This window comes from Microcebus murinus, chromosome 10 (genome assembly GCF_040939455.1).
Source record: "Microcebus murinus isolate Inina chromosome 10, M.murinus_Inina_mat1.0, whole genome shotgun sequence".
Lineage (NCBI taxonomy): Eukaryota > Metazoa > Chordata > Mammalia > Primates > Cheirogaleidae > Microcebus > Microcebus murinus.
In genome coordinates, this window is record NC_134113.1 from 92,144,524 (window position 1) to 92,266,733 (window position 122,210).

The 122,210-nt window shown below is 36.1% G+C and overlaps 5 protein-coding genes across 8 annotated transcripts; 3 read left to right on the top strand and 2 right to left on the bottom strand.

The window, feature by feature from the left end:
• The first annotated feature begins 14,447 nt into the window (after positions 1-14,447).
• Positions 14,448-31,085, top strand: CLEC7A (C-type lectin domain containing 7A). Its single transcript, XM_012755539.3, has 6 exons — positions 14,448-14,724; positions 16,440-16,538; positions 17,647-17,784; positions 19,326-19,486; positions 19,907-20,025; positions 29,875-31,085. Exons 1-6 carry the CDS (start codon positions 14,622-14,624, stop codon positions 30,005-30,007), a joined length of 753 nt encoding a protein of 250 aa, XP_012610993.2. The 5' UTR covers positions 14,448-14,621; the 3' UTR covers positions 30,008-31,085.
• A 3,319-nt stretch (positions 31,086-34,404) lies between these two features.
• On the top strand, positions 34,405-56,803 carry CLEC1A (C-type lectin domain family 1 member A). The gene is made up of 6 exons (XM_012755533.3): positions 34,405-34,694; positions 46,915-47,013; positions 48,378-48,554; positions 52,247-52,398; positions 54,394-54,512; positions 55,689-56,803. Exons 1-6 carry the CDS (start codon positions 34,484-34,486, stop codon positions 55,837-55,839), a joined length of 909 nt encoding a protein of 302 aa, XP_012610987.2. The 5' UTR covers positions 34,405-34,483; the 3' UTR covers positions 55,840-56,803.
• Positions 56,804-61,654: 4,851 nt separating this feature from the next.
• Positions 61,655-78,800, bottom strand: CLEC9A (C-type lectin domain containing 9A). The gene is made up of 6 exons (XM_076007668.1): positions 78,676-78,800; positions 77,142-77,222; positions 67,061-67,207; positions 65,156-65,307; positions 63,143-63,264; positions 61,655-62,177 (listed from the first exon to the last, which is right to left on the bottom strand). Exons 1-6 carry the CDS (start codon positions 78,764-78,766, stop codon positions 62,045-62,047), a joined length of 726 nt encoding a protein of 241 aa, XP_075863783.1. The 5' UTR covers positions 78,767-78,800; the 3' UTR covers positions 61,655-62,044.
• Positions 78,801-84,998: 6,198 nt separating this feature from the next.
• Positions 84,999-91,742, bottom strand: CLEC1B (C-type lectin domain family 1 member B). Of its 3 annotated transcripts, XM_076006844.1 has the most exons (7): positions 91,541-91,740; positions 90,833-90,931; positions 89,709-89,828; positions 89,400-89,551; positions 87,702-87,808; positions 87,120-87,236; positions 85,454-85,528 (listed from the first exon to the last, which is right to left on the bottom strand). In XM_076006844.1, exons 1-6 carry the CDS (start codon positions 91,602-91,604, stop codon positions 87,122-87,124), a joined length of 657 nt encoding a protein of 218 aa, XP_075862959.1. In that variant the 5' UTR covers positions 91,605-91,740; the 3' UTR covers positions 85,454-85,528; positions 87,120-87,121. The 3 variants fall into 3 exon arrangements, with proteins under 3 accessions (XP_012595435.2, XP_012595434.2, XP_075862959.1); XM_012739980.2 differs by lacking the exon at positions 87,120-87,236 and having other exon boundaries at positions 85,004-85,528; positions 91,541-91,737; XM_012739981.2 differs by lacking the exons at positions 87,120-87,236; positions 90,833-90,931 and having other exon boundaries at positions 84,999-85,528; positions 91,541-91,742.
• A 7,600-nt stretch (positions 91,743-99,342) lies between these two features.
• On the top strand, positions 99,343-107,545 carry CLEC12B (C-type lectin domain family 12 member B). Of its 2 annotated transcripts, none has more exons than XM_076006845.1 (7): positions 99,343-99,397; positions 100,581-100,742; positions 101,958-102,056; positions 103,689-103,907; positions 104,604-104,758; positions 104,964-105,079; positions 107,354-107,545. In XM_076006845.1, the coding sequence occupies exons 2-7, from the start codon at positions 100,637-100,639 to the stop codon at positions 107,502-107,504; spliced, it is 846 nt and encodes a 281-aa protein (XP_075862960.1). In that variant the 5' UTR covers positions 99,343-99,397; positions 100,581-100,636; the 3' UTR covers positions 107,505-107,545. The 2 variants fall into 2 exon arrangements, with proteins under 2 accessions (XP_075862960.1, XP_075862961.1); XM_076006846.1 differs by having other exon boundaries at positions 107,441-107,545.
• The last annotated feature ends 14,665 nt before the right edge of the window (positions 107,546-122,210 follow it).

Sequence of the window (122,210 nt, forward strand, 5' to 3'; positions counted from 1 at the left end):
ATATGGCATTTTAATTTTACCTGAAGAATTTTTTTAATGTTTCCTGTACTGAAAGTCTGTCTATAATGAATTCTTTCTGTTTTCATATGTCTGAAAACATTACTATTTCATCGTTATTTTTGAAAGATATTTTCATTGGGTATAGAGAATGCTAAGTTGACAAATTTTTCACTCCTCTCATACTTTAAAGATTTTGTTCTATAGTCTTCACACTTTATTTATGTTGATGACAAATATTCCGCAAATCTTATCTATGTTTTTCTGTACATAACTGTCTCCTCTAGATGTTGTAATTATTTTATTTTTGTCACAGGTTTCATGCATTTTTTATTATCATGTGCCTTGGTATAGTTTTTTCTTTTTTTAATGTTTCTTGTATTTAGGGTTTATTAAGCTTTTGGACCTATCAATTTATATTTTTTTATCAAGTTTGGGAAAATTTAAGCTGCTATTTTTTCAAATATTTTTTCTGCTCCAACATTCACCCCCTCGCCCACACATTTAAGGGAGTCAATACACATAGAGCAGGTTGCTAGAAGTTATCTCACAGCAACTTAATGTTCCTTTTCTTTCTTCCTTCCTCCTTTCTTTCTTTCCTTCTCTTTTTTCTTTCTCTCTCCTCCCTTCACTGCTTTTTTAATTTTTACTTTTTTTCTTCATTTCTTTCTTTTCTTTCCTTTTAAAATTGTATTCTTTCAGGGTTTCATTTTTGATAGTTTCTCTTGTTATATCTTCAAGTTGACTAATTTTTCCTTCTAGATGTGTAATCTGCCATTAATATCATACAGTATATTTTTCATCTTATCCTTTGTAGTTTACTCTAGAAGTGTGCTTTGCTTTTTTAAAGACTATCTTCCATGTCTCTAGTAAATTTTGAAATACATAAATGTGTTATGAACACATTAATTATCTTAATGTCCATGTCTTCTGATTTTAACTTCTGAGTTGATTCATGTGTTTTCAAGAAGTGCATTTCTTACCATCTGAGTTGATTTTGATCATTATTCTTCGCATTATGGATCATGTTTTTCTCACTTTTTCCATGGCTGCTAATCATTATTTATTTATTTATTTATTTTGAGACAAGGTCTCACTTTGTTGCCAGGACATGAGGGCAGTGTCATCATCATAGCTCACTGCAATCTCAAACTCTTGGGCTCAAGCAATCCTCCCTCCTCAGCCTCCCAAGTAGCTGAGACTACAGGCATGCGCCACCAGGCCTGGTTAATTTGTCTATGTTTTGTAGAGACAGGGTCTTGCTTATTGCTCAAGTTGGTCTTGAACTCTTGACCTCAAGTAATCCTGCTGCCTCAGCATCCCAAAATGCTAAGATTACAAGCATGAGCCACCATGTCTTGCCCCATGCTTGCTAATCTTTGATTGAAAGCCAGACGAAACATATCTCAGTCAATACTAGATCTGTTTGTGTTTCCATATGTACTCCTGAATTTTATTATGAGATATATTTGAGTTATATGGAAGCAGTGAGATGCTTCTGGTTACTGCTTTTTTGATTGCCAAATAGTACCAAAGAATTATTCTTCACTATGGAGGCAATATTTTCTGAGTATTCTCCTACATGATTCATGAATTATAAGCTTTTCCAGCCTTGCAGTTGGAAAAGGGCACTGTTTGCTGTGTGTGAGCACTGGGCATTGTTTCCGCTAGTCAGTCGGGATGTTTCTTTCCTTGCCCCTGTGGTAGTTTCCTCACACTTGTGCTTTGATCTATACTCTGCTAAATTCCCAAGGAGGACCCTCTGCAGACCTCTGAGATTCTCTCTCAATGCAGTCTATCCCTCCCTTGTTCTCTACTGTGAACCCTGACTACCTTTGTCTTCCCACACTCTCAGTTATATTTCCTCGGTTCAGGGAGTTTACCAGCATCCTGCTCACTTCCCCTCCACCGTGTCTGGCCTGCAAACTTCCTAAATGTGGTAATCTGGGGCAATCCTAGCACTTACCTTGCTTGCTTTCCGTTTCTTAGGAATCATCCTTTGTTACTTGATATCCAGTGTTTTGAAAATTGGTGATTTATATACAAACCTGTTTTTGTTTGTTTTAGGCTGGAAAATAAATCTAGTCCTTGTCACTCCATCTTGGCTATAAGCGAAAATCCAAGATAAGTATTTTGTAATCGTGTACTTAAGCTTCTCTTTCTGTTGGACCTACTGATATCACTGAACAAAGATACACTGAGCTGACATTATCTCTGGAAAAAATCGTAGTACAAGACTGTACGATGAATTTCTCAACTTTCTGTGTCTGGTAGTTTCTATTTCAAAGCTGATGACAGAACTATCTTCTTTAGCCAAGCTGACAGTGCCTGTGAGTCATTGTCCCTTCACTCTTCCTATTTCTGTCTTCAATTTTTACCGACACTAGCACATTATTTTCTTAAACCTGAGATTCAGAGACAGTTGCCCTGATCTGATCTATTGTGGGGATGTCTCTTTCTATTAGTTCATATACTGTTTCTTGATCCTAACTATATAATATATATATAAATATTCCCATTCTTGATAGTATTTAAATCAGGGCTACAACTACAGCTGTTTGCCAGTAGCCTGTTTATGGATGCCCTGTGAGCTAAAACTGGTTTTACATTTTAAAAGAGTTATTTAAAAATATATATGCAGCATAGACTGTAAGTGGCCTGAAAAATCTAAAGATATTTATTCTTTTGTTCCTATGGATATGTTTCTCTCACCCTTTTCAGAAAAGCTTTGCTGACTCCTTATATAAACAAGTTATTATTTATGATGCATTTCTTTAATAAACATAATGGTTTAGCGCAAAGGCTCTGAAGTTGCACTACGTTCAAATCCCAATTACCAAATATCTCTATTACTTAAGGTAAGTTACTGACCCCCTTGATGCCTCAATTTCCTCAGCTGAGGAAACACTAGTAGTTACCTCATAGATCTTTGAGGAGTTAATGGGACAATGTTTACATAGTTCTTCACAAAATGCCTAGAATTTGGCAGGAGTTTGAGAAATGTCAGCTATTTATACTATTAATATAATAGTATAAATATTTTTATCTTTTTAAGGTCCTACAAATATTTCCATTTTGGATATTAGATTCTTAAGCTTTTACATCATATTGACCAGATAACCTAAAGGACTTATGAATGTAAGTTTAACTGTATTTGTAAACATTGCTTAGGATTTTTTTGTGTGTGTTGTTTTTTAAATTATGTGCTATGGAACATATCCTGACTTGGCATTTGTTTCCCTCACCAAAAAAAAGCAGTGTTCAACAATTCTTCAGTGTTTTTTTTTTTTGTTTTTTTGTTGTTGTTGTTGTTAGAGATATTTTTCTGAGGTTTATTAGGGCTCTGCAAGACATTTGGGTCAAGGTGGGAGTAGAAGGTGTACTAGCGAATCTAATTTTAAATGTTGCATTATCTTAAAGTGTTTCATACAGCAAACCTTAGGCTATGCTTGTTTGGCAGAACATGTATACTTTTTTGAATCTATTGTTCAAGATTTTAAAATGTAGCAAGTAAAATGAGAGAACTTAAAATACCTGATCTTTATATCTTAATATCTCCAAATGTACCTCCTTTGCATTTGCATTTAGTTTTCAAATCCTCTCACTCCCACCCTTCTACGATCATCCTCATCCCATGGTGGGCAAGAACTGTAAAGGAAGCCACGGACCAGAAAACTCATGAACCACTAGTTCAGTGGAAGCAAATTTAAAAAAAACAAGAGAGGAGTGAGATGTGAAGCATTGGCACAGTTGAAAAACACAGAATTCTAGGCAGGAGTTTTATCCCTCTGACTTGTATGTGGACCACAAGGAAATCTGAGGGCTTGGACAATTATTAAACTGGCCTCAATTCCAGTATACGTAAACTTAATGGCCCATGTTATACTCCAATAAACAGTCACATGCCTCAGATCGTCTCTATTTCTTTTACTCTATTAACGGCACAGCTGACAGATAATTTATAGTTCAACTCTCATTGAACAAACAATTCAATAGTAATATAAATAATTTAAGTTCAGTAAAGCGTCCTATTATACTGACAGCAGTAATCTACCTTAATATGTTCATAAATGTCAAATTATGTGTCTTTGCTAAGCTTTTTTCTAACACGTGCTTATGCAGCGTTATGCTATTATTTATTTACAATAAACTCCAAATATTACAAAATTACAATGGGTAATTTTTAAAATCTTACATCTGTTATTATTTTGTTATAAAATGACATAGGATACCTACCATACATTATATTTTGCCTACTATGTGTGTTATGTTTCAAAAATGATTTAAGACGCTTACTATATAATTTTTAAAAGACTGATTATAAACTTCTGTAACTTAGAAATCAAAATAATAGTTTTAGATATTTTTATTTCTATAAGTTATTTGAATTTATTTTGACAAAGACACACACAGATTAGAATTTTTTTCTCATTTCTTGGGTTCATTTGTTCATTCAATTAATAACTGTCTAGTGAATAATTTCTTTCTTTCTTTAGTGCTAACAAGGTAGACATTAATGAATATGCATAGAGCCTTTTCTCAGGGTTCGTAAAATGTGGTATAAATTAAGAAAATAAACAGTTAAATTAAAAATTTATACATATACATATACATAAATAAAAATAAATACATATAAAAATACATATAAATACATATACATAAATTAAACAGATACATATATACAATGTTATTTATTACATTTGAAACACTGCTCTAAGCACTGACAATTAGTAGTAAACAAGACTAATTCCCTTCCCTCTGGGAATTTATGGCAGCATAAATATAAAATTAAAAATAGAATAAACACACGTGATAATTATTGAAAGAATCCAACAGGTGCCCATAACAGAAGCTAGCTCTTAACAACTGTAATTCCTTAGGAATGAAGAAATGTAGGTGCCTTTCAGCAGAATGAAAGTGACATTTTTATTATTTTTCACAGCCTGCAGAAATTCTTCAACGTCACCCCCAAATGAATACATAAACTAACTTCCTCTAATTTACCCTGAAATTCCTGAAACATAGCAGCAGGGGGCGCCATCACCTCATTCACTCCTGCCTAATTTTGCTAAATCATTTTGATTAATTCGCACTGGTTTAGCTCAGGTCACACACAGGGAATCTATTTTCATTCATCAGTTTTCCTGTACTTCTCTTATTTACCATACAAGGATCTCAACAGAGATTTAAGACCCATCATCACTCTACTGGTGAGGAAGTAAGCACAGAAACTTAAACAACACATCTAAAGGCAATTTATGTGACCAAAGCATTTGTACCTCTGGATTATTCTGAAATTAAAAAAAAAAGTCACTCAGTCAATCAGTGACAAAGTCAGGAGCAAAAAGGCCACATGCTGCATCTTTTAGGTAGAACATGGATTCTGAAGTTGGAAGCTGTCCTAGTGACTGGAAGCTTTCTTTCTCCTTATGCAAATTCAATTCACCTATATTGGGCTGTTTCCTGTCTTTAAAAGAAGAAAAGAATGGAATATACCAGCTGATTAGCTTCCAGATTTTTTTTAAGTTTGTTTGTTTTTTTCCTAAAAGAAATTGTATATGAAATTTCCACATATAGAATAAGCAACATCAGGCCGGGCGCGGTGGCTCACGCCTGTAATCCTAACACTCTGGGAGGACGAGGTGGGCGGATTGCTCGAGGTCACGAGTTCGAAACCAGCCTGAGCAACAGTGAGACCCCATCTTTACTATAAATAAAAAAAGAAATTAATTGGCCAACTAATATGTAGAGAAAAAATCAGCCAGGCACGGTGGCGCATGCCTGTAGTCCCAGCTACTCAGGAGGCTGAGGCAGCAGGATTGCTTGAGCCCAGGAATTTGAGGTTGCTGTGAGCTAGGCTGATGCCACGGCACTCACTCTATCCTGGGCAACTCTATCCTCTGTCTCAAAAAAAAAAAAAAAAAGAGGAGATAAAATAAGCAACATCAGAGATGCCCTGGGTTGAATCGGTAGTGGGACAGTCTAGAGATCTTCCTGTTTGCCTGTTCTCCATCACAAACAAGCCTGTCTGGTCTGTTCTGCCATATTTTTCCATTAAAGAGGGTACTGAGTTTAAGGGCATAGGAAAAAAGAAAATACAGTTAACATACTCGACCAAAACATAGATGGTCACTACAGTATCACGGAGAATGCAATGAGAAAGGAAGAGCCACAGTGGGCAGAATAAAGAGAGCCAATCCACATGCAGCCTAAAGCAAACAAACAAATTCACAGAGCTGAATTTAGCTCTCTGTGTCAATTTTTTTTGGACTTCCACATTTGGAGATCATTGTTTTTATTGTTGCGCTGTCACTAGAAGAGGGTTTACCCTGAAACTAATGATGCCTGAGTTTCAAGGCTGATTCACAGCCTCTCTCACTCCAGCCCTTTCCATCACACTGGCTGGGAACCTAATAACTTTGTGTTTGTAATCCTGTATTATTTTTCTTAAGAAAGCCCTTCAATTATGTAAGCTTTACTTCATTCCACTCCCCCAAATAATGCAAACTTCCAAGTCCTCCACTTCACTACTCAAGGTTCTACTGAAACTGTCTTCTCCAGTCAAAAAGAAAACATTTGCTTTTCCAATGGTGAGTTTGGGACTGAAAGTCCTTGACCAACTGCTTCGTCCCTGCCTTTTCCAGTTTATCTCACTGAACCTCAGAACTCCTTCTCTCAGTCAAGATAGCATGTGCGTAAGTTTTCTGTGTCCACCTTTTTCTTTTTCTTTTTTTTTTTTTTTTGAGACAAAGTCTCACTTTGTTGCCCAGGCCAGAGTGCCGTCGGGTCAGCCTAGCTCATAGCATCCTCAAACTCCTGGGCTCAAGTAATCCTCCTGCCTCAGCCTCCCAAGTAGCTGGGACTACAGGCATGCACCACTAAGCCCGGCTAATTATATATATATATATATATATATATATATATATATATATATATATATATTAGTTGGCCAATTAATTTCTTTATATTTATAGTAGAGACGGGGTCTCGCTCTTGCTCAGGCTGGTTTCAAACTCCTGACCTGGAGCAATGTGCCCGCCTCAGCCTCCCAGAGTGCTAGGATTATAGGCGTGAGCCACCTTGACCAGCCTGTACACCTTTTTCTTAAAAGAAAATATTCTCTCTTCTCCTCTCTCCCTTTATTGTGACCATTTTAAATACTAGATATTACACCTTCTTCTTTGTAAGAATACAAGTAGGAGAAAAATTCAATTAAATGAATTTTAGAAATCATCCCCAAAGCTTCAGTATTTTTTCTAATTTATTACTTATTTGAATTTCCTTTTCCTCTTATTTTCTTCTCCTGCTTGGTCAATTATGCTCTTGAGAGATTCTGATGCAGTTCTCAATTTGTCAATTGAATTCTTAAGCTCCAGAATTTCTGCTTGATTTTTTTTTATTAGGTCAATCTCTTTGTTAAATTTCTCTGATAGGCTTCTGAATTTCTTTTCTGCATTGTCTTGAAGTTCACTGAGCTTCTTCAGAGCAGCTATTTTGAATTCTCTGTCTGGAGGGCCACCTATCTCCATCATTTTAAGATTGATCACTGGTTCCTTATTTAGTTCGTTTGGTGAGGTCATGTTTTCCTGGATGTTCTTGATGCTTATGGACACGTGTCAATGTCTGGGAATTGAAGAGTTAGGTATTTATTTTAATCTTCACATTCTGTGCTTGTTTCAACCTGTCCTTCTTGAGAAGAATTTCCAGATACTCAAATGGAACTGAGTGTTGTGGTCTAAGTCTTTGGTCACTGCTCCCATATCAGCACTGTGGGTGCTCCAAGCCCAGTAATGCTGTGACTCTTGCAGAATCCTAGTGGTACCTCCTTGGTGGCCTTAGGTGAGATATGGGAGAATTCCCTGGATTACCAGGCAAAGTCCCTCACTCTCTTCCCTCTCAGCGCTGGGCTGCTGGGTTGGAGGAAGAATGACATGGGCACTTCCTTGTGGCCACCAGCACTGGGTCACACCTGAAGCCAGCCTTGTCTCACCCAAAGCTCATGGTGACTGCTGCCTGACTATGTCTGATGTTTATCGAAAGCCCAAGGGCCCTTTATTCGCCAGGTGGTGAATCCTGCCAGGACTGGGTCCTTCCCTTCAGGGCAGCCTGTTTCCTTCTGGCCTAGGATGAGACCAGAAGTGCAGTCCTGGAGCTAAGGCCCGGCCTCAGGGCCTTCAGGAGTCTGCTTGGTACTTTATTTTACTGTGGCTGAGCTGGTATCCAAGTTGCAAAACAAGGTCCTCTAAAGTCTTTTCCTTTCCCCAAGTGGAAGGCAACTGTCCCTAAGCTGTGCTGCCTAGAGTTGGGGGAGGGGTGACACAGGCTTTCCCACTGTTGCTGGTGTCTCACTGGGTCACATGCACCCCAAGTCCACTGACTCTGGGCCAGCCCAGCTGCAGGAGTTGCCCAAGGACAGTAGTCTTTGTGGCCGATTGCCTTATGAATGTAGTCCCGGCCCCAGGCTGCTTTTCTCATCTCATGGTGGGGCTAGCAGGAACCGGTACTTCAGGGCGGAGGATTTCCCTCTGGCTGGGCTGGTCTAAAAGCTCCCTCCATGGGCACGGGCTGAGTTTAACCGGTGCTGTGTTCCCCTGTGCCAGGGTGGCCCTGAGTTTCAAAGGAAAGCCCCATAATCGCTTCACTCTCTCTCCCTGCGCACACAGATTTTCCTTCCCTGGGCCTGCTGGCACTGCCATTGCCCGGAGCGGGGCAGGGGGCAGGGGGAAGGGGTGATGGGGGAGGGGTGGTGTAGGCCATGCAAGACTGTCTTTTCTGCCCTCTTCAGCGCTTCTTTCCTTGATATAATGTTACAACCAGGTAGTATGATCACTCACCTGATTTTTGGTTCTTCTGAAGGTGCTTGCTTGCGTGGATAGTTGCTGAGTCTGGTGTTCATCGGGAGGCATAATCTGATCCCTGGAGATTTCTATTTGGCCATCTTACTCTCCTGTTTCCTTTTCATCATTATTTCTAGGTTTCCTATTTCATCACAAACTCCCATGTCTGCCTTCTACAGTGTTTCTACTACTTCGTTACCACTTAATGCATCTTCTGGTTATACCTATTTATTTTTTCCTCCTCTTGCTATCCTGACTAAAATCCCTTCTTCTGCATCTTTCTGAATCTGGATAAGCTTTTGGCTCTGTCAGTTTAGGTTCTCTTTATAATCCAACTTCCTGAGAAAAAGGAAACATCAAGTTATTTTTGCTTCCACTTAAAACTGATTGCCAGTATGCTCTGCAGCTTTGAGTTAAGCTACCATGGAAGTTTTTAGGACAATGTCTCACACTATCGTATTTGATTTGTCTTGTTTTGCTTTTTATATCTCTCAAAGTGTCACTAAAGGTTAATTCATATGGAATAGTTTACAGTTTCCATTCTCAATTCCAGACTTCAGAGGCTATTTAGGGGAAGACAATGGCCTGTGCAGGACACGGCTGTGCCCTGGGCTGAGTCCTGCTCCCTGAAGGAAGTCACTGGTGTCCCAGCAGATGTTAGCCCATTTTGTGGCAGTTAAACGCTACAAGCAAAGTCACAAAGAAGAAAGAAGGAGCATGGTTTTGAGGACTGGGAGCCAGGGAAGGTGGGAGAGCTACATGAAATCAGACACTGGATAGTGCTGTGAGCAAAGCTAAGTAAATTTTGTGCTCTGCCCAATCCAAGGGATGCTAAAGTAATTTAAGTAATTTTTACGTGTCTTTGTTCTTGAAATATTATGTGAAACCAATTACAGTGGTGATCGGGCCTCATGTTTCTTTGTATCCAGGCTTCTGAGGAGGTACTAAATGTTCAATAGACATTCAATTGATTAATGGATGGGTGGAAGAAGAAAGGAAGGAACAGAGGGAGGAAGGAGGCCCAAGTTATCAATAATATTCAAATTGAAGGTGAAATTTTATGATTTCTTTTAAATGGGAAAGTACTTTCGAGTGTTGCTATCTTCTGAGGACTTCGCATTTTTTCTACAATGGTTCTTCAGTGAATATTTGGTTTGTTTTTAATAGTCTTATCTTCTATTTAATCCATATATTCATTTATCTCAATATGCTCATATGTTTACTTATTTTTTTGCTCCTCTGACATTTTTAGATTATTTTAATTTATTTTTTATTTTAATATATTAATTATTTCAATATATTAATTAAGGTGGTCAAGTGCTTTTGTTACCTGGATATCTTATATAATGCTTAAGTGAGGGCTTTTGGTATGCCCATCACCAGAACAGTGTTCATGATACACAATGGGAAGTTTTTATTCCATACCCACCATCCTCCCCATCTTCTAGATTTCTCACATCCTTTATATTGTTTTGTGCCCATGTGTACCCATCTATTAATTCTCTTATAGTGAGAACATGTGGTGTTTGGTTTTCCATTCCTGAGATACTTCACTTAGGATAATGGTCTCTAGTTCCATCTAAGTTGCTGCAAATGACATCATTTCATTCCTTTATATGGCTGAGAAACACACACATACACACACACCATATTTTCTTTATTCACTCATGTATTGAAGGGCACTTAGGTTGATTCCACAGTTTTGCAATTGTAAATTGTGCTGTGAAAAGCATTCTAGTGCAGGTGTCTTTTTGATAATTACTTTTCTTTATTCATTTGTTGATAAGAATTTTCCAGAAAGTCACATTGGACATATACTTCAGACTCTCCTGTATTTCCTTTTCCTGATCTAGTGAGTAAACCTACCAAAATTTGTTTGGGAAGAATATTATCTTTTGAGATTTAATTTTGGGAGCAAACAGTACTGTTGACAATAGCTTAATATATGTAATAGTGAGTGGCCAAATTGACTCAGTTCTTGTGAACTCAGTTCTTTCAGTCATTTTATTGATGTGAGATTCAGTCTGCCTCTTGATTCAATTAATTGTATTTTTAGTTTATAAAATGTGTTTGGCACATATAAGAACTCTTTTCTCAGATTAATCATTTCTCTTGGAAGACCACCTTGCTTAATAAATGCAAGTTTTCATCAAATTTCACTGAGAATATAAATTAGAAAATTGTTACTTTGTTGTGTGTTCTTTTTTTGTTTTGTTTTGTTAGGTTGGTTTGTTTTTCACCTCTTTCTTACATTCATGTTTAATGAGGGGAACTTTTCTCTGAACACACAATCTCTCTTCCACACCCCCAAGTGCCTTGAAATTCTGATGACTTTGTTTTGTTTTTCTTCTTTGTTAATGATTTGTGTAATAAATCTTTAGTTGTTTTATTTGGACAAAAAGACCCCCAAAAGGAGAAAAACTAAAGTATTTTATTGAAAAACTTCTTTGGGAATTTAGAGAGCCAATTGTCTTTGTAGGATTGAGATTAAATAGAGGACAGTAGTCACAGATGAAAGCCATTACACAGGGAAAGACTCTCCCAATGGGGGTCTGAACTGATAGTAAAACGACAGCTACTTGTAACTGCCTGGAAGATTTCCCCCACTCTATTGTTCTCTAGTTCTATTAAATAGGTTGATCCTTCTTCCTTGAGCCAACTTATTCACTCTGTGGAAAAGACCATGATTTCCCTTTGTAGAGGAGGAAAGATTTCTTTTCCTCACCCACCACTAGGTTCATTGCTGAGGCTCTTAGAACAAAGCACACATTAACACGAGAAAGGCATATAAATTTTTTAATAGAAGTTTTACATGACATGAGAGCCCTCACAAGGAAATGAATACCTGAAGAAACAGAGGAACTTATGTATTTTTATGTTTAGGTTTGATGAAGAGTGTGCAGTCATGGGAAAGTATGTTTAATGTCAGTGCTTAGAACACAATATCCCAAAATACACCTTGGCATACTGAATATTTTAGGCTAAAGAAAATTGAGAAAGCTGCAGAAGCAGGAAGGTCTCTCTGACCTTCTCCAGGCCCCTCTTTCCAGCAGGCCGTAGAAACTGAAGTTCCCCTGTGCTTCTCCCTAGAAACAGGCCTTAAAACCTAGGGTGGTCATTCTCTGATCTTCTCCCTCCCTTCTCCCCTGATGACACTAGTATGCCAGGTGTCCTGCCCTATACCTGGAAGGAAGGAACATCACACAGAGCCATAGAAAAGAAATCTGAACAAATAAGACTTGCCAAATTCACCCCAGTTTATTACCATTAGATTATAACCTTTTGTCCTCCAATTATACTTCTGCTTGACTGTCCATAAAAATACACAGTTTTTCCTGGTCTTTGGGTCATCATTTCAGAAGGCTCTCTCATCGTGTAAAATGGGTATGCTTTTCTTTTGTTAATCTGTCTTTTGTTATAGGGGTCTCAGTTATGAACCTTGTGATGAGTAAGGAAAATTATTATTATAAATAATAATAATATTATTATTTTTTCTCCCCTATGTTGGACAAGAGGATATGATCTAATGGTAACAAACTGGGAGGAACTTAGCAGGGCCTGTTTAGATTTTTCTTGGTGGCTCTGTTTCTTCAGATAGAGGGATGTTTCTTTCCTTTCAAATGAGAGTCTTCTGACTTGCTTTAGGGAAGGAAGGCAGGAAAACGGTGAGAGCGAACTTTCTGCTTCTGTTTTCTCAAATCCCAAGTTGCCATATTTTGGGATAGCGTGTCCTGAATCTCACTACTCTGCTTTCTAAGAACTTCATTATAGAAATGGAGGACTGATAAATATTGAGATTAGATCCACACTACTACCTTGCAACATGTCTGCAAAAACTTGTTAACATTTTTGTGGCAGACTGGGTAAGGCAGAGAAACTCATTTATTTACTCTTCACTGAGATTGCTTCCATTTTGACATGTGTTAGATAGCGAGGACTGCAGAAACTTCAGCATGTAACAATTCCTCAGAAACCTCTGCACTAAGAGACTTGACAAACTCTAGGATGACTTCTAGTAACTTAGGCCACGTCCATGGGATGACCCCAGGCCCTACTTAAAATGGTAGGCTTTGCAAGCTCTATGTTGCTAGGAGAATTTACTTTTTGTTCCAATCAGAGCCTGGTGATAGATAAGCTTCTGAATTCCTCTTAGAGTGGTTACTTTAGAAATCTTGCAGTGTAAATCCTTCCTCTGCTCCTTGAGAAGTAAATCTACCACCCAGAACTGTTTTCTCAAGAACCTGAGAGCTATTTCTTTGAAATGCAAACATTCAGAGAGGTAACTCTTGCTCTCTCTCCCAGTTGCTGAGGAAGAATAAGGGCCAACCTAGCTGAGTGCTTTGCTTCAACTTGCTCTATTGCCGCCTGTCATGAAGATATGAGGAGTTTATCTCTTTTCTGGAGAAGTGTCAGTTCACAAATCCAGATGGCCTAGTCACACTGACTAATCCTCCTTACAACCCACGCAGTGTTTCTTCCTTAGCACACCCCAGCCTTTAAAATGTCTTCAGCCTTTGGTTTTGGGGAAGTTGAGTGCTGTTCATGCTGAGCCCTCTTCCCTACTGCAATAGGATTGCTGAGTGAACTCTGTCCCTCATCACTTTACTGTCTGGGTTTGCTGATCTTTGCCAACAGTAAGATGTCTCCTGCATCCTGTCAGCTTCAAAGTCAGGTAAATAGGTTGGACATCATCTCTCTGGTTTCCGCAATGATGAGTGTTTTCCGTATCTCATTGATTTGAATATTGCTATGGAAACTAGAAGAGAGAAAAAAAACCCCACAAATATTTTAGCATAATATTTCAGTCCCAGAATGCTCCATAAACAGTTACTTGCAACATAAGTGTATGGACCGATGAAGGAAACAGTGTAGCGGATCATGGGTTTTGAAGCAAGAGTTGACTTTGGTTTGATGCCTTGCTCTAATATTTTAATTAGCTTCTTAAACCTGAGCAATGGACTATATTTTCTTTGCCAATTTTCTTCATTTGAAAATAGGAATGATAATGCCTACCATATAGACTTGGAAAACTGAAATTGAATGAGAAAACACATGTAACACGTAGTATCTAGCTCATCATAATTGTTCAATAAATACTTACTATTTCGTATTTTTAATCCGTAACAAATGCCAAAGAGATTTGTTTGCATTCTCTGTTGTTACAACAAAACAACCACTCCTATGACATCCTTCATATAGCTATCTGTAGGTTTTCTCTATTAGGCAATGAGCTGCTTCACAGGTTTCATTTATCTTTGTATCCCCAGATTGTACCAATTGAAAAGGTGGGCATTCAATAAATGTTTACTGAATGAGTAAGTATTAATACATTAATAAACGCACGAATGTGTATTTACAGCAAAGTGATGGTAAATTTAAAGTACCAAAATTGTTTCATAGTTTTATATAGGCAGAGTCGATTAATGATGTCAAAATCAGTTGTGAAACTAATGAAGGCAGCATAAGACATTAATCTATAAATGTTTCTTATATTCAGTGTGAAACAAAGACCTATCCACTATGCTGCCTTTACTGCTTCCTAAGAACCAGCAGCCTCAGAAACAGGATCTAAAGGTACAAATGGGAAATTGCCACAGCACAGTTTTCATTTCCTGCTTTTGAGTATCTGGTTGGACTACTTATGCTCAACTTGCTAGATCTCACATGATTCCACTCCTATCCCACATGATTCCACTCACAGATTTTCCTTTGTCCACAGCAGTCATCTTAAAAGCAGAAAGGAAAAAGTTCTCAAATGCTCTATCTACTCAGGGACTCTAGAGAATAATGGAATATCACTCTGATGTAGAAAATGTGGATGAAGATGGATATACTCAATTACACTTCAACTCTCCTGGCATCAGCAGGATACCTGTGGTCTCAGAGAAAGGTATTTTAAAAAACTATTTCTGCTTTTAGCACTCTCATTTTCTTTTTCTTTTTCTTTTTTTTTTTTTTTTTTTTGAGACAGAGTCTCACTTTGTTGCCCAGGCTAGAGTGAGTGCTGTGGCGTCAGCCTGGCTCACAGCAACCTCAATCTCCTGGGCTCAAGCAATCCTACTGCCTCAGCCTCCCGAGTAGCTGGGACTACAGGCATGCGCCACCATGCCTGGCTAATTTTTTCTATATATATTAGTTGGCAAATTAATTTCTTTCTATTTATAGTAGAGATGTGGTCTCGCTCTTGCTCAGGTTGGTTTCGAACTCCTGAGCTCAAATGATCCGCCCGCCTCGGCCTCCCAGAGAGCTAGGATTACAGGCGTGAGCCCACCTTGCCCGGCCAGCACTCTCATTTTCATCAGCTAAAACACTTAAGTGGAGAAAATTTGGGAGACTTGTGATTTGCAGAGCTATCATTGATATATTTTTAAAGGTTTTCAGAAGTCACTGAAGATCGTTTGAATGTACCCTTAGCCTTTGTTCATGGAAACTATTCAGTGACCAATTATTAGTAATATTTAAACTAAATATGTATGATGGTAGAAAATATAATCTATCTCTTCTGTAGAAATAGACAATCAGTGAGTAGCTGATAATAAGTGTGATGATGATATATAATGATGAAGGAATATCTATAGGAGCAAATCATTTGTTTTTGATATAAAGGGGTAGATTATAGAATGGAGGCTAAGGAAACTTAAAAGAAGTGTATATAAGCAATGCATATGCAAGTGTATAAATGCAATGTATATGCATTTTTGCAGTAAGAGATTGATCTGGATTTTTTTTAACCAAAGGGAGTTTTTGGTGTACCAGTGAAGAAAAACATATATGTGACAATTCTATGAAATGCCCTTCCTGTTTATTCTCAGTGAAAAGCAGAGATATGTTCTCTATGTGTGATATTAATACAAAATCAGTTCCCTGTTATCATTGAGAGAGAGGTTATTCATGTGTTTTTACATGAGAATTTGCTTTCTTCCGCTTTCTGGTTATTCACATTGCACAATTATTTTCCTCTTACCACTTATGCAATTCTTTTCTTGGGCAACCTATTGGGGAAGGGTGGAAAAATTGGATGAGGCAAGAGGTCGGGAGGCACGTGTTTTACGCATATGTGGGGAAAAACAGTATTCTATAACAACCAACCTGTCGTGTGCTAGTAGTCTCTAAACTAGGTACTTTGACATGTATTATCTCATTTAATTCCCACAATAATCCTTTGAGATATTATTGCCCCAATTTCACAAAGAGAAATGAAGAAAACAGAGGAAGTAATTTGCTCTGGGTCATGCAACAAATAAATAAAAAGGGAAAGTTACCCTTAGTAATCAGTGCTATTTCCCCTGCATTAAGCCGTCTCCTCTAAGAATGAGTAAGATTTCAGAGATCCTGATGGTTTCAAAACCTATAGACATCAATGTGGAGCTGAAATTAGGCGTGCACAGATATCAAAGCAATGTGCCAAAATTATAGTTCCAGCAACTGAAGAAGAGGTACCCTATAGGTGGAGAAAACTCAGGCTAATCCTAGGTGACTAGGTTATCTAGACCCCAGTGGTTAATAATTCACTTTAGAATTTGCTAGATTTTGATGAACTGTAGAATTAAAATGCTCCACAATCCATCATCCTCTTTGTGTACTTTCTGCTCCCTTGCTCCTCAGGAACGTGTGGGGCATCTCTTCCTTGGCGTCCCATTGCTGTGGCTTTGGGAATCCTATGCTTGATAATACTGGTGATAGCTGTGGTCCTCGGTACCATGGGTGAGTATTGTTGGGGGAGATCAACAACAACAACAGACATTTAGTAAGCATTTATTATGTGCCAGCTACTTTTTTAAGGGCTTGACATGCATAGTATAATTTAATTTGTACATAAACTGTATTGAGTTGGTGCTATTAGTTCCCATTTTACATATAAGGGAAGTGAGCAACTAGGAGGCTATTTCAATTTTCCAGGGTCATACAATGGTTGGTGATGGGACTGTGATTAGAAATTCAGGTGATCTGTCTCAAAAACTCATACTCCTAACTATGTTGCTGTACTACCTCTCTTGAATAGCTGGTTTCAAAACTGTGGAATTCAAACGATAAATTAATGGAAAGAAACCCATGGAGTTGGAGAATGAAGTAAAATATGGTGCTATGTTTCTGATGAAATAAATTCACTGAAGAGACTATAAGCTATTTTTATGAGTCTCATGATTGAAGGAAATTGTTTTAGTCCTGATTTTTTTTATTCTTTTTGTTTATTTTCCTACACATTCCCATAAAGTTATAGTCCTGCTTTTTAATATAAACTCCTTTGAATATACCAGAAATTTCCTGAGGCACTTATTAAGTGCTAAGAAGATATTTTGTGATGAATAAATATCTTTCCCTAGATTTCATAGCACATGTATTCTGTTGTCAATAAAATAATATTATGTCTTCAGAGTGTCCTCATGAGATTCCTTAATTAGTCAAATGTTCATTGAGTACATTCTGTGTTGTAGGCACCAGGCAGGCTCTCAATGTGCTCTCATTTTTAAGTAATGGAAGAAATATGGAAGATTTGTTATTAATACCATTTCAAATCTATCGTGGCTCCAACTGACCCTGCCATTTGCCTCTTACTGCCTTTGTCATTCTATTTCTTCTTCTCTACCTGCTTCCTTTTTCTCTTTTTTACTACATTTCCTTTATGGAAGTTCTTTCTTTCTATCTATCTATACATCTATCATCTATACCTCTGCATCAACAATAGGTCATCCCTCATTAATCAAGAATGTATCTCCTTAGATTCCAATAACATATGGGTTTTGGGGTTTTAATTTTCAAACATAGCAGAATGACTTTTTTTTGTCATTATTATTGTTGTTGGTTTATGAAGCTATTTGGAGATCCAATTCAAAGAGCAACTCATTGGAGAATGACAACTTTCCACCAAGAAATAAAGAGAACCACAGTCATCCCACACAATCATCTTTAGAAGAGAGTGTGGCTCCTACCAAGGCTCTCAAAACCACAGGCAAGGGCATAGATAAAGGCATAATGGAATCGTGATTCAAGAGGGTTAATTCTTGGTGCTAAGGACTGGGGTAGTGGCATGAAGAGAGTATGCTTAGATCCAATGATTGTACATTTAAGGCATGCACACTTACCAGTATTAACTTAGTGTAATGTGTCCCATGGTATATACAACAAGGTAACATTATAAACACTTCATGCATTTGGATAAACAGTTCTAAGTTGGACATTTTTTTTCTTTTAAATCAGTAACTGATTTATCACTGGCTATGGGCTTAGACCCACAGGAAATTATATGATTTGATGCAAAGGAAAGAAAACTATTGTCTCCCCTTAAGGAATTGACATTTTAAAAAATGATACAGTTAAAATACATAATAGAACATTAGAAGGGAAGAATGGCAGGGAAAGGGAAAGAAAGGAAAATGTTGCCAAGAGTAAAGAAACTAAATTATAAACATATAGAATAGATGGACCTCATATATATATATATATTCCTGAAAACTTATTAAATTTGGCTCCAGTGGTACAATTTCATTGATTTAGTTGTGATTTTATGTGCACTTGATCTTTACTTCTAATTGCATCATAATTGACTATGACTTAATATTTTCACTATAATTTTCCATCTCTGGATTCACACCTCTTCAGTATTTTTATCAAGTAGCTAATAATATATAACAGAGGTATTCTTTCATGTGAATAATTGACCTTATACTTTTCTTATTTCAAAAGTCTTATTCTGAAATAGGTCTCACATCATAAAATAAGTCACATGAAATTATAGTGTATCTTAATGATTGATTTTGGGTGGGCTTATTTTAGGGAGTTACCATGAGAAAGGTAGTTCTGGGCTGAATTAGAAGGAATGGAAGAAAAATCAAGAAGAGAAGGATAGGGCTGAGCATGGTGGCTCATACCTATAATCCTAGCACTTTGGGAGGTTGGGGCAACAGGATCACTTGAGCCCAACAGTTTGAGACCAACCTGCACAATAGTGAAACCCTATGTCTACAAAGACAAAAAAAAAAAAATAGAAAAAAACAAAAGAAAAAGAAAAATTAGCCAGGCATGGCAGCACACACCTATAGTCCCAGCTACTTGGGAGGCTGAGACAGGATGATCGCTTGAGCCCAAGAGTTTGAGGTTGCTGTGAGCTATGATGATGCCATTGCCCTCTAACCCAGGCAAAAGAGAGAAACCCTGTTTAAAAAAAAAAAAAAGAAGAAGAAGAAGAAGGCGAAAAGGATAGTTGGCAAAAAGATAGTAGGCTCTCTAAAATAATGTTATAGTTAATCATTTAAAAATGTTAATTGAATAGGGAGATTTGAATGTATTCTCTTCTGTAAAATCATATCTCTATAGTTTGAATTAAGATGAAATATATTCCTTTGCCACACGTGAAGGAAAAAAAAAAAAGATGAAATATAATAATGGAAACCCATTGATTATTTATTAAGTGCTCTTAAGATGAATGGTGCTTGCACCAAAAGAGTGAATTGGTATGCTATGTACCTCATGGTACTTATCTTTTGTTTCCAGGAGTTCCAGAAATTTCTTCTAGCTCCTGTCCCCCTAATTGGATTAGACATGAGAAGAGCTGTTATCTATTTAGAACATCACTAGATACCTGGAATAGAAGTAAAAGACAATGCTCTCAGCTAAACTCTAATCTCCTAAAGATAGACAGCTCAAAGGAATTGGTAAGTGTGGACTTCAGTTATATAACTATCTATGGTCTGTATTGAACAGGAAAATAGAGAGAGATGACAGGTAATGACAATTTTTCCTAAGAGAAAGTCATTTTAAATGTTCTCCTTATTATTATTAATAATAATAGCATGCATTAAGCAAGTAAAGTATATAGTATATGCTTTTATTTTTAATTAATTAATGTAAGAAATAAGCAAGTTTTGCCTTTTAAAAAATCCTTTAAAACACACTCCATGTTTACATGACCACAATAATTAGGCCACTATTCATTTTTGTGAATTTGTGTCTAAATTTTTAAAAAGAAACTTCTCCTCCTTGTCATCATAAAAGAGCAGCAATGATATTACGCATATATAAATAAATATCTCTCTTTCTGTCTCTGGTGTGTTTGTATTTCTGTTTCACTACAGGAATTTATAATAAGGCAAGTGTCTTCCCAGCCTGATTATTCATTTTGGATAGGGCTTTCTCGCCCTCAGCCTGAGGGACAGTGGCTCTGGGAGGATGGATCGACTTTCTCTTCTAACTTGTAAGTATCTGGAGAGACAAAGCTTCATCTTCTTTCTCAGGGAGGTGAAAGCATATCAAGCAGTTAAGAACATGAACTGTTGACCATATATGAGAAAGAGAACGATGCACTGCAGTGGAGGGAGAGAAAGAGTGGACTGGAAGAAAAAAAAGACAAGGGTGGAGAAGAACTTTAGCCTCACAAGGAATTGAGGGGCCATCTAGTGCTATTGACACAGGTGTTCCCTTGGGTTTCTGACCAGGAGGACATCTGGCATCTGTTTGAGGGTGTCCAGTCTAGGAGCAGTCATTGAGACTCAGTGTAGCACTGTGGTTAGGGTGTGAAGGGCTGTGAAGCCGGGTGTCAGCTTGAGTTAATGATTAGACCACTGATCGATTGGGTGACATTAAAAACAAGTCACTTTTCTTCTCCGAGTCTCACTTTTCTTATCCATAGATGAAAATATAAAGAATAGTGAAATAAAAGGTATAAAAGTAAAATGATTTAGCACAGTGTCTTGCACTTAATGTGTGATACATGCCATTATCAAGTTAAAAAGCAAACACATTTTGCATTTTATAAAGCTATTTTAAACATATTTCATATTTGCATGATTATAAATTCTCATTGTGTGTTGAAGTCTTCTTCACTGCGATTTTCATCCATTTTATTTTTAATATCTGTAGAATATGAAATTATATCCCTTTTAAAGTTCCTATTATTGTGTATGTATGTGTGTGCTCACATATCTATTTCTCTTTTTTCATCAGTCTCAGTAATTGTATTGTTCCCTTTAATTATTCTTTTCAAAAAACATTTGACTTAGTTGATTTTCTCTTCTCTCTTTATTGTTTCTTTCATTAATTATGATTCTCATCTTTATTACTTCCTTCCATCGAACTTCTTTGTGTTGAATTTGCTATTGTCTCACAAACTTCTTACATTGGATGCTTCACTCATGAATTTCAGCCTTTTTCTCAAGAATGTGCATTTAAGGCTGTTATTTCAATGTATTTTCATTGTCATTCAGTCCAAAATACTTTCCTTCTGATTTCCATTGTGAGTTGTTCTTTGAGCCATGAGTTTTTTAAAAAATGCATTTCTTAATTTACAAACAAATGTGCTTCCAGTTATCACTTTGTTTTAGGTTTCAGGCTTACTCCCACTGAGATCACAGAACATACTCTGTGATTGTTGTTCTCTGATTTTTTATGTGCTGCTTCCTTCCATACTAAGAGAATTGTTAATATCTTCCACTATGAGTCTACTTATAATTCTTTAAACATTTTATTTGATGTGTTGAAGCCATGTTGTCAGGCACATGAAGATTTAGAATTATGGTATCTTCCCGTGCAATGTTACTTTTTCTTTTCTCTCTTTCCTCCTTTTGTTCTGATTTAATATTTTTTATTATTACATTTTTTCCCTTTTAACTTAGAATTTATTGTTTTATTGATCTTTTAGTACTCTAGAAATTATAGCATGTATTCTTCATTCATCAAAGTCTAATAATTACTGGCATTATGTTCTTCCTGACCAATATAAAAGTCATAGAACATTCCTTTACTCTGTTTACTCCCTCCTCAATTTATTATGTTATTATATTTATGTATTTTAATGCTGACACATATTTTTCCACACTTTAAGATCTGTAAAAGTAGTATATGTCTTATGTCACTGTAGGCCAGGACTAAGTTGAGCTCTGTCAAGAAGGATTAGCAATCAAAGAGATGCACCACAAACCTGAGACTATTTAAATTAATTACTCCATTTAGTTTGTTTTGGAATACACTGTTATTATGGATTAAGGTAGAAGAACTGTATATGAGTATCAGCTTGTGGTTCAATTTCTCAGGGCATATTCTTCTCCCTCTCATTGTCTACCTGGTGGCATGATGGGGAAATAGACATTTTCTTGTTATTTTCTGTTAGGCATTTTAGTTTTTCATTTACTCCTGCGCCAAAATAGCCCATTGTTTTTTCAACTTCTGGATGGTCTTATATTACATTTCCCAAATTAGGTGAATTTTATTTCACAGTGTTAGATTAAATAAATGATACACTTACAATTGGTGGCATCTTGTGTGCAATAAAAAGCCCTTGAAAACACTAGATGTATGTAGATTTGTTCATATGTTTATGGTTTTTATTGTTTCTTATTTATTTCTTCCTCTCCTACCCTACGCTTTGAGGAATTTTCATTAAGCCTAAAGAATGCTCTTTAGTATTTCCTATAGAATATGTCTATGGGGTTGAATTTTCTGAGTTTGCCTAAAATTATTATTTCAAGTTTTCTAAAAATTATTTTCACTAAGTATAGGATTAGAAATTTGTAGGTTTTCTCTTGTCGATTCAAAGATATTATTCCCCCATTTATTTATTTATTTTTGTTTTTGGGAGGTCATCTGTTTTAAGGTAATACATGTTTTAAATTTGATCTCTTTCTTCAGCTTTGGAAAATTCTCAGCCATACTTCCTTCAAATTTTGCTTCCTCCCCACCTTTCTTCCCTTCTTCTGGGATTCCAATTATATTCATTATAGACCTATTTACAGCATATTTACATTCGTTTTTGTCTTCTTTAATCTATGTACAGTTGACCATTGAACAACACGAGGGTTGGGGCAATGACTCTCTGCACAGTTGAAAATCCAGGTTTAGCTTTTGACTCCCTAATAGTTTAACTACAATTAATAGCCTAGTATTGACTGGAACCCTCAACAATAACATAAACAGTTGATTAACACATATTTTGCATGCTATATACCTTATATGCTGCATTCTAACAATAAAGCTAGAGAAAAGAATATTTTATTAATATTAAGAAAATCACAAGGAGGAGAAAATATGTTTACTATTCATTAAGTGGAAGTGGATCATTGTAAAGGTCTTCATCCTCATCGTCTTCACAATGAGTAGGCCGAGGAGGAGGAGGAGAGGTCGGGGTTGCTGTCTCATGGTTGTCAGAGGCAGAGAAGGTGAAGGAAGTAGAAGGGGAGGCAGGAGAAGTGGCCACACTTGGTGTAACTTTATGGAAATACATCATAATTTCTGTCTGACTTTTGCTTTTCATTTCTCTAAAAATATTTCTATACAGTACCAATCATTCTTCCACCGCTTGCTTTAGTTTCAGTGCCTGTGTCATAGAAGGGCTCATGTTGTAAAAGAAGTCAAAAGCAGTCTTGAGCAACTGGAACATTTCTGACAGACTGTCTAGTGTCAATTTTTTTTTTTTTCTGGAACTGCTTTTTCACATCTTCTTCCTCATTGTCTGGCACTGGTTCAGGAGCACTCATCTCCATCAAGTTATCTTCTGTCAATTCCTTTGGTGTGGTGTCTGTGAGCTCTTGGATTTCTCCAAGATCCATGTCTTGAAACTCTTCACACCCAACCTTTTTTGCCATATCCACAGTCTCTCATGACTGCCTTGATCAGCTCTGTCATTAATCCTGTGAGGTCGTACACAGCACTTGGACATATTTTTTTCTGGCAGGAATTTATTATTTTGGGCTTGATGGCTTTCACAAGTTGTTGTGTAATGACAATGGCATCTTCAATGGTGTAATCCTTCCAGACTTTCATGATGTTCCCTCTATGAGGGTTCTGTTTGGTAGTGTTGGGAATCTTTCCCATAAGGTACCACGTGTAATGAGACTCAAGGGATTTTATGACCTTCTGATCTAGAGACTGAATTAGAGACATTGTGTTTGAGGCAAGCAGACCACTTCAACATCTTCATTGTCAAATTCATGGGGTTCTGGGTGGCCAAGGGCATTATCCAATACCAACAGAACTTTAAAAAGCAGTCCCTTGCTGGCAAGGTACTTTCTGACTTTGGGGACAAAGCATCACTGGAACCAATCCAGCAAAAATATTTTTATTATCCAGGCCTTCTTGTTGTACTGCCGAAAGACTAGCAGCTGATGTTTATCTTTTCCCTTCGGCACTGGGGTGGTTAAAGCTTTATAGATGAGAACAGTCCTGATCATAAACCTGACTGCATTTGCACAAAACAGCAGGTAACTTACCCCTTCCTGCCTTAAATCTTGGTGTTCTCTTCTCTTCCTTACTAATAATGTATCTTGTGACTTTTGTCCCCAGAATAAGGCACTTTAGTTTGCATTAAAAACCTGTTGAGAAAGATATCTCTTTTCAAGATTCTCTTAATGATGCCTGGGAATTCATCTACTACCTCTTGGTTGGCAGAAGCTGCTTCTCCTGTTCTCTAGACATTTTTTCAAGCCAAATCTCTTCTAAAATTATCAAACTGTCACTTGCTGGCATTAAATTCTCCAGATTTAGATCCCATATCTTCCTTTTGCTTTAAATTGTCATATAATGACTTCACTTTTTCTCAAATTATATTAGAGTCTATAGGCATGCCCTATTTTTACATTTCAGAATATTACCAGGGCACAAACATTTCGATTACATAAATTACTTTTGTACCATTTGAGTCAAAGTAATAAGTGAGCTCATTCCTCAGATAGTGTGCATTGTACTCATTAGGTGTGAACTTATCCATTTTCTCCTCCCCCTCCCTCCTGCTTGATTTCTGATGAATGTTATTTCCATATTTGCACATAACTGTTGATCTATTAGTTTCAATTTAATGATGGCAAATACATGTGGTGTTTGTTTTACCATTCTTGTGATACTTCATTTAGAAGAATGGTCTTCAGTTCCATCCAGGTTAATGCACTTTTTTTTTTTTTTTTTTTTTTTTTTTTTTTTTTTTTTTTATGGCTGAGCAGTACTCCATGGTATACATATACCACATTTTCTTAATCCACTCCTGTATTGGGCACTTGCATTGTTTCCACTCTTTGCAGTTGTGAATTATGCTGCTATAAACATTCAAGTGAAGGTTTCTTTTTTTACAGAATGCCTTTTTTTCCTGTGGGTAAATACCAAGGAGTGGGATTGCTGGATCAAATGGCATTCTACTTTTAGTCTTTGAGGTATCTTCATATTTCCATAGAGGTTGAACTAGTTTGCAGTCCCACCAGCAGTGTATGAGTGTTCCTATATCTCTGCATCCATGCCAGCATTTGTTTCTTTAGTACTTTTGATAAAAGCCATTCTCACTGGAGTTAAGTGATATCTCGTTGTGGTTTTCATTTGCATTTCCTTGATGACTAGAGATATTGAGAATTTTGATGTTTTCTTGCTGATTTGCTTAAGTTCTTTATAGACTCTACTTATCAGCCCTTTATCACATGTATAGCATGCAAATATTTTCCCCCATCTGTAAGTTGTCTATTTGCTCTGATGATAATTTCCTTGCTGTGCAGAAGCTTTTTAATTTGATCAGGTCCCATTTATTTATTTTTGTCATTGCTGTCATTGCTTTTGGGGTCTTCCTCATAAATTATTTGCCTAGGGCAATGTCTAGAAGAGTTTTCCCAACATTTTCTTCTAGAATTCTTGTGGTTTTATGGCTTAGGTTGAGGTCTGTTGCTCATCGTGAGTTGGTTTTTGTGATAGGTAAAAGGTGTGGATCCTGTTTCAGTCTTCTACACGTGGTTATCTAATTTTCCCAGCACTATTTATTGAATAGGGATTCTTTTCCCTAGTGTATGTTTTCTCTGCTTTGTCAAAGATCAGATGGCTATATGAGGATGGTTTTATATCTGGGTTCTCTGTTCTGATCCATTGATCTATGTCTCTATTCTTGTGCCAATACTATGCTGTTTTGGTTACAATAGCTTTTCTGTATAGCTTAAACTGTGGTAAATTGATGGCTCAAAATTTGTTCTTTTTGCTTACGGTTGCTTTGGCTATATGGGGTCTTCTCTGATTCCATGTAAAGTGTAGAATTATTTTTCTAGATCTGTGAAAAATGATGTTGGTATTTTAATAGGGATTGCATTGAATCGGTAGATCACTTTGGATAATAGACATTTTAACAATGTTGGTTCTGCCAACCCATGCGCTTGCTATGGTTTTCCATTTGTTTATGTCCTCTGCTATTTCCTTCCTCAGTGTTTCATAGTTCTCCCTATAGAGGTCTTTAACCTCTTTAGTTAAATATATTTTTAAGCTAGGTATCTTATTTTCTTTGTTGCTATTGTGAAAGTTATTGAGTCTTTGATTTGGTTCTCAGCTTGACTGTCATGCATGAATGCTACTGATTTCTGTATATAGATTTTGTAACCTGAGACTTTGCTGAATTTTATCCATTCCAGTAGTCTCTTGGAAGAATCTTTAGGGTTTTCTAGACATAAGATCATATTGTCTGTGAAGAGTGATAATTTGATCCCTTCTGCCCTCATTTGGATACCCTTTATTTCCTTTTCTTATATGATTGTTATGGCTAGGACTTCCAGTGATATGTTGAATAGAAATGGTAGTAGTGGGAAACTCTGTCTGGTTTCAGTTCTAAGTGGGAATGCTTTCAATTTTTCCTGTTCATTATGATGTTGGCTGTGGGTTTGTTGCAAGGAAACAATGGATTAAACAGAACTCTAGAACAAATGGGCCTAACAGACATTTACAGAACATTCTACCCAAAAACCACTGAATATGCCTCCTTCTCATCAGTTCATGGGACATTCTATAAGATTGATCACATTCTAGGCCTAAAAAAATGACTCAAAAATTTTTAAAAATAGAAATTATACCATATATCTTCTCAGATAACAGTGGAATAAAATTAGAAACCAACAGAAATACTTATCTCTACACAAAGTCATGGAAACTAAACAACCTACTACTGAATGATAGTTGGGTCAAGGAGGAAATTAAGATGGAAATCAAAAGATTCTTTGAGCCAAAGGGGACACAAGTTATCAAAATCTGTGAGACACGGCTAAAACAGTCCTGAGAGGAAAATTCATTGCCATAAATGCCTACATTGAAAAGGCAGAAAGATCACAAATCAACAATCTAGTGAATCATTTCAAAGAAATTAAGCAATGATGAGCAAACCAATCCCAAACCCAGCAGAAGATAAGAAATAACCAAGATTAGAGTGGAACTAAATGAAATCAATAACAAAAGAACTATATACAGAATATTAATAAAACAAAAAGTTGGTTCTTTGAAAGGATAAGCAAAATTGACAGGCCTCTTGCTAGATTAACCAAAAGCAGGAAAGAAAGGACTCTAACAATCTTAATTAGGAATGAAAAAGGAGTAATTACAACTGATATGACAGACAGAAATGCAAAATATTATCTCTGAATACTGTAAAAATTTCTATGCACATAAACTTAAAAATGTAGAGAAAATGGACAAATTCTTAGAAACACATAGTCTCCTTAGGCTCAATCAGGAAGAAATAGAATTCCTGCACAGATCACTATCTTATATCTTAATTGAAGGAGCAATAAAATAATCTTCCAACAAAAAAATTTTGGACCAGATGGTTTCACATCCAAATGTTTACCAGACCTACAATGAAGAACTGCTACCTATCTTGCAGAAATTATTTCATAATATTGAGAAGGAAGGAATCCTTCCTAACATGTTTTATAAAGCCAACATCACCTTGATACCAAAGCCAGGAAAGGACTCAACAAAAAAAGAAATCTACAGGCCAGGCACTATGGCTCACACCTGTAAATCTAGCACTCTGGGAGGCTGAGGCAGATGGATTGTTTAAGCTCAGGAGTTGGAGACCAGCCTAAGCAAGAGTGAGACCTTGTCTCTGCCAAAATATAGAAAAAGAAATTAGCTGGACAACTAAAAATATATAGAAAAAATTAGCCGGGCATGGTTGTCCAAGCCTGTAGTCCCAGCTACTTGGGAGGCTGAGGCAGGAGGATAGCTTGAGCCCAGGAGTTTGAGATTGCTGTGAGCTAGGCTGACACCACTGCACTGTAATCCAGGCAACAGAGCGAGACTCTGTCTCAAAAAAGAAAAAAAGAAATCTACAGACCAATACCCCTTATGAATATAGATGCAAAATTCAGGTGCTTATCAAAATAATAATCCATCACGACCAAGTGGGCTTCATCCCAAGATGTAGGGATGGTTCAACATATGCAAATCTATAAATGTAATTCACCACATAAACAGAAGCAAAAACGAAGACCTTATGATTCTCTCAATAGAAGCAGAAAAAGCATTTGACAAAATTTAGCACCCTTTTATGATAAGAATGCTTAACAAAACAGGCATAGGCAAGACTTACCTCAAAATTTTAGATGTGCCTTTCTCATAGCAACACTGCACCCACATAAAAGCTGCATTTTCAACATGAGATAAAAACGTACTTCACAAAATGTGCAAGATTTTTGCCCCTCCTGGCATAGCTGCAATGAGGGCTTCATGAATTTTTTTTCAATAATTCTTATGCTAAATTCATTTATTTTGAAATGGTGGGCAACCAAAGCTGCAGACCTCAGTCTATGGTACATATACACAATTCAACTTTATCTTGTAATGTCATGACTTTTCTCTGTTTCTTGGGAGCATTTCCAGTATCATTAGTGACACTTGGTAGGGGTCCGATGATGTGATTCAAAGTTTATAGTATTGCACTAAACATGATGAAAAAATATAAGAGAACCACAAGAGATCGCTTTTTACTTCTCATGAGAAGATTATTGGTGTCACAGAGCATTTTAAATACATACAACACTTGAGCTCGCTGCAATAGCAACATGAAGGTTGCTTTGGAATTATTACAGTAGTACAGTATGTATTATGGTAAATTTGATGCAGTTATGATTTAATACTGCATCTTGACATTTGTTTACATTTCTCTCAACTGTGAATAGTGCCATTTATAGTCTGTGTGTGTATAGGTTTTGATAAATTTTAACATTTTATAATAGATTTGTGATATGTTAGTAAATGATAAAATACATTAATGTCTACATATATTTTATGCATTCATGCATTATGCATGCATTATGCATGCATGCATTCATTTTATGCGTACCTAACATTTTCTTAGTTTTTTAATTTTTTCTAGGCTTCATAGTTTATCTGTGAGGTTTTCAAATTGTTGAAAGTCTCCAAAAAATTTCCAATATATTTATTGAAAAAAATCCACCTATAAGTGGACTTGTGTAGTTCAAACCCATGTTGTTCAAGAGTAAACTATTTACTTCTCATGTATCTTCAGGTTCATTTGTTTTTCCTTTTCTATGGCTAATCTGCTATTAAAAGCTCCATTTAGTTGTATATTTTGTTTGATGAATTTTTCAGTTGTGTAATTTTAGCTTGGTTATTTCTAAAATCTACCCTGTCACCATTTATAATTACCATTTTTTCTCCAAACATTCTCAATACTGTCCTTTAACTTCCAGAAAAACTAACTATAGTTGTTTTAACATTAGTGTCGGATAATTCCAATGTCTTATACTCACAAATATCAATTTTTCCTTATTTTTCATTCATGTTGATTTGTTTTCAAATCTGATTATTTTTGATAGTGTGTTTGACATTGTATCTTAAAATATTTGTAGAACTAATTTGAAGTTCACAGAGTGGCATTTCAGTTGCTTCCGGCAGGCACCATTGCGTCTTAACACAAACCATTAAGCAGGATCACATTTTTAAGTGTCATTTAACTGTTTACTTCTCATATACACCCAGGTAACAGGCAAACAATAAGTAAAGGACTTTCTATAGAATATTAAATCGTTTTTGTACCTTGCCAGGAGTTTTATTTAATTTTATGCAACCAGTAGTATTTCTTGAAAAAAAAATTGAATCATTTTTCTGCCTCAATAATGGAGACTATTCTTTTATCACTTGAGAGTCAATACAATCTAAATTCAAAGTTCCTTTTGCATATGTTTTAATATAAACACTTTAGAACTCTTTTCATCAATACCCTTACCAATTTATTTGAGTACCGTGTAGACCATGTTCCTTAAGTTTGTTCTAATTACCTCATTATATTCTGTTTTAACAGGTTTCAACTCAGAAGCACAGCTACCCAGGAAAATTCATCTCCCGGTTGTGTATGGATTCACGTGTCAATCATTTATGACCAACTTTGTAGTGTGCCTTCGTACAGTATCTGTGAGAAGAAGCTTTCAGTGTAAGGGGGAGGGTGAAGGTAGGAGAGAGAAGTATGTAAGACAGTAAGGAGGACAGAAAACAGAACAGAAAAGAGTGATATTTGAGATCAAAATAAATGCTGAAAATATTTAGGGAGCTCGGCAAACTTTAATCTTAGGGTGGAGAGGCTCTGATTTCTGTACTTGTCAACTCTATAGGTAGGCAGGCCAGTAGTATCATGTTCTAGTTGATAGAACCCTAGCCATGGAATCAGGGTAGCTAAGCTTGAATTTTCATTCTTCTATTGACTCAACATTTACTTAGGATAAGCCACAGTCCTTGGAGCTTCAAGAGAGTCTTAATATCTGGCTCAACCAGAGTTGTTTTTTGTCCTCAAATGTGTCACTGGAGTAAAAACTGTGTGTTTTCATGACTGATTCCTCAACTTCTAGCAGTATGTCAGACATGGGTAGAGGGAAAAATATACTTTCAACTAGCTAAATGAAGAAAGGGCAAAAAAAAGTCTTCACTGCATTTTATTATTTTTACCATTATGATCACAATTAGAATTATCATCATCAAAAAGTGGTGATCCAACTTTTTATCAATAAATGGCCCAGAAAGTATGTTTGCCATATCTCTGACTAATAAAATCCTGTGTAATATGAAATTGTAGGGAAACTGCTCTGATAGGAAAGTTTCTCCTTTTCAAATGGTATCAATCTATCAATCAGTAACATCTGATAATGAATATACAAAAGTACCCAATCTCACTGGCAGAAGTATTAACATTTTGAGATGCAAAACATGCTCTATTATTTTTATGAGGTGCTGGTTTTCAGTTTTTACCAATTCCTCAGTAATTACTATAAAAAGGTACAAAAAGAATGTTACTGTTTCCTCATGTGATAATTTGGTTCATTTTCTTTCAAACTTTCCTACTGGTGCTATTTTTATTTCTAACAGAGATTTTTATGTTGTTGGGGAGTCATTTACAGCCCTCTCCAGTTGATTAACATGTAAACAAAAATTTTGTCAAGTTCATTGAATTGTTCACTTTAAAATGGGTAATTTTATGTTATATGGATTTCATCTCAATAAAAATAACCTTTGGCCTCTAAATGATGTGCTTGCATGTAACAATCACTATCACAATTCATTCTCTCCCCACAAGTGATGATGAATTTGGTACTGGGGGAAGGGTGTGTGTAGTAAATAGTTTTGTAACAAAAATATGGGATCTTAAAAATTTTTTAAATCTAAGAGACGAAGACAGAGATTTTTGTGAAGTTTACTTTTGTCTTTTAATATACAAATTTGTGTTGTCACTGTCACATAAAAATGTAGAGAAGGAAGAGAATTCAGGCTGCGAGTAAAAACATGATGAACTGGGTTTAAGTAGTTAACTAAGGCACAGGATGGAGTTTTGAGGAGATGGCAAATATTTTAATTTTGTTTTTGGTTTAATTGATTTCTCCTGAGTTCCCAGGATGGGATGGACGAGTTGAAGAAATCATGTAATCAAGGAAAATAATTCTAGATGCTGAAAATCAAGCTGTATTAATCTAGAACACACAGGCCAAGCAATAATAACCCATGACTTAAAGGGCTGCACATGACCAGAGAGGGTGTAAAGTAAGATGGCTCTGGGTTGCCCAAGGTGAACCATACCCGACCAGCTGACACACATTTGTACTGCAGCTTACATGGAACGTGCATGTGAGTGAACAGGAGACAGCCACACTTTCCAAGAGAGAAAAAAGGGAAAAGAGCTGCTTGCTGAACCTAAGTTTCAGGAGCAACTACAGGATGAATGATGGTCATCATAGAGCAGTGGTCCCCAACCTTTTTGACACCAGGGACTGGTTTTATGTAAGACATTTTTTCCACATACAGGGGCCAGGGAACCTGGAGCTCCAGTGGTGATGTGAGGATGGGGAGCAGCTGTAAATACAGATGAAGCTCGGCTCCCTCACCCCTCCCACACACCTCCCTCACCCCTCCCTCACCCCTCCCTCACCAGCTGCTCAGCTCACCCCCTACTGTGTGCACGTTTTTTTTTCCCCTTTCCTAAGTCATGGAAGACAAATTTTCTGTGCACTGGGGGCGGGGAGGGGAAACAGGGAAGGTGGAGGGAGGGGGCGAAGGGGGCTGCAGAGTTCTGTGGCCTGAGGGTTGGGGACTGCAGTGGGAAATACCTCCTGAAGGGCCATGGTGTTCACTTGCCTAGGTTATAGCAGTAAGTTTTGAAGTTATCTCCTAGCCTTCACTCTTGTCCCTGTACAGTTCATTTTCAAACAAAACAGAGTGTGTTCGTTAAATCCAAATCCAGTCATGTCAGTTCGGCATGCTTCCACCTCAGGGGCTTTGGGATTCTTGTCCCCTTCATCTGAATGACTTTTACTTGGGATGTCTGCAGGGCCTGTTCTCTCACCTCTTTCCAGTCTCTAACAAATATCACTTTCTTAATGAAGCTTACTCTGATTACTCTATTTAAAATGACCAACTGTCCTTCCCCTACCTACATCCTTAATCTCCCTTACCCGTTGTATATTTGCCATAACACTTATTATAGTCCAATATACTCTATTATTTACTTACTTATTATCTTTCTTATATATCATTTCCCTTTCTCCACAGAACGAAAGCTCTAAAAGAACAGAGAACTTTGCTTTACACTGATGTATGCAAGAATCTGAGAATAGCACCTGCCATATAGTAGATGTTCAAAAATATTTTTGTTATTGTTGAAAAAAATAAGCATTTATGGAAAAGTAGTATAAATGTTAATGTAGCTTGTTTGTCAATTATCAAGGATCTACTTGAATAACTGAATAACCTCTTAAATGCATTTTCCTGACCACAGCTGTTGCAATTTTTAGTATTCTTTCTCTTTCATTTTCATCTGTGCTTTACGTACCTTTGTCTTCAAAATTTTAATTACCTTTTCCTCTCCTATACTGCTGATTAATATTCCGCTCAATGCAAATGAACAAATAATTTTTGATTTTCTATGTTTTATAGGGCAGTATTCAAGAGGAAGTTCTTTTTAGTTTTTTTTTTTAATTTAGAATAATATGATAACTAATCCACAGCTTGAAACACATATGAATATACAGTATATACTTCCTGATAGATCTCTTATAGGGTCTGGCTACCCTATAAGCATTTTCCACACTCCTTTATGTTTAGCATGCTTGATTTTGCCTAGCTATCACCCAACATCTAGAAAAATTGGGGTAGAATAATGTAATTTTATTGTACTAATTCGGGAAGAATTTTTAGACATTATCTAAAACAATCTTCTCATTTCCTTCTCGGTTTAGGGAATTTAGGCACAGATTCTTAATTGGCTTCCCAAAGCCACATGGTGGTTAGAAATAGTTTTTAAAGTTCTCACTCTTAGGAAAATATCTAATTCCTCATGATCATGGTGTACCAAGTATGCTATAAAATGTTAAATCAAGTTCAGATACTATAAAAAGAAAGATCATTAAATTGATTGACAAGAGAGTACTTTTAGAGCTTATTCTGTCACTAATCAGTAATGTGCCTTGGACCAATCACTTTATCTAGCTGGGCTTTAATCTTCCTTTCTGTAAAATGAGAGTAGAATCAATCAGATGCTCTCAGGAGGACTGTTTTGTGCTGACATTTCATGTATACGAAGCTTTACAGTCTGCCCTTGGAGAAAGGAAGAGGCTGGTCCTACAGTCTCTTCTCTTTTCATGAAGGCACAGAGAGGTTAACACATTGACTGCCACACTAGAAAAAAAATTCTTCCTTGGGGCCACAGTGTTTTATTATGATAATAGTATAAAAACTTCAAAAACAAAATGATTCTTTCTAATTTAATAAAAAGTTTGCTATTGACTTCTGTTCATTGAATCCACATTTTTAGAATTAAATTGTCACTATTAATTGTAACAATAAGAATATCAATGTATACGATTTTCACGAATCAACTGCAGGGTTTTGCCTGGTGGGCCACCCATCATGTAACATGTATGTTGCAGCATGGCAGCGTGAGTTGCCTGCGCACCAAGTGGCTCCCAAAGTAAAGAGACATGTGAGTTACATATGCTTCATGAGGCTCAAAACTAGTGTGACTTAACTACAACTCACATGACAGTTAATGTGTGAAACGCACTCTAAGTGATTCCATGTATGGTGGGTAAGCAATGGGAATATGTGTCCCCCGACTGGTTATTAATATCAATCTGCAGAGTTTGAAGGAACCACAGGGCTACTGTAAGGTCTTGCTTTCTTTTCTTTTTTGTCTAGCGGTAGTTACATGCGGGAGAAGTGTAAACAGATAACAAAAGAGATTTGAGTAGGGCAAACTTTTTTGTATAGCTGCTCAGACAGAGACCGCCCATACAGACAACACGTGCTATTTCCCGTGAGCCTGACCAATTTGGCACTCAGAGAACAAGCTCACAGGAGAGGGGCTGGGCCTCTCCAGGCAGGAACTGGAGTCAGAGATTTCCCCTGCTACTTGCTGGGAGAGAACATTAGGAATGCCTTTCAGTGCCTTGCTTCCTGAACTAGCTCACAGTAGCCAGGCGGCTTGGGGCAATCTGATCACATCTAGCCTTCACCCCTGCAGGAACGTCATGCAGGCCAAGTTCAGCAGCACAAGGGACATGCTGGATGATGATGGGGACACCACCATGAGCCTGCATTCTCGAGCTTCTGCTGAAACCCGGCGGCCAGAACCCGGGCACACAGGTACTCTGTCTCCTGGAGTCCAAATAGACCAGAGCTCTTGAGAAATGCACAAGATGAGCTACCTCTCCTAGGAATGTATAAAATGGAGGAAGGAGAGGAAATGTTTTCATGATTTACAGTGATGTGTAACTGCGTACTTTCCACAACTTAATGTCACAGATGTGAACATCTGGAAATCCAAACTCAGTGTATACACAGATGTTTGGTTTTTCTGAAATTCTATTGCTAGCACAGTGGTTTGCAGTTAAGGGTATATTGTTTTTTCCATACAGGTATAGCATTTAAAGGTGAAATTGTAAGTATAATTAAAGCAACATCCCTTCTCCTAGCCACTTTCCTATGAAGACTAAATCAAGCATTGTTCTATTTACCATCTGTGATCTGATTTGGAAATTTTGATTCATAAAGGCTACCTTTATGCTAGTTTTGAACTCATGGCTTTAGAGGAAGATTTACAAGTAGCTAAATTAACCCTGGATTTTGTTATAATAATTTTGCATCTTGACATTGTGAGACCTTGGGAGATTCATGTCAACATCAAGTGTTTAGTTCTATCATCTGTGAAATGAAGGGTGATAAAGCAGAGGCTTTCTAAAGTCCTTTTAGCTCTGAAATTCTGTGATTTGATAACCTAAATAGTGGCCTCCTATTCAGTTACATACAATCCCCATTCCTTTTCACTCTGTTAGTCTCAGGATATTATTGAGAAGATGGAATCATATTATAAAAGTATTTAATTTTAGTTACACTTAGCTGTCATAATTTTATTTTCAATTATTCACCCTATGATGACATAGTAATAACTTTTTTTTTTTCAGTTCTAGTCAGTTCCATAATTCACACACAGAGACGGATCATATTTCTTGGGCCACTCAGCCACTGTAAAGCAGAAATGTGACCTGAGTTCTAGTTGAAAAGGCCTCACACCATAACGTAGACAGGACTCAGTTCTAGGCCTAACAGCAGGTATGCCACTTGCCATCTGTGTGATCTCGGACAGGTTACTTAAATATTCTGGGGCTTCACATTCTTCATTTATAAAATGTTAATGATAGCAAACATGCGCACCGTACTTATTATGTGCCAGGCATTGTTTTATGTACTTATATGCCTATTAATGCATATTAACTTTAACTAATATTAAATAAAAGTAACAAAACCTCCCTTATAAGGTAGCTAGAAGTACTAAGAGTGATAAAGTATGTAAAGTACTTGGTACATTACAGACACTCCAAAAATGTGAGTTCCTTTCCATATCCCGTTCCTTGAGAATTCCTAAAGTGTTCTGTTCAGCAGTTTTGTGTCAGTCTACATTACAGAGATGTGCATTCAGTGTCTGTATCTTAATAAATCCCTTCCCTTCTCACCAGATCCAATTTTTCTTCACCTCTGTAAATCTGGACACATCTTTTTTTTTAAAAAACTGCTCTCTTCCTTCTTTTCTTTTTCAAATAACTTTTCCCTTACTAAATGTTTCCATTCACTTTCTATTCGTTGAATGATCCACTACCTGAGACCTACAAATATGACTTTTTTTTTTTTTTTTAACTAAACCACTCAGTAAAGCTGTTACGGGACATTGAGGATTTCCAGTTTCTTTGACATGAAGCTAAGCGACAACAGTGGGAATGTCAGTTTCTGTAGCCACAGAATATGTGTAATAGGATTCAAAGTGTTTTCCTCCAACAAACCTTATGAAGAGTTAGTTGTTAGGCTGTGGTTTTGAGTGGCTTGTGTATAACTTCATTTTTCACCTTTGACTGGAGACAGGAACTCTCTCAAGGATTAGCCATCAGCATAATCAGGAACAGTGTGTACAAAGAAGTTCTGCTGAGGTTGAAGGGTGGAGAGGGAAGCAGAGCAAGATAAAACACTAACTGCAACATCTGGCACCTCTTTGTGAGAAATGGAAATTGAAACACTAGGAGTGAAGGTTACAAAGAAGTATCTTGGAGGCAAACATCTGAAAAGCATCATCTTACCCTACATGTATGATATCTTGTTTTCATCTTTTTATGATAATCCAAATATTTAGAGGAACGTCACTATGGCAGACTATTTCTCAGGTAAATATATCTGATATACTTTTGCTGTTAAAAACAACAGGGAAGACATCACTGAGAATTTTTGGCAACGTGGAGCACTCAGATTCAACATAATGCTGTGGCACAATTATGAGTGGACAATGTTTATTTTTTTCTTTAGAATTAACAAAATGAATCCTATACATTCATTTATTTTCTACATTTTTATTATCTCAACATAACAATCATGTTTGTGTTAAAAAAATGCCTAACAATTGAGAAGATAGAAAGTAAAAATGAGAGACAAACTTATCTTTGGGTTCATATTATCTCAGCATTGAGGATACAATGTCAAATATAGTACAATCCCTGTTTACAAGGAAACTGAAAGTCTAATACAATTCCCAACCGAGCTGTAAGTATAATTAAGATCCTATGGCAGAAGCATGTGCAGACATAACTCAGAGCTTGGTTATTTCTACCTAATGGAGTAGAGGAGATCAGAAAATATTTGACAGAGGGAGTGACAGTGAATTGAATTGATTTTAAGATGTTCCAAAAGACATGGAATCAAGGTTGGGTGTTCAAGGGGCTGGGAACATTACAGGCACAGAGACACAGGAGAGAAAAACTAGAAGGTTTTAAGTAACTTTGTATTTTTAGAGAACTGTAGGCAATATGTGTAGCTGAGGTAAAAAGCTGGAAGAGGGAAGCTTGGCAAGGGATAAGTCTGGCCAGGTAAGGAGGGCCTTTTATGCCATACTATTTTAATTCCATTCAATAGTTAAAGAGAGGTCAATGAAGGATTTAAAAATGGGGAAACAGTCAATTTTATGTTTTTGGAAGACCTTCTGGGCTGCAATGAAAAAAATGGATTGAAGTATATGAAACTGGATGCACTGATTTTCAGTTTTTCCCTAGTCCAAGCACAAGATTAGAAAACTGTGAACTGAGGCAGTAAGGTAAAAACAAGGAAGAGGAATCAGAGATGAAAAATGTTGAGGAAACAGAGTTTAAATTATTGGTGATTGGTTACATGTGAGAAGACAGGAAAGGGAGATGAATGGTAGGTTGACTAGGTTCTGTCTGATGTAATGTGGTGCTGCCATTAACAGAGACAGAAACTACAGGAGGAACCAGAAGGTGATGAATTCAGTTTGAGTTTGTGGGGCCTGTAGGAGGAACATGCATTTGTGGTTGTTCAAAGACACTTGTATGTGTAGGATTTGGGTTGGAGGAAGAATTCTGATATATATATATATATATATACATATATATATATATATATAATTGGCATAGGAATATATATATAATTGGCATAGGAATTAAAGTAAATGAAGTACTTAAGTAATTAAGTAAAAAAGTAGTAGCTTAAATGTATGGGAGTAAGATTACTGAGAGAGGGAATGTAAAGAACAGAAGAGTGACAAGGAGAGAATCTTAGGGAATATCAACAATTAAGCAGCAGGAAGAGCAAAAGATTCCAGCAGGAGCTACTGAGGACGATGGCAGAGAGTGGCAGGCGCAGGGCTCTGGGAGAGAGAAGCATCCAAAATGTCAAGCGACAAGAAATTCAAGAGTAATGGAAAAGTCAGTGGTAGTGACTAGTGAGTTTGAAAAATAACAAACAATAAATACTGCAGATAGGTTAAGAGGAAGACTAAAAACAATATACTATCCCAGCAGTAAGGAGGAAAATAAATTATCTTTGACAGCAGTGGTTTGAAAAGTAACTGATGGTTAAGTAGTAAAATAAACTATCTTCTTTCTATTTTTTAAGATATAAAGGGTTATTACTGAGGTATTATAGCGTTGAGCCAGAAATTTTTAAAATTATTTTTTAAGATGTAGGCGATTCTAACTCAACTGTAGACTGAAAAGCGGCACAGGGAGGGAACACCCCATAAACCACGCGGTAAGCAGCGCCCCGGTTCTCCGGGCTGGCGGGGCGGAGGGAGGGAGCGGGGGCAGCAGGAGCGAGCTGGGGCAGCTTTGCGACCCTCTCGCGCGGCCGTAAAGCCGGCGGCCCGGCCGCAGCGCATGCTCAGTTGTGCACGCCCAAGATCTCGACCCTGGGACCTGCGGCCTTGGCTTGGAGCCACCCGGGAGGGCGTAGCCGGGCTAGGACTGGGTCAGAGGGCAGCTAGGACAGTTTGTGTCCTTGGCCCATCCTCCAAACTCCGCATGAGATGTAGATAATATTCCTTACTGCTATGAATAACTATTGGCGCCTATCGTGCGTAAATCGAACACTCAGTCGGCTTTCATTGGGGACCCGACCTGGGTAGATGGGCAAATGGGTTCCGGCCACTTGCCGGGCGGGAGCCTTTGCCCCGGGCCCTGTGCCTTTGTCCTGGACCCTGTTGCAATGGTACTGAGAAATTGTCCTCTGGGGCCCCAGGGCGGCCGCCAGGTGGCAAGCTGTGGCTTGGAGTCCGGATACTGCCTGTGAAGTGGGTGATGGGAAGGACAAATTCCCTCCTTCAAGAGTTATCCACAGACAACGTGAGAGCTGCTTATCTAAGTGTTAAAAAGCAGGCCTTGCAAAATAAGGTCACAGGAGTACATCTCACTCCCAAGAGCTTAAGTCTGACACTGCACTTAAACGTAGTCTACTTGCCCACTTGAAGGTATTTCGATCAGTATGTCATTTGATGCAATTATAATTGTTTTCTGCTTCTACTCTGAAACAAGTTTCTGTCCTGTTGTAGCAGTCACATTAAGTTAAATGTCGTGATGCTGTATTTATTTCCTATGATTTGAGAAAGCTATCTTACTATTTGGTATGGAATTTTCTAACTAGGAGAAGGACACACTTTTTCTAAGCAAGAATCGGAATACAGGTGGCTTTATGCTGTTCTTTCTATTATTATTATTTTTTGAGACAGAGTCTCACTCTGTTGCCCGGACTAGAGTGCAGTGGTATCAGCCTAGCTCACAGCAACCTCAAACTCCTGGGCTCAAGCAATCCTACTGCCTCAGCCTCCCGAGTAGCTGGGACTACAGGCATGCACCATTCCCAGCGAATTTTTTCTATATATTTTTAGTTGGCCAATTAATTTCTTTCTATTTTTAGTAGAGACAGGATCTCCCTCTTGCTTAGGCTGGTTTCTAACTCCTCACCTTGAGCGATCTGCCCACCCCAGCCTCCCAGACTGCTAGGTTTACAGGCGTGAGCCACCGCTCCTGGCCTTATGCTGTTCTTTATTTATTGGGAATTGTAGCAGCTGTGTTTAGATAGACTACTAAAACAAAAACTGGCCAAATCAGAACAGTTTATCTTTTGCCACTATGTGTTGCAAGTACTCTTCATAGAAATATTTATTTTGGAGTTTGAAATTTAAGTGAAAATTTGGCTCATACATAGGGGGTTGTGTGTGTGTGTGTATGACTTTTAAGTGACAAGATTGTTAGCAAATAGTGTGTGTTTCTTGAGTTTTGTGAGTTATCCCTTATGAAAAAGATACACTGATCAGAAAGCTCAGCTGACAATGAGAAACTGCATTTCTGGAAATGGAAAGTCAAATGAACAGGGGGAATAAAGAATATTGCCTATAAAGGAAAAAAATGTCATTTCTCAAAAGAAAGGAGTCTCATTTGTCCTTCTAATCCATGATCATATGCATCCATTCAATTAATACTAATCCTACCTTCTATATTTGATCATTCTTTATACCCTTCTATAATTACACCATTTTTCTTGTCCTTATCATAGTACATAATACATCAAATACAGATGTGATTTTAAGAGAGCTACAAATCAAGAAGTCTCAATATAGTAATTTCATAAAAGTGTAATTATTAATAATATATAGGGACTAGGAATATACTTAGGTAACTATATTATTTCAAATATTATCAGTGAAAAATTTCATAGACATTTAAGGGAAAAGAAAAAAAAAACTACCTGTTTAAGAATGCACTTCTTTTTTTATCCTACCTATATGATTTATCGAGCAGATTGGAATTATTAAAAGTTTCTATTGAAATGAGCAAATTACCACATGCTCAAATCCTATTTAAATTGACAAAAATCACTTGGATGATAATTGTGTATCTTAAAAATTAACATATGGGTCAGTCAGCAGCTTCCTTTCACTGAGCAAAGCTTGAAAATACTGAAGAGTCAATGACAGAAGTCCTTTAATGTAAAATGTATGTAATCATTATATTCCTTGCATAGTAATGATTTCTAAAAGCTCAAAAGTATTCCTGTATCCTAGTCATGAGAAAGGTAGCACTATGAACATTGTGCGTAATATGTGAAATACATTTAAAAGTCTAAAATATAATTTTTTAATATTTTATCTAAGGCTTGGAAGAGAGGGAAACAAAACAACAAAAACACCAATATGATAAGGAGAGAGAGTGAATTAACCGATTCCTGCTGGAGACTAACTGTTATCCTATCAAAAGAATATGAAGAACTACTTTAGTTAAATAATTTGAAAAACACATTTAATCATACATTTAAGTTCCTCTTTTCCCCTATTCACATTAATTACAATACTGAATTTTATCCAGCTTGTTTGTTTCATTTCCTCAACTACAGCATAAATTCCTCATCACGGAGTTCTGACATAAATCACTTCTAATTGATTCAACAAATCTTTAAAGCATACCTACTAAATGCTGAAAATTATGGTAGGCACTGGGAAATCATGGTTTTGAGGTGCTTGGAGAAGTGGGAGGAATAATCTGAATGAATAGTTAATAAAATGTCATTCCATGCCATTCAATCTGTGTCGGAGACCACAGAATCAATGTAGGAATGAGTGTGTTACTGACTGCGTTTAGTTTTGTGAATTCCTAGAGGAGGTGCCATGGGGTCTAGATCTGGGAGGCTCAGCCCAGGTTTTCCAGGCAGAGTATGATGGGGTCCTGGGTGACTCTGTCATAGCGAGGACCACTGGTACAGAGATCAAAGCAGAGAGGGAAGGCTAGAACTAGCTTGGTGTATGTGTCAAGAGGTACAATGTTTAGGAGTGAAAGTAAGAAAGATAAGAATTCTAAGTATAAAGACGAGGTGCTCATTTTGGTTCAGATGTAGGTCAGGACCGATAATTTTGGGGGTCATCAGCAGGATATAAGATGAGGGGTCAAGGAGGGCCATTGGGCTGAGGAATGGTATGTCCTCAAAGGGAGGAGACATCTGAGGAAGATCTGAGCAGACGGGGCTAAAAAATAAGCTGGGGTCCTATTATAAGAAGCCCTTTTGACTAAAAAGGGATGGGCCTTTGGAAACTTACCTCCTTATGGAAGAGAGGAGGCACGATTAAATTTATATTTCAGAAAGTTCATCTTGCTGGTAGAGTGAAAAATGTATTAATATGATTTAAGCTGGCTGTTACTAAAATATTTCTCAACACAGAAGTGACAAGTTGTAAGTGCCAGACACTGGAGTCTTTTCTATAATGCCAGATGGGACTGTCATATAAGGTTAAATATTACTGTGAGATATGTTGGGAGGATAGGAAATTATTAAAAGTGTTCAGCTCTGGCATCAGTGTGCTAGGGTAGCTCCATTACTTACCAGCTATTCAACCCTAGGCAAGTTAAGTAACTCCTCAGTAATTCAAGTTTGTTATCCAAGTAAAGGTTAAAAATAGTTGCCCTCTTGAATAATTTTTGATAACTTCTGATGAACTTAAATTGTATATATTCAGTAACTCAGTAACTACTATTATCAGTAGCTGTGTTTTCCTGAGAAAGGTGTTTAACCCCTCTAGGCCTCAGTTCCCCACCTGTGAAATGGGATGATAATGTCTACCTTATAGGGTGTTTGTGAGGATAGATGAGAACACTCATATAAAACATTCATCTCAGTAACTCAAGGAATTTTAGCATTTATCATTAATGATAATATTTAGAACTATATTTCAGTAAATAAAATCCATTGATTGGAATATGAAATTGACTCATCTAAATTTTACTGTAATTACTGTGAATTTGAAACTCAGTGCTATTTTAGAAATAGCTGGTATGTTCTTAGATGTATACTCTTTTCAAATAATAGGAAGGATAATACCCCTTTAGAGTAAATTAAGATAGCAATACTTGACATTAATAGATTCATGAGAGAAAGGAAACCTGCATTTTCATGAAAACAGAAAAAGCAGCCTCTATCTACTGAATTCAGACAGGTTCACATAAGGGTGTATGCTATGTACCATATGTAATGATTAAGGAAACAAAGAGAAGTTGCTGAAAAGCCATTTAAATTTAAAAATATATCAACAATATATAGACATGAACTATAAGTTAGCAATATCTCATTATTTAAAAATTGTGAAAAGTACAGTGATCTAAGGATCAAAGAAATATTTTCTGAAATATGTATAACATCACCAGTTTTGCCCCCATTTCTCTGTGACTCCTGGTTCGTAGGGAAGTATGCAGAGTTCAGTGTTAAGCATGGCAGTTTAATCCTGGCTCTACCACTAGTTTGCATTGTGCAAATTATTTAAACTCTGTATTCTTGCAGCTTTTAAGATTCTTTGCATTTCAGAAGCATACTAGTAGACCATTTGGTAATATCTACTAAATTTATTGTGGGCCCTGGGCTTGGTGGAATACAGTTTTTCCTTTCTGATGTCTAATGAAGACTAACTGCTCAAGTATGACAACTCTTTTCATTCACGAAGTTTCATATAACTACAAAGGAATCTGTATTCAAAACTTGACCCTAGCACTCTAGCCTTTTATAATATGGATATAGTAAGAGGATACAGGAAAGAGCTATATTTTTCTATATATATCTTATTATTCCTAGGGATGTTTATACCATTCCTTAGGCTGTCCACACCTCTTTCTGAACATGCCTAAGGAGACAACACAAGGGTTCTCTTCCAAAAAATAAAACCACAATAAAGCCAAGCCAAACTCAAGCACCTCCCAGGCAGCTTATTTTTGTGAAAATCTGTCTCGTGTTTGGGTGGGGGTGGTCCCTAGAGAGAAGCCTCGGTATGATTAGGAACACTTGGAATCAAACTCAGAAACATTAGACTCATAGTTAGAAGAAAAACACCTAGAGGGAAAAATAACATCAAAGAAAAAGAAAAAGTGAAACATTCAACTTCATAGTCTTTCCACTGTGGAAGCTTGGTTTCCTGGGAAATGAACTCCTTAAGATAATGTTTCTCTGTTTCTTTAGATAAAACAGAGGGATTGTGAGTATTGAGTAAGGGAGAAAGAGAGAAGAAAAAGTTCCAAATGTGAAAATTTGATCGGGGAAAGATGATTCCTTGGGAGATAAATTTTGATTCCTTAGCAGAAGATGTACTATAGTTCTTTCTTTCTCTGTCCTAGAGTTAATCTCAGGAAGGCTTCTGTATTTGTTCTTTTAATGGATATAATTATTACTGAAAAATGTTCTAAAGTCCAGGCCCTCACTTCACAGTAAGAGTATATGTTTAATCTTTTTGGTCCTTCGAGCTAAAAAAATCAACACCTCCCATGACCCCAGTATTATGCAGCAGGAAGCATATTTTTAAAGGGATAATAGTTTGGTTAATTTCTATAGTTTTTTTTTTTCCTTTACCTTCTTATTTCTAATTTTGGCAAGGGAAATATTAATCGTAAAAATGAGCAGGATTTTCAAAATATGCCTTTGGAGGCATGCATTAATATGAATAGGTTTGAGTAGCAGTAGCTAGGCATATAACACAGATATTTATATATAATGGACATATGCACTCATTCAACTTTAATTGAACTTATTTAAACTGCTACTCTAGGTGCTGGGCTACAATAGTGGTTAAATAGATAACAGTCTTTCCCAAGAAGGAACTTACTTTCTGCTAGAGTAAGACAGAAACAAGCCAAAAGAAATAAGTAAGATCATGTAATATATTTAACCACTTTGGTTCAGCGCTCACCAGCCACGAAACCTTGCCCACAGTCCTCACGAGAGACTGTGCTGTGCATTGACAACGCATCCCTTTTGCTCTTGTGTCATGAGGACAGCTTTAAAGCCCTGAAAGCTTGTTTTACTTTACAGGCAGCTTTACTTGTAATGTAAATCAGAATAGGTAACATATACACATGTGTTTTCATTACGTTATTTTTAAATGTTCACAATTTTATTTTGATAAATGAAAAATTAGAAGAGTCACATCATGGCTGTCGGCTAAAGTCGCTGTGCGCGTTCATCTGAGGCTGTTGACGCTGGTCCCGAAGTGGTTAATAGTCATAAGAGATGTGTGGAAAAGTAAGGTCACCCTGGTGATGACCACAGATGCACTTGTATCTCTGAAATCTAGAAACATCCATATGATTAGTTCCCCATTTGGAAATAATATTTAGTACAAATCTCTGTGCCTAGAATGTATTATGTAGAGGACCTTGCTAGAGGAAAATAATTTATTTTTCTTTAATCTATTTTAGAACCTGACTTGAATTCTTTTTTTTTTTTTTTTGAGATAGAATCTTTTTTTTTTTTTTTTTTTTTTTTTTTTTTGAGACAGAGTCTCGCTTGTTGCCCAGGCTAGAGTGAGTGCCGTGGCGTCAGCCTAGCTCACAGCAACCTCAAACTCCTGGGCTCAAGCAATCCTGCTGCCTCAGCCTCCCGAGTAGCTGGGACTACAGGCATGCGCCACCATGCCCGGCTAATTTTATATATATATTAGTTGGCCAATTAATTTCTTTCTATTTATAGTAGAGACGGGGTCTCGCTCTTGCTCAGGCTGGTTTCGAACTCCTGACCTTGAGCAATCCGCCCGCCTCAGCCTCCCAGAGTGCTAGGATTACAGGCGTGAGCCACAGCGCCCGGCTGAGATAGAATCTTGCTCTGTTGCCCTGGGTAGAGTGCAATGGCATCATCGTAGCCCATTGCAGCCTCCAACTCTCATGCTCAAGTGATCCTCCTTCCTCAGCCTCCTGAGTAGCTGGGATTATAGGCATAAGCCATGACACCTGCCTAATTTTTTTGTTTTTAGTAGAGATGGTGTCTTTCTCAGGCTGGTCTCAAACTATTGACCTCAAGCAATCCTCCCGCCTTGGCCTCCCAGAGTGCTAGAATTATAGGCGTGAGCCACCACGGCCAGCCACTGACCTGAATTTTCAGTGAAGTGGAACTCACAGGTCATGAAGAGATCAGAGTTTCTTTGATTATTTTACTCTCTGTTTCATTTTTATCACAATGCTAGAGGCTGCCTGTACCTGATTGAGTGTCTTCCTTGTCAGATATCTCAGGTCATTCAGACCCAGAAAGGTGACCTCACCAGGTGATGGGTCTACTCTTGACTTACAGTGCAGCTTCTGGAATTATAAGTCGAACTTCTAGGACTGCTGCGCAAGAAAAGGATGTTTGCTTCAATTTTTAAAATTATTTAACAGGTGCAAAAATTGAGATAGTTTATTAGATACATATTTGATAAATTAATCACACTTATTTATAACATATTCCTGGAGAAATATGAATATAAATCAAATGAATAAACAAACAACGTTCTTACAAAAGAAGGACTTTTGACCAAGAAGCCCCAAAGAGAGTAAAATGGTCATGTCCCATTACTGATATGCAATTTGCCTTCCTTTTAAAGATGCTTATATGGAACTTGGTGGGGGGGTGTACTTTGCTAGAGTAACAACAAATTAATTTCATTTTTCCCCCCGATGATGTGGAAAGTTATTCATTGTTAAGGTTCAGGTATTCTCAGGCTCCATTTCAGACATTTTCATGAGTCTTTTGAGGACTGAACTCTGACCTTTTTTTGCTTAAATACCTTTAAGAGACCCGATGAATCATGCCCTACAAACCATAAAATTTCATTAAATGGATTTTTTTATTAACCCAGTATAATGTAGTTTACTTTCCAACCTGACTGTGTTATAACATTGCATGTAGATAGCAAACCCACCCCCAATCTTAAGCAATTCATCATTAGAATTTTGACAAACAGGTTATAGAAACAGCCATGCAAAGACAATAGGAATGCATAATGTGATTCAGGGCGAAGTAGAACTAAGGGGGGATAGAAATGAGTGGGGCTTGTGAAAAAATCTAGCTGTGTTGAGTGAGGCTAAGCATTGAGCCTTATGATGATGTTTCTGAGAACAGAGGGTACGTTGTGTAGCCTTGGTTATCGTTGTCCTGTGTAATTTGTTCTGTCCAGTAATTACTCCTGTTGCTTGCTGCCGACTGAAATCTAGAGGAAGAAAAAATGAAACTCTGCTTTCTCTTCCGTTCTCTGCAGAGCACGGGACTCCCTCTTCAGCTTGGCGTCCGGTAGGCCTGACCCTGCTGACTTTGTGCTTGGTGCTGCTGATAGGCCTGGCAGTCCTGGGGCTTGTGTGTAAGTCTGCGCTCTGACTTGGGGGAGGATCCTGGTTCCAAGGTTTGTCTAGGATGAGAAACACTTACTATGAATTTTTACTTCTGAGCCTACAGATAATTCATTGTATCTTTTTTTTTTAATGGCAACTATTTAAATGATGAGTAGTAAAAGAAGCATTCAAATACAACAATCACTTGCCAACTAGAATTATACATTCTGTTTGAGATCATATGGATTTTTGTCTGTTTATGTGTCCGTGTTTAAAAGAATCATTTCTAAATAAATACACACTTCAGCTTTATCCTGTTCCACAAAGTAGAGTGGCAGTGTTTGTGCTGTCAGTATGCATGGCTTAAAAGGCTAGTGCAGAGGGAAGAGCTTTTATTTATCCCACATCATCAATTTAAGGAGGGTAGATAGGCTCCTTAATTACTGTGACATTTTTCAAGAAGTCCAGGACAGTATAGCGTCATTTTTCAAAAACTAGTGGAAATCAAACAGAGAATGTATCTATAAAAATCTTTAAATTTCAAGCTAGTAAGGACAAGTTCAAAAGCTTCAAAAAGGAAGTGGGTGAATTTTCCTCACCAGAAGAATTTGGTGGGGGAATTTGCCCCAGCAGTGCTTCCCAAACAGTTGAGGAAGGTGGTTCAAGGCAAAAATTCACATAGATGAGCAAGTGTTAATGTCAAAAATTGAGTTTTTACAGGAAATTTTAAAACTTTTATTTGTGCTGGTAGCTTTTAAATTTGTAAAACAATTTATTATTTCCTCCTGATCTCAAAATGTTTACTTCATTCTACTACAACTATTGTTTTGCAACCATTCTTCTTAGCAACTCTCGTGGTTCATGAGGCATTTCTCTATTTAGATTTAGAAACCTGAAATTCAAACCTAAATGTTGAAATATTCCAGTTAAATGACATTAAGAAGTTTACTTGTTCTCATTGATCTTAATTTCAATTCTATAAATAAATATAGAAATGGTAAGATTGTTTTAATAACTGAATGAGTTACAATATATAGTGCATTGTCAATACTCAATACAATTTTCAATAAATAAATGGATTTGTGGTTTTATGTTAAGTAATAATTTGAGAGTGTACAAAAAATATTTATTATGCTGTAAATATAGTTTGGGAATTTATTCCTGAAGGTAAGAAGTGCTATTATGACTCTATATTTTTCATTTTTAGATTAATTTACCCTAGTTGATACAATTTATTATATATGTACTGAAATCCAAACTTGAATACAGGCAATATAAGATCTCAGAGCCTGAGATCTTAAGCAATATACTGTTTTGTTTTCCCCATATGGAAAAAAGTAGAAATAGAAATGTAGACATAATCTGTCTAGTCTGATCTGGTCACTTGGGTTAGTTTTCCAGTTCTACCAGCTCTCCAATACCCAGCAAGATAGTATCTCTCAAAAGGAAGAGAGACTGGGGAACCTCTCCCGACAGCTGCAATCTCTCCAAGCCCAGAACAGGAAGCTTGCAGAAACTCTGCAGCGTATGGCCGAAAAACTGTGTCGCGAGCTCTATAACAAAACTGGAGGTAAGTGTGTCCTGGTCACTCTGCCCCCAGGGTGTCTTGCAATATAGAGCTCAATTTCCCATCAGTATAACTGGGGCTTATGTGTTATTTAACTAGTGGTCTAGTAAACTGAATAAAGCATTTGGGCTTCAAGATCATGACCAGTTATTGGGATTGTGCCATTCATATGTGTCTGTGTTACAATACAAGAAAGGATTCTTCAAATGTAGACACTTAAAACAATAAAAACAATTAACTTGGAATAACCAAATTAACACCACACGGAAATAAATTACAGGGTTATTATGTGTCACTTTACTTTGCCGTGTGTTTACAAATCTTTCTCCATTAAGAAATTAACAAACTCTTAACTATAGTTCTCAAATTTTAAGAATCATACAGGGATCAGCTCAAAAATGCAGGTAACTTGAATCAAATCCTAGTGATTTTAATTCAGTATGACTTGGCTGGGTACCAAAAATATGCATTTTAATAAGGACCAAAGATGATGACATTACCAATGGTAGGTGAACTGCACTTGGATGAAAATACTATGGAGAAGACTAAAAGCATCACTTTAGTCCTTCTGTGTATTTGTCTGTCTGTCTGTCTGTCTGTCTTCTGTCCTTTTTGGTTTCATGATGGTCTACTTTATTGAAGTCAGCCCTCTCTTTTTCTCTCCTTAGCATGCATGCATAGGAAGCCAAATACTTTTTCTAGTCTCCACTTTTTATTTTTTTTGGATTTTTAATTTTTTTTATTTCAGCATATTACAGGGGTACAAATGTTTAGGTTATGTATATTGCCTTTGTCCCACCCGAGTCAGAGCTTCAAGCATGTCCATCCCCCAAACAGTGCACACCATTAGGTGTGTATATACCCATCCCTGCCTCCCGCCTCCTTTCTGCCTAATACCCGGTGAATGTTACTACTATAAGCACACTTAAGTGTTGATCAGTTAATACCAATATGATGGTGAGTACATGTGGTGATTGTTTTTCCATTCTTGTGATAGATACTTCACTTAGTAGAATGGGTTCCAGCTCTATCCAGGGCAATACAAGAGGTGCTAGATCACCATTGTTTCTTTAAGCTGAATAGTACTCCAAGGTATACATATACCACATTTTATTAATCCACTCATGAATTGAAGGGCACTTGGGTTGTTTCCACATCTTTGCAATTGTGAATTGTGCTTCTATAAACATTCTAGTGCAGATGGTTTTTTTTTTTATCGAATATCTTTTATTCTTTTGGGTAGTTGCCCAGTAATGGGATTGTTGGATCAAATGGTAGATCTATTTGTAGTTCTTTGAGGTATATCCATATTGCTTTCCACAGAGGTTGCACTAGTTTGCAGTCCCGCCACCAGTGTAGGAGTGTTCCTATCTCTCCACATCCACACCAACATTTATTGTTTTGGGACTTTTTGATAAAGGCCATTCTCACTGGAGATAAGTGATATATCATTGTGGTTTTGATTTGCATTTCCCTGATGATTAGAGGTGTTGAGCATTTTTTCATATATTCATTGGCCATTAGTCTATCTTCTTTTGAAAAGTTTCTGTTCATGTCCTTTGCCCACTTTTTGATAGGGTTATTTGATTTTTTTTCTTGATGATTTTTCTGATTCTAGGTATCATCCCTTTATCACATGTGTAACATGCAAATATTTTCTCCCATTCTGTAGGTTGTCTGTTTGCTCTCGTGATAGTTTCCCTTTTTATTTATCTTTTGGGAACTCTGAAATAGGACCAAATCCCCTAGTCTTCCATACACCCACCACTTCCCGCTGTAAGCAGGCACTATGATTGTGTGTTTACTCAGTAAGTAATATCCTTAGGCACATTTCCACTTCTCTAAGTGATTCTTTACCACATGACTAGTGATCTCACTGGCCATTATTTCCTATCTTTTCTTATTTTTCTCACAACCAAATGTGCCTACTTTTTTTGTTGGGTGCTATATCTTCAAAACATAACCCATGTTTCTCTGAAACCAAAAGTCTCTGGAGCTTTCTTCTAGCTGTATAAAAATAAACAAAAAGAGAAGCTATGCAAATAAACCATATTAGGTTAAATATAAAATCTACATGTAAATGTATCAATGATGTTCCTATTCTCATAAAAATTCTTAGTTTTGGTTAGATGTTAATTCTGTTTTATTCTGCTACTTTTTATATTTTACTTTCCCCCATTATCCATCATCTATCTACTCAGCTAGTATTTATACATCCATTAAGCTAGTATAATTACTAATATGTTTATAGTATTTATTGAGTTTATTTATTCTTCATTACAACAATCCTTTTAGGTAAGTATCATTCCCATTCTTCTATGTGTTAGGAAGTCTGAGGCTCCCTTTATTTCTGCCTGAGGCTGTCCACGTTTGTTGTATTCCTTCTGGCAGAATTTTGAGGCAAGCAGAACTGAGAGAGCACAAAGCTATTGAGTTCCACAGTAATGTGGGAAAGTAACATGACAAAGATAACCTACTAATTTATTTACTTAAAATTTTGTTTTACCTTATAAAATATTTCAAATATATAAGGAAACACAAACAATGACATAATACCTACCTGTGCATTGACTACTCAGATTTTAACATGTTACCATTTTTTTCACTGATTGCTTTTAAAATAACAAAACCATTAGAGTTATGATTGCAGTTCCTACCCCACCACAAATCCACAAGAGACTCAATTACAGATCTGTAATTCTAAAATACCAAGGCCATGTACTCACATAGATGTTAAAACCATGGCTCTCACGGCCCAGTTGCTGTATTTGCAACTGCTACCCGTGTAGTCCATGTAGATGCTTCTCTGGCTTGGGTGCTCAGCTTGATTTCCGACACATGGAGATTTATCATTCTGATTTCATGCTTATCTTAGTATTTATTTAAAATTTTATTTATTTTTGTTTAGAGTAAGAAAAGACTCATATCATGTTGGTATATACCGGATTTTTTTTTTTTTTTTCACTCTGTTGCCCAGGCTAGAGTGAGTGCCGTGGCGTCAGCCTAGCTCACAGCAACCTCAAATCCTGGGCTCAAGCAATCCTGCTGCCTCAGCCTCCCGAGTAGCTGGGACTACAGGCATGCGCTACCATGCCCGGCTAATTTTTTCTCTATATATTGGCCAATTAATGTCTTTCTATTTATAGTAGAGACAGGGGTCTCACTCTTGTTCAGGCTGGTTTCGAACTCCTGATCTCGAGCAATCCGCCTGCCTCGGCCTCCCAGATTGCTAGGATTACAGGCGTGAGCCACCGCACCCAACCTATACCAGATTTTTAAAAATCCCTTTACTGTTATATAAGAGGATTTTGAAGAGCAAATTTTTAGAAGCTTTGTTTTTTGAATACAATGCATTTTGAGTTTCCGAACACACGAACAGCTTTATGAAGTTGAATAATTTCTTCATGTGCTGTATTACATAGGTGAATGGCGAGGAAGTTCCAGTCATTCATTACTAGCTATCATACTAGGTATAAGCAGTTAGTGTCTGTTTTAATTTCTACTATATGCTCAGCACCAGTTATAATTTCTGGCATATATTGGATCTTCTGTAAATATTTATAGTTATCATTCCTTGGGCAATTAATTAAATATCTAACAGAAAGGGAATCAGTTTTTTTCTTGAGACATCAAATACTATATAATTTCAAGAGAGGAAACACAGCAGACCTGGGTAAAATTGGTTTCTTTCCAAGGCCACAGGTGCAGCCCTTGCCCAGAAAAATGGAAATGGCATGAAGATAAATGCTACCAGTTCTATAAAGAGAGTAGAAGTTGGCAAGGCTGTGAACATTTCTGCATTGCTGAGAACTCGACCATGCTGAAGATAAACACACAAGAAGTGCTGGTAAGACCCTGAGGCTTTTCAGTGTTTGAAGGATGCTCAGCAAGAGGTCTTAAAGGAGCTAGACAAGACTCTAAGGATCAAGGGTATTTATTGGTCCACAGATTTCCCACTTACTGCAGTGAAGACCCAGGTCTTATGTCTACTGCTTTGAATGATCCCCAGAAGTATATAAAAGGAGTTATATTCTCCACAAATACCCACCCTTTATAAACATGAGAAAAATCTTTTCAAATGTCTCCCTCAGTTAGAAAGCAAATGGAGAATGCCTTCATTTCTTACTTCTTTTGGTTTGGGTGGGAAGAGAACAAATACAGTGTCAGAAGGATCAAAATACTACTGCCTGTTCTTCCAGTATAAAAGTGACATAGCATTAAATTGAAAAATATTAAATTAAATCATTACCATAATCAGCAAATATGTATTTTTACAGCTTAAGATAGACTAGTTAAGGCCAATAAAATTACAAATTGACATGTTAAATACATACAATTAAAGTATACTATTAAAATGGTGTGATTATTCTCCTTTCTCTCATATTTATAATTTCCTTTGGTTTGAATTCGTAAACCATGTGGTCATTACTTGTATGTCATTGTTTTCCTAGAATTCATCAGAGATTTTTGTACAGAATAGGTTATCAACAAAGGGTTATTTACTTTAATTAAATGCCCAGCTCACCATATAAATTCTTAACATTATTGCAGTTACATCTAAATTTCTATCCACTTCCTGAAATCTGTGATCAATGAACCTCTGCAATCTCTCTCATCTACTAAAATATTTTTTTACCCTTAATTGATAACTCAATTTAGGCATAAAAGGAAACAATTTGTTTGAGACAATGTTTCCTGGCGTAAACCTTCCTAATTTTTCTTATTCTCTTTGTTCCCTCTGCCTGCAGCACATACTGAGGACTCAGGTATATTATTGAACTACGCTATGTGCAATGGTAGGAAATTTTGTTGTGAAAGCTATATGGTTATTTTCTCTCACAAACTTCATATATTTGTATATATTAAAATCACCTTCATATAATTTATTTTCAGAACTTTTAAATTGAAGAGGTCCCCTTTAATTGGAAACAGTATTTTTAACTACAGTTCTTTTCACCTACCCACTCTACAATGATTGCTTAGTAATCATTTTATTTATATATCTAATATCTCTTATGGAATCCATATGTAGCATTAATTATCTGAGGGGTTGAGGACATAACAATAAAACCAAGCACATGTCCTTGTCCAAATCATTGTATGATAAAAGGAAAGACATAAAAATGGATAATTATGATAAATTTAGGTAATTTCTATGTTAAAGATATCAGGAGTGTAGAGTACGACTAAATAGAAGGAAGTAAATAACCTTTTAAATGTGGATTTATGTTCAGTGTAGATATTAGAAAAGGAATTGTCATGTATAGGATGATATGTGTGCATATTATACTATATATGAAAATTTAAAAATTTCTCTTCCTTCCCTTCCTAGGCTGAGACATGAATCATCCATTCAAATCCTTCTTTTACTTTTTCTTTTTTTGCCTTAAAGTACATTCACTATTCTTTTCTCACTCCCAGTCAATTCCTTTGCCAGATATTTGTAAAAGATACTACTACATTCCTGCACTTTTTCTTCCAGATTCTTCCATTTCCAAGAATCACTCCCTATCTCTTTGTAAATGTTTCTCCCATATTTTTTGTATCAGTCTTAGTGTTAACGGTGCCTTGTAAATAATGTCATGTATAATAAATCTTAGTTAATATGATTCCTGGTTTCAGAATATCGATGTGTATTCCATACTTTCTGAGGCAAAATAAGTTCAACCTGGACAAATTTCTAACTGACCTCAGCACAAATGCCTTTTCTCTTACATGTACTATCATCTGTGTGAGGCAGGATTCGTGTATTCTTCTATGAAAAGTGCTGGCCCCGCACATCTCTGTACACGTATGTAATAACACCTTTAAAGCTCAAGGTTTTCTTATGTGCCTTTCACAGGAGTTTGCCATGCCTCAGAGCTACTCTGAGTTTTTCTACTCTTATTGGACAGGGCTTTCCCGCAACGGCAGAGACAAGGCCTGGCTGTGGATGGATGGATCCCCTTACTCTCTTGAACTGTAAGCCTTCAGGACATTTTATGGAAAAGGCATTTATTAAAGAGATTTTGTTTGAGTGGTAGGGTTCAACAATTTGGTTCAGCAAGCACTAATCAGACATCTGCTTTGTACTGGATACTGTGTTTGCAGGACAATGTCCAAAGATGTTTGAACCATAATACTCACTCTTGAACGGCTTACAACCAGTGAGGGAGACAGATACATAGCATTACTAAAATATCAGGGACAGTTCTCTTGGTGCTTTTAGAAGTGTGTGTCTGAGATTCACTGTGAATGAGGTGGGGGAGAAGGGGAGAGAGAGACTTTTTATGGATGAGTAAAATAAAGCCCAGGAGCTCAGGTCATATTGGTGGTTGCCTAAGGTCATACAACTTGTCAATACCCAGCGATAGGATAAGACCTTAGATTTTGTGGCTTTCTATGCAGTGAAATAGAGAGTACATCTTTAAAAATACAGTCTCTGAGAATAGATTTGCTGACAATATAAACAGCAATATTATAAAACACTAGTTTTTATTTATGATGTGAGTATTGAGATAGGAATATGCAAGGGCATCCTCTGAAATAAGAAAATGTAATTTCTGTATCAAAGTATGTTACATTTAAAGTCATGTTTCAACAGACACTTTTCTTCCATATATGCCATATAACATTTATTCTCCCAGGAGACAGGACATATTCAATGTAATCATTTATATTGTAATAAATGTATGTTAGTTAAATAAACTGAGGACGTAAACAACTTTTTTCACGGGGGAAAAATCATGTAAGTTTGGATTAGAACATGTATCTTAGTTTTAGTTTGAAATGATTTTTGTTGTTTTGAGTGACTTGTTTCTAAGAATGAATATGGAAATTGAGCACTTTCTTTTCTTTCTGAAAAGAAAGCACTTGTGACCCTATGTTCCCAGTAAACTCACTCTGGGCATCTGTTCTATAATTTTATCACCCTAGGGAAGTTGCTTGGAGAGTATGATGTGTGTTGCTTCAGTAATGGATGTACTGAAGGCCTTGACTTACTCACAATGCAGTTTATCAATGTAGCAAACATGTACAAATAAAAAATAAATGGGAAAAAATATCATCCTAGGCAGACTCCCGTGTACTTTTTGGGTACTTGCTATTTCATTTTAGAAATAAATGTTGATTAAATTAACTTTTCCCCTCTTTTTAAAGGTTCGATATTGTAATAGATGTCACCACTCCAAGAAACAGGGACTGTGTGACCATCCTCAACGGAAAGGCGTTCTCAAAGGACTGCCGGGAGTTGAGGCGGTGTGCCTGTGAGCGGGGGGCAGCGCTCGTGAAGCCAGAGAGGCTCCATTAGCTTCCCTGAGCCCTCGGATGGAGGTGATCCACTCTCCACTGCACCTGCCAACAAAGGAGTGGAGCCAGGCAAGGTCGATGCAGGGGACACTTGAGACCTTGGAAAAGAATCATCAGGAAAGACAGTCTCTCAGCTAGTACAAGAAAGGCTCCCATGTGTCCTGTTCAGGATCACCAGCATTTCTGACTTTGGGTTACCAGTCACAAGAAGTCCTATTTATTACCACCAGCTGGTTCCAGATCATTATCATATTGTAATCTACCCTTTTGACTTATGGTTAACTTTCTAGTTTTCTTTCTTCTCAGCATCTAGTATCATGTCCCTCTTTCTACATGGTCCTTACACTTGGAGAAGTGAGAAACTTTTTGAAGTAGGAGAAATAAATGGAAGTAACATCCTTTGTCCCAACAGTCAAGAAATCCGTGGGAAATTAGCAGTCATTTCCCAGACTGTACTACCAAATACACAAGAAGTTCTTTTTGTTTCAGTTCATACTTTTCCCTTCCCAATCTCTCAGTAAAAACCCCATCTGCTATGTCCATGGCCTGTATCCCAACTGGGATATCTCTTGTGAGAATCTCAGAGTGTTATAAACTTGCCTCCCTATGTCCATTAAGACTCCAGTGATTGTCTCCTTTCCATAGGAATTTTTTCCAGGAAAGAAATATTTCAACGCAGTTCCATATCAGAATTACTGTCCCCAATACTTCTTTCAGAGAGACAGAAGACCAGAAAAATTCAGTTTCTTAATGTGCACCTGTGATAGTTTGCTTTTAGTTCCTGTTCTCTTCCATTTGATCCATATTTATATCTTTCAGGTACTTAAGATTTAATAATAATAAATGTAAATACTGTGAAGTACATGATTTTAGAATGGATTTGTGACCCAGGGAAAAATTCAGCATGGGAATGCTTTTCAAATCGTGATAGCAATCATTGTTTTGATTGTTTGTGTCTTATGTGGGAACTCTGGGAGAGTACTCATTATGCAATTATTTGGGAACAGTTAAGAAGTCTTCAAAATACATGCTGTCTTCAAGAGGATGGTTTTAACACTTCCCTAAAATTAAATATTTCAGGGCAAGCTTATGGCATCAACATATGGTTGATGAGTAAACTGAGCTGCAGTAGGGCACATGATTTCCAACCGGGTCATTGGAAGTGAAGGTGAGACGGTGCCATTGTGGAGAAAAATCTAACCTGCCATTCTGCTTCTGTAAACTCCGCTCGCTCAACCCTACTCCCTCCCCTCGCTGGCGCCACTCTGTAACTCCCTAGCCGTTAGTCCTTGGAAATTACTGACCAAGATTAGGAGTTCCCGACATTAGCTAATGTGGTACATGTTTGTGCAAGGTCAAAGCCCATGAAACTTTCCCCCCACCCTGTGACCCCTAGCCACCTGCGTGTGGTTTCTGTCTATAAAAATCCTAAGGAAAAAAGGGCTGGTGCGGCAGCTTCCTTAGCTCGCTTGCCCCTGCGCGCGCTGGTAAATGAATCCACCTCATGCTATTGCATCAAGTCTCTGGACTCTGAGTTTTTTTTGAGCGGTCGTCTCTCCCCCACACGGGCTGTACATTTCTGCGGCCCAACACCATCTGCATAGCTGGCTCCTTGGCCAGGCACTTCTTTCTCAAGATGACCATGTGCACAAACATAACAGGAATCATTGCACATAGCAACATTGCAACCACTGACTTTATTGGTTTATAGATAAATCAATTTTAGGGGTTTAACACTAGAAAGGATAATATATTATAAATCTTTATTGTTTAACGTTGGAAACTGGGGTACTTCAGTTTATTTTCAGTAAACATCTATCTCACAGTGAAATGACAAAGTTAGCTATCATGATAAAAAGAATACTAGTGCTTGTTTTCATAAGACTTCATTTAAGACTTCAAGTAAGATTGTCACTTAGCAAAGCTTACTTGCAGATTCTTCCTTGAAAATTTTCCTTTTAATTTTCTGTTAATTAGCTAAAAAATTCAGTATGGAACAAATTTGTTGATTTTTTTGTGTCATGAAAAAAGAACTGCATTTGTTGGCAGACAATGAGGGTTTTGGACCTGTAATTTACTTATTGGGCAAATCACTTTACTTCGTGGAGCTTATTTCATTAAGTGTGAAGGGGAAATATTTATAATTTCCCCCTAATGTTACTGTTAGTTGAAATGAGGTAAATGTGAAATTAGTTTCATAATATAAATTACAATATAAAATGTAAGGGATGTCAAGAAAATATAAAATGAGTATTTAGTGATTCATTTTTAAACATAGGGGAACACAAATAAGCATAAATAACCTTCTTCAGAGATCTGTGTTTAGGAACAAATTATAGAGGGGTGTATCTACACTGGGTAGCTAAGGATATTATTAGCAAATATTTCTATGAAGAATGCAGATTTTCAATGAAAGTGGTTAATAGCTACATAACAAGAAATGAGTATTAAGTCTGTAGTTAAGCAGTTGATATTTAAGCCTTGCTGCTGCAGAAAGAAAATACGGTTAACATGAGAAAGCAAGTATTTTTGTGGTCTAAGTTGTAAATAATAATGTGGACTCATTTAAGTTTTGACTCCCAGTATCCTATGTAATTACAGTCTAGCTCAGGGAGGGATGACAAGTGTCTCTTTAAGTACCATTGCTTTGAAGAGTCTATCTACCTGGAGAGTGAATGTTGAATAGTATCCTCACTCCAAATCTGGGAGCTAAGGAAAAATGCCACTTTAAATGCTGAGAAGGAAAAAAAATGGCATTTATTTTATGTACTTTATTTTCTCGAGCTTATTTTTCTTCCTCTTTGCCTTCAATTCCTTTGTCTGTATAACAAAACTCACAATATTGTTACAATATGAACAAGAATTTCAAAACAATAGAAAGGGAGTATGGCATCACATTCTCTCCAAGAACTTTTTTTTTTCATTTTCATTTTTAAGAATAGGAAGTAATTATAAAATGAATTTTAAAACCTGATTTGCTGAGCACAACATTCAGTTGAGAATCAGAGATGAGCATCACATAATTTTTTTTTTACATGAGAATGTTTTTCCCTTCTAGGCTCTTGTTTGTGTAGGTAATTGTGAAGAAATTGCAGGAAAAGTCAAATGAGGAATACAGCCTTCCTGGTAGAGCTGAATTCCCCAGGGTACACAGTGAGCTATTTCTTTTCCTGAGGATATTGAACAAGCTCTCAGGGTTTATCAACAGGAAACAGGTCATGATCCCTGTAGCAGCAGGAAGTGTGAGAAGGGTAATGGGGAGGTTTTATTTTGGGGATGCAAGCAGATTATAAACTAAGTAGAAGAGTCTAGTGGGTTGTCTCAAGGCTGGCCTTAATATTTGTAAGTCACATGCTCTGTAAAGGGATTCTTGTAGTTTCTGAAGAATACACATAGCAACATAATCTGATTTAAAGTGTGCATGACTTTTGTACAAGGTTCATTGTATGAATGAATTTTTAGACTAATTATATCTATTATTATTCTATCAATATTATTATTCTAATGTTGTTCTTTCTATACATTTAACATGCTTTAACCTTACCATATAACAAAGCCTCTTGGCATTTGTAGGACAGTTTTTTTTTTTTTCTTTTCTTTTCCCTTTTCGAAAGCTAACTTGGAACTCAATGAGATGGATCAAAGATAACTAAATCATTTTTGGTGGCACTAGTATATAAAACTGGTTACCCCTGTGCAAACTGCCTTTTAAAAGCCTGGATATGCTGGGCCAAAAACAACGTGCAGGGAAAATCTTCCACCCACAGCATTTCTGTGGCAAGCGGTATTGCTGCTGAGGAAATTGGTAGGAGTGGATATCAGCTGCACTGCAGATAAAATTCTAACTTGTAAATACTGCATCGTGTATTGGTGGGATGACATCAGCTGAAGGATGTTTGCCTTTTGCTTCATTGTACTTTTTTTAAAGAAGAATTATAAATGCTTCCTATCCTTTCTTCAAACATAGTTCCATGACAATACTTTGAAGAACCTTGAAGACAAACAGTCTTTACTACTGAAAACTGTTATTGTTTCTCCTCTATTCCTGGATATTATATTCAGCTGCCAGCTGTCAGCTGTAAAAACTAAACACAGGAGACAACTTGTACTGCGTCTTCTCTGCTATTCTCCTTTTACAGGTTCAATGCAAAAAAAAAAAAAAAAAAGCCTAGAGAAAATGTCTTTTATTGAAACTCCCATCATTTAAATTCCAAGTCAGAGGTAAATACAGAAAAAATATGTGCTTCCCATTCTTACAGGACCTTACTCATTGTAGAAAGACCTTTAGGTAAAAGGACTTTTAGTTTCATTTAAATGGTTTTCACTGTCTCAGCGAATTGGGTTTTATTTTTAATTTAATTATTTAAGTAATGCCTTCATTCTCAGTAAGAAAAGATGATAATCTAATGTTATGTCAGCTATTCCTTGTGAGAAATGAAGTATTAAATTATACTGAACAAGCAAATATTTATTGAGGATCTAATATATGATAAGTTGTTGTTCCTAGAGATAATTAGTGGTATAAAAGTAATATAATAATAATAGTTAGGGAATCTTCTCTTCCTGTAGATGACAAGGTACTTTCATATTAACTGTCTCTTGGGAACAAGATAGTCCATGTTTCAAGGAGCTTACAAACCTAGGACGGAGATTGTCTATTGATTTACTTATAGATTTACTTGAAGAGGATTTGCTAACTTTAAAACAGATACTCTCTCCAGAGAGTTGATGACATTTTACATGTAAACTTCTCCATATCCTTGTAACACGAGCAGAAAAAGGGATCATTTTTACCTGGAATTCACAAATAAGATTGATGCCTAGAGGCGACTGGTGATGTGCCATATTGAGCACTGACAGACTGTTAGACTCTGTGCAAGACACGTCTCAGTACTTACATATATCTATAGTGTCATCCCCGAACAATATTTTGATGTCCTATTATTTTACAATGAGACAACTGAGGCATTGAGAGATGCAGTTAAAAGTGCTGGAGCGGCCGGGCGCGGTGGCTCACGCCTGTAATCCTAGCTCTCTGGGAGGCCGAGGCGGGCGGATTGCTCAAGGTCAGGAGTTCGAAACCAGCCTGAGCAAGAGCGAGACCCCGTCTCTACTATAAATAGAAAGAAATTAATTGCCCAACTAATATATATATACAAAAAATTAGCCGGGCATGGTGGCGAATGCCTGTAGTCCCAGCTACTTGGGAGGCTGAGGCAGGAGGATTGCTTGAGCCAGGAGATTGAGGTTGCTGTGAGCTAGGCTGACGCCACGGCACTCACTCTAGCCTGGGCAACAAAGTGAGACTCTGTCTCAAAAAAAAAAAAAAAAAAAAAAGTGCTGGAGCGTTAACCTTGAGAGTCCAGACCATAAGCCCTTTGATTTGAGTGGTGAGGATGGTCAGTAAGAGGGCCAGTAAAAGGGCACAGTTGTCCTTTCATGGAGGACACACTGATACTGGCATTTTAACTTTTTCTTTCACCTGTGTGAAATTCTAGTAGTTTATCTCTCTGGTAGAATCATGAAGTCCTAAAAAAGACGTTGTCTTACAGTCTGCTCATAGAAGCCTACTCTCCTCCCAGTTTAGAAGTCCATATCTCTGTCCCCCCATTCTGTCAGTCGGATAACATATTGTCTGAAAGTCTAGAAAATATACAGGAAAGACAATGGGCGTTCGGGGAATGGTCACACTTGGGGCTCTGACTCGAGGTGGGAGGAGGGACATGGATAATATACATAACCTTAACACTTGTACCCCCATAATACGCTAAAATAAAAAAAATTTAAAAAAGCTATTCTAAAAAAAAAGGCCCAATTTATTTATTTATTTAAAAAAATATCAATCAGCTGGAACCACACAACCTCCGCCAGTGACTTACAGATTTCTGGGTGGCATTTACATTTACTCTGGACTTAAAAAAAATAAAAGTGATTTCCTTCGATTTGTTCTCAACTCTTCAAGGTTCTGTCCTCAGTAGCTCTAAATCAATTTTATTCTTGGAATTTTGAACCATGTCAAATGAAATCGAGAAAGTATTGAAGAATATTCCCAAGTGCAAATGCAAAAGCAAATTTGAGTCCCAAGGAGCTAGTTTCATTGTCCACACATTGATTTACTTCTGTACTTGCTCTTCCGCTTTTTGTGACGAGTTTTCCAATGGTCTGTTCCAAATATTAGTAAAAGATCACTTTGAGCACCATTTCTTTCATGTAGAGGATCTTAATGCATATTTCTCACAGATAAAATACTTCCAAGAGCTGCAGTTAGCTGATAAAAGGGAATTGTCTTTGAGGTATCCACAAACCTTATCAGTTGATTGGAATCTCTCTCTTTGCAACCTGCAAAGGCAAGTTAGTGTTTCTGAGGTTAGATTTGGGAATTATAGTGATGCCCTTGTGGGAAACTGGTGAGAGGTGTGTAGTTTTTTGCTTTGCTTTATTTTGTGTTAATATGACACCTTCCTATGGTGGTTTCATTCTCCTTCAGTAACAGCTGTGTTCTCTCAATAAAAAAATGTTAATGTGAACAAACAGCACATAAAAAAAACCCCATTCTAAATTAGAACCTCTTTCCTGACTCTTAATTCCCAAAATACTAGGGCACCTGATTCTGTTCACTAATCTTCCCAGTTTCATCTGAAAAGCTTTATATGGAAATTGCGTAATAGTTCTTCCAGGCTGGGCACAGTGGCTCATCCCTGTAATCCCAACACTTTGGGAGGCCAAGGCGGGAGGATCACTTGAGACTAGGAGTGAGAGACCAGCTGAGGCAACATAGTGAGGTGCCCTAGTCTCTACAAAAAAAAAAAAAAAAAAAAATTAGCCAGGCATGGTGGCATGGGCTACTCTGGAGGCTGAGGTGGAGGATCACTTGAGACAGTAGTTCCAGGCTGCAGTGAACTATGCTGAGGCCACTGAACTGCAGCCTGGGTGACAAGGGGAGACCCTGTATTTAAAAAAAAAAAAAAGAAAGAAAAGAAAGAAAAAAATGTTACTCCAATCTCTTTTCCTTAACACTCTCTAGACATTAAGTGATACAAACAGAATGTGATCAATAATCACATTGTTCATTCAGTCAAATTTTGGTTTGATTTTTCCAGAGGATAACAGCAGGGCTGAGAAGGGGAAAGATTTAGAAGCTTTCAAGCTACTCTTAATTATGTTAACTTTAATTCCAGTCAGTATTCTGTAAAATTATCAAACTACTTATGCCTCCTGGAGGAAATGTAAGGTATAAAGTAAAATACACTTTTGAGTTCCCTCATGTTTTTCATTTTTCTTGTAACATTTCCTCAGAGACTTACGGGTCAAGGGAAGGAGCAGAGCCATCTTGCCAAAGGGAAGGGCTGCTGGGTCCACCCTGGGACAGCCCCACCCAGTAAGGATTGCTTCCTTTGATCTTCTTCAAGCCGCCAGTGATAAAATCCTGTAAGAAACAAGGCCTGAACCGTGAACTGAGAAAAACAAACAAACAAAAGAACTACAGTGAAATATAAAGTATGACATTTTGCCTAGCTAGAAATTAATGGAAACTTGAGAGTTGGATAGAGAATATTTATTTAAAAAAGTGAGGGTACATTTTATAGACTTTTCTAGTGCTATATAATCAGTGTGGTGGTGAGGACTATGGAAACAACAGGCAACTGGGATTAGTATTGTTTTAGCAGATTGAGACTCTGGCAGATAGTAGTTGTCAAAAAAAAAAAAGGTAAGTGTTATACTAAACCTTCATTATCAGAAGTCAGAAGTAAACGTATCTTTGATATCATAGACCACACAATCTGGTATACTTCCATATGGGAAATAGTTTAGGAGAGTCCAGAAGAAACTTAATTGTAAACACATTTTGTTATAAGAAACATTTCTAGTTTTTGTCATCAAGTTTTCACAGAAAATAATATTTTGAACCCATAGTTGTAATAATTTAGTTCTAGTCTTCTTGGTTTACTGCTCACCTTTAACAAATTGTTTTCTCCTTATTCTTGTAGACATGAACTCTGACTAATTACTGAATATAATAAGTATACCTTTTTCATAGGATCAGAAATAAATGTATAGTTATGCATCCTATTTCATAGATATTTATGGGTAGAATGGTATCACAGAAACATCTTGTTCACTTGTTAAGATGTTAGTAAACTCAGTTTAATGCAAATTAAATATTTCATTTGGCAAATATTTATTTTTATAGACCTATCCATTTCATGGCATCACCCCAGTTTTTATACTTCTCTTCTCTTTTCTTTTCTTTTTTTTTTTTTTTTTTTTTTTTTTTTTGAGACAGAGTGCCATGGGGTTAGCCTAGCTCACAGCAACCTCAAACTCCTGAGCTCCAGCGATCCTTCTGCTTCAGCCTCCCGAGTAGCTGGAACTACAGGCATGCACCACCATGTCTGGCTAATTTTTTCTATATATTTTTAGTTAGCCAATTAATTTGTTTCTATTTTTATTTTTTTATTTTTTTTATTTTTTTGAGACAGAGTCTCGCTTTGTTGTCCAGGCTAGAGTGAGTGCCGTGGCGTCAGCCTAGCTCACAGCAACCTCAAACTCCTGGGCTCGAGCGATCCTTCTGCCTCAGCCTCCCGAGTAGCTGGGACTACAGGCATGTGCCACCATGCCCGGCTAATTTTTTTTTTTATATATATATATCAGTTGGCCAATTAATTTCTTTCTATTTATAGTAGAGACGGGTCTCGCTCTTGCTCAGGCTGGTTTTGAACTCCTGACCTTGAGCAATCCGCCCGCCTCGGCCTCCCAGAGAGCTAGGATTACAGGCGTGAGCCACCGCGCCCGGCCTTGTTTCTATTTTTAGTAGAGACGGGGTCTCGCTCTTGCTCAGGCTGGTTTTGAACTCCTGACCTCGAGTGATCTACCCACCTCGGCCTCCCAGAGTGGTAGGATTACAGCGTGAGCCACCATGCCCGGCCTATTTTTTCTTAATAATTACAAGACTAGTAGGTTATATTTCCTTACAGCATTGAAAATAATACATTTAAAACATATATGCAATTGTAATGCACATATATCTTGGAGTGGATTAGCATGCCAGAAAACGTTATTCTCTTATTCCCAACACTATTTTATTGACCAAAGACATAGAATTAACATAGTATCCTCGATTTCTAAATAACCATACTGTTTTTATGTTTCTCTTATGCAAGGGAAAACAAACTATACTAATTCCTACTTTATCTCTTTTAACAAATATACCACTGTTATAGAACATTAAGGAATTCTATCTGATGAGAGTTTATGCTTTCTTTTAGCAAATGACATGGTATTTTCAGAATAATGTGAGACCATAAAACAGTGTTTACCATTTCTTCTTTGCTGCCTATTTGTAGAAGTGTGGAACCCGCCTTTGAACATTTCTCTTTACTGGTATGCCACGTTTGCCATTGTTCAAATACATAGTAACAACTTTCTCCATTGTGAATCCAGTTGTCTGGACAAGGGCTGCAATTACAGGCTTTAAATACAAACATTTTTCTTTGTTATCATTGTAAAATATCAGTAGCGTATTTTCCCCAAATAACCCCTTACATCACCCTTAGAGAAACCGAACACTTTAATAGAATGGTTCACATGATGTAGCCCTTACCGATTTCAGTTTCTCTGAAGCAGAATACAGTAAAATTTATATAGTAATTTCTACCGGCAATGAGTCTTTAAATTACTTTAAAATAAAATTAATTTGGGGATAAAATTACCTGAATTTTTTCTATTCTATAAAAATTATCTGATTATTCTGATTTTATTAATCTTTCCTTTCTTTGAATTCACAACATTTACAGTCTTCACTTGTTTGTTTATGGTTTTATATCTGTTAATCTTACTGCCCCAATTTAGCTGGAAATATCCTGGACTATTTGATGGTTTGAGTAGAAAGTCCTAAGTTAATGTTTAAATTCTGAGAGTAAACAAGAAAATATTTCATATATAATGGAAAAAACAAATAATGTACCTTACTTAAGGAGTGATTTGAAAACGAGTAGGTGAGGAAAATCAAAGAAGAATATCAATGAACAACATGATTATTTTAGGACTCTAATAAGTAAGCCTTAATTTTTAATCAGTTTTATAGAACCTGCCTTAAGAAAAAATGTATTCACAAAAGAAGGATGATCAAATGTATAAAAGGTGAATCAAAGACCAAGAGTTTGACCAAGTGGCTCTGGCACACTTTTATAAAGGGAAGGACTGAAACTTCTAGAACTCTGGTTTTTAGAGAGAGTCCTTCTATTTAGGGTAAGAAATAGTATTAGTTTCCATGGCCCAGCTGTTGAATTTTTTAGGGCTCTTTAATATTTTTTGTTTGGCATCCATGCTAACAAGCATCCTGAACATAATTAAATTTATACCATAAATAACATTGACGATGATATCTGAGGGCTTGGAGAAAACAGTGGATATTGTCAATGTTTTCAAGGTTGGTGACTCAGAGATGGGCCTAACTCAAGCTTGCAAAAGCCTGCTAAATATAAAAACATTGTTGGGCCACACAGTGAGTTTGTCAAACATTTACTTGATTAAATTTCAGTCAGAAGGAACTAGAGTAGATTTTTGGTCTCTTTCATTAGCAGTTATTGTGTAAATGGCATCTACTACAAGGAAGTTAATTTTCTAAATTATATGTACAAGTATAAATAAATGCTAATTAAGTAACCATAGGATACTTGACAAACAGGTAGAACAATAGGTAGAAATAGACTGTTTATAGTTTAAAATGCTTATAAGGAATATAAAAATTAAACTGGAATAACTATAGAATTTTTAAAAAGAGATGAATCCTGCATTGTTATAATAATTTAATGGTAAATACTCTCATTTTCAAATGATTTTTTCTTCTCAAAGTTATCTAAACTTGAATCTAAAGTAATGTCTAAACTAAATATATTGGGAAATTTGGAGCTAGGCTTAAAAATATACTTACTAATTTGGGTGACTGGATAGTTTTGATTTTTAAAAATTTGACGTACTAATTGCACACATAGCACTTTAGCATTTGATATTTTCTTAAGATGCATTTTTTGGGAACCTGAGTGGTTTTCATATATACTATTGGAGTTTATAAATAAAGTTGAACTGATCAAATTATGTCTCTCCTAATATAAAATCCTGGCTAACAATTTGGCAGAGAATAAAGTGTGTCACTATTTCTTTTGAGGAGTTGATGTGTACATTTGAATCTGCACAGTGGAAACCTATTTCATATCAGTTACCTGAGCTGAAAGAATTTTGCATCAAGGTTTGGCAATAATTCATCTGAAGGACAGGGTTTCTCTTCCACTGTGTAAAGTTTAGCAATGCTCTGTCCTGTTGCATGAGCTTTTCTTGCTGCTTCATTGCAAGAGTGGACACCTGGAACACTTCAAACAACAGAAATCATTTCTAACAAGATACTTACATTTTGTAACAGAATAATTCTTCAACACAGACTAAAGACAACCGCAAAGTGCTGATTATTTTTGAGACTTGAATTTGCATTATTTTAGGCTTTTGCTTAAAATTTAGATTGTTAAAGAATCAAAAGCTATAATGGATACACAGAGAAATATGTTTCTTTACCACCCTGTTTGTTTGTTTTTCAGAGCGTCACTCTGTCACCCCAGTGGCTAGAGTGCAGTTCTGTCATCATAGCTCACTGCAACCTCCCACTCCTGAGCACAAGTTATCCTCCTGCCTCAGCCTCCAGAGTAGCTGGGAATATTGGTGCATACCACAGTGTTCAGATAATTGTTTTCTATTTTAAGTAGAGACAGGACCTTGCTCTTGCTTAGGCTGGTCTCCAACTCCTGACCTCAAGTAATCCTCCTGCCTCGGCCTCCCAGAGTACTAACTACAGGTGTGAGCCACCGCACCGAGGCAACCCTGTTTCTTTATTCACTCAATTGCACTTCCCCAAAGCAGCCAGGCTTACCAATTTCTTTTTTATTCTTGAGAGATATCTTGGATTTTATAAATGAAGTGAAATTTTACAAATGAAAGCTAATAAATATAAAATTCCCTCTCTCCCCTTTATATAAATGGTAAAAATATGTTTATATGGTTTTGCACCTTTTATTTTATCACTTAAAATACACTTGGACAGAGTTCCATGTCAGTACATAAAGAGCTTTCTCATTCTTAGGATCCCATTGTGTGGGGGCATCATGATTGACTTTAGTAATTTTCCATTGCTTTTTAGATTATTTGTAATCTTTTTATGCTACAGAAGGAAATGCAGCATAAAAAAACTTTAGTCATACATAATCTCATACATGTGCAAGTATATTTGTAAAATAAGTTGCTAGGTCAAAGTTTGTGTGCATTTGAATTGTATTAGGTATTTCCAAATTATCCTCCAAAAATGTTATTATAAATGGTATCTCAGTATCATATGATTTGCAGTTATCTGTTTGAGTCTGAAATTTTTCATATGTATATATAAAAGTTAGATGTATTTCCTTTTCTGTGAAGTGTATGAGTATATCTGTTATAATTTTTCCCCATTTCTAGTCTTTTCCTTATTGTCTTACTGTGCTATTACAATTAATTTAGGCAGACTTAGAATCAGCCTGAGCAGTGTTTCTAGAGTTCCCACGTAGCACTGACCTCTAAACAAGGCAAGAGACATAAGGATTTACAGCATAGCTTTGAATTCATGGGTCTGAGAATTTGGGGGCCAGATTATACTAGTTTGTTAGCAGTGATTATTGAAGACAATATTATTGATGCTTTGTCCTGATTAGGAGACCCTGAGAAAATGCTTCTGCTGAGCTTGGTTCCTTAGCAAGAATATGCTTATGTGATCAGCAAAATATTCATAGATTATAACAATCCCCAACTGAGAATCCATTTTGGGCTCCTTGGTACTAAGGTATCCTATTTGCATGTTGGTGGTTCCTGATCCAAGAGAGAAATTGTGTCCTGATAGGACACTTACAGAGCAAGGAAGGGTGCTTGCACCTGAACTCTCCAGGCACCTTCTTGTGAGACAGACTTTGGCTGACACATATTCTTACTCTAATGCTGTTGCTAAAATGTATCCTTCTCTTGTAATAAACTGTAGATTTGTAATCACTGTAATTTGGGGTCCAATGGAGCTTTTGTAGCAACCAGTCCTTCTGTCTCATACTGTTAGTGCACTTACATATTGGTGATGTTAGATTTTTATATGATATGAGCATCAGTTACATTTTTTCAGTTTTTTTTTTTTTGGCTTTGCTTGTGGTAATTATCTCACATAGATACAATATTTTTAAAACCATTTTTAGTAAAAGAATTTTGTATGTGAGATTTATACTTTATAAGTATATATTTACACTTGCATTTTCATGTAGCTGGAATTTCTTGTGTTGTAAATTGGAAGGTATATCTTCAACATTTTTTCCCCATATGGCTACACAGTTGTCTCATATGCTGTTTGTTGAATAACTCCACCATATTCTTTTAGTTACCATCTGTAACTTACTCTAAATTTCTAATAAACTACTTGAGTATATTTCTGTTTTAATTATATTCACTCTATCTACTTATCTATTCATATTTCAGCACCACATCACCTGAATTATTTTAGCTTTATAATTTATTTCAATATCTTGTTCTTTATATTATTTTTTGTTTTCTTTTCTTACTATTTGGGCTAGCTTATTAAGCCAGTTCTTTTTAAAAATTATATCATGAATTATCTACCAATTTGTATCTTATTAAATATTTTTCTTGACATGGGTATTGATTTTATTTATCCTGTTTGATTTTTATAGAATTTCTTGAGCGTGTAGCTTCATGTTTTTGATAAATTTTGTAAATTTTTTATCCAAAATGTCTTATAATATTACTTTTGTCCAACTCTGTTCTATTAATACTTTTGGGCCAACTATTACACATACGCTAATCTTCTTCATATATGTTGTGTCTCTCACCATCTTTTCTATACTTTGCCATCTTTTCACAACTCCTTTTTTGCATTTTGTACTTCTGCTTTATCTTCTAGTTCATTAATTTACTCTTCATCTCAGTAGATGTGTTAAATTCTTTTTTAGGGTTAGTGTAGAGCAGGTCATAGCTGTTGTAATTTGTTGAAATTTTCTGAGGTATGCAATTACACATACTTAAAGGGTACAATTTGATATATTTTCATGCAGATGCTCATATTGTAAATCATCTCCACAATCTTGATGATGAACATATCCATCATACAAAAGTTTCCTGCACTCATTTTTTAAATTTTTATGGATGCATAATAGTTGGACATATTTATGGGATACATGTGATGTTTTAATACAAGTGTACAATCTGTAATGGTCACATCAAGGTAACTGTGACATCCACCACCTCAAACATTTATCACTTCCTTGCGTTGAGAACATTTTGTTATAAATCCACTCTTTTAGTTATTTTTAAATGTACGATAAATTATTGTTAACTATTGTCATCCTATTGTATTACCAAATGTTAGATATTATTCCAACTACAATTTTGTACTCATTTACCAACCCTTCTTGTCCTTACTTTTTTTTTTTTTTTTTTTTTTTTGAGACAGAGTCTCACTCTGTTGCCTGGGCTAGAGTGCTGTGGCATCAGCCTAACTCACAACAACCTCAAACTCCTGGGCTCAAGCAATCCTCCTGCCTCAGCCTCCTGAGTAGCTGGGACTACAGGCATGTGCCACCATGCCCAGCTATTTTTTTCTATATATTTTTAGTTGTCCAGTTAATTTCTTTCTATTTTTAGTAGAGACGGAGGTCTCACTCTTGCTCAGGCTGGTTTCGAACTCCTGACCTTGAGCGATTCTCCCGCCTCAGCCTCCCAGAGTGCTAGGATTACAGGCGTGAACCACTGTGCCTGGCCCTGTCCTTACTTTTTAATTAAAATTTTAATTTGAGGTAATCGTGGATTAACATACAGCTGTAGGGAATAACAAGGAGAGATCTCACATACCCTTGATAAAGTTTTCTCCCAACAGTGTCATCTGCTAAATTACAGTTCAGTGCCACAGCCAGGATATTGATATTGATACAATGAAGACACAGCTTCTCCAGCACCATGAGGACCCATCTTATTGTATTTTTATAAGCATGCCCACTTCCCTCTTGCTCTCACCCCTCCTTAACTCCTGGCAATCATTAACCTATGTTTCATTTCTATAATTTTTCTCATTTCAATAATATTATATAAATGGGATCTCACAATATGTAAACTTTTGCAATTGGCTTTATCCACTCAGAAAAATTCTCTGAAGATTCATCCAGATTGTTGTATAAATAGATAGTTCATTCATATTTTATAGTTAAGCAGAATTCCATGACATAGATTACCACAATCTACTTAATCCTTCACCCACTAAAGGACATTTCCAGGTTTTGGTCATTACAAATAAAGCTGCCATAAACATTTGCGTGCAGGATTTTGTGTGAACATAAATTTTCATTTCTCTGGGGGAAATGCTCAGGAATGCAATTGCTGTATTGTAAGGAAGTGTCAAGTTTAGATTTTTAAGAAATTGCTGCACTATTTTCCAGAATGGCTAAGGCATTTTATTAATACATTTCCACGAGGAATAGGTACGTGATCTGGCTTCTCTGTAGCTTTGCAAGCATTTGATGTTGTCTCTGGTTTTTATTTTATCCATTCTGCTATCTCACTGTGGTTTTAATTTGCATTTTCATAATGGCTAATAATGCTAAACATCTTTTCTTGTACTTATTTAATATCTATATAACCTCTCCGGCAAAATGTTTATTCATGTTTTTTTTTTTTTTTCATTTTCTAATTGGATGGTTTGGTCTTTTACTGTTGAGTTTTGAGTCTAGATTCTAGTCCTTTGTCAAATATTGGTTTGCAAGTATTTACTCCCAGTCTGTAACTTGTCTTTTTATCCTCTTCCGAGTGTTTTTTGCAGAGTACATGTGTTTAATGTACTCTGTGTTGATGAGATCCTTATCAATTTTTCAGCTTATCAATTTTTACTTTCATTAATCATTCTCTTAACGCCAAGCCCCAAGAAGTCTTTGCCTACCCTTACACTGAAGATGTTATCCTATATTTTCTAAAACTTTTATAGTTGTATGCTCTATATTTAAGACTATGATCCATTTTGACTTTGTTTTTTTTTGTTTTTTCTTTTCTTATGGAGATCTAATTTCTCCAGCACCATTTGTTGAAAAGGCTATCCTTCTCTATTGGATTGATTCTGCACCTGGGTCAAAAATCAGTTTGGAATATTTGTAGGAGTCTATTTCTGGATTCTTTCTTGTATTTCATTGCTGTCTATGTGTCCACTAATGCACCTATCCTTGATTAATATAGTTCTGTGATAAGTTTTGAAATCAGGTAGATTGATCCCTCCTACTTTATTCTTGCTTTTAAAATTGTGTTAAGTGTTTTAGTTCTTTTTACTTTCCATATACGTTTTGGAATAATCTTGTCTATTATCTATAACAAATCTCAGTGAGATTTTGATAGAAATTTCATTAAAGCTGTATATCAACTTAAGTAAAATTTATATTTTTTCATATTTGTTCCTTTTTAAAATATTTCATTTATATTTGTTCATTTCTTTTGAACTGATATAAATGGCTCTGCATTTTAAATTTTGGTGTCCACATGTTCATTGCTGCCAGTAGTATATAGAAACACAGTTAACTTTTTGTATGTTTAGTTTGCATTCTGTGACCTTGCTCACCATACCCATTAGTTTTTCATTGAGAAGCTATGCCTGCTACACTTACTACACAAAAGAGAGTTATATAATTTGTTTAAAATAAGTTTGTGGTATATTAATTCTTGCAGCTGTTAAGTGACATGCTGTTATATAAAAAGAGGGAATAATATCAAGAAAATCAATTAGTGAATTAAAATAAAAAAATACCCATACCTATCAGTCAGACCTTTAGAACTAACAATCAGATCTTTTAGAGAGAAATAGAAAAACAAAAGGGAGAATAAATAGGCAGAACTATAAGATGACTTCCATTTCTTTAACCACAAAAATAAAGTAACCAAGATCACAAAAGGAATCTGTTCAAGACATGCTGAACTTGTTCATGATAACCATACTAGTCAAACTCTACTCCTTTTCATGGTGCTGCTTTAGGGTAACAGAATATTAGAATAATGCAAATGAAGTAAATATTAAAGTTGGTCCACATAAAATCTAGTTGGCTCTGCCTCAAAGGGAGACTTGGATATAATTTGACTGTGCACTTAATAGAAAATATTGTCATGGAGTGGATGAACACAATTTATATGTGAAAAAAGCAATTTCTATCTGCACATTGTTCATCTTCTCATTAACTGGTCAAGTCAGCATACATAATAAAACATTCAATTGCATGTCTACATATTCTGATCTGTTTTTCTCATCCCTATTGCTGCTGAGAAGAAAATACCAGAAAGTAAAAGCCATGGATTAGAGAAAGTAGATCTTTATACTCTGTTCATCTATGGATAGTACAAAAAACCCAGGCTGAAAGTTGCTTGAGTTATTTTCCCTTTACTTAACAAGAGGTTGGACCTAACTAGAGTGGAGAGTAGGACAGTGATGGTCTTTATTTTATCCCATTAATAATATGGAATGTTTTAACATTGAAAAACAATAATAGTCTTCCTTTTAGAAATCTGAAGTATAATACTAAAATTTTAAATTTTAAGGAATTGTTTCTAGATTAGCTATATTTTAAAAACTGTTGTTGCTTTATTATAACACTATCTGAATAGTCTGAATAGCTTGTACTACAAAAAACTGTAATAAAACTGAAGAAAGGGAAATGAAACCTCTCTTTAGAGTTTTACCATAAATGGGAAGTAAAATACTGCACCTTTATTGAGGTTGAGGTTGTAATCAATTTGCAGCAAGTGAAGAATAAAGACTAAACAGTATAATTACCAGGGAAAAATAACAAAATACTTTCAAAACCCCTAAAATAAAAATATTTGTTATAAGATGTTATACATTATACCTAATTGATGAATTGGGAAAATGAAAATAAGCAGTAAAAAATTAAAAATCTGATTTCTTAGGAAATATTTTACACTAAGAGTTTTTAAAATAAAAATCAAATAGTATAAGAAAAAGCAGAAAATGAAAAATAATATCTAGGAATTAAGTCTACTTACCTTGAAACCTTCCACTTAAGTAAGGGTTTTTGATATTTAGTTTATATCTACTGAAACTTTATATATATGTATATAAAATATATGTGTATATATACATATATTTTACATATAATTTTAGGAAGAAAATATGTTTTTCTAAAGATGACTTTTTAAAATCTTCTATCACCACCATGGGTAAATATTGCATAACCATATCTCCATGTCAATAATGATAGTTTTAAAAGGCTTCTTTAAATTACTGCATTGCAATTCTTTTATATAAATATGATATGATTAATTTTTTCAGTTCTTCTACTGTCAGATATGTATAAACTCACTTTTAATAATATATGTGAACAATATGTGATTAGTGCATTCATTATATTCATGTAATGATAATTTTGAATAAGGGGGTATACTTTTCAGAAACATGTCCCATTTCTGAGGTACATATGTATATAATTTAAATATAGGTTTTGACATTGTCTTACAATGCAAGTTTTCATTAAGAGAATTGGATGTAACATTCTTTATTAAAATGGAATGTAATTAAAATGGAGTATTTATTAAAAATTAAACATGATTTTTATTAATAATACTCAAAGTCTACTGGCCATAACATAATATATAATTAATAGGGAGAAGCAATTAGTTATTTGGAAGAATGTTTGAAGTGAGGGAACTGCTTCTTGCTTAACACACCTGTTCTGTTATGATAACGGATCTTATTTAAAAAAAAAAACCTTAAGTGTTAAGAATGTTTAAGAAGATGTAGGCAAATGATCATGTTGATAACAACAACAAAAATTTAAAGTCACTATACTTGAAGAAAAGCTAAATAAAAATATATTTTACATTTATAGAGTGATATTTAAGTTTTATAAGTATATATTTGTAGCTATTAGAACAAAAATAAAAGAAAGCAAAAAACTTTTATTTGTAAAAATTTTCCAGAAATTACTAAAAGTCTTAAATACATTGTTTTCTAGATAGCTTTCATTTATCCTCACCAAAGTAATATTTTCCTTACACAATCTTTGTTTGGGGAGTTAAAAAAAATCTTTTGAATACATACTACATTCATGGGATTAAAATATTTTAAAAATACAAAAAGTAAACATTGAAATATATTGTTCTCAACATTGTCACCGTCTGTCTTACTCCTCCTGTTCCCACTTTTAGGTATTTCTTGTATAAACTTCCATTGCTACTTTGTGTAAATTTAAGAAAATATTCTTTCTTAATCAGACTGTGGCATGGTATCTACATTATATTGAATGTTGCTTTTTTTCACTTAATAATGTATCATGACATTTCCATATCAGTTCACAGAGAGCTGCTTCTTTCCTTTCTTTTGTCTTTCTTTTTCCTTTTCCTTTTCTTTTCTCTTTCTTTCTATTTATTTGTGCCTTGTGCTTCATGGTAGTCTATTATATGGATATACCATTGTTTATTTAAATGGTCTCTTGTTGATAGTGGACAATTGAATTTTTCCCAATCTTTTTTTTTTTCCATATTGCTACATGTTCAGGTTTATTTATAAGAGAAATTTCCAAAAGTGGTATTGCTTGGTCAAAATTAATACAACTTACGATAACTTAGAGTTTCTTGGGAACATGATTGTTATGATTTATATAAATAGATTTCATGTATTAGAGAAGAAGACAAATGTATGTATACACTGGATAGCAAGCTTTTTAAGAACATGAAAAATGTACAGTGTACTTTTAATATCCTTAGTATGTATTATATGATTTTTGGCTATGTATTAGTTGCCAAATATAGACTATAGATTTCTTTTTATATTAAAAAACAAACTATATATCCCATTTACTTGATAATAGTGCTGCAAGTGAGCATTTGCTTAAGTGCTTAATTCTGTTTTTAATTGAAAAATGCTTTTTGTATTTCAAGTTTATTTTATCTTTTTAGTCCAAATAGTTAATATTTGTAAAACAACTGTGAAATTAAATTATATAGAATTAATGTGACCATATCTTTTGATATTTGCAATGCAAATTAAATATTGTAGAGTTAGAATGGATCTTGGCAATATGTAATTTAAAGTCCTCAGTTTTACCAGAGAAATTGGATTACTAGATATTGATTGACTTATTTGTTTGGTCTCTTTCAATTGATTTATTTCAAGTGTGTTTGATAAACAAATATTGAATATGTGAGCTCTTAAAAAATGGACTAGCATTTGCTTAAAATAGTTTTTTAAAATAAGGTACAGAGGGAGGGTAGAGAGAAATAAAGAAAGTTTTCTGGAACTTCTAACATTTTTGCTGGGTTGTGAAATTTTATTTGAGGAGATTAACATGATAACAATTACTGGACTAAGCTTTTAATAATTCTTAAAATATTCCTCTAAAAACCAGTAGGAAAATTATGCTCATAAAAATCACATGAACAAGATAAAACTTCCTGTACTTTGTGAAAGTAAATCTGAATTTTCCCTTCCTCATTCTCAGAAATCACAATTCTTCCTTTCCAGCTGATGCTTTATAGATGGGGAAATAATATGCCAAAGCAAACAAGAAAGAAAAATTATCCAAACAATAACTTTCATCTCTGCCTTTCTAGGCATATTTTCTTAGTGCTAGCATGAGTGATGTTAGAGGTTCTTAGTTAATTATTATATTTATAAAAGTTTCACTTGCTAGACATGAAGACATGTCTCCAATTTGAACTAACAGGAATAAAGCAAAGTGGTTAAATATGGTCCAAATAAAGCTCTCAGGTTTACATTAAACATTTTAAATTGCATCTTGCCTAATGAAAAGTGAAACATGTTAAAATAAATCAAAAAACTCAAGTTTAGGATAAATATATATTAGAAACAGAAGGGTATATCCTGAAATCTTTCAAATTGTATGCTTTGGCATGCTAACATGACTCAAGTTGAATCAGAAGATAAGTTATTATTTTTGAATTGTTTTTTCCAGAGGCCTATGGCATTAGATTTGAGTTAAATAACATGCAATTGATCATTGAAAGTTATCAGTGGCAGAGTTATATCAAATAAATGTCCTATAATTTAAATTTAGAAGGCATTATTTTATATCATTTATATGCATGTATATATTTCTTAACTGATTCTTCATTCATTTATAAATTAAAAGTTTTACATATAATGATATACATATATAATTATGTATAAAGCTACATGTAATATATAATACATATATGTATATTCTTTTGAAGATATCATTTTGTACTTACACTTGGTGCCCAAGAAAATGGACGTTGTTAATAATCCCATGCAGAAAATACATGAAATCCCCATCACAAGACACCATGTTCCTAAACATGAAATTGGGACAATGAAATTGAGTTAGAAAGTAGATGAAGGGTCCGGGCAGGGATGGGGTGAGACTGAGTAAAAGAAGGAATTAACATCGGGCATCGCTACTGGAGAATTGTGGAGGCCTGGAATTTGTAACTGTAATACAAAAAAGAGAACCTTTACTCAAATACTTTGAAATGTGGGTTGTAATTTGAAATATATGTGATTAAGAAAGTGGTAAATTGAACAAATTTAATGATATACTTCTGTAATCCTTATCTATGTCACAGCTTACTAACTAATTATATATATTCTTTTCCAACAATCTGTTAGGGATTATCACAAGCCAGGTAGCAAGCTTTTAATTTTTGAGGGCAAGAATGCTGTCTCCCATCTCCACATCTCTTTTCAGTGTCACTTGAGCATGATTAATTCAAAGAGATTTCCTTTTAACTATACAATTTTGGATGAGGAAAATATTTTTCCAGAAATTTTCTAACTCTTTAGGGAAAAAAAGAGAAGAATTTGTGATTTGTTATATTCATAGCCCCAATCAGAGAAAAATAGATAAAATTCATCTTTGTATATTATGGTAGGCAGAATAGTGCCCCTGCCCAAGATGTCCATGTCCTAATCCCTGGAACCTCTAAATGTTACCTTATGTGACAAAGGGACTCTGAAGATGTCATTAAGTCAAAGATTTGGGGATGGGAGGGCTAGCCTGAATTATAAACAGTGTGCAGGAGATTAGAGGAACAGAATATGATGTGATGATGGAGACAGAGAAACGTTTGAAGATGTTATGCTGTTGGCTTTAAGATGGAAGAAAAGGACCATGAGCCAAAGAAGGCAACAAATGCAGCTTTAGAAACTGAAAAAACAAGGGAAAGAATTATTCCCTAGAGGACTGCCAACACCTTGGTTTTGGCCCAGTGCAAACCATTTTGACATTTGCCCTTTAACACTATAAGTTAATAAATTTGTGTTGTATTAATTCTCTAAGTCTGTGGTGATTTGCTACACTAGCAAAAAGACACTAATACAGACCCTAAGTAAGAAAGACGGAACTGGTCGTTGTAGTAGACAGCTCCAAGCCAATGAGATGTCTATTTTTCAACCTTTGTTTTCTTTTTATTTCTTAGTATTTATCAGATAATTTTACAGAGCGTTTTATGCATTAACTAATACAATTAAAATTATATGATTTTTCACATCTAGGAATTCTTTGTTGTTTTTTTGAGAGAGAGAGAGAGTGAACATACTACATATATTTGTCAAGTCTATTGCTTTTTTCCTTTTTCACCTTTACTTACTCCTCCTCCACTGATTTCATTTAGCATTTCCTGCACATTATAAATAATACTCTTAGGTAGGTTTTCTCTGATTAGAAGGAACATCTTAGGCTCATGATAGAAAAGAAAACAAAACATAAACTCTAAAGTCTTATGCAAAATAATTAGAACTGTTTACCTGAACATTTGGTGGAAGACAGACATTTCTGGTTAGGGTTTGGTGTTGGATTATCCCACTGCAAAGAGGAGTATGTTTCTTCCTCATACATGTCTGAGATGCTTTGTTAGGTGAAGCAGTCCCCAAGGGAGGCTGACACAAATGACACCTCTATGGTTAGGAGCAGGTTAGATAAAGAAATGAAATTGGCTACTTTTTCACAATAGTAGAAAAAAATGTTTGGATCTAAGCATAGAATAGATGCATCTTCATCCAGAAAGTGGAAGTTTATGAAGTTTAACCCAAAGCCCAACTTGGTAAAGGAGGAAATGAGAAATGAGAAAGAACTGAACTCAAAATGGCCACCTTTTTGCTCTGGTTTCCAAAATGCAACAGACGTTGTGGTTGTGGTTGATAGCACTGGACTATAGTTAAGAAGAAAAAGAGGTAAGTCCAAAGAATGTGCATGTATTTGTTACAGGATACAAAGCATAGGGACGATCCGGATAATGAAAATATGAAGATAGCTCACACTGGGCAAACCAGGACGTAAACAGTCAGAGATGACTGTGTAGCCCTAAACAAGAAAGCTAGGAAGGGATTTCATCCCTAAAATAAATTTCCATACTGTATCTTATGCTAGTTGCCAGGATAAGTAAACCTCAAAATGTCAGGTGTTTAACACAATAAAAGTTCATATCTCACTCACATAACATTTTAGCACCAGTAATTCTGGTTGGTGAATAAATAGCTTTCCTCCAAATAGGACCTGGGATTCTTACCTCTTGTGAGACATTAGAGTCCTTTACTTTTATCCACTGAAAAAGAAAAAGGACAATGACAAATCCACGCCTGCTTCTTGAAAGCCACACTGTGGAACTTGTGTCACCAATGGCATGCCCATATTTGGATATAAAGATTGAGCTAGAAAAAATGTAATTTTTGCCTGGGTAGCAAGCTTTTGATGACAACTTCACTCTAGTAGGAAAGCATGAATTATTTACTGTATAGATAGCCATTTCTGCCAAATCCTGTAACTACAGTATTGGTATTGTGAAATTTTATACTTTAATAGTCATTCATCTTTTGGCCACTTGGCCTTATGGACAAAGGTGATGTCTCAGTAACATAGTCTGCAAGACACAGTAACCTGCAAAATTGTGATGTTCTCTTTTGTGTCTCACTGGATCAATCATTGTTCTCTATGACAATCGGGCTCCCAGAAGGAAACAAATGACATATTCGGGAGGTGGAATGAGGACCTTTAATAAAAGGACTGTTTTTAAAGATTTAGAAAGAGTTAAGGGGGAAAAAAAAGAGTTATGAAATATGCCCTGGGAAGCTGTCACCACTCCTAGGCATGAAGAATCAAGTGGAGGGTGATTATTGAAACTTTGTGACCTGCCTGACAAAGGCCATGGACAAAGACATAGAACACGCAGCCTTTGCCAATCAAGGCATGGTAGGGAGTGAACCCATGGATTAAACACTGTATCTCTGATCACAGCCAGTGCCTTTGATTGGCTGAATTAACCGGGAGTTTGCCCAGTTAATGTGTTTATTTGAGTTTGGTCTCCTAAAGCACAGGCTGGGGCCGAGAGGATATCCAGGGGCAAATGGAGAATATGCAGCACATTCTCGAATATTTCATAGGATGTTCATATAACCTGAGATTTTGGTCTGAAAAATAATGTGGTTTACCTCCACATAGCCTTTACAATAGGATAATTTCTATTTTGAAGAGGAAAATAGGAAGGAACCATAAGCATAAAAAATGTGCATCGAGACTAATGTCAGGAACACAGAAATGAAACTCAGTAAGTTGTCATTAATGTCTAATAGCTCTCAAATTTTATCAACACTAAAGATCAGACTCAGAAACATCTGATTTTTTTTCCAAATATACTATATTTTCTGAAAAATTTATTTTGGGGGAGCCATTGGCTTTTCCCAGTTAATATGTTACTCAAAGTACTTTTGATGGGTTTAGTCATACTACCTGTTTTTGCTCATTACATTCCAAGTGCAATTTTAAACAACTTTCACATGGATGATTTTAATTTTCACAACATCTCTATGAATTAAGTACTACTATTGGTAGAGAGTATAGGTATATCTCACTTTATTGTGCTTTGCTTTACTGTGCTTTGAAGATATTGCATGTATTACAAATTGAAGGTTTGTGGCAACCCTGCAAGTCTATCAGTGTCATTTTTTAAACAGTTTTTTTTTTTAACAGGATGTGATTACTTTGTGTCTCTGTGTCACATTTTGGTAGTTCTTGTAACATTTAAAATTTTTCATTATTAAATAATGTCTTTTATGGTAATCTCTAATTAGTGATCTTTGTGTTCATGTTGTAATTATTTTGGGTACTAGGAACCACTCCCATACAACATGGTGAACTTGATTGAATGTTGTGTGAGTTCTGGCTGCTCCACCAACCAGCCATTCCCCCATCTGTTACCCTCTGTTTGGGCGTCCCTATTCCCTGAGACACAACAATATTAAAATTGGGCCAACCAATAGCCCTACAATGGCTGACCTGTACGTGTTCTGGTGACAGGAAGAGTCACACATCTCTCACTTTAAGCAACAAATTAGAAATGATTTCATTTAGTGAGGAAAGCATGTTGAAAGCTAAGATAGGCTGAAAACTAGGCCTCAGGCACAAAACAGTCAACCAAGCTGGGAATGTAAAGGAAACTGAAAGTGCTGCTCCTATGAACACATAATGAGAAGAAAGCGAGATAGCCTGATTGCTGATATGGAGACAGTTTTGGTGGTCCAAATAGAAGGTCAAACCAGCCACAACATTTTCTTAGGTCGAAGCCTAATCCAGAGCAAGGCCCTAACTCTGTCCAATTCTATGGAGGCTGAAAGAGGTAAGAAAGCTGAGGAGGAAAAGTTTAAACCTAGCAGGGGTTGATTTGTGAGGCTGAGTAAAAGAAGCTGTCTCTCTAACATAATAGTGCACATTGAAACAGCAAGTGCGGATGTAGAAGTTGCAGCAAGTTCTCCAGATCTAGCTAAGATAATGGATGAGGGTGGTACACTAAACAAGAGATTTTTCAATGTTAACAAAACAGTCTCATATTGGAAGAAGATGCCATCTCTCGTAGCCAGAGGGGAGAAATCAATGTCTGGCTTCAAATCTTCAAAGAATAAGCTGACTCTCTCGTTAAGGACTAATGCAGCTGGTAACTTTAAGCTAGAGTCAATAGTCATTTATTATTTTCAAAATTTCTATGGCCCTTAAGAATTGTGCTAAATGTACTCTGCCTGTTCTCTGTAAATGGAACAACAAAGTCTGGTGACAGTGCACTTGCACATCTGTTTCCAACATGGTCTATTGAATATTTTAAGCCAACTGTTGAGATTACTCAGAAAAAAAAGATTTCTTTCAAAATATTATTACTCATTGACAATGCACCTAGTCACTCAAGAGCTCTGATTGAGATGTATAAGGAGATCAATATTATTTTTATGCCTGCTAACACAGCATCCATTCTTCAACACATGGGTCAAGGAGTAATTTTGACTTTCAAGTCTTATTATATAAGAAACACATTTTGTAGAGCTATAGCTGCCATAGATAGTGATTCTTTATGATGGATCTGGGCAAAGTAAATTGAAAATCTTCAGAAAAGGATTCACCTTTCTAGATGCCATTAAGAACATTCATGATTCATGGGAGAAGGTCAAAATATCAACATTAACGGGAGTTTGGAAGAAGTTGATTCCAACCTTTGCAGATGACTTTGAGGGGTTCAAGACCTCATTGGTTCAGTGGAGAAAGTAACTGCAGATGTGGTGGCAACAGCAAGAGAACTAGAATTACAAGTGGAGCCTGAAGATAGGCCTAAATTATTGCAATCTCATGTCAAAACTGTATGGATAATGAATTGCTTTTCATGGACAAGCCAAGAAAATGGTTTCTTGAGATGGAGTCTACTTCTAGTGAAGATGCTGTGAACATTGTTGAAATGACAACAAAGAACTTACAATATTACATAGATGTAGTTGATAAAGCAGTGGCAGGGTTTGGAAGAATTCATTCCAATTTTGAAAGAAGTTCCACTGTGGGTAAAATGCTATCAACAGCATTGCATGCTTCAGAGAAAAATATTGCAACAGGAAGAGTCAATTGATGTGCCAAACTTCATCACTGTCTTATTTTAAGAAATTGCCACAGCAACCCCAACTTTCAGCAGCCACCACCCTGATCAGTCAACAGTCATCAACTTTAAAGCAAGACCCTCCACCAGCAAAAGATTATGACTAGCTAAATACTCAGATAATCATTAATATTTTTTGGCAATAAAATATTTTTAATTAACACTCTTTTTTAGACATAATGTTATTTCATACTTAATAGACTACAGCATAGTGTAAACATAACTTTAATATGCACTGGAGAACCAAAAAATTAGTGTGATTCACTTTACTGCAATATTTCCTTTATTGGCATGTCTGGAACCTACAATGTCTTTGAGGTATACCTGCAACATAATTGTAAATTGAGGCACAGAGAATTCAGATTTTGCTGACATTCACTTAGATAGTAGGTGGAAGACTGACTTATTATTTGAAACTAAGTGGTCTGTCTGGTGGGGTATAGTGGTAATATGCTTATAATCTCAGGCTGAGGCAGAAGGATTGCTTTAGCCCAGAAGTTCAAGGAACAGCCTGGGCAACATAGTGAGACCTCATCTCTTAAAAAGATAATTCTGATACTAGGTTGTCTGATCACAGAATGTGCGCTATTAACATCTGTGTTATTCTGATTTCGTGTGTCAGATGCTTTAGATATGAGCGCCAGAATAAAGAATCTTTGTAGGCACAGTTTGAATCATTTTCACTTTTTAATTGTGTTTTTGCCATGCACTCAGACATTGTTCTTCTAAGTCTATGTGTGCCACGGTGATGCATGAATATATGCTTTTCCATTTGGGGGAGATGAAACAATAAAGTCCAGAGATATGGGTCATCTTTAGATAGTTTTCTGAATTATCAGCTCCTATTCGGTTTCTCTAAATAAACAATTAAAAATAAGAAAATAATGACACCATCACCCCAAATCCAAGATCTCTGGACATTTGAAATAGTAAACAAAATCTGAGGTATTTCTGTTATTTTTCTTCAGCCTTCGAAGTCTGCTTATTTATTGATAGTCTAAAACAAGGTAAAGATTCAAGTGCCTTTGGGTGTTAGCACACAAGATATAAAAGCAGCACATTTATTTAGTATTTATTACATGCTTAGTACTCTGAGCACTACTTTGTGTAACTGTATGAAATGATCCTCATAATCACCTTATGAGTAAGGTACTGATATCAAACTCATTTCATAGATGAAAAAGCTGAGTTTTAAAGAGACTTAATTACTTACCCAGAGCCGCATAGAGAGTAAGGCATAAAGTAATGTTTCTCGAAATGTGTTAGAGTACTTGTATCAGAATGATGTGAAGGTGTTTGTTAAAAACACAGGTCTCTGTGTCTCTTAAGCCTTCTGACCAAGTGCCATCAGTCTTTGTGTTTGGACATCTCTGTGTTTTAACAGACTCCTCAGCTGAGGTGTTTGCCAATCATGTTTATAAATTATATTCACAGTAGTTGAAGAAGGGAAGCTGTAGGAAAGAAATGCAATTTTTTTCCTGGGATCCTGTCAAAGGGTGCTTCTCCATGTATTCTATAAATACATCCTGAGTTACTCAGCGAAACCAAACATAGGGCTGTTAGGAAAAGAACTAGATAAGGCACTTTTATTTATTGTCCTCTCTGCTAGCCCTGTTAGGAAGCATTTATTGATTTTACAAACCCCATGAGATTCCTTGAGAACTTAATTTTCTTTCATTTGCACAGAAAATTACTGCTGTTGAGTCTCACTAGAGGTGCACTTGAAAATAGTAATTGTATTTGTGTAGTGTTTTACTGAATTAGATATTTCTAATGAACTATCTCATGTAATGAGAAGCAAACATTTCTCTGTTTCCTGTGAGCCAGGAACCGTGCTTGCAGCTGGCCACAGAATAGTAAATAGAGAAGTCATGTATCTGCTTCCATGGAGTCTCTGGCATAGTTAACACGCCACAGTTTTATTTTCAGTTGTAGAAGTGTAAGGTATAAAAGGTGAATGTTATTATCCTATTTTAAATATGAGAAAATGGAAGTTAAAGAGGCTACATGACCGGCTCATGCTGGTACTTCAATTAAGTGACCACATTGTCTAAATTATTCTACTGATTCCAAGTTTAGTATTCTTATTATTATCTTATTCTGTCTTTTAAACTTAGATATTTTACATAGATTTTAAGCTTAGATATTTTGTACAACTTAATTAAGCCCTAACTTTTCTTGCCCTGATTTGAATTTTATTTTTTAATTTTTTTTTATATAAAACTGAACTGTAACTGATTTTAATTTTATATGTGTATATCAGAAGATGCAATGAATCATTCTATGTTTCTATAATTAGGAACAAAAGACAAGAAGAAAGAAAATTAATGGAAAATAGAGTAATTGGAAGCAAAATATGAACTTGCATATTGGTTTCTGGATGTTCAAAGAAGGGACTAGGTAAGTGGTTTTGCTAGTAAAGTTAATATAAAAAATGATTCCAAAGAGAAGAAGGGGTGAAAAAGCAATTTTCTGGCTAGGGACTTCTCCATCTAGATCTTTTATTGTATAGTCAAGCACTTGTCTGTGATGTCACGTCCATTTCTTTGCATTAAAGTAGTTGATCGAGTTTTGCCATGCCAGCCTTCCTCTCACACATTAAATAAAGTTTGTTCTTACAGAAAGTAGGGTATATCTTCCCATTATGAAAATAAGCGCAATTCATATTTTCTTTTCCATCTCCAGAAAGTTCAAACCTGTGAATGGAAAAGGTAGAATAAATTCTTTTGAAAACTAAATAATCAGTAATCAAACTCTATGTATAGTATTTTGTTGCACAAAGTGGAGACTATGGGACAAATAGTAAAAAGAAAAAAATATATTTTCATTGTCTAGGAACTTCCAATATGCTTGGAAGTACAAGGTATGTCATTTTTTGAAAAGCCCAATAGCAGTTTCATATAGCATAAGATTAAGGAGCAAGGGAACACTGGGACAATAGGAGTTCATGGGAAGAAGGGAGATATGGCTATGAAATGATGGGAAAAGGATTTATCTACAAGATTAGATGTTAATTCAATATTGAACAAAGAGCAGGATTTAGATGAACAGAGAGGAGATAGGAAAGCCCTGTAGGGCAAGTAGCTGCACAAGATGGGAATAAACTCAGGGAAAAGTGAGTTGATTAAATAATTTTGAACTGGGAATTTATGTTGTAGGGTGGTAAATCTAAGATAGCACACTGTATTGTAATTGCCTGTTAACTTGTCTATATTCCCTGTTATACTGGTTTCAACGAGAGAACAAGGAATATATACTTATTACTTTATTTGCCAAATATCTGTGGAACACCAACTATGTACCAATGTTGTTCTATGTGCTAAGAATAGATTTGTTTTAAAAAAAGGTTGGCCACGCATGGTGGTTCACGCCTATAATCTCAGCACTTTGGGAGACCAAGGTGGGAGGATTGCTTCAGGCCAGGAGTTTGAGACTAGCCTGTGCAGCACAGTGAGATCCTGTTTCTACAGAGACTAAGAACAATTAGCCAGGTGTGGTGGTGCACCTATAGTCCCAATTGTTTGAGAGGCTGGAGCAGGAGGATCGCTTGAGCCCAGGAGTTCGAGAGTTCAATGGGCTATAATTGTGTCACTACACTTGAGCCTGGGTGACAGAGCAAGGCCCTGTCTCTTTAAAAAAAAAAAAGAAAGAAGCAAAGAAAGACAAGGTCCTTTCTGTTGGGGATTTTATGTAACAGTGGGGGTTATTGTGTGAAGCCCACAAATAAAATAAACAGTAACATTTCAGAGAGTGATAAGAGTTATGAAGAAACAAAACAGTGATAGGCTATGGATAAGGGTTGAAGGGAGGCTAGTTTAGTTTGGGTAATTAGAGTTGGCCTCACTTGAAGAAGGGAGGTTTAAATAGAGAATGGAGTCATGAGGTGGAGCCAGCCAGGGAGTGTGAAGGCAGACCATTCTAGGAGAAAGAAACAGTGAGCACCAAAGCCTTAAGACAACACCACAATTTTGATTTGTTGAAAGAAGAGAGAGGACGCCAGTTTTTCTCCTACACTGTGAATGAGGCAGCAAGTGATGGGTGATAAAGCCCCAGGTCTCTGAAGGGGCTTGCTGTGGTTGTAGTATCCTGGGCTCCATCTACGTAGCAAACACTTAGTACAGATTTTTTGAATATCTTAATGAATAATATAGGTAATCATCAGATTATGTACAAGCTTTGGCTATCAGTTTGAGATTTTGTTGGAGAAAGGTTGCAGTTTTGATATACAAGGTGAACAAAATGTGTTGAGACTAGAGATTGGAAAGCTGTAGTAAACCGTTACTCAACTCTTAACGCGATGGTCCCCTTTGCCTGCATTGTCTGGAGAAGGATGGAGCAGCATGGATGGAGCAGCTTCCTTGCATGGAAGCTGGAATTTTCTTGTGAGCTACAATGTACCTAATTCTTGGAGTGGATAGAAGAGCGGGCAAAATGATATTGAAAAGTCAAAGTAAAATTCAAGGTAATAACTTTCAACCATGAAATAATGGGGATGAAAATTTTGTTCTAAAACATGTGGAGAGAATCGGAGGAAGTTAAACACATACATACACACACACACACACGCACACGATGTTCCAGTGGTAAAGTTGAATGTAGAAATGGGCAGAAAAAAATATTAATAATTAAAGTGGATTGTGGCTTGGATAAATACAGAAGGATGGGTGGGAGGGGAAAGTAGAATTGTCTTCTTACTGGTGTTCTTTTGCTAGAAGTAGGGTATGAGTGATTCAGCTGCTGCTTATATAGCACATAGCAGTGTAGAAAGACACCTCCCAACTTTTAAGTAGCTTGTACTCAAGAGAAAAGAGGATCTCAGGAATATAAATTTCTAATAGTGCCTTCTATTCGGAGTGTCCAGTGACTTACATATTTTTGGAGAGAACTGAGCCATCTTCCCACATCCAGGCGCCATGAGAGTTCTGGCGGGATAATCCAATCCAACGAATTAAACTAGTTCTGGCTTTGAGGTATTGCTATTGCAGACATAAATAAACATGATGGTCAGAGTGCCTCCACAGCTGTTGTTAATGACATAGAGACAAGGCTTCCTGGTAAGACTTTTGGCAGAAAAGAAAGTTGGATCATATGTATATATTAATATTAGTGGATTTGATATTTAAAATTGTACGAAGTTGACTTGTTTTAGAATTTAAAAAAAACAGTGAGATGCAGGAAAAATTGTACCCCAAATTGCTGATATTATAATCTTATGTGTTTGTAATATATACTTATGTCTTCAATCAATTGAAGATTAGACTCCCAAATAGACTACAAATTGATTTAAATGGGATAAATGGTAAACAATTACACAAGAAAACAAAAAGAAATGTATTGTTAATAAGTTTTATATTCCCTAGAATTAAGCTGTACCTGGTTTGGTGTTATTGCTTAGCTTGCCTATAAAATCTTACATATAGAATTATTAATTTGTTTTAGTTGATTGGGTAAAGAAGAAGTACATGATGTCTTTCTCAAAGAAATTTACAAATAACATACATCTACCTTTCTTGATTTACTTTTTTATACTCAGTAATTATCACTATCTACTGCACTTACTTGTTTTCTTCCTTGCCTGTTGCTCTAACTAGAATATAAGCTCCTAAGTGAAAGGATTTATTTTTTCTGTTTTATTAACTGCATAGGTCCAGGCCCTGGAATAGTTCCAGCATGTATTTGTCGAATAAATGGATGAATCAGTCAATCAATCAATTTATGAATAATAACATTAAAAGGAGGTCAAATGCTTGTGGTACTCTCAGCCCTGCCAGAAAAACAGGTGTGAATGCATTCTTGGCAAATAAAAGTCTCGACTTGAGCTTCTAGACAGACATGTGAGAGTCCGAATGGCATTGCACAGGAGATACTGTGTAAAAGTCACTTTTCACTGCTTGTTTCTTAAAGCTTGAACCACTGCAACCTTTCTGTTAATTCCTTATCTTTTCTTTAAAATATATCCACATTATATAGTTTGCTATAGGACCTGACAAATAAATTCTACCTGAAATTCAACTATTCTTTATTTCTCAAAAAATTACATTACTTCTTTTAGTTATAACTCTTAAGCCTGGCGTCAGCCTAGGGTAATAAGATTTAGGACATGCTTCTATGTCTCCAGTTAATGTTTTTGTAATGGAGTTGAGGTTTTAGGGAATTCTCCTATCTTTCCTTAGTGGAAAGAGGAGTTTAACTTGTTTGTTTAACTGAATTTCGTCTCTGTAAGTCTGAGCCCCCAAAAAGAGAAACTAGATGGTGCAGCAGGTTAGAATAGCAGGGGATACGAATGGTCATGAACATCACTGAGCTAACTCCTCAAGCCTGACCCACTGTGTACTTTAGCTCTCAGGAAGGTGCAAGGCAATTTTACTGATCAACTATAGCAATTCTGTAGAATATGACTGGATTGAGTATTTGAGTTCTGTAATTCTTACTAAATTTGATAAGGTTGTTACATTAGCAAGAATTGAAAGACATAAGGAAGATGTAAAAATAACCCAAAAGTTCAAATGATACATTAATTTTTTTTCCCCTATGTCTCCAAAGTATTTGACGTAGGAATCTCCTTACCAGAATGTTCCGGTTGGGAATCTTCAGGAGAGTAGCATTCACGTCAGCGCAGTACTGCTTACTCTCTTCCCACGTCAGGTTGCGCCTGAAGAATCCATAGCAACTGTCTCCATGATATCTCCAGTTTGTGTCACAGGGGCTGCATTTATGGCCTAAAGGAGAAACCAAGCACAGGAACCCTTTTATTCTAAATCAGGATTACATTTCCCCCACATTCCAATTTCCTGCAGATCTCAAGATTCCCTCGGTTACTACCACATAAATACTTCAGAAGATGGGAAGACGAAGAGGTCACCAAACCATACTTACTGAAAGTGCCCTCTTTTTCCAATTGCTTCAATAGATTTTGGCAGACATGCTTTGCTAATTGTTGTAGAGTTCCTGACAGATTTTCATTCTGAGCTTGTAGGTAATTTTGTTGCGTGACAGCTAGATGCAAAAATTAGATAATAACAATTCGTAATCAGGATTTTAAGGATGATGCGAAGATCCTTCAAGGAAGTCTCATTTCGGCAGAATTACCAATAGAGAGAGTTTACTAGCTCCACATGAGTAAATGAGTGCTGAAAAGGGGTAAGGGAGAAGGGGGATATAAAGAACAAATTCATAAATATGAAAAAGTGATACTGGAGGGTCATCCCCAATAGTAAGTGATATATTTGAAGGAGACAATCACAAGTAACAAAAGCCCAAGGTCAAATCACATGCCCAAAGTAGCTGTTTTGACATTTCCTTGAATATGGATTTCTCAGCAGAGTTCATAAAAGTGAGGGACCTATGCTATTATCTGTTCTTCATGTAATGCCAAAATATTTATTCATTTAAGAATGCATATTAATTTTTTGTTATTCTTAAAGTTCTTGTGATGTTCAGGTAAGTAAAAGATGGTAAATGAAAGATCCTTAAATAGCTTATGAAAAGTAATCAACTACACAGACTATGATGTGGCATGGGACTACGAGACTTACAAGAAAAATAAAACCTAAAATTTCAGTAAACAAAATGGGAAGGAGGAAATTTTAGGTACAGGGAATAAGATGAGCAAAATTTCAGACAAGGCGACATAGGATTTATTTATGAAATTGAGAAGAGTCCACTTTGACTGGTTTTCAGGATATATAACAGAGAGAGAGAGAGAGAGAAAAAAAATGTTTGAAAAGAAAGTTTCCATCCATACTCAGAACGATTTTAAAGGCCAGTTTCAAATTCTTAAAAATAATTTTTTATTCATAAGAAAATTTTAAAAGCGATTTTAATCATAAGGGAAAGGTCAGAGTTCTCCTTTATTGAGACTATCTTGACAACTATGTGTAGAACGATTGGAATAGTGGCAAATAGACAAATAACGACGATAAAGAGACTCAGTGGGAGACACCATGATTCATCAGTGGTGCCTTCTTTGATCAAATCTTTGGCACAGAGTCAATACTTACACGTAATCCCCAGAGCCACCATGCCAACGACCATCCCCATGCACAAGAACAGCAGAATCAAAGCCACCACACGCCAGCAGGGGGAGGGAGCAGGCTCAACTGTAGGCATACAATAACCATGTCAAGGAGCAGGCAGTATGGCCTACCTCCGGAGCAGGGTCACCCCTGCCTCTGCCCTCTGGAGATATAAACAGGTAATATAAACAGCTTCATTGGATTGGCAGGTCTCACCTGTGCTCCCTTGGTGACCATCGGCAATAAGCACCACCCACTCCCATGCCACACATCCACCCCCACCCCCAGTGGACTTTCCCTCTCCAAGCCAAAACAGCCAACTCTTCAGGCCTGGCGTGTCTGTCTTTGTTTTGTTTTGTGCCCACTGCCATAAATAATGGAAAATCACACCATTTGCTGACATTAAAGTTTCCAAACACTCTCTCCCCTCATATCTTTCCTTCTATATCCCAGAGCATTCAACTCTAAGAGCTTTAATGTGATGTTCCCTGCTCATACACTTTATGTTTATATTCTGAATATGTCTGTATGAGGCTTTGTAGACATTACTCAGATGCCATAGAGAAAGCACATCATTCACGAAAAAAATAAAATAAAATAAAACTGTATGTGTTATCACTAGTAGGGAAAGAGAATAAAGCATTGATCCATTTCATTAATTAATTTGCAATTGCTAGCGCTGAGCCTTCTTACCTGAGGTGAGAGCTGGCTTTCGAGTTTTAACATTTAAGGTGACGTATCCGTCTTCATCCTGCATGGCTTCCTTTGTACTGCAAGAGAGCTCAGGGTTCAACGACTTTTCAGAATGTCGTGTCCACTCTTGCAGTTTCAGTATGTGCCAGTGTGTGATCTTCCTCGCTCTGGTAGGATAGAACCATGTGAGTTGGGACACATGTTATTTTTGGTTTTTGTTTTCCAGGAAGCCCTTTTATAGCTGCTCAGAGATACATGAACCTTGAACACAAAAACACAAAAATAATAATAACTTGTGGTAAAGGAGTAGATAGGGCATTTGTTTCCTGTTTCCTTATCTTCAACAGTGAATAAAGGGATATTCCCTCGTGTGTATCCTTTTAAAGAACAAAAGTTTATGCTTCATCTTAACCCTAGCAGGGTCTAAATCATATTGTTCAAATGAAGTGATTTTTTAATGAAAATTCAGGTATAAAACACCAGCAGATATACAGTCGATCCCATTGTGAGGGGCAAGGAGCAAGTCTAACAAACCTTGATTTGAGATGCGGATAAATTAGATGTTGCACAGTCTTGTGTTGGAAGAGACCACTCCTAACTATGACCCAGAATTTATATAAATTCTTGTATCTTTTATAAGTCAAAAAATTTGTGGGCCTCACATAAGACAGGCCTCGGATTGCTTGGGTTTAGATGTTAAAGGAAGACAATCAAATGAAGTGAAATAATAGAGTTAGTGACTTTATGTATTGCCCTTCAGTAATGCTTGCCCTTTAAAGTGAATTTCCTGAAATGGACATATCTTAATTGAATAAAATCATTTAATTTGAAGCATAGTGGTGCTTAGATGAAGAAGTATTTGAGGAAGAATTGTTTCTATGGCCCTGTCCATCACAATACAATATGTACTCCATCCATTTAACTTTCTGAAATGGGCTTTTCAATTATTATTTTAGCTGACATTAAAAGTTATAAGGACATTGATATGAAGCTACCAGCTGTATTTATTGTAGGAATATTGGTGAGGGGATTGTCTGTTTTGTCATTAGAGTGGCTGGTATGTCATTTTATAGCACATATTTTTGTTAAACCTCCATGGCCAGTAAAGCTTCTCTTTTTCTGAGTAACTAGTAGGCATTTATCTTATAAATGATCTTATTTTGATTTTTTTCTTCAGTTAATAAAATGTTAGACTTTTCAATATAGTAATCACGTGGGCTCCCAGGGCAGGTATTTTGTTAACTAACTTGCCCTTTGGCATATCTTACACATACATTTTTCCTTCCTGCTATCTCCTTCATTCTAAATTCTTTGTCAATTCACTCAAAATAATCTTCTATTTAAAAATTTCTTTCCCTATACACCTCAAATTATTCTGAGAATGAGGAGAATAATAAACAAACCAAACATGAAAGACGGTGCCTGATTTTAGAAACCTGAACGTAGTATGATGCAAATGTTCTTTACCAAAAACCAACGCAGAATCAAAAATCTCACTTCTAATAAGTGTCAAATTTAATAAAAGTACTAAAAATAAAAAATTTTTTTTTTTTTCACACAAGCCTTCCAGAGAAAAAATAAAAAATTTTTAAATACCCAAACCCATTTTTTGTTCCTAATCATCAGCTGGGTAAATTCAGACAGTTATTCCACCATTCATCTACCACTGCTTCTGTTCGGGTCACTTCTGTTTTAGCCAAAGGGGACTCCTCATTCTTCCTTTAATTCTCAGCCTTTGCTGGACGATCAGCTTAGGTCGGGTTAGATTGGGGTTGGACTCTCCCTATCTTCCTTTGCTCACATCTACTCATCATCAAGTCCTGAGGCTTGTTTTCTCACCACAGCCCCTCTCTTTTATGTTCTGTCACTGACTTACTTTAGTATATTTTTCCTAAAACATACAGAAGTGATGAAACATAATTGAATAAATAATTGTGATTAAGTAACGGAGAGAAAAGAAAATGGATGTAGAGTTTATGGTTCACTATTTCTATAAAGCTTTACTGTTTTTCTTAGTAACCAAATAGGTATTTGTGAAAATTAAATCAGCTAAATTAAATCAGATATGTAAAGGTGACATCCAAGGACATTTAGAAATTTTTAAAATTATTGTTAACTGTTTTCTTGCTCAATTAACATAAACTTTAAGGAGGTTTTAAACATAACAACTAGTTTGCTTTGTTGAGGTTTCCACCGCATTCTCTAGGTCTTGGGCAATTGATTTAATTATAAAAAGTGGCCCATTTATTCATGTAAACCACCAGGAATATGCCATACTGTTGTTGATTCTTTAATGCTTGGAACGGTGTATTTAACACCAGGTGAATCTGAAATAGGTGACGCAGTTTTATGATGATTTTCTTTTTCTATATCTGCATTTTCCTTGGGTTCCTGGCTCCTTCTCATTATAATTTATTGTTGATTTTTGGACCTTTTATAACTCCAGCAATAGTCTGTGGGTCTTATGTCTACATCTATGACCCACAAAATATATATTTGCCTTTATTTGTATCCACCAAATGTGACTTTGCAGTGGTAGAAACATGCTATGTGAATACAGAGACTCTCAGGATCAGAGGAGCCCCTGACACCATTGAATCTTTTTTTTTTCTTTTTTTTTTTTTGCATGTTGGCTGTCATTGAGACCATTGAATCTTAATTGTGCTCTCTCTCTCCACATACCCTATAAATGTAAGCTGAGTTACTCAGCAAAACTGAAGCAGAGAACTGCAGGACAAAAAGAGAGAGAGAGAGATGACAAATGTTTCTTTCCTCCTTTCCAAAATCCAGGGACTTTGCTAGATATTGTTTAACCACCCCACAAAGCCCATTATTAACATATTTTATTTCTGCCTGAATATTCCCTGTGAGGGAATGGCATCCTGGCCAGGGCTGGTTCCCGTCTTGTGCCCTGGGCTGCTGGGACAGGCTCCAGACACCCTGGATTGGAATAAGTGGATTGGAGAATGAATGAATGAATGAATGAATACAAATGATTGTAAAAAATCTCCTGAAGTAGGCGATAATTACCCAAATGTATGACAGGAAGCGCTGTGGTCTGAAAGCCCACTCTATTTGTGATTGTTTGTTGCTGAGCTGCATGGCAGGAGGTACTCCTGACAATTTTCGCATTACAATCATTTTCTTGATTCAACCTACCACCGCTATGACCACCAACACTCACTGATTCACCAAAGGTTGAGTAAATAATTATCTTAAAACTATGTATAGATCTCATTTATTTCAGTGTTTAATATTAGAATTGTTTTGAGTCTTTATTTAGAAGTTTGGTGATGTTTTTGTGACCAGAAATATGCCATAGGAATGTATGTTTATATCAATTTGTTTATATCAATTTGCCCATTGTCAAATTAGTTTTGTCATAGGTTATTTTGCTTTAAGATGTAGTTTTCAAGAACCTATCAACAACATTAAGTGAGGACTTACTATACTACCCAATAAATATTCACTGAATGAATGAATGACTATATGCACGATGAGCATTATCATCCTGATTTGACACGTGGGAAGAGAAGTTTAAGGAATTTAGGGACTTTTTTACGATCATACTTCTTGTGAAAAGTAGTACCATCTACCCAGTTTCCAAATTCCTTTCACTACATTATATCTTTTAAATTTAGATATTATCCAGACCCCATTATCTATGTTTGTAGCTGAAGAATGGGAAAAGGCAATAGGATCACAATGACAAAAAATAGACAGTAAGAATGGAAATTAGTGGTGTTATGGCAACGTGTACAGCTAGTGTTACAGCTCTTGTGGAACAGCTCTTGACTGGGGAAAGAACCGAGTGGCACACAAAGAGTCAGAGAACAGTCTTTATTCTTCTAGCAGGCTCAACCAAATTCTCACTTTCTCTCTTCTCCACTTCTGATTTCTGACCCTTCCCCTTCCGTTCTCCTCCTGCTTTTATACCCTTGGTAGGACTCAAAAAGCGTCCAATCAGCAACAAGCTTTAACATCCAATCAGCAACAGTGGGATCCAAAAGTACCCAATCAGGATGACGCAGCCAGAGCTAGAGTGCAGGCCCTCACAACAGGCAGCACTCGGGCTGGCCCTGGCAGCGTGCCCTCCAAGCTGCTCCCGGCAGCGCCGGCCCACGGGATGCAGAGCGTCGGGGAGGCGGCAAGAGGCCACCTCCTGGTGCCTGACATTTTCCGTGTCAGTGGAATACATAATATTGTTGACAACTGATCAATATACAGTGATGGCTAGTGGATGTATAAAAGAGAAAGACAGCAAGAAGATGTTTAATGTGGGTGTTAAAATAATGTCTCTAAATTGGGAAAGAAAGGAACTGAGCATTTTGTAGTTGGTAATAGCTTTTTAAAAGACTCATGCAGACCACCTTTAAGCTAAAGCCTTAGGTGCTTTAATCAGTGATATCCTGTTCCCTTTCTCAGCTCTCTGCGTTATAGTAGTTGGTTCACTGTTGAGACCAGCCTTCCACACACATGTTAATTACGTTTATTTTTAGAAAAGGTAGGATTTCCTATCACGGAAAAAAGAAAAATTAATATTTTCTCTTTTATTTTTAGAAAGCTTAAACATGTGGACTGAAAATAGAATTAGCTTTGCTAAGTTAATGAACTAAACAATGAATAACTATCAAACAACTATGGCAGAGTTTTGTTACATATATTAGAGAAAGTGAAGGGAGGAATGTGATAGACTGTATCCATACCACTGAGTTAATCAGGCATATGCATATAAACATATGTAAGTAAAATGTTAAATAATAATCAAATGGAATATGTTAGATTTGAGTTAATATTTGAAGGAAATGTAGAGATTGCATAAGAAGAGAAAGGAGAAGGCAATGTTTAGCAGGCAGGGCAAACATCTGAATAAAGGTCTGGAAGTTTTAATAAGTATGGTGTGATTGAGAAAAGCACATTTGAACTGAGGATTCATGTCACATGTATTAAGATATAAGGTGTTGTATTTTCCTATTAAAATCACTATAAAACTTCATGGCAGGGACAATTCATTACTTAATTATTTGAACATGTATTTATTGATCTCTGCAGATGTCCCAAGCACGATTCTGTATTCTGGGGATCAAGTGGTGAATGAAACACACAAGAGTTGTGCTCTTATCAAACTGATAGTAGAGGGTGGTGAACACAGATAGTAAAGAAGCATAGAAAGCAAAAGGCAAGATAATTTCACATCATAATAACTGCTACAAAGGAGGGAAAATGATGTAATAGATCTTGCCTGGACAGGCTTGGGGCAGCCCCTGGTGGTGCTCATTTGGACTGGTTTGTTTAAGCTTCACTGTAAGTACTTGGACAGCTGTACAGCCTTCTTCCATTTTTAAGATAATTCAGAATAATTCACACTTCTGCTATAATAATTGTGACAGCTGCCATTTATTGCTGCTTCTATATGCTTTTATCAATTACCTTTATGGTACGTATTATATTTATGCCAATTTTACTAATAAGAAAAATAAAGCACAGGGATTCAGTAACTTGCTAAAAGTCACAGGGCAAGTAAGTGTTGATCCAGAATTTGAACCTATCAGTCTGTCTTTGCAGCCCTTTATTTTAATCAGGATATTTTATTATCTTGATCAGGTATACTCACCTGATTGAATGAATACACATTTCAAAATAAATTCCATCCTATATTCACATCCTCTGTCTCCTCCTTGTGGCCATTTATTTTGTTGATGTATGAACCAGAGCCTCCAAACATTTTTTTAATTGAACACTCCATTAGTTTGAAAACATACAAACACGAACAAGCAACACATGAACATTTATGTGTGTGAAGATCATGCACAAATGTTACTTTAGTCATTACATTGCCTTTCTGTACCTTTTTCACACCTCTGGGGTAGGTGCACATCATTCTGGAGACTTTTGACTGGGAGAATCTTCACACAGAGGTGGGTCTTGAAGGTTTTAGATCACTCCCAGTCATCTGAAAACACAAGACCCATAACAAATCCGCCCCCAATTTTTTCCCACTTTACCCCAAAGGAAAACTTTAGAGGAGCTTGCTTAGTTCCCTTTCTCGTGTATAGCCCCCAAATATTTTCTTGGGTTCTGTGTTAGTTTCCTATTGCTGCTTTAACAAATTACCACAATTCTAGCAGCTTAAACAACATGAATTTATTATCTTACAGCTTTATAGGTCAAAAATTTGACAGAGGTCTCACAGGGCTAAAATCAAGGCTGTTGGCAGGGATATCTCCTTTCTAAAGGCTCTGTGGGGGGATCTATCTCCTTACCTTTCCACCTTCTATCTAGCCTGAGTTCCTTGGCTCCTGGCTCCCTTCCTCCATCTTCAGCCAGCAACCTGTATCTCTCTGACTTTGCCTTGTTGCCACATCATTCTCCGACCACATCTCAGAAAGGTTCTCCAATTTTAAGGACTCGGGATTAAATTGGGTCCACCTGGACAATCCCAGATAACTTCCTCATCTCAAGGTCTGTAACCATAATAACACCTGCAGAGTTCCTTTTGTCATGATAAACTGCCATATTCAGAGTTTCGGGGGATTAGAACATGGATATCCTTGGGGGCTATTATTTTGCCTACCACAGATTCTTAACAACAATTTACTTCCTTACATAAAATAGTAAATTCTTTGACAGTTATGATGGGACTAGATAGAAGTGGATGCAATCCTTTAAGATCTCTGTAAGTCCCATGGCTGTTGTGATTAAATGACCAACTATATGTGCAATGTGTTGTTTTTTCTTCTGGTTCCAAAGAGGACCCAGAATACTTTCTATAAAAATTATCAACTCTTTATTGCTCACATTATGTTGTTGGAATTTGAGTTTACTTCAATTTTGCTGGACTCATCTATTCCGGGCATTTTTAGGCCAAAGTAAAGGAAGATAGAGGTTGTTTATTTTACCAAATTTTTAAAAATGAAATATAAATAAATGATACCTTAAAGAGGCTTCAAAGCCTAACAGCATTCCAGAGATCCCCCATATCCAGTGGTCCATATGGATATCCAGTTATTCCAGCACTGTTTGTAGCTGTGGTTGTATCTTCTGATTTTTCATGCCTGAAAGACTGCATGTTTTCTATAGGAGTTGAAGCTGCCCTGCAGGGCAATGGCTGTGGGCTGCTCTCAAATTAAAAGACAAATAAAATAAAACACCTTAACATGTGCCAGTCTCATTCTCTCTATAATCTGCCTGCTTTTTGTCACTCCCCCAAAACTGCAGGTCATTATTTTAAAAATCTTGTCCTGATTATCCATTTTTCTCTGCAGGAGGATTATTCTAGAATTGTTCTATTAGGAGCTTTCTCAACCATGCCAGAAGGGAACTCCCATTCATCCCCAGGTTTAATAGCTATCAGTTTCTTCTCTATGCCCTATTATCCTAGTCATCAACACCATCACACACACACACGTTTGGATTTCTTGTAACAGCAACCATATGTATGTGACACAGCTCTTCCTGCTTTAGTGTGTGCATCTCTGCTTGATATCAGTTAGGGTTGACTATAAACTAGATCCAGTGTCTCCATACGGAATTAGCTAGCCTTAGACACATGTAAAGAAGATACCTGACTTCATTTTGAAACATTCAGAGCAGCCTCTACCCTGAGGATCAGGAGAATTCCCCACAAAATTCCATTTCTGCTCAGCCTCTACACTCTGGTTCTTTGCCTTATAACAAGGAACAATGCTAAAAGAGCAGTTTGAGACCTGTAACATTCTAATTTCAAAGGAGAATGTTTCACTTCTTTCACTTTCTCTTGAGAGAAACAGATTATCATTCTGTTCTTACAGAAGGGTACTGAGGTGTGTCTTGAGTCAGTTGACTGTCTATATAAAAGCTCCCAGCCTTGAAAATACAGTAACAAAAAAATAAATGGGATTTGATTTTGATTCAATAAAAAATCAAAAAATTTAAATTTGATTTAAATCAAATCAAAAAATTTGATTTTGATTTTGATTAAATCAAAAAGCTTCTGCACAGCAAAAGAAATAATCAACAGAATAAATAGAAAGCCTACAGAATGAGAGAAAATATTTGCAAACTATACATTCAATAAAGGGCTGATATCCAGAATCTGCAAAGAACTCAAACAAATCAGCAAGAAACAAATAAACAATCCGATTAAAAAGTGGGCAAAAGATTTGAACAGAAGCTTTTCAAAAGAAGACAGACAAATGGCCACAAACATGAAGAAATGGTCAACATCACTAATCAACGGGGAAATGCAAATTAAAACTACAATGACATATCACCTTACTCCTATAAGAATGGCAATTATTAAAAAGTCAAAAAACAATGGATGCTGGTGAGGATGGAGAGAGACAGGAACACTTATACACTGTTGGTGGGACTGCAAATTAGTACAACCTCTATGGAAAACAGAATGGAGATTCCTCAAAGAAATAGATGAAGACTTACCATTCTATCCAGCAATCCCTCTACTGCCTATTTACCCAAAGAAAAAGAGATCATTTTATCAAAAAGAGGCCTGCACTCAAATGTTTATTGCTGCACAATTCACAATTGCAAAGATGTGGAATCAACTTAAGTACCCATCAATTCATGAGTGGATTAAGAAAATGTGATACACACACACACACACACACACACACACACACACACACACTGGAGTACTACTCAGACATAAAAAGGAATGAAATGATGTCTTTTACAGCAACTTGGATGGAGCTGGAGACCATTATTCTAAGTGAAGTATCTCAGGAATGGAAATACAAACACCGCAGGTAGTCTCTAATAATTGGGAGCTAATTGATGGGCACACATGGACACAAAGAGATGTAAAAGTCACTGGAAATCAAGAAGGGAGGAGGGGGAGGAGAGGAGGGGTAAAAATCTACCTATCAGCTACAATGAATGCTTAGGGTGATGGGCAAACTAAAAGCCCTGACTTAAGCATTATGAAAAATATTCATGTAAGAAAAACATTTGTACCCCCTTAATATTTTGAAATAAAAGAATACTTTTCTTGTGAAAGGAGAAGGGAAGGGGAAAAAAAAGAAAAGCTCCCAGCCTTGAAAAGAACAGCCTGTTCCTGTGTCTGAAGATATTGAAACATAAATTATATAATTTACAGTAATGCTTTCTTCTGCAATGTCTGAAGACGTGACCTATGCAACACTGAAAGTTCAGGATTCTTCTGGAACAAGAAATAACTTGGATGGAAATAACCTAAGAAAAACAGGTAGGAGTTCAGAGACAGCAAGCTGTGTCCTTGGAGAATGGACAGGTGCTAAATGCTTTGAGGTGTTAGCTTTAATGCCAATGCTAAAGAGAAGTGTGCTGTCCAGTCTCCAGATTGGGGGCAAACAGTTGTGCAATGTGTTAGCAGAGTGATTGTTCCCGATGCTGAGGAGAAAATACATGGCCTTCAGAACCTCTTTAAATTGTGTGATGTCACTGTGTTTCATGAAGCTCTGTGTTGCGGTGAAAAATTTTGACTGGGAATGCCGGAGATTGAGTTTGGGGACTAAGTGATTTCTTTTTATAAATATAATCCTTGATATTTATACCCTGTAGAAATGCCAAGCGAATATTCTTTTAGAAATCAGATTGGAGGTTTCTAAAATAGAGTGGAGGAAATTTTTCTTGTAGATGGTATAAATAACTGAAGAGAAACAAATATAGAATGAGCAGGTCAGGAAAGGACAAGAGTTAGTTTCTTATTAGCAAGCTTTTAAAAAATGTTTAGGGCAGATGAAATTATAATTTGTAATGCTGAATCAATAATAACAATATCTGTATAGTATTTTATGTACTTTATATCTTATCCTTATCAAAATGTAATTGTGAAGTCAATTAACAATAATATTGGAATAATAATAATATTTTCTCCATTACATGGAAGAAAAAACTGAGGCCAAAAGAAATTGAATGATTTAACCAAGTTCATACAACTGGTAAATACTGGTAAATTCCCGACTCAGTGCTGGTCTTCAGCTCATTTTCTTATACCTAACTGGAAGAAACAGCAGTCTTTGTGGTCAGGACTCTGATTTAATATGTAAGAGTATATCTCTTCCCTTCAGGAGAGCTGTCAACAATTTGGGTTGTCCTGGATCATCTGAATCATACGAACTGTTTTTCCTGCTATCTAGATTTGGTTTTAGATTGTGTGTGTGTGTGTGTGTGTGTGTGTATTTGTGTGTGCGCATGTCATTTAGAGGAAGAATATACAAAGAGCTGATGGGAATGGACTTTGTATGTGTTGGATAAAGGTGATATCACGTTTTTTACTTGTTTTGCTTTGTTTTTAAATTCTAATGATAACTCCTGAGGGGAAGAAGCAGTAGAGAAATTTTAATATCTGGACTCGTCCTAAACGGGAGAAATAAACAGCCCAAAGTGTAGCAAGCACAGAGCAGTTTTCTTCGCCATTTCCCCTGTCGGCTTTCTTCAGGGTTTCCAGCTCCGTCTCCCACCTGGCGCCACGCTGCCCTGGGCCTGCTGACTCTTTGCCTGATGCTGCTGATTGGGCTGGTGACCTTGGGGATCATGTGTAAGTATATTTGCATCAAACACAAAAAAGGTGACTGGGAAACACATCTGTAAACAAACTATGAAAATTCCTGTTAGATTATAGACAGGTACTAACATCCTGAATCTGCTAATATTCTGCTACCACGTATCTCCCCTCTTCCTGTCTTTAAGATAGACCAACTAGAGACATACTTTAATATTATGAGGTTTTTGCCCTAAGTTTATTGTTTTATCTTGATAAGCTAAACTGGACTATGAAGACGACTCTTATTTTTCTAGTTACTGGTTAGAATAAGGAGCATAAACACACATCCACTTATCATTCCAGTGGTGAGGAATAGTCCGGGGAGATGAATTCAAAGGGGGGAGGGGTTTGCCATTTCATTTACCTCTAAGGCTTAGCACAAGTCTAGCTTAATCTGCTCATTCAAGACCTTTCTAGTGTACAGAAAACTTCTAAGCAGCAGCAATAGCCTGATTTCTCTGAGTGAGAAAGACATACAGATGAGGGGTAAGAGTGGTTGGATACGTCTTACCAAGTAGATGGAGCACTGGACCATGTCCACATAACAGTGGAAGTGCCACTCCTCAGCATGTTGATTCTGACCCATCACTGGGCATTTGGAGATGGACAGGTAGGGAGTTCTGGACTGACAGTAAGTGGAAAAACATCTTGAGAATACACAATTTATAGAATGTTATTAAGTGTATGATATACAGAGTCGTGAATTGGCATGGTATTCACTTTCAGGGGACTTGCAGTCAAGAAAGTTAATTTGCTGCATGATACATCTCCTTTACTATATTCATTTCTTTTAATATATGTAAGATCTAATGGATAATTAGGATTTAGACATATAAAAAGAGTTGAATGATGTTGCTTGTTATTTTATTAAACAGAAATATGATGTTCTATTAATAGCTGCAGTAACAAGTATTCAGTAGCCAGTCATTATGAGAATTAGCAGTTGATCTTCTACAATGATGTATATTTAAAAAGAAACAAAGATGCAATAATATGTGTTTATTGGTTAACTATACAAGGGTGAATTTTCTTTAAAGTACAGTGCTTTTAGTGCAATGGTCCTTAAATTTATTGTGCTGATGAATCACCTGAAGTGATTATTAAAAATGCAGATTTTATGGATGCAGAACAAGAAATGGTCTGGTGTGCCGTTAAGAACTGCTTTATTTATTTATTTGTTATTTTCAAACAAGTACCTCAGGTAATTCTGATGCAGGTGGTCTTTAAATCATATTTCGAGATACTTATTGTCCCAAATAATTGTTTCTATTAAAACAACTATTACACCAACAAACTCCAAATAGAATTAAACAAAAATAAAATCATCCTGCCAAAGCAAATGGCAAAGTGACCGGCACTTCTGTAGATGAAATATCAGAGATATATAATTGTTAATTTATTATTTTAATATAGGACAATAATAAAAAATAAATAAAATTATAAAGATGAGCTATAAACACTTTGGAATAGAAAGACATCTGGCATGTTTCTTCCATGATATCTCAAATATTAAAAGCTATTAATATTTATTGAGTAATTTCAGAAATATTTCTATGTCAACAGAATTATCTATTGCTATAATGAGAATGGAGAATATGTGAACTTATCTACTGTTATGTATTGGAGTTTTACAGATATCCAATGAAGTTAACTCAGATTCAGAGAAATTGAGTCAACTTCAGAAAATCATCCACCAGCAGCAGGACAATTTATCCCAGCAACTGGGGAATGACAATAACTTTCCTGTGGAGGAGGAATTTCTCAAATCACAGATCTCCAGTCTATTGAAGAGGCAGGGACAAATGGCCATTAAACTCTGTCAAGAGCTAATCAGTCACACTTCAGGTAATCAGACTCAGACCTGCTGACCGGTCAAATGGGATCTGTTGCCCTGCTTTAAGTTGACCGTGTACCCCAACCACCTCTGAGTATGACTTATGTCATTCAATGACCATTAATGATAGCATAAGGAAATATATACATTAACTTAATAGTTTTGAAAACACAAGCAAATTTGGGAAGTATCTTGAATGTTTCCAATCTGGATACTTCAACCACTCATTCTTTTTTGTCACTTATTTTTTTTTTAAATTTTCATTATTTATTTGTTTTTACTTTTTCTTTTTTTTTAATTTTAGCGTATTATGGGGGTACAAGTGTTAAGGTTACATATATTGCCCATGCCTCCCCTGTCCCCTGGAGTAAGAGCTTCAAGTGTGTTCATCCCCCAAATGTTGCACATCTTACTCGTTGTGTCAACCACTCATTTTATTAACATTTGTAGGTGATCCTATTGTTATGAAAAGTTAAAAGCATAGCTGGTAATTCTGAGGCCAGAAGACTGAGCACTGAAAAGAGGATCCCCATTGCCCCATCCTATAACCAGGCATGACTTTCTTTTCAGAAGCTCTGAAAGCAGTATGTGTTCAGGGAACTGGCTCTCAGACCCTATTGTTCAATTAAATGATCTAGTTTCCAATGCCTTCTCCAGTCACTCCAGAGTTGTTGAGCTTGCACTATTGGATGTAATTTTTTTTTCAGACCACAGGTGTAATCCTTGTCCTAAAACATGGCAGTGGTACCAAAATAGTTGCTATTATTTTACAACAAATGAAGAGAAAACCTGGTTTAACAGTAAAAAGAATTGCAGAGACAAGAACTCCACCTTGGTGAAGATAGACAGCTTGGAAGAAAAGGTAGGATTGAGGCTCCTTCCCTAGTTATAGAAATTATCCATACAACGAAAGGTAAATAAATGAAATTTCTGATTCACATTATGGGAATTCAGTGCATTTTGAATGAGAATTGATAAATGAATTTAATGAATGTTTTCATCTATCTTACCTCTGCAAACTGCAATGTGGCTCTCAGATAACATTTTTTCTCTATTTTCTCTCTCAGGATTTTCTTAAGTCGCAGCCATTACCCATGTTTTCTTTCTTTTGGTTGGGATTATCATGGGACCCCTCTGGCAGAAGTTGGCTTTGGGAGGATGGCTCTATTCCCTCTCCATCCTTGTAAGTCTATAAGTATTGGGGCAGGGGAACTTTCAATAATTATAAATATGGATACAAAAAAGAAGAGTACAATGTACAAAGCAAAAAGCTCCAGGAGCAAATATTGAAAGGATGGGTACCTGATTTCATCTGTGTGAGAAATTTATGGCAAGGAACTGAACTATATCTTTTAGTTTAGATTTATTTCTTTATTTAACACATTCATGTAATAGGTAGTATGTTCAAGTACTTAATAAATATTAAACCTTGAGGAAAGCACTGTTATATTCTCATTTTGTGGTTAAAAATATTATCACTGAGAGATTAAACAACTTGCCCGAGGTCACTCAGCTCATGAATGACATTGCAGGGACCATGTGCTCAGTTGCTTAGTTTTCCCGGTTTTCCAGCACTTACAATCCAGAAGAGTGGTGGTTGTCATAAAAAAATGTATTCATTTATATGGGAAAATTATCAGCCATTTTCTAATACACAGAAAATCTGAATTGACTGATTAGTTTAGTCATTAGTTTCATATTGAAGAGTTGTCAATGAGAATATATGTCGCATGTCTTTAATGAGTTAAAATGGACTAAATATGCCACTTTAAGATTTTGATGAAAATATTTAAAGTACATATAAAATATATAACATTTGGAAAATTATACTTTTTTGCAACTATTTAAAGTTATGAAAAAATAGACATCAACCTAAAAATGGATAAGGGAGCCCAAAGTTTTACAAAATTCTTTTAGAGACTTATAAAACCTCAAATTTTGAGAAACAGCCCCATCATAACTATATTTAAATGACAATTGTTCTCATCTTTTAAATATAATATTTTTTATATTAGATAAAATTTAAGATCATTAATCCTTCTGGGTATAATGATTTTTTTTAGTCTATCTCCCTCCTCCAACAAATCATTAATCAAACCCCCTCACTCCTGTTCTAATCTTTAAAGCATGTTGTCAAAGTTTTCTTCAACTGAATTATAATCACTCATCTTCTGTCAAAGATACTGTGCTTCAGCCGTGACTCCTCAAATTCCTTGAATAATAAACAATAATAGTTCTATTCTTTTTTTCCCTGGATATACTTTATGTTCATCCATTACCCAAAGTTTTGTCAGGGCTATTTCTAATTAAACACCAATCTCCCACTCTATAGTCACCATTAGTCATAGTAAATCAACCGGTCTGGTTTCACACAAATAATAATGACAAAAAGCACAAGCAGAGTAATGCACAAACAAACAAAAATGACAGTTACTTCCTCGTAACTGAAGCAACATGGGCATGAGATGATTAAAGTTAATCCGAGGTGTTACTACTAGACTGAGGGTTTATAGGAGCAATACCGTGATATGTAAATGAGCTCAGTCTGCATTTTGGAACCTAAGAAGATGTATCTCTTCTCATAAAGCAGCTAACTGTCCTTGGCCCCCTCCACCCACTCTTAATCAAAGTGGAAGAGGCGGCCCCTGCAGCAGGGTTCACTGCCTACAGACATTGACCCCCTGAGACATGCAGCTGTCAGATCCACCAGGGCATCATACTCAGGTTAGTAAGACTGAAGTTCAGGACCACATAGCCATTTCCTTGGGCCACTAGGAGCAAGTGCATGTGCTAAAATGAATGTTTAGTAAACCTAGTCTTGAGGTAAGAACAAAACATGTCAATGTAAAGCAGGTCATTTGGAAAAAAAAGCAATGTAGGGCACACAAAAGATTCAGACCTGACAAGCATAATTTTCTAATGACATTACTTAAGGGGACTATTTCTTGGTGGAGAAATAGAGGCCTATCATCAGACCCACAGTGTATAGTCATTCATTTCCTCTCTTAACCTCGGTCTTGTTCTCTCTTTACCCCCAACATATGTGTAAATACATGCAAAATTATATTTGTACATAATAAAGTGTAATAACTTTTACATAGAGTGTGATTTTATTTTTCTGTTTTTCTTCATGAAGTTTCAAAGTAAATAATTCCAGTATTTGTATAATAATATAATCTGGGCTGGGTAGATTTTATCAATACACTCCATGTTAATGGAGGAAGTACATATTCTCAGCCTCAAATTTAAGTATTCTTCTTAAAGAATTCTACTTGGGATCATGATTAACTTAAAGAATTCAGATGTGCCAGCTTTAGGGATTTTTGAAGCTTTGTGAAGGCAGAAGTCTCAATATTCAGATACATGATATTGGCTACAACGGCAAATAAGAATACTAAATGGTGATCAAGTTTCAAGTGCAAAGTTTATACTTAATTTTAAATCCATTGATTTTCAGATTTAGTACCAAAGAACTTGCCCAGATCAATGAATCCCGAGGATGTGCTTATTTTCAAAAAGGAAATATTTATATTTCTCGCTGTAGTGCTGAAATTTCTTGGATTTGTGAGAAGACAGCTGCCCCAGTGAAGATTGAAGATTTGGATTAATATGCTTCTTCCAAATTCTCCAAGAAGTAAGAGACTTGTGAAACAGCTTAAAAAATGACCGTATTTAAATCATCAGGCAAATGAACTTGCTTCATAGAACATTCTCCACTTCATTGTCTGATAATGTCCTTATTAATAAGACTTAAAATTATTCCCTAGGACCTAGGGGCATAGCTGTTCTATGGTCCTATTTCACCCTTCCCAATTAAATCTGTCTTCAGCACTTTTTGGCCTTATGTATTTCTGTCTCCCTCCATATCCTCTGCTCGTTAGTCTGGTCTGGGGTGGGCTGCTTGAGACCACCAGGCATGCTCTTCTTACTTGCTTGCCTCATACTTAGGTATTTTTTGAACCACTTTATTGACGTATAATTGATATAAAAAAGCTGTACATATTTCATGTATACAGCTTGTTGAGTTTGGAGATAAGTATACACATGTGAAAAAAATCACTATAACCAATACCATAAACAATATATCCATTATCTCTAAAAAGTTTCCTCCTACCCTCTTTATTTATTATTATTTTTGCGTGACAAGAACACTTAACATAAGATTTATTAATACCTTCATAGTAAATTTTAAATATACAATACAGTATTGTTATCTATGGGCACCATGATATAAAGTAGATCTCTAGGACTTATTCATATTGCATATCTGAAACTTTATACCCTTTTACCAATACCTACCATTTCCCTCTTCCCCCAGTCCCTGGCAACCACCATTTGACTCTCTGCTTCTATGAGTTTGACTATTTTAGATTCCTCATACAGGTGGTATCATATAGTATTTATACTTTTGTATCTGACTTACTTCACTTAGCATAATGTCCTCCAGTTTCATTCATATTGTCACCGATGACAGGACTTCTTTCTTTTTTAAGGCTAAATAATATTCCATTGTGTATACCATGTGAGCCAGCAATCCCATGGAATTGAATATATCCAGTGGAATTGATATCACAATTTGGAAGAGATAACTGAACTCCTACGCCCATTGCAGCAGTATACACAAGAGCCAACACATGGAAGCAGTCTAAGTGTCCATTCACAAATGCATAAAAAGTAAAGAAAACGTGACATATTCATTTTGTTAATTTGGAACTATTTGTTTCTAAGTATTTATATTCTAGGTTGCCAGTGAGAAATAAAATAAATTCTTTTATGACTTTATAAAAAGATTGATTCCTCACCTCTAGGTCCTCATTTGTGATATATTTGACATCTGAATTTATCATAGTAGGAGCAAAGGAAAGTTGTAAATTTTGTCAGGGTATGTTTATACGACTGTTACAGAATTAATATGTATCTAGATTTCTTTCCTATATTTCTGATGATAATAGAGTTTCTAATTCAGGTGACAGAAATGTAGCATATTGTAGACCTTAAGTACCTTAACGTTGGGAATTTTGGTGGCAGATGAAGAGTAAATATAGCTCTTTTTCTGGCTCTTTGTGCTAGAAGAGGAAGCAGCTCTTAAGAGAAAATTACAGATAAGAGTAGCCAAGAAACTACATGTTTAATCATGAAAGGAATGAAAATTACCACAAAAGTGTCTCCCAGGGGATATAAGGGTGTCCTGGTTATAGGAATTCTAACAGGAATACCAACCTCATTTTTAAAAATATTTCTAGTAATTTGCAAAATTTGCACTTTCTCAGTGTTTGAAATTGCATGGATCTCACTTAATAATATAGACCAGAACTTACAAACTCAGTCTTAAAAGAGTTCATAAGAGATATAAACTAGTGTCATACCAGTAATTATAATCTTGGTCAAAATAATCTTACTGTATTCCAATTATTTGCATAATTGATAATATATACAAAGTAATCTCTGCTTAATCAGAGTGTCATACAGGAAATTCATGCCATGGCAGCAAACCGCAGTGCTTAAGAGGACAGCCTATGGAACCAAACTGTCTGAGTTAAGTCACAGCTTGACAGCTTACTAGCTCTGTGATTTTTGTGATCTTGAGCAAGAGTTTGCACCTTTCTTTTTTTTTGAAGAGTGAAACCCCTCACCCAACAGCCAGATTGCAGATCTCAGACGGCCCTGCCTCCACAAGCAGACTTTCTGGCTGAGTGGGGCCACCTCAGCCCCTCCCTGGCAACTTTCTCCAGAAGCCTAAGAATGGACTTTTTTTTTTTTTTTTTTGAGCCAGAGTCTCATTCTGTTGCCCCTGAAAGAGTGCAGTGGCATCATCATAGCTCACCACAACCTCAAACTCCTGGGCTCAAGCTGTCCTCCTGACTCAGCCTCCTCAGTAGCTGGGACTACAGGCATGTATCACCATGCCTGGCTATTTTTTCTATTTTTTTTTTTTTTTTTAGAGATCAGGTATCATTCGTGCTCAGGCTGGTCTCTAACTCCTGACCTCAAGTGATCCTCCTGCCTCAGTCTCCCAGAGTGCTAGGATTACAGCCGTGAGCCACCACGCCCGGCCAAGAGTTCACACTATTATATAGTAACTATGATTATCACTGGACATTTTAGACAAATAGAATTTTGCTGTGTGAATAAAGTCAGGTTTCCCAATTAACATAAACTCTGCCATTTTATATTATTTGTCATGTGAATAAATGCTTTGAAGATGTAGACTAGATGTTTATAAAATTTATGCTAGTATAAATTAGTATAAATATTAGTATAAATAGTATAAATCTCTACTACTTTGATAAAGCAATTTAATGAATATTTTTACCCAGTCTAGAAGTTCTACCTGTTAGAAGGTAGAACTTTTAATTCTAAGTGAATGTATATACATCATAGCTTCTTCAGAGGCTAACTCAAACACATACACACACACACACACACACTTGAAAATAGTACTTGTGTACCTTAACCTCAATTATATATATAACTGTTTTGTCATCTGAAGAAGTGTCTTTCTCATGAGGATCCTGATTTCCAAGAAGATTGTATTCCTTTAAAATATTTCAATTTTAAAAGGACTTTCCTTCCTTCCTTCCTTCCTTCCCTCCCTCCCTCCCTCCCTTCTTTCTTTCTCTTTCTTTCTTTCCTTCTTTCTTTCTTTCTTTCTTTCTTTCTTTCTTTCTTTCTTTCTTTCTTTCTTTCTTTCTTTCTTTCTTTCTTTCTTTCCTCTCTCTTTCTTTCTTTCTTTCTTTCCTCTCTCTTTCTTTCTTTCCTCTTTCTTTCTTTCTTTCTTTCTTTCTTTCTTTCTTTCTTTCTTTCTTTCTTTCTTTCTTTCTTTCTTTCTTTCTTTCCTCTCTCTTTCTTTCTTTCTTTCTTTCTTTCTTTCTTTCTTTCTTTCTTTCTTTCTTTCTTTCTTTCTTTCTTTCTTTCCTCTCTCTCTCTCTCTTTCTTTCTTTCTTTCTTTCTTTCTTTCTTTCTTTCTTTCTTTCTTTCTTTCTTTCTTTCTTTCTTTCTTTCTCTTTCCTTTTTCTCTTTTCTTTCTTTCTGTTTTTATTTTTCTCCTTTCCTCCTCCCTTCCTTCTCTTTCTTTCTCTCTCTTCTTTCTTTTTTCCACTTTCTTTTTTTCTTTCTCCCTTCCTTCCTCCCCTCTCATTGTTAAGTAAATGCCAAGACAAAAATCTACCAAAAAGAAAAAAAAGAGAGAGACTAGCTCAGTACATTTTTCTAAGAACTCAACACTCGCACATCGGGAGAGATTGTACCATCTTTTAGTCCCACAATTTTTCCTAAGAATTTGACACACATTAGGGGATTGTTTCATCTTCCCACACACGTGGCTGCATGTGCCATTATGACAACCCAGACAGGAAGTAGGTGACAGTTAGGTGACGAAGTCCTATAGAAGACAAAAGCAGAACATTAATGAAGTCATCTATTAGGTTACTCCTGGAGCTGGTTTGACTGTAATGACATGTGTCAAGAATGGACAATAATGTATGACACAACCATGGCCTCTGTGCTCTGAATAGGTATTGGAAAGAAAAGCATGAGTTAAAAAATTGTTTTCTTATCCTGCCTTTTCTCCTGTCTGCAGCCTCTATTAAATCCAATATAAACAAAGTCCCATTTAGTGTTTACTCTTTTAAGTTGCTTTCCAGAATCAGATTTTTCTTCAACTATCTATTCCTCCAGGGTACTTTTCATTTATCCAGACCGAATATTTGATTTCCCCATAAAACATGCTCTCCTGAACTTTCCAAAGTGTTACCTTTGATTGTCAGAGTTGTTAGGCAGAAGGCAAGTGTATAAATCTTAACTTTCTACAGTATAAATATACCCATCTTATAACAATTAGAAGTTCATAATACAATGTTCTTTCACAGTTATTCATTTCTATGTCTTATTTTCTTTTCTTCTTGTAATACTATCATCATTCTAGATTCTCATGTCCAAACTGATGTGTTAGAATTTGAAATTCAATAATGAAAGAGAAAAGGAGGCTTTATATTAGGAAGTATATGTTTTCTCTCTTTTTGTTTGTTATCCTATTCAATACACAAAACCAGGCTTTGTGGTCTAAATCAAGTTTCTTATCCTCTCAACTCTAGATTCTATATCTAAAATCAGGAACGATGTCTCCAAACTTGTAGGGCTATTGTTTATAGACAAAGGAAGGATTAAATGTTATCATTTATACTCACTTGGGTGCATAGTATTTATTGTCAGGTACTCAGTAAATGCTTGTTGCTTTCTTCTCTCTCTCATCTCAACTCTGTAATTTCCTTCAAAAAAAGTGAAACCTGCATACTAGTTCTTCCTTATTCTCTATATTGAGCAGGGTAGAGTTTTTAGAGATGCAGTTTTCCTTGCTTTCTTGCCATGTTATCAATTCCTGAATTATATTACTTGGCTTTTGCTTCATTGCTAGCTTTCAGGGCAGGGCTTACATCTATGATCTGAAAAACCAGAGGTAGACATTAATTATCTTGGTTTCTTTATATTAAATGTGTATGATTTAATACAATGTTTAATACAGTTTTATACCTCTTCCCATGTTCATTGTGATGTTATTCACAATAGCCAAGATATAGAAGTAACCTAAATGACCATCGATGGACAAATGGATAAAGAAAATAAGGTGTGTGTGCATGTGTGTGTGTATGTGTGTGTGTGTGTGTGTGTATAAACCCATATACACACACAATGGAATACTCTTCACAAGAATCTTCATGTCCTCATTTAGAATTTAATTTTCTACCTCATACCTCCTTATTTTTCTACTTCCACTTGATACCTTCTTGGAGTCCTGGGTAGGTTGTATATGAATTCCACTCACTCCAACAAAATGTGTGTCTCACATTTGAATATACAACATTAGTAAGTGTCAACCAATAAGGTCTCCTCCAACCAATTCAATAAGCCCTGGATCTGAATTTTAAAACTTTTCTACTGGGGGATAGTCATGATGGAGACTCAGACTTGTGGGGGGGAGGGGGGAAATGGGCATTTATTGAAACCTTAAAATCTGTACCCCCATAATATGCCAAAATAAAAACAAACAAACAAACAAACAAAAAAACTTTTCTAAATGCTGAGCCCTAATTAAGTTATGTATATTGGAGTACATTTTTTTGCAGATAAGAAGCTGTATAAAATTATCCCTTGGTTGGGATAAGATTGAAGGCAGGACAAAGAATGGAGTTATGCCTAGCAGACAATAATCCAGAGTTATGGGAGATGAAGAAAGCAGATGAGGACTATGTTGCAGAGTGTGAAGTGGTAGGATGTTGAAACATAGGACTGAGAAATAAAAGAGAATAAGAATGGATTTTAAAACATTTTTAAATTTTTAATTATTATGAGTACATTACAGTTATATATCTTTATAGGGTACATGTGATGTTTTGATACAGACATACAATATGAATTAGTCAAATCAGGGTAAATGAGGTATCTATCACCTCAGGCATTTGACATTTCTCTGTATAAGGAATATTTCAATTCTACCCTTTAGTTATTTTAAGGTACATCCTAATTTATTGCTGATTATAGTCACTTTGTTGCGCTATCAAATATGGTTCATTCTCTCTAACTCTCTAACTATGCTTTTTCACCTATTAACCATCCTCACTTTATCCCCTATGCCCTACTACCTTCCCAGCCTCTGGTAATCATCATTCTACTCTGTCTTCATGAGATCAATTGTTTTTAACATTTAGCTCCCACGTATGAGTGAGAATATGGGAGACTTGTTTTTCTGTGCTTGGCTTATTTCATTCTTTTTATGGCTACACGATATTACATTGTGTGTATGTATCACAATTTCTTTATCCATTCATCCACTGATAGACATTTAGGTTGATTGCATATGCTTATTATTGTGAATAGTGCTGCATGGGAATGCAGATATCTTTTTTAGTTATTAAATTACCCTCCTTTGGATATATATACCCAGCAGTGGGATTGCTGAGTCATATGGTAGTTTTATTTTTAGTTTTTTGAGGAACTTCATACTGTTATCCATAGTGGTTGCACTAATTATGTTCCCACCAAGAGGGTATGAGGGTTACCCTTTCTCCGCATACTCACCAGTGTTTGTTATTGCCTGTCTTTTTGATAAAAGCCAACATCACTGGGGTGAGATGATGTCTCATGGTGGTTTTGATTAGTATTCTTCTGATGACTAATGATGTTGAGCATTTTTTCATATCCCTGTTGGCTATTTGTATGTCTTCTTTTGAGAAATGTCCATTCAGATCTTTTGCCCATTTTTGAATTGGATTATTTGATTTTTTCCTATTGAGTTGTTGGAGCTCCTTATATATTCTTGTTATTAATTCCTTGTCAGACAAATAGGTTTCAAATATTTTCTCCCATTTTGTGGGTTGTCTCTTCACTTTGTTGTTACTTTTGCTGTGCAGAAACTTTTTAGCTTGATGTAATGCCATCTGTCCAATTTTGCTTTGGTTGCTTGTGCTTTGGGGGTATTACTCAAGATGTCCTTGCCCAGACAATGTCCTAAAGCATTTCCCCAATGTTATCTTTTAGTAGTTTCGTAGTTTCAGGTCTTAGACTTAAGTCTTTAATCCATTTTGATTTGACTTTTGTACATGGTGAGAGATAAAGGTCTAGTTTCATACTTCTGCATATGGATATCCAGTTTTCCCAGTACCATTTGCAGAGGACACTATCCTTCCCACACTGCATGTTCTTAGCAACTATGTTAAAGTTAAGTTCACTACGGATGCATGGATTTGTTTCTCGGTTATCTATTCTGTTCCATTGGTCTATGTGTCTGTTTTATACCAGCACCATGCTGTTTGGGTTACTACAGCTCTGTAGCGCAATTTGAAGTAAGGTAATGGAATTCCACTAGTTTTGTTCTTTTTTGCTCGGGATAACTTTGGCTGTTCTGAGTCTTTAGTGGTTCCATATACATTTTAGGATTATTTTTTCTATTTCTGTGAAGAATGGCATTGGTATTTTGATGGAGATTGTATTGAACCTATAGATTGCTTTGGCTAGTATGGACATTTTAACAATATTGGTTCTTCCAATATTGGTTCTTATAAGCATGGGATATCTTTCTCTTTTCTTATGTGTCCCCTTCAATATCTTTCATCAATGTCTTATAGGTTTCATTATAAAGATCTTTCACTTCTTTGATTAAGGTTATTCCTAAGTATTTTATTTTATTTTTATGAGATTAGTTTCTTGGACTATTTTTAAGATTGTTTACTGTTGGCATATAGAAATGCTACTGAATTTGTATGTTGATTTTGTATCCTACAATTTTACTGAATTTATCAGTTCTGATAGATTTTGAGTGGAGTCTTTAGATTTTTCTCTACATAAGACCATATCATCTGTAAACAAGAATAATTTGACTTTGTCCTTTCCAAATTGTATGCCTTTTATTTCTTTCTTTGTCTGATTGCTCTAGCTAGAACTTCCAGTACTATGCTGAATAACAGTGACAAAAATGGCATCCTTGTCTTGTTCCAGATTTTAGAGGAAAGACTGTCCTTTTTTTCCCATTCAGTATGGTACTAGCTCTGGGTCTGTCATATATGGCTTTTATCGTGTTGAGGTAAGTTCCTTCTATACATAGGTTTTTGAGAGTTTTTATCATGAAGTGATGTTGAATTTTATCAAATGCTTTTTTAGCATCAATTAAAATGATCATATGGGTTTTTTCCTTCATTCTGTTGATATGCTGTATCATGTTGATTGATTTTTGTATGTCAAACTGTCCTTGCATCCCTGGGATGAATCCCACTTGATCATGATGAATAATCTCCTTATTCTTGTCGAATTTTGGTTTTGGATTTTGTTGAGGATTTTTGCATCTATGTTCATCACAGATATTGGCCTATAGTTTTCTTTTTTATTGTATCTTTGTCTGGTTTTGGTACCAGGGTGATACAGGTCTGGTAGAATCAATTGGGTAGTATCCCCTCCTCCTCAATTTTTTGAAATAGTTTAAGTAGGATTGGTATTTGTTCTTCTTTGAATGCTTGGTAGAATTCAGCAGTGAAGTAATCAGGTCCTGGGCTTTTCTTTGGTGGAAGACTTTTTATTACTGCTTCTATCTTATTATTTATTATTGGTTCTTAGGTTTGGAAAGTTCTCTTTTCTTTGAAAATAAACTTTTTTCTTTGAAAATAAACTTTCCACTACAGTCTCTCTTTTGACCTTTTCTTTAAGGCCAATAACTCTTAGATTTGCTCTCTTGAGGCTATTTTGTAGATCTTGTAGGCATGCTTCATTCTTATTTATTCTGTTTTCTTTTTTGTCTTCTGACTGTATGTTTTCAAATAGCCTGTCTTCAATTCCCTCTTCTGCTTGGTCAATTCTGCTATTGAGAGACTTTGATGCAATCACTCTGTTGATTGATTCATTTGCTGTGCAGAAGCTTTTTAGCTGAATATAGTCCCATTTGCCTATTTTTGTTTTTGTTGCCTGTGATTTTGAAGACTTAGCATAAAATCTTTGTGCAGACCAATGTCCTGTTGCATTTTCCTTAGGTTTTCTTCTAGGAGTTTTATAGTTTCAGGTCCTATGTTTAAATCTTTAGTCTATTTTGATTTTATATTTGTATATGATGAGTAATAGGATTCTAGCTTCCTTCACCTGTATATAGATATTCAGTTTTCCCAGCATCTGTTATTGAAGAGGATGCTCTTTCCCTAATGTATGTTTTTGTACCATCATCAAAGATCAGTTGGTTATTCATACATAGTTTTATTTCTGGGTTCTCTATTCTGTTGCGTGGTCTTTGTGTCTGTTTTTATACCAAAACCATTCTGTTTTAGTTAATATAGCCTTATTATATATTCCGAAGTCTGGTAGTATGATGTCTCCAGTTTCGTTCTTTTTGCTCAAGACTGCATTGGCTATTCAAGGTCTTTTGTGATTATATACAGATTTTAGGATTGCTTTTTATATTGCTCTGTAGAATGTCATTGAATCTATAAATTACTTTGAGTAGTATGGTCATTTTAACAATGTTAATTGTTCCAATCCATAAGCATGGCATGTTTTTCCATTTATTTGTGTCCTTTTCCATTTCTTTCATAAGTGTTTTGTAGTTTTCGTTCTAAAGATCTTTCACCTGCATAGGTAACATTATTCCTAGGTTTTGTATTCTATTTTTTGTAGCTATTGTAAATGGGATTGCTTTCTTGATTTCTTTTTCAGCTAGTTTGCTTTTGGTGTATAGAAATGCTCTTTATTTTTGTATGTTGATTTTGCATCCTTCAACTGTACTCACTTTTTAAAATCAGTTCTATGAGTTTTTTTGTGGAGTCTTTAGGTTTTTCTATATATAAGGTCATGTCATTTGCAAGGGGGGAAAATTCAACTTCCTCTTTTCCACTTTGGATGTCTTTTATTTCTTTCTCTTGACTTATTACTCTGGCTAGGAATTCTACTACTATATTGAGTAAGAGCAGTGAAAGTGAGCATCCTTGTGTTCTTCCAGTTCTTATAGGAAAGGCTTTTATCTTTTCTTCACTAAGTATGATGGTAGCTGAGGTTTTGTAATATATGATTTATATTATTACATTGAGTTATGTTCTTCTATGCCTAATTTGTTGAGAATTTTTATCATTAAGTGATGTGGAATTTTATCAGTTGCTTTTTTTGAATCTATTGAGATGATCATATAGTTTTTGTTGTTTGTTCTCTTGATGTGAGGGATCACATTTATTGACCTGTGTATTTTGTACCATCCTTATATCCTTAGGATAAATTCCACTTGTTTGGGATTTGGTTTTCTAGTATTGTTTTGAGGATTTCTGCATCAAGGTTTATCAGGGGTATTGACCTATAGTTTTCTTTTTTCATGTTGTTGTATCTTTCTCCGGTTTTGGTATTAGGATAATTCTGGCCTTATAGAATTAGTTAGGAAGAATACATTCCCCTCTAATTTTCTGGAGTAGTTTGAGAAGAATTGGTATTAGTTCTTTTTTATAAGTTTGGTAGAATTCAGCAGTAAAGCCATTTAGCTCTGGGCTTTACTTTATTGGAGACTTTTTATTACTGATTCAAATTGTTCCTCATTATTGGTTTGTTCAGGTTTTCTATTGCTTTCTGGTTCAATTGGTAGATTGCATGTGTTCAGGAATTTTTCTATTCCCTCAAGATTTTCCAATTTGTTAGTATATAGTTTTCCATAATATTCTCTAATGATCCTTTGCATTTCTGTGCTATCATGTGTTTCATCTTCTTTTTTGTTTCTGATTTTGTTTATTTGGTTATTTTCTCCGTTAGTTTGTAGCAGTTTATTGATTTTATTCATCTTTTCAAAAAATGAAGCCTTCATTTTGTCAATATTTTGTATTATTTTTCTAGTTTCTATTTTATTCATTTTGCTCTAATTTTTATTATTTTTTCCTTCTACTAATTTTCAGTTTGGTTTTTTCTTGCTTTTCTAGTTCCTTGAGGTGCCTTGTTTATTTGTTTATTTGACATCTTTTGACTGCTTTGATGTAGACATTTATTGCTATAAATTTCTCTCTTAACACTGCTTTTGCTGTGTCCCATAGGTTTTCGGATGTTGTGCTTGGATTTTTATTTGTTCAAGCAATGTTTTTGTTTCCTTCTTAATTTCTTTATAGACTCAGTGGTCATTCAAGAGTATGTTGTTTAATTTTCATGTATATTGTTTGCAAAGTTCCTCTTGTAATTTATTTCTAGATTCATTTAATTGTGATCTAAGAAGATAGTTGATATGATTTTGATTTTTATAAATTTGTTGAGACTTGTGGTCTGAGATATAGTCTCTCTTGAACAATATTCCATGTGATGATGAGAAGAATGCATATTCTTCAGCCATTGGGTAAAATGTTTTGATGTTTGTTAGATCCATTTAGTCTAAAGTCAAGTTTAAATCTAATATTTCTTTGTTGATTTTCTCTCTAGAGGATCTGTTCAATGCTGAGAGTGGAGTATTATAGTCCCTAATTATTGTATTGGAACCCATCTCTACCTTTAGATCTAATAATCTTTGCTTTATATATCTAGGTGCTCCACTATTGGGTGCATGTGTGTGTGTGTGTGTGTGTGTATTATATATATATATTATATATATATACATAGTTATGATTCTTTAATCATCATGTAACCTCTTTGCCTCTTTTTATAGTTTTTGACTTAAAGTCTGTTTTATCTAAGTATAGCTAGACTTGCTTGTTTTGCATTTCTATTTGCATAGATTATCTTCTTCTATCCCTTCACTTTCAATCTATGTGTCTTAACAGGTGAAGTCAGTTCCTTGTAGGCAGTATATAGTTGGATCGTTTTTTTTTTTAAATCTATTTAGCCAGTCTATATCTTTTACTTGAAGAATTTAATCTGTTTATATTCAAAATTATTACTGATAGGTGAGAACTTATTCATGTCATTTAAAAAATTTTTTTCTGGTTGTTTTGATTATCTTTTGTTTCATTCTTTTCTCTTATTATTTATCATTGCTGTTTCATGGTTTTCTGCTATGGTAACATTTGTCTCCTTTTTCTTTCTTATTTGTGTATCTATTCTACCAATGAGCTTTATGTGACTAGATGCCTTTCTTTTACTCATTTAAAAATTCTCTCTTTGGCTTTTTATAGTTTGACTATCATGTGCTTTGGAGTAGACCCTTTAGGGTTAAATCTATTGGAGATCTTTAAGCATTCTGTATATGGATTATATATATCTATTGCAAGACTTGGGAAATTTTTAGCTATTATTTTGTTAAATAGGTTTTTATATCTTTGCCCATCTACTTCTGGAACTCCCAAAATTAAAATACTGGTTACTTTCTTTCCTTCCCTTCCCTTCCCTTCTTTCTTCTCCTCCCCCCTCCTCCTCCTTCTCCTCCTTCTCCTTCTACTCCTTTTCTCCTTCTCCTCCCTGACTAGGTTATTTCAATAGACCTATCTTTAAGTTCAGAAATTCTTTATTCTCGATCTAGTCTATTGTTGAATCTCTTTATTTATTTTATTTCGTTCATTGAATTATTCATTTCTAGAATTTCTGTTTGGCTCTTTTTGTGGTATCTATCTCTTTGTTGAATTTATCATTCAGATAATGAATATTTTTCCTGATTTCTATGTTTTCTTGTATCTCACTGAATTTCTAATATTATATTTTTGAATTTTTTAAGGCATTTCATTGATTTCTTTTTTGTCAAAATCTGTTGCTGGAGAATTATTGTGTTTCTTTTCATGTTTCTTGTGTTCTTATGTTGATATCTTCACATTTGGTGTAACAGTCATTTCTTCTAATTTTATGCATTGGCTTTCATGGAGAAAGGCTTTTTCCTATAGATGTATTCATAAATGTTGGTTTGGTGGGGCTTTGATTATGGTGGACTTAGTAATATAGTCTTCAAATGATTTTTTCAGCTATAATCAGTGTTAGTGGTGTCTATGAGTTCCCCAGTGGCTTAAGCTATGGTTGTTATTAGAGGCTGTGGTGAGGCTTTGCTCAGGACAGGGATCCCAGGTAGGCCAACCTTTGGGCCCCAGAAGTGGCAGGAGTGGTCTAGGCATTCTGGTCCTTGGGCTTCCATGAGATATATGTTATGCAGGCACCAGTGGTAGCAGGTCTGTGTGGGTTGATCCTTGGGCCTCCAAGAGACTTTCTCAGGTACCAGCAGTGGTAATTGTGGGCTAAATGGGTAGGTGGGTCCTCAGGGCCCTGGGTGGCCTATGTAACCTTGGTGATTGCAGTAGTGGTGGTGGTCTAACTATTGAGATTCCAAGTAGCATGTGTAAATGCCAGCAGTGGTGGCCATGGGCTGGTCAGGCCCATCCTCAGGCCCCTGGAAGATACGCATAGGTGCCAGTGAAGGTAGGCAATATGATTCCCAGGCTCCTGCATGTTGTGTGTGGATGCTGGTGTTGCCAGGTGGGGTGTATATGTCCTCAGGTCTCCTGTTGGTGCACACAGGCTCAGGCTGCAGCAGGCTGAGTAGGTTGACCCTCAGGACCTTGTACAGCATGCTATGACACAGGAGGCAGTGGCAGAAGGTGGGTTGACCCTAATCTTAGGCCTCCAGATGGTGTGAGTAGATGCCTGCCGTGTTGGGTAGGGCTGGCCAATCCCCAGTCCCCCAGAAGGCATGCCCAGGCACCAGCTCAGTTGCAGTGTGTGGGGTCAAACTCCTCAGGCCTACAGATGGCACACACAGGTGCTACCGGGAGGTCAGGAGAACCTGTCCTTAGATTCTGTGATAGCACCTGGTCATGCCTATCCCCAACACCTTTGAAGGCTCATGCAGGTGCACAGTGGCTCTGCTGCCAAAAGAAGGGGAAATAGTATTGATGTCACTGGCAGGACCCCAAGCCAGAAGCTCCCTGGCTCTGTGGAGCATGTGCTTTGCCTCCCTTGGTCTTGGGGGCAGCTTCCCTGTTGTGCTGCACCATCCAGTCCCCAGGTTGCAAGACACTGTGTGGGCTAGAATGCTGGGGACACTGCCAGCATCACAATGCTGTGGCCTTCTGAACGGACATAGGGGGATGTAAGTGGGGCTCTAGGGATGTGGAGATGCAGAGGCTGTTGGGCCATAAGGCAGGATGCAAGCTAGTGGGGCCTGGGATCAAAATAAGCACTGTACTACAGCTGCTTAGGTCTAAGAGGATACATGGGACTCTGCATGAACTCCCTGTCTGTAACAGTGATGTTCATGGACTCCAGGAAGCTCCTTACACTAGTCTCAGGGCCCATAGGAGCTGACAGGCTCTCCCATGGCTAGGATCGCAGGAGTCTACAGTAGGAATGTGGGCCACTGGTGATTTTTTTTGCTTACCTTTGTCCCACAATGGGGAATCCTTACCAACTCTGAGCCAATCCCAGATGGGCCAGCTGCTTCTCTTTTTTTATCCTTCCATGCTTCAGAGGTTCCCTGTCACTTTCCTGCTGAACGCCAATGCTACCTCTTAGACACTCTCTTCAATGTGTTATTACGTATTTGCTGTTTTGGTCCCTTTGTGGAAGAAGCGAGTGCCTGCCAGTGTCCCTAGTCAGCTGTCTTGAAGCCCCTTTCCTTCCATTTTATATTGGTTCCCATGTACATAATTATATTATCTACAAATAAAAATGTTTCATTTCTTCCTTTTCCTTTTTTTTTATATTTTGTGTTTCTTTTTCTTGCCTTATTGGACTGCTAGGACCTCTAATACACAATAAGGGCTGTTGAATAAAATGATTGATAAAAGATCATTCTTACCTTGTTTCAGCACTGAAAGTAAAAACATTCTTTTACCAGAAGTATGATGTTTACTGTTAACTATACAACTTTATACCTTAAGTTTTATTTTTTATATTTTATCAAAATGAAT

Bases quoted from the DNA above. Each gene is read 5' to 3' on its own strand.
- CLEC7A (XM_012755539.3), top strand. From the start codon at position 14,622: ATGGAATATCACTCTGATGTAGAAAATGTGGATGAAGATGGATATACT. The intron at 14,725-16,439 runs GTATTTTAAAAA...CTTGCTCCTCAG, and splicing joins ACCTGTGGTCTCAGAGAAAG to GAACGTGTGGGGCATCTCTT. The intron at 17,785-19,325 runs GCAAGGGCATAG...TTTTGTTTCCAG, and splicing joins CAAGGCTCTCAAAACCACAG to GAGTTCCAGAAATTTCTTCT.
- CLEC1A (XM_012755533.3), top strand. From the start codon at position 34,484: ATGCCTTTCAGTGCCTTGCTTCCTGAACTAGCTCACAGTAGCCAGGCG. The intron at 34,695-46,914 runs GTACTCTGTCTC...CGTTCTCTGCAG, and splicing joins GCCAGAACCCGGGCACACAG to AGCACGGGACTCCCTCTTCA. The intron at 48,555-52,246 runs GTAAGTGTGTCC...TTTCTTTCCAAG, and splicing joins GCTCTATAACAAAACTGGAG to GCCACAGGTGCAGCCCTTGC.
- CLEC9A (XM_076007668.1), bottom strand. From the start codon at position 78,766: ATGTATGAGGAAGAAACATACTCCTCTTTGCAGTGGGATAATCCAACA. The intron at 77,223-78,675 runs GTAAACAGTTCT...TTTCATGTTTAG, and splicing joins GTCTTCCACCAAATGTTCAG to GAACATGGTGTCTTGTGATG. The intron at 65,308-67,060 runs GTAACTGATATG...TTGTATTTAAAG, and splicing joins GCAAAATTCTTTCAGCTCAG to CCTGTAATTGCAGCCCTTGT.
- CLEC1B (XM_012739980.2), bottom strand. From the start codon at position 91,604: ATGCAGGATGAAGACGGATACGTCACCTTAAATGTTAAAACTCGAAAG. The intron at 90,932-91,540 runs GTAAGAAGGCTC...GTATGCCTACAG, and splicing joins AAAGCCAGCTCTCACCTCAG to TTGAGCCTGCTCCCTCCCCC. The intron at 87,809-89,399 runs GTAAGGAGATTC...TGTCTGCAATAG, and splicing joins TTCCCAACCGGAACATTCTG to CAATACCTCAAAGCCAGAAC.
- CLEC12B (XM_076006845.1), top strand. From the start codon at position 100,637: ATGCTTTCTTCTGCAATGTCTGAAGACGTGACCTATGCAACACTGAAA. The intron at 103,908-104,603 runs GTAATCAGACTC...TTTTTTTTTCAG, and splicing joins GCTAATCAGTCACACTTCAG to ACCACAGGTGTAATCCTTGT. The intron at 104,759-104,963 runs GTAGGATTGAGG...TTTCTCTCTCAG, and splicing joins TAGACAGCTTGGAAGAAAAG to GATTTTCTTAAGTCGCAGCC.